The sequence below is a fragment of the Mesocricetus auratus genome, unplaced genomic scaffold, assembly GCF_017639785.1.
Source record: "Mesocricetus auratus isolate SY011 unplaced genomic scaffold, BCM_Maur_2.0 Super-Scaffold_100282, whole genome shotgun sequence".
NCBI lineage: Eukaryota > Metazoa > Chordata > Mammalia > Rodentia > Cricetidae > Mesocricetus > Mesocricetus auratus.
In genome coordinates, this window is record NW_024429260.1 from 1 (window position 1) to 134817 (window position 134817).

Consider the following 134817-nt stretch of genomic DNA (forward strand, 5'->3'; position numbering starts at 1 on the left):
CCCTGGTCTCCTTGGTGGAAGTGAAGACCTTTGGTAGCATCGGGATGAGAAGCCCCTCATAATGCTTTTATTCTATTTTATTCTTTTCTGTGTTGATGACTGGTTCCCATCTTAAAGTATTTCTCTCTTTTTCTTAGTCTCTCTCTGTCACACACACCCACAGATATACATACATATATATATATATAAATACACAACATACCAGGTGTATCATTGTGCATCTGTGTTATCTCATGTCATACAGTAATTTAGAATCACACTTATATTTTCAAAAAGTTCATTTTTCATCTTAATAAATAAACTCATTGTGTATATGCACCATATTTTCTTGTTCAATTATTTATTTCCTCCAACTGTATATATGTAAGTGATTAACATGAATACAAGATATTCTGTGAATAGGATATAGTGACCTTTGGCTATAGCACCTGGACCTATATAGGACATTTGCTTCTATATCACAAGACCATTTTCATTTGTGCTTGTGTAAAACCTGCATATAAATTTCAATAGTGAGTGTTCTTGCTTAACTTCCTATCATTAGTGAGTAATGGCTCCTCTTTCTTTTTATATTTGTTAACATTTGTTCTCATTGAAATATGTTTTCAAACTCATATATATTTTGGTAAGCACTGAGTATTAAATAAAAAAAGTTAAATTTTTGGTGAAAATATAAACATAACATTTTAAAAACTAGAAAAAATGAGAATAAATTTATGTTATATTTTAAAGAAATGGCCACTAAATACTTGATTTCCATTTAGATGTGGAAATGTATGTCTACATTAGACTTCTTACTGTTTCCTCCCACCAAATTTATACAAGAGAACACTTAGACTTGTGTGACTGTAAACATAATATATTAATGCCAAGATACGAAACCGAAACCAATGATTGTTTATGGGTCACCTATAAACTATGCATTGTCATAATAGCATATTTATTCATGGCATAAAGAAGTAGACAAATCATTAGTTATTAATTGGTGCAACTGGGAACTTTGAAAGCAATTATGAAAAAGACCACAAAAAACAACTTTTCAATTGGATGTGGACATTCTGTTTGTATACTAGAAAATAATTCTTTGCATTTGTTTATTAGGCTGTTTACAATAACATTTTTACCATTCATTTGTATAGCACAGTTCACCCTGAGTATAAGAAAATATTAATCTATTAAATGCAATTTATTTTGATGAACACCATGAGGATGTTTCCTTACTAAAATAAATTGAATTAAAATAGTCATACAGGCACTCAAAAGTCTATCACTCCACTTTTTCTTTTCTTGGTCTTATTTAGTGACACTAACTCTCACACAAAGATTCATGAACTCACTAGTAAGAATTTTTTACGATAGAAGTTGAGAAACAAGAATAGATACCATATAAAGATCGAGAAATATGAACATCAGAGTAATGACTAAGAGCTGAAATATGTTATTGAATAATCTTCATATAAATGCTAAGAAGTGACAATAAATGAAGTAAAATACTCTCTAGTCTTTATACATAAAATTATAAGGAATAAAATAAATTGAATCATGATTGGATTACATTTATATTGTAACCAAACAAAATCTCTTCTAGTTACTTAATGCAATCAGAAATGTACCTAAAATCACGTCTTTTTGTGGAAAATAAATGATGTGCCTGTGTGGAAATCATGGATGAGTCATAGTGTTCTTTGCTGAATTGGCCAGAGCAATTGATTGAGACATTCACGTATTGGTTCTCCTGTTTCTGTCTCCCTAAGGGTTTAATAAACAGAGGTCCTCATTAGAGTAACTAATACATTACCATTCTGATCTCTGGAGTGTCTAGTCTTAAAGACAGAAAATGTAGGAGTAATTTCATTATTATTAATATTATGATTCCACTGTGGAATCATTGAATGATTTCTAGTCCCCTGCAATTTTTAATATTTTTGTTCCACATTACTCCTTCCTCTGATCTCTCACAAACCTCCAATTGTCTATCTCAAATTCATAACTTTGCTTGCTAATTGATATCAAAAACATCATGTATGTGTAAATACGGCTTTCTAAATACAAAACAATGTATTCTAAATAATTCTATATTGTATATATGATTTCAAGAATGACCATTAGTTATTTGATAACCAAATGTTATGCACTCCCCAGAATATGAATTCTACTCTTTGCAGAATTCCTTAGTTTCCAGTAGTTGTTTGTGTAGAAGTGAGGTTCAAAGAATTTCAGAAATTCAATTTACCCCAACACTTGTTATTCATATTCAACTGTGTACAGGTCAAACTTTATCAGTTTGGTTTCAGACATTACCTGAAAACACCTGTATTATACTTATCTTACTCATGTATCATATATTGTTTCTCTGGAAAGTTACATTGTTCTTTACACTTATAACTAAGATAAGTATCTATTTAATGATAGTTAAGTCTTATTTGATCTTACTAGAATATATTCCTTATATATGGTTATAAATATTAATATTATAAATGTCAAATATATTCCAAAATTACAAACTCATTCTCTGACAAATTGTCATTAAATGACTCTAATTCCATTTTTCTTCATATTATTTATTTAGTCTTATGGTTTGAGGAGGAACTTGGTCATTCTCTTCTGCTACCAAGTGGGTCCTTGTGATAAAACTGATACCATAATTAGGGACAAAATATGCAATTATCTCACAAGGCATCTTTTTGATCCAAATATTGTGATTAAAATGTATCTTTATACCTAGAGATATAATCTTTATACTTAAACTAGACTATGTTTAAATCCTGGTCCATTAAATAAAATATCTTCCTGGAAACTCTAGTACATACCCTTAATCCCATCACTTGAGAGGCAAAGGCAAGTGGATATTTGTGAATGTGAGGAACTCTCATCTAAATAGCAATTGTCAGGACAACAAAAGTTTTAAGACCCTGTCTCAAACAAATCAAAACAACAAACTCCATTTGCTTCACATAAATTTTTATTGCTTTTCATAATATCATACATACACATAATGTGTTTTGATCATGTCCTATCCTCCAATGATCTCCCATAATTGTTTGCAAAAAATTTCCCCTCTCATTTTCAAGTGTTGCCATAATTTTATCAAAAAGAAACAATAACTTTGGTGCTCCTTGTATATATCTGGGTGAAGGATGAACTTTGGAAATAGAGGAAATTCTTAAGGACATATGTTATGTGTACTTCCTAGAATTTCTACCCACTTTGGGATAATTTCTGAGATTCAGCATGAGGGATATAATATAATGTCTCACTTAGAGTTAAGCATGCTATATATTTTTATTCTTTGCACATTTCCCAGTTGTGGCTCTCAATATTAATTGTCAACTCTAGGAAAATATAAGAATAAAACATCTCCAGTGAGAACTGAGAGATGTACTAGACTTACTTCAACACTGGACACAGAGAAATTAATAAATGTTACTTGCAAATTCACCTCAATAATTTAAGAGTAAATTTCTCCTCATATTAGGAGACTAAAATTTGAAGCTCTAATTCTCCCTCTTGTAATGAGATCATAATATATTTCACTGCATGGCTAGGTTCTCATTTAAACACAAAAGACTTACCTCAACAATAGCCTACTTCCTTTTGAGAAGTTTTAAATGCATTAGTCTTGTTAGAAAGCAATTTCTTCAATACATTATATTCACAATTCTTCAGTAACATTACTGTACTTTCGCTATAATCACTAAGTAGTTAACCCCTTCCATGGCACTTAATGCATCTCCTTTTCATTACCTATATAATTTGTAATATATTCTATTAAATAAAATATTTAAATACTATATCAACTGTTTAGTTAAATGCCATATTGGAAGAGCTAGAATTCATTAGAGAGTATGTAAATATACAAAAGGAATGGATAAATGAGCAACATAAAACAAAATTTCCTGAAACATAAAATGATAAAAAAATTAAAAGATGCTCTAACTATATTGCAGAGTAAGAATAACATCCCTCTATTATTTTTCTTAATTGTTTGAGACTTCAATAACTTTAAGGCCACATCTGACCACAAAAGTCCTTTATAGCTTTCATCTTAGGAGAGAGCACCTGGAATCCAGATGTTTGCTTTAGAATGTTAGGATTATCGGTGTACAAACATATCTGTGTGCAGCTTTGAGACACAAATGCTATGCATTTGAAGTCATGTTCTCTGGCCTACACAGAAAACAGAATATGACTGTTATTCATTTGATAATTTTTTTCTATTTGAACAGCATGTCTGTCTATCCATATAGACCAGGATGGCCTGGAACTCACAGATATCCTCCTACCTCTGGTTTTCAAGTGCTAGGATAAATAGCATGCGCCAGGACAACCCATCTTTCATTTGCTGTAATTTTTATACCCGTTAAAAACATTTTGCAATTATAGATGTATGGTTTTCAATGGAATTAAAATTTAATTTCAATTATACCACACAAGATATAATACTCTTCTGAAAAGCTATGGAATGCCTAAGAAGAATACCAGTTTCAGTTGTAGAATATATTTCCTTCATATTATTTTTGGTCAGAGGTTTCCCAGAATAACTCAAATAAGTAATCCACTGCCGTAGTTTTGGTTGCCATACACCTGTAACACCATCTAATTTGGTATTTTATACCATGAAGTTATACAGCTATTAGACCTCATCTGAGATTCTTGTGAAGTAAATGGCAGTAATCAGAGAAACTCAGCATTGTCAAAAATACAGAAGAAAAATATCTCTGAAGTACCTACCACAATCATCATTATCTAAATGGCACTCCAATTCCAAAAATCTACAGCAAAATTGCCACAAAAATAAGCAGAAAAACATTTAAGAGGTAGAGATCAGGAAGAAGGAGAAGAAGACTGTGTTTTCTAGACATGACATCATCAATGAATTCATATGAACTTTGTTTACTTTAACAATACCTGAATAAGCCAGTAAATGTTTCAGTATGGAATCAGAATTCTATATGAGCCCTCAGAAAACTACCTTTAGGTCTATTGATATTTTATGACTCCTGGTAGAAGGGAAGTTACTTGTCTTCAAGGATGTGCTCCCTGTTATATCAACAATGTTCCTGTGGATGGCTCCACACCCATTAGTAAACAGACAGTATCAACTGTAATAAGTATGTTATATAATAAATGAGAACATGAGATTTCTTTTGTAGAGGGCCAACCATGTATCAATGTCGAGTAGTGGTGAGAGTAGGAAGTAAGTATAGTTAAAACATATTGTATATTCTCAAATAATGCATCAAAATCATTGCACTAAGAGAAGTAGATAAAATTCAATCAGTGGCCCTTTTGGTGAAAGAAAAATATACACTTGGACCAACATAATGATATTTTAAATGATAGACCTGATGTATTTGACACCATTAACAAAAGTATCTATATCAATCACACTCAGATTTAAAAATATGTTACAGATTAGAATTCTATAAATTCAATGTAAAAAAGAAAGTAAGGTCAAAGGAAGATTCACTGGTATTCTAGGAGGAGTTTTTTTCTTGGTAGTTAGCTTTTTCTAATAGCCTATGCGATAAATATATTTTATTACCATATATAAATATGCCTAAATGACATTAATGGTTAATTAATGCCATTTTTACTAAAGCAGAGAAGACTAGAATATGTGTAGAACATGTAAAATTACAGTAAGAAGGAATTGATGCTGACAAGTGGAAATGTGACACACCTTAACAGAGTAATAGACTCAACATCATAAAATTTATTGAAAAAAGATTCCTCTCTCATTCAATATATCATTCTCACGGGTTTCGACTGCTTCCATTCCTTCCAGCTCCCTTATATCCCCTCTCCTTCAGATCTACCACCCCTTCCATTTGACTTCACAAAATAGCAGGCCTCTAAAACACAAAAAACAATTATGACAAAAAGTCGAAAGTTCTTATATCAAGACTGATCAAGGCAATCCAATATTAGGAAAAGAGTTCCAAGAGCAGGCAGAAGAGTCAGTCTCACTGGCTGTCACCATAAGTAATCTCACAAACACACCAAGATAAAAATCCTTAGGTATAAGCAGGGGACCTGGGGCAGACCATGCAGGCCACATGTTTGCTGCTTCAGTATCTGTCAGGCTATTTGAGCCCTGTTTATTTGAGTGTCCTCCATTACCTCTGACTGTCACAGTCTTTCTTCCTCATCACCTATGGGTTTCCCTAGCTCTGAGGGGAGGGAATAGATGATCAACAGTGTAGAATCTATCTGTCCCATAATATCTGGTTATGGGTCTCTGCACCTGATCCTATGCTTCTGGATGAAGCTTCTGTGGTGTTGCCTTGACTTGGAATCCAAATGGGAAAATACCAGAATATCATTAGGAATCATTTAATTAATTATTGGTCCAGGCAAATTTGGTGCTATCTTAGGTCGCTGGTACATAAAATGAGCAGTTCTTTGCCATCCAGATAGGTATCCTCTTTTCTGTCTCACATTACACTAGACATTGCTGGACCACTCACACAAGTGTCAGGGCCAACCCCAGCAGTGGACAGGTTCCAGAGAGGATATAAGGTTCAGGTATGGGGAGGTTAGCGTCAGACACACAGGAGTAAGACTTAGAAAATCTGACTGACTAGTAATCAGAAAATTTCAATATACAGATGAAAAAGATATTCATGACTATCTCAAGAGAGAGAGAGATAACATCATTTTGTCTCAGACATAGTTTCCCACCATTCCCTGAGTTACAGTTTAAGTACACAGAATAAAATTTATTATCAACCCCATATTCCTACTTCTAGAATTCTATACTTCATTTCAGCATAAACAAGCAAAATGCAGCAGCCTTTTCTCAGGCTGACAACAGTTTTCAGTTTCAAGACGTTTTAGATAATATCTGACTCAGTCCAGGTGAATCACTATGCTTTGAGCAGGGTATTATTAACTTTTGATGGTCAGTCATATTACTTGCAAATTAAAGTATGGCTGAGAACTTTCTCAGGCTTAGGAAACATTGTAGCTACTATCCAATTCCTTACAATACTTTTATTTATAATCTTATGAGATTTTGTTTAATAAATGAGTTCTTTTGTTTATAAATTAGGTAAAATGATAGCAGTGTGATGGAAATCAATCTTTTGGAATAACAAATCTTAATACCTTACTCTTCTTACAGTCTTGTATGTCATTCTTACAACATCTATATATGCTGCTTTGTTATCCTAGTCAATTCTAGCTCTTATTGCTGAATTATTTTTAAAGAGGATGTGTGTGTGTGATTGTGTGTGCATGTGTGTTTGTGTGCATTTGTGTATATATATATGTGTGTGTGTGTGTGTGTGTGTGTTTGTGTGTGTGTGTGTTCCCCTATATTGTAGGTTATGTTCTAAGAAATTCTAAGGCTACTGTAAAAGGAATTCTGTGCTCTGATCTGCTGCCAGTTGTAACTTGCTGAACCTTTTCAGTCTCTTCTAAATTTTTACATTCATAACTTTTTCTTACTTGAGTTTACATGTGGGCAGATTCATTGTTCAAAGAAAATGTTAAATGCCACAATATCTTAACACAGAACTTCCAGGATATTTGGGACACCATGTAAAGACAAAACCTAAGAATATAGGAAGAAGTCCAACTCAAATGATCAGAAAATATATTCAACAAAATAATAGGAGAAAACTATCCCTAACTAAGGAAGGATATATCAAGGAGGCTTAAAAAACGCCAAATTGACTGGACCAAAAAAAGTCCCATTGCCACATCATAATGAAAACACTAAACATAAATAATTAAGAAAGAATACTAAGAGCTTCAGAATAAAAAGCATAAGTAACATAAAAAGACACACCTATCATAGTTACTCCTGATTTAGATATTGAGGTTAGATGTAATTCTTAATATCTCACTCATTTATTTTTAAATGGAGCAATGTTCTATTTCTGTCTTTTTTACGCATAGCCCCAAATTCTTTATTTATTTCTGATGCATGTATGGGATCTTATGTTTCTGGTAGGGAAAACATTAACAAAACCCTGCACAAAATGTCAGAGAAAGAATATTATACACTGAGAATTGAGATACTTAATTTTATTTCATTCATAAACATACAATGGTTTAAAAATTAAATGCAGAGTAATATAAGTAAAGCTATGAACCAGGCTCTTTCAAACAGTGTCTGTTTATCTCTTATCGATAAGGAAATCTTAGATTTCATAAATGCGTCTTTGGTAAATGAGGTGAACACATAAAAAATAACTTTCATGACACTATCATGTCTGATAAGTTATCCATTTTAGAAGAAAGAATAACTCTGTACTGTTTTTGATAGTATAAAATATTGGGTGTTTGTAATGCAAAAGATATTTTATGAGGCTTAATGCTAATGCTTAGAACAATTCACCAAACCAAGTTAGTTTATGAATAATTAAGAAATAATGTGAAAAGAAATGCTAGGGCATGATACAGGAAGATACTAGCAGAAGAAAATATTAGAAAATTAATCAGTCTTTAAAATTCTTGTGAAAAGGTTTTTCTATAAATACAGGTTTCTTCAAAATTGGGCAGATAACAAAAACACCTGGCAGATATTTTAAATCATAGACTTAAAACCCTAATATTATTAATTTATAATGAGTGTATTTGGAGAAAGAACTTCTGTCTCTAATGTGCCCATATATGTTATTGCTTTTTATTTCTCTCCATATTTCAAGCAGATTTACCCACAAAATGAAAGCTAACCCAACTGGTGTTCTTGGATTCTTTCTTATGGGAATAACAGATGATCTCACACTCCAACTCCCCATCTTCAGGCTGTTTACCTCAATGTACCTTATTACCGTCGTTGGAAATGTGCTCATCATTCTTAATGTCAGCATTGATTCCCATCTCCTAACACCCATGTACAATTTTCTCACCAATCTATCCTTTAATGACATCTGTTTAAGCACAATTATCATTCCAAAGATGCTGGTGAACATTCATACACAGGATCAGAGCATCACATATACAGGCTGTCTCACTCAAATCTGTTTTATCTTGTTTTTTGGTACTTTGGAAAGTTGTCTTCTTTCAGTAATGTCATATGACCGCTCTATTGCCATATGTCATCCCTTGAACTACACAACAATCATGAATCCTCAAACCTGTGGTCTTCTAATTCTACTTTCTCTGACCATTAGCCTTGTGAACACTGGATTGCTTGTTCTGATGGTGTTGTGCCTGTCCTTCTGCACAGACCTAAATATTCCTCTATTTTTGTGAACTAGCCCAAGTCATCAAGTTAGCCTGTTCTGACACTATAATCAATTATGTTCTGATATATCTTGCAACAATAATACTTAATGGCATTCCAGGCTCTGGAATAATTTTCTCTTAGACTCAAATTATTTCTTCTGTTATGAGCATATCTCCCATGAAAGGAAGGTATAAAGCCTTTTCTACCTATGGTATGGTATTGTGCAGTCACAAATAATGCATTGGGTTATGTTATGTGCACATTGTTCCCTCAAATGTTGAATCCCTTTATATATTGCTTGAAGAACAAATACATGAAGGTAGCCTTGAAGAAACACATCAGTAAGGCAATGTGTCTTCTCTGATATTTCAATTGCTATGGACTTCTGGAAGAAGCCAAGTTGGAAGGATTAACATGAACAAATTTTGTGATTCTAATTATTACAATCTTATAAAATGAACAGAAGAAATACTACCTAAATTTATATTCTCCATTTTCTTTTAACGTTCTTTGTAAGAGTTCTAAATATCTCTTGTTTAAATAATTACTTTGTCCATCTAAAAATGATTTTCTTGTTTAAAACATAAAATAAAATAATTATTTAGGGATCATAGTTATAGTAATATGTGCCATATGTAAATATGGAAATATAAATGCATTTATAGAAATGCAACAGAGTAAAAGCGATAGATTGATATCTCAAAATTCTGCAAAAACCTACGATAATCAGTGATAAATCTGAAAATTCAATATTTAGCACTTATTAATTGCTTTTGCTCTAAAATATCAAGCATTTATTTTGAAAATTACAATTAATTGTTGCCAGCTGCCATGATCCTACTATTTTTATAGGAAAATAGACATTAAATTACTCATCAATTTCACGCAAAGTTTTTGTCAGTTTTTCTCCATGTGACATATACCCATAGAGTATTTGCCCTGAGATTATCTATATTTTGATAAACACAATTTTGAAATATATTATGTTGCTTTTCTTCTGAAATAGTCAAGGCCATTTTCAATATTTTCTTATTGTGTTTCTTATTGGATTCTGAGTAAGGAGGTGTGGTTTTTTGTTTGTTTCTTTGTTTTATAAATGTTGTACTTGGTCATTCTCCTTTAGAAAACTGACTTAAGGCAAACCAAATTCTGTTATGCCCCACAGATGGGAAAAAGAGTTTCACCATGTCACCTACTTACACAATCCCTCTGTGTAGTGTTTAGTAGTAGGCATTATTACCAAAAGATGTTCTTAGATATATTTCTGGTTGATGCTGCAAGGAAGCTAAATACAGGACACCCACCTTTTCAATATTTTCCAACACCAAGAGGGCAAGCTAGTTTTGAACATTATCCATTGACAGTGATTTCTATAATGGGTTTGTTTGAGTCTGTCACCATAATAAAGAAGAATTAGGTAAAGTATAGAAGGCTAGACAGATGTCCCCACTTTCAGACTGAATATGCAGTAGGATATTGTCTGAACATGTTCTTTGTTGATTCAGTATATTTCAAATACGGATTCTGTGTTTGGGTGTGTGTCTGTGTGTGTGTGTCTGTGTGTGTGTGTCTGTGTGCGTGTGTCTGTGTGTGTGTAGAAAGTTGGCTAAAATGACTTTAGGGGAGGATATACAAAAGTGATAGTGATTAGGAAGGAAAAGAGTGAAGAGAAATCATATTTATACTCCATAGATAATACACAGTTATATGTACATAAAATTTACACATTTTATTTTATTGTAAATTCTTTATAAATTACATTGATAATTAAATAAATGTATAAAATAAATGTATATATGACCCTGTAAATCAAAGAATACATAGGGATCTAAAATTTATTAATGTTATGATAAAACTTGAATGCCCACTTCATCTGAGGATTTTCATTAACATAAGATTCAGACCCCTCATTATACCTCTAAAATTGTTTCCATAGAGGCTTCCCTGACTAATATACCCATTTTAAATGTAAATGATAGGTAATTTTTAACTTTTCCTTGGAAGAGACAAAAAAGTCTATTCAGCTCAAGTACCTTAATAAAGGCCAAATAACAATTAAATCAACTTCCAATTTAGTTAATCAATTAGTTTATTGCAGTCACTTAAAAAGTATGGACAAGGGGTTTCTTAAAAAAGATGGAAGTCCCATAACTGCTGATAAAGAGGACTTCTTCCCATCAGTTCTGAAAATACTGTTAAGTCTGAGAGCATCAAACAATCCCTCCCATTAACTTCTTCAGAGGATGAATTTTATGTCATAAATGCTGCTATTTTGCTTCCTATAACCTGATTTCATCCCTTTAGTACAATTAACCCTTCCTCCATAACTGCTGCAATTACCAACATCAAGAGTGCCTAGGCAGTCACAAAACCACCTGATCCCATCACTCCATTGTCTTCCAATGTCATCCACCCTGATGCAGTGCTTACCAACCTTGACTGACTGAGCAGAACTGCCAGAGTTCAGTGACTGCATTTCAGTTACAGTATTTTTCAAATGTGTCCAGAGTCAAAGGTCAGGCCCTTACCACATTGAATATATAAGTTACATTGTCTGGCTACTTACTTGACTGAAAAGAGGGAAAAGTCCATCTATGATTGTGGTGAAAAGGTAAAAGAGTTTATTTTCCTCACAACTTCACTTAAAGGACAAGCTACTCACCAAACCCAGGTTAGAGTCAAAGTCTAACAGGATAAATAGTTAATTAATAAAAAATACAAAAAAGAACAATACACCAAGAAAATGGACTTCTTACCTTTGGGGCCAAAGATATTAAAGACAGAAAGTAATTTTCATCTCCTAGAAGATTTCTGTGTCTCCAGCTATGGTATGGTGAATGGCCAGGATCACAAAAACAGCCAACGTTGAGTGAATACAAAAACAAACAAACCAAGAAAACTACTGGCAGATGAACCAAACAAATGCCGCTGTGTGAAGACATAGTACCATAATCCCCAGCCATTACCCTCAAGTATTTGTGTTTTACACTTCTAGTATTTCCAGAGCCCCCTCAGAAGAAAGAAAAAGAACAGCAAATGAAAGGACTAATGAAAATCAGGAAGGCTGGCTGTTTCACACGGATAAGAAAATAACAGTTCCAGAGATGACATCTCTCAGCCTAGGCCAACAAGTTCATGAAACAATTCATCTGGGAAAATCTGCCCTACAATAACTGACAAAAAAGCTGCCAAACCTGTTTGCTGTGTACTTGGAGCATTTAAATCAGGAACACAAAACATGGATCCTCCAGTCTAGAAGTGGATTTTCCAAACAGGAGGTTTACTGTTATATGATGGTTATGGTGTGCAAAATTCATACTGGATATTACTTTTCCTATCACCCATGGAATTAATTGGGAACTTTATACATTGTACCTCCCCAATCTTCAGGCCAGGTTGAGAAAAATAAAATGACATTAAAAGTGGCACTAGTCAAACACCTGTCAGAAACATAACTACCTTGTCCAGAATTCAGCTCTTGTCCTATTTAGAGTGTGTTTCATACCCTGTATTTATGGTTATATTTCTTTTGAGAGCATGTTTAGACACCCATCTTCATTTCATTCAAATGACTCAGGGAATATCCTAGACATTAGAATCTAGAAAAGACATATCATACTGTATTGGTTTTTGAAAGAGCTTCCTGACACTACACAAGAAAATTGACCAATCTTCACCAATTTATTAGTGTTCAAAGTTGCATGGGTGAAAACATGGTTACTCCAAATTCAGCAATGGCTGTGGACCCAATCCAGGAGTGGACCTTGAAATCCATTACAGACCTTTCATTGGAAAATGACCATCTCAAATTGAACTAAGAAAGAGAAAGACAGCTCCGCTCCTATTGGGACTCCTGATGTCTTCCCAATTTGACTGATGAATATCCAAGCCAATACTTAATTAGCATCTCCAGTCCTACTAAATGAATTTATATAGTGGGAATTTTTTCAAAGAAAACACTAATTCCTGGTCACCAATCAGAATAACTAATTATCTCCCCCCAGTAGCTTTATCTCATCTCCTTCTGCTATTGCTTTTTGGGGAAAAGATAGACACGGATTATCCCTCAAACTTCTCATCCTGTGCTTGCACTAACCACAGCAGCACAACACAATGTTGATTTTGGAAATGGCCCACCTAGTGACAGCCTGTGAACAAGTGACTAGAGTAGAAAATAATTACTGTGGAAGAACCTATAACTTATGTATTATATACTGCTTTTGAATATGTGGACTTTACCACAAAGCAATCCTAAAAGAACCTCTCATCAAGGGATTATGAATCGAAGCTGCAATAGGATTTAAAATGGAAAACCAGTGAGGAACTATATAGGTAATTTTTTTCTGATATTCCCCTTCTCAAAATGCTACTATTAGTAAATACCTGCCATAAGCAATTTAACATTTATCTCCATGTTAGGACTGCTGAATATGCCTGTGTGCATGCCATATGGAATAGACTGGAGTAGGAAAGACTAGCTAAACCTTATTAGCAACACCAAAGTGATATGGTACCTTGGCCACTTGTTTAGGTCATGAGAGGAGAGCAATGTGTGAGAAAAGGAATGAGCTCTATCATAATAGTTAAATAAGCATTACCTCCAAATGATATACACTGTCTCTGCCCCAAGGACATTTACATCTGCTACCCAGGAGACAATTGCAAACTAATATAAGACACTGTCTATACTTCCATCAGACTTGTTAAGAATGTTTTACAGGGTCCATGACCACTGATGCCACTGCAATAAACACCCAACAAGTTCAACATAAAACACTCTCTACTCACATCTAGGAAAACTTAGCTATATTCAGAAAAATATAGTCACTCTTAAAGATAGTTTTTAATATATTATGAAGGTGGATAGGAGAGAATAGATAAGACTTTGTGGAAAAGACTATTAGACACAGATTTACTTTTTTATTTGATGATTCTTTTAAGGAACTATATTTATTGCCCATTTCTAAGCATGGATTCACTTGCTTCCTATGAGAGATAACCTTTTGAAATAGCTCAAAGAGTAGATAGTTTCTCTTAACAACTGGACCACTGGAGGCAGGGTTTAAATGAGTCTACCCAATCCAAGATAAATGATAAGTAGGTATTAAATAGGGAAACACTTAGAAAGCTAAGTCTAAATAACTGCGAGAGTATTCCTGCTTAAGAAGATGCAATATCTACCATTGCAATGCTCTGTGAAACCCAAGAGAGCACAAGCCAGACCCTCCTCTACCTGAAACCTTGCCCAATGTGAGGCCACCAAACAAAATTTCACTGACGAGTCAAGATGCCACTAATATTCCCCTTTTGTCTATATAAGAGTGTTTTAATCATGATACAAAAACTATATACAATGATAAAAATATTAATTACAGTCTAGCAGAAGAAAAGGTCATAGCATACACAAATTTAGACCTACAAGCAGAAGGAGCAACATTAAGCAATAAACACATACTAAATATCCTGTTCTGAGGCAATGGCATACAATAGAGTTTACTCTGATTGCTGTCTTATTCTGGAAAATCTAAGTCTCCTAATACTATGTTCTTTCTAATAAAAAAGAGGTTATTAGATGTGACTATCTAGTCTTTAACCTCGTCAAAGACCTGAGAAGGAAAATAACATTACAAAGGTAAGCAGGAAGTACAAGCACGTGACTTCCTAAGAGTGCAAGCAACAACAGAAACAACAGGCTACCGAACAGTCACTCAAGGTTTCACAGTAATGCTGGGGCAACCATCTTTGGTTATGGCATAGCATATCTGACAGACCATCTCAGAAGCAGGAAAACTGAAAGACTGTCCCTGACTTAGCAAGATTCAGCAGTCTCTTTAAGTTTATTCCCTGTTAGCCCAGTAAGGACAGTATATAGAAAGTCAGTGCTATGATAACCTTCCTATATACAATTTATAAATGACTAAGAAAGGAATCAGGGAAACAAAATATTTCACTACTGCCTCAAAAAATATCTTCTAGTGACTCTAACCAGGCAAGTGAATGACTTATATAATAAAGATTTTAAAATATTGACTAAAGTTAAGATAATATAATATGGAAAGATCTCCCATGTTCATGGATAGGTAGACTTACTATAGTACAAATGGGAATTATACCCAAAGCAAATGGATTCTACATAATTTATAATGAAATTCCAGCATAGATCTTCACAAATCTTGAAAGAACTATTTTCAGTTTCATATGGAAACACAAAACCACAAGCCGAACTAAAAAATCCACAACTAAAAGTAAAACAAAAATAAACGGATAAAAACTGTGGGAATTATCACCGTCCAAAATTTTAAATTTACCTACAAATTCATACTAATAAATACAGCATGGCATTGGCACAAAACAGATACATGCCAACGGGATTGAATTAAAGCCTCAAATGTCAGTTCACACATCTGGGGGCACTTTTTTGTATAAAGATGCAAAATAAGAGAGAGAAACACACACTAAAATAGCATCTTAAACAAATGGTGTTGTTAAATGGGATGGCTGCATGTACAAAAATTCAGATAGATCCAACATTAATATCTTGCAGAAAACTCAACTCCAAATAGATCAAAGGCTTAAAAATAAGGTCATACCCAGTGAATTGTATAAAATACAAAGTGGAAAAGAATTTCTGAATGGAACATAAATAGGAAAACTACTAAGAATATACCTGTAGAAAGAAGCAGACTACATAAAGGGAGAGAGTTTTGGGTAACAATACCTCCAATAGAGGGTTATTAGTTAAAATATATGTGAAAGTTAAAAAGAAGACATCAAATGACCCACATATAACTGATTTAATGTTGGTATATAGATACTAAGCATAGATTATTGAAAGAGAAAACACAATGGTTGAGAAGCTCTTAAATATTCAACATCCTTAGTCATCAGAGAAATTACATTGATATTTAATTTTAACATCAATGAATCATATGGTGGCACATGCTGACAAGGATATGGAGTTAGAAGAAACCCCCATCTATTTTGTACAGCCACTATGGAAATCAGTGCAGTATTTGCCTGGGGAGATGGGAATAAATCTACCTTAAAATCTATCTATATCATTATTGGGCCTAGCCCAAAAGGATGTTGAATTCTCTCAGGGACATTTACTAAACAATGTCCATTGGTTACTCTATGGTAACCAGAAATTGGAAACAACTTAGACATCTAGCAATGAATGAATGAATAAAGACAGTGTGGTTTAATTATACAACAGAGCATTATAGAGATATTAAAATCATGAAGTTGACAGAAAAATGGAGTTAGAACAATCTGAATGAGGTAAAATACACAAAAAGACAAATATACTTATGTTGTGATTTCAATAGGAATAGCTGACATAGGCTCCTATATTTGGAAGGCTGGTGATCAAGGTGTGCTACTATCAGCAGGTATGAACAAGATGTGGCCTTGTTGTAGGAAGTATGTCATTGGGGGTTGGGCTTTGACTTTTCAGAAGCTGAATTCAGATAGAGTGTCACTCTTTTCCATCTGTCTGCTGACTCAGATGTAGAACACTCAGCTCCTCCAGCATCATGATTGCCTGTGTGCAACAATGCTTCCTCGCATGACAATAATGTACTAAACTTAAGAATTCAAGTAACCCTCAAATAAATGTTGTCTTTCATAGGAGTTGCCATGGTCAAGACATTTCTACACTTATATAAAACCCTAACAAAGACATGGTATGTTTGCCTATATATGCATGTTGGTTTTTAAATAAGTAGGTTACATTCCATATAACCACAAAGGTTAGTATGGAATAATTGTTCATTGGGATGATATAATATCTTCCCTTGTCAGTGCGGAGGCCTATGCAATATATGGGGCCTTGGGTAGTATTTATCCCTAAATATAGACTTTGAGTGCCCGATCATACAATGAGGGATGGTCTCTCAGGCTGGACTCATGTGGGAGGGCCTAGGCCCTGCCCTGGATGAAATGACAGACTCTGGACATCCACCATTTAGGGCCTCACCCTCACTGGGGATCGTAGTGGAGATTGGGTGGGAGACTGGAGGACCCGGTGTGGAGGGTGTGGGAGAAGGGGAGGGAGGAAGCTGGGGTTGACATGTGAAACAAGGTTGTTTCTAACCTAAATAAAAAATGAATACACAAAAAATAATATGAAAAAATGATATTTATTGAAAGATAACAGGGGCACAGGAAACATAGAATCAAAAGGTTATTCTCCAGCACTCCAAGATGTGTCACTTGGATTACTTTAAAAAAAGTTAAACAACAATGACTAGGCAGGATTTGGGGGATCAAGACAATGCTGGGAAGCAGAAGGAAGAGATGCCAGAGAATGCATTAAAGCAACACGGGCATTACAAATTAAAGGTAACCTAGACACAAAAAGGAACATAGATTAAAGGATACAGGTTAACTTAACTTATAAGAGCTAACAATAAACAGTCCTAAACTATTGTCCCAAATTTCACAACTAATGAGTCATTGTGTCTGGTGAGACAGTGAAATGCATACAACAGGTAGGAGAAGAGGGAGGTAAAAGACAGATATGGGGAAGGACAGTTAAAACTAAGGGCCATTTGAAGCATCATATGTAGACTCAATGCTGTAAACTTCATATATATCTCTAAATGAAATCCCCATATCTAGGAATGGGTTATATTTAATTGCATTGTTGGCCAAAAGGGCTCCATCAGAACCCACAAACTATCCAGACTGCTGAAAGGGCTACATATTGTTTTCCAAAATCTCATGATGGCAAGGTGCTATTGTTGATGACAACAACTATATAACTTGATGAAAACCAAGAAGTTAAGCTAGTGTTTACCTACAGCCTTTATCCCTACTGACTAGTGTTCATGATACTGGAAAGTACATTGCACAATCTCCCAAGGAAGAAAAGAAATAACTAACCCAGCTACAAGCCCTTTGATCTACAATGATGACCTACTGGTAATATGTGGATTTGCAATCATAATCACTAGTGGATTTGTGAACACCTCCCTTCTTCATGCGGGGATATTTTCTGTATTAAGCATGGGGCTTATGAATACTTTCATAACCACTGTGAATTTGTACATGTAGCTCTTTTGATTGTATTCATTCACTGCCTCTTTCCTGTGAGCCTCTGTGTTAATCACCATCTACTGCTAATAAACTTTCTCTGATAAGGGTTGAAGATGATTTGGTCTCTATGTATAAGCCACTAGGAAGACAATTTAATATCAATTTCAAATAATTTTATAACTGTATAGTAGAAGACAAAACTTCATCCCTAATAACTAGTTTTTACAGGCTTGAATTTGCAATTTGCACTACTAGGTAGAAAAAGTCGAAAACCCTGTGAAATATAATGCCCTGCCAAAAATTGCCCACTTGTCCAATAATGTTAAAAAAATTGTAGAGCTAACAAACTACTTCCTGACTGCAGTAAATAAGCACTGTTTCACGAGATGAAGCTCATCTGTGGCATAACTGTATCTCTAAGAAATTATGACTAGACAGGGCTAAATCATCTGATTGAGTACTAGCCTAATATCTACATATTCTATGACTCTCTGCTTCATGATTACTTATATTTATCCATGATTTTCATCTGTATGCTACCCTCCCACCTCCTAATGTCATTTGACCCTACCTGTATCACTTCCCTTTGAACGTTCCTGTCATTGTTTTAATAGCCTTTTCCCACAATACCCCCACTCTCTTACTAATTCTTTGACCTCTGTGGGTATTTGAAATGAAACTTCTGTACCTGAAGTTAAAAGCTAACATTCAGAAAGGAGAGAAAACATCTGACATATTTTTTCTGCGTCTGAGCTATCTCAATTGGAATAGTTGTTTCAAGCTCATTCCTTTACCTAAGAATTAATTTTTACTTATTTTATAAATAGTGGGATAATATTTTATTGTGTAAATACACCACACTTTTTATCGATTCATATGTCTTGATGTATAGGAGGCTTGCATTCTTATTGTGAATAGAGTATCAAAGACTATGATCAAAAAGTTACCTATGTAATAACAGAGTATTTTTGGTTTATGCCAAAGAATATCTTAACAGAGTAATATGATAGAACTTTAGATTTGTATTTTTATTTACTTTTTTGTGAAAAGGTTTTTCTTTATAGCACTGGCTGTCCTAGAACTGTCTATGTATATCAGGTTGGCCTCAAACCCAAAGAGTTCTGCCAGCCTCTGACCTCTTGATGGTGGGATTAAATGTGTGCACCCTCTATGCTTTTGATCATGTAGTAGATATTTACTTAGAGTTTTAGGGAAGTACCAAAATGAGTTCCATAGTGGTGCCATCTGATTGTATTTACATCACGAGTGAGTAATTGCTCTGCATATTTTATATCAATCACTGGCATTGTCAGTATTTGCTTTCAGTTTTATGTTATTTTTCTTGATCTTATGCACTATGACTTTAGTAGTATAAAATCTCAATGCAATGTTACTTTTCACTTCCTTGATGGTTAAAGATGATGAACACTAAATATATTTCATCTTTAGAGACCACCATATTTTGTTTCATAGCCTAATTTGGTAATTGGTGTCAGTTTCTCTCTCTCTCTCTCTCTCTCTCTCTCTCTCTCTCTCTCTCTCTCTCTCTGTCTCTCTCTCTGTCTGTCTCTCCTTCTCTCTGTTTTCAAGACTATAGCTCTATAATAGAGCTTGAAGTCAGGTACAGTGATGCCTCTGGATGTTCCTTTATTGTGCAGGGTTGTTTTTTGCTATCCTGGGTTTTCTGTTTCTCCATATATGGTTGATTATTGTTCTTTAAAGGTCTGTGAACAATTGTGTTGGCATTTTGATGAGAATTGCATTGACTCTGTAGATTGCTTTTCACAAGATTGTCATTTTTACAATGTTGACCATACCAATCCATGAGCATGGGAGAACTTTCCATTTTCTCATACCTTTTTTAATTTCTTTCTTTAAAGACTCAAAATTCTTGCTATACAGGTCTTTCACTTGTTTGGTTAATGTTACCCCAAGGTATTTTTTTGTGTTTGTGGCTATTTTAAAGGGTGATGTTTCTCTGATTTCTTTCTCAGTCAATTTGCCATCTGTATATAGTAGGGTTACTGATGTTTTTGATTTAATATGTATCCTGTCACTTTGCTGAATGTGCTAATCATTTGTAGGACTTCCATGGTAGAGTTTTTCAAGTCACTTACGTAAACTCTCATATCATCTGCAAATAGTGAGTGTTTGACTTCTTCCTTTACAATCCCCTTGATCACCTTTTGTAGTCTTATTTCTCTGGCTAGAACTGCAAGTACAATATTGAAGGCATATGGAGAGAGGAAAGTTGTCTTGTTCCTGATTATAGAGGAATCATCTTGGTTTACTCTGCATTGCTTTTATTATGTTCAGGTATGTTCCTGTTTTCCATGATCTCTTCAGGACCTTTACCATGAAGGGGTGTTGGATTTTGTCAAAGACTTTTTTAGCATATTGTGAGATGATAATGTGGTTTTTCTTTTGCAGTTTGTTTACATGGTGGATTACATTGATAGATTTCCATGTGATTTTTTTCTATTTCTAACGGAGCTCTGTAAAAAGAATTGTTCTCTAATGTTAATCTGTTTATTGTGTCATTTCTTTGGTTATTTTATGTTTGCTTGTTTTATCATATTCCAATGTTTTTTATTTACCTTATTTTATTATTACTTCCTAGAATAGAGCTTGTTTTGTAATGAGACACAGAATTGTGGTGGAACTGGATGGGGGTAGGATGAAGAAGACAAAGTATTGTCAGGATACATTATACAAAATACATAAATTCAATAATAGGAAACAAATAATAAATAGTTTTGTCAGGTTTGATTCAGCTGACTAACTGGAAAAGAAATTTTAAAAGTACATCGAATATTAATAATATTTTTCAGAATAAATGCATAAATGTGAAAGCATTATGAATTAGTGATGAGTTTTGAGGGTTTCAGAAACAAACTGTTAATGTTTACGAATTTTATGTATTAAAATGAAAACAAGAAATGATATTAATTGTTTGTATTTTAGATATATGACATTTAAAGTTCATATAAGAAATGATTAAGGAAAGAATGAAAAGTTTGGCAGAATCCATTTTCCAAAACAAGAAATTATTTACATAATAAAATATGACAAAATAAGTGCAGAGAGCAAACAGAAGCTAAATCAATAACTAAAAATTTAATAATCAACATAAAAGAGGACAGAAAAGATCAGCCTTTGGCAGATGACATGACTCAGGTTTTTAAACTCTGAACCAGAAGGGCAGATGCAGGAAAAACTCTTTATTCAAGGCTAGTCCTGTTTCTACAGTGATGTTTAGGGTAGTCTACATAGTGAACCTCTTTCAGAAGAAAACTTACAACACTGATATTATACTTAGAATTTTGAAGCCTACACTAGAAAGAGGTCTAATATAATTAGATAAAGGAAAACCAGCTTATGGAATCCAATATCATATTCTAACTTTGTAGCTAGTAATTACATTGCCTTGGGGCTGGCTTCAATCATAGCATTTAACTTTGAAACACATAGCCAAATAAAATTTTTCATTAAGATTAATTAAAGTTATTTCTTCTGCTGGGCATTGATGGCACATGCGTTTAATCCCAGCACTTGGGAGGCAGAGGCAGGCGAATCTTTGTGAGTTCGAGGCCAGCTTGGCCTACAAGAGCTAGTTCCAGGACAGCCTCCAAAGCCACAGAGAAACCCTGTCTCGAAAAACCAAAAAAAAGTTATTTCTTCTATAGTGTGTATTGTCTCTGATGCCATAAAACACATTCTTATCTGGCTTTTACAAAATGATATCACATTTGGGGGCAAATATAAAGCCTAGAAGTCCTGCACTGGAAACTAAAATAGAGAACACTTCCACAGCCACCATAAACTTCCCCTTGGTACTGCTGTAGACAGGAAGGAAAGTGACCCACACACTGAAGAACACAAGCATGCTGAATGTCAAGAACTTGGCTTCATTGAGTTTTTCAGGAATTTTTCTGGACAAGAAGGCCATGGTGTAGCTCTCTAGGAACAAGGAACAGAGGTACCCCAGGATACAATAGAAAGCAATGGCTGAACCCTTGTTGCCCAAAATTATGATGTGTCCATGTTTAGCATGAGTATCTTGATCAACAAAGGGAGGAGAGGTTCCCAGCCAGATTCCACAAAGAATGATTTGGAGTAGAGTGAAGATGGGAATGATGTAGTTAGTGGCTCTTGATATTATTAACCACCTCAGTAAGAGATTTGCCAACACAGTAGAGAAAGCCACGGTGAATAAAATTGCAAATGTAATCTGCTCTAGGATGCAGGTGACTGTTTGTGTTGCCCAATAAAGAACAAGGAAGAGAGGAAACAAATGATGAATGTGATGAGCAGAATGTAACTGAGGACCCGATTATTGGCCTTTACAATGGGAGTGTGTCTATGTTTCACAAAGATGCCCAGAACAGTAACTGTAATTGGAGAGAAGCACAAGGCTGTGCTACTGAGTGTCGTGCCTAAGGGATCTTCAAAATGTAAAAATGGAGGCAGTGGTTCTTCTCTGGGTTTGCATAATGGCTTCCTGGGCACTTCACAAAATGACCCATATCTGAGAAGATATTATGGTGATCATGACAATGTGTTCAAATGTTTCTTTTTATCCTAAGGTACTTCAGCACCAACTTATTTGACTGTTACCTAACTGATTTTATTTGGTCTTTCAAACATCAATAAATAATCACTCTTTACTCAGTAATTCCAAATCCATATACCCTATGTTTTTCATGGGGCCTCAAATTAACTAAGCCTAATGCCATTTATCTATATTTACTTTCATGCTTACCTTGAATTTAAAAAAATTTTTAATTTGTTTAAAGTAACTTCATTACTAAATTCTGTTACTTAAACCTAACTTAATTCTTATGTCAATTCCTTATAATACAACATTCCCAACTTGAATTGGACATGTTTTCACATGTATAACAAAATAATTTTTCTTTAAAATTAGTTATTATGATGCTGATTACTTTAGCCATTTTCACAAAGTTTATTGATTTCTTCAAGTTTTGTCATTATCTGATTGATCTTGAGTATTGCATATTAATATATTTTGATGTGTTATATTCTTTAATATTAAATGATTTTTGTAAAAAGTGGTTACTGTCTTACTGTCTATATCCTGATCACAAGACTATTACTAAAGGCAATATGTAGTTATGGCATAGAATTTGGAGAAATCTGGCAGTTAATTAACTGGAAGATTCACAACTTCTAGTTAGCATTAATAGTCCTAGAAAGTTCTATATACACAAGCAGAGAATAAAATAATCATCTATCTCACTTCATATTCTCTGAACTGTAACAACAGCCTACTGAAAGATGTGTGCACTGATACAACAGTGTCAGGACTGTTAAGAGAGTGACAGTTGCATTTTTATTGTATTTAACACCTGTTCCATTAGATAGAACCTATAGCTGATACTATTAATGCTTCCAGGAAATTGGATAGATTGATTATTAGCCCATTGAACAAAACACAAATTATCAATCTGCTGAATGATCATAGCAATAAAACGACACCTACTATTGAGTCCCCATAGTCATAGATAAGTTTATCAGTCCATACTCAAAAATTTCTCTTGCAGTAGATAGTGATTAATAAGATCCACAACTGAACATACAGAGAATAAAAGACATTGTACTGTTCATTCCTGAATGAAATGCCACTATCACACCTTGACACCAAGGCTTAGAGATTTGTATGGAAAAGGAGATGGAAAGTTTGTAAAAATAAAGTGTCTCAGGGTTTTAATTATGGTGAAAAGACACCATGATCATGACAACTCTTACAAAGGAAAACATTTAATTTGGAGTGACTATCTTTACAAATCCAGTGATTCAAACCATTGTTATTATGGTTGTATGCATGATAGCATGCAGGCAGACATGGTGCTTAGTACTTCATAATCATAAAGCAACATGAATTGGACTGTGACACTAAGTGCCATTTTAAGCATTAGAAACCTCAATGCACACCCAACCATACAGTGAACAACTTATTTCAAAAAGGCAATACCAGCTCCAACAAAGTCACACCTTCTAATAGTGCCATTCCCTATGAACTGATGGAGGCCAATTACATTCAAATTTCTAAGCCAGGTGTAATATATTCTTTTAAGGAAACACTATTTTTCAACACAACAGGACAGATGCATTTATGAAGTCACAGAGACTATAAGAATATGCACAAAATTTCAAAAGCACATGCCAGACAATCTCACAGCATGGAGGGAGGGGAAGTAATTGTAAAGTACCACTCTAATTCCAGAATATTTTCCAAAATGATAGCTAATAGAAGAGGACAAAATTAGTTTTTATTTCAATAGGGTGAAACTGGGTATATCAATTAATCTCCAGGGCAGGTCCCATAGTCAGAAATAAATGTTCAACATAAGTCAGACTCCCTATTTTCTTGTTTTTTTTTTACTTAAGATAGAAAAGTAACATGAAAGCTAGTGGGTTGAAATGAGGAGATTCTTGGAGGAGTTGGAGGATGGAAAGGAAAATGATAAAATATAATGAATGAAATCCTCAATGATTGAAGTTAAAACAGTTTTGAAAGGTACAAAATAGCCACTTTACTAATGGGTACAATCATCTTTATATGTTTTCAATACTCACAAAGAAATTTTGTAATATCTGATGCTTAAGACCAGCGATACAATCTGGCTACCTCCTGGTACTAGTCCCGCTGCCAACACCTGGAGAGGGAGTGTCTCAGACCTACCTGCCTTCACCGTAAGAACCATGAGGATATTGAAACTATTGTATCCAACAGAAGAGAACCTTGGACCCGTATCCACCAGAAGAAGAAGAGACTCTACCTGCACCCACTGGAAGAAGGATGGGAAGATAACAATATAAGAATTTATTCAGCAACAGAAAAAGTAATATGATGCCACCAGAGTATAGGGACTCTAGACAAGGAAGACATGAACATCCCAACACAGATGAAACAGAAGGGAATGAGCATAAAAATGTTTATGAAGTTGATAGAGAACATCAAAGAGGAAATGATAGGATGAAAAAAAAATCACTTCAAAAATGGAGGAAAAAAGAAACCAAAAAGGGAAGAAATAAACCAATCTCTTAAAGAAAGCAAGGGAATCAAAGAAAAACAATCAAGCAAATAAAGGAAACAATTCAAACAGTTCAAGGCTTGAAAGCTGTCATAATGACGATAAAAAATACACAGTCCGAGAGAATTCTTTAATTAGAAAAGCTGGGTAAAGTATCAGGAACTGCAGATATAAGGATAACCAACATAGTACAAGAGATGGAAGAGAGAGTCTCAGGCACTGAAGATACTTTAGGAGAAATAGATTCATTGACCAAAGAATATCTTAAATCCAAAAAATCCCTAACCAAAAATGTACATGAATTATGAACACCATGAAAAGGCCAAAGCTAACAATAATAGGTATAGAAGAAGGTCAAAAGCCAATTCAAAGGTGCAGAAATCATATTCAACAAAATCATAGAAGAAAGCTTTCCCATATATGCCAAAGAAAATACAAGAAACTGACAGAAAAACTAATAGAGTGCACCACAAAAAAGTCCCCTCACCACATAAAAATCAAAACACCAAACATAGGGAATAAACAAAAAAATATTAAACACAAAGGAAAAACACCACGTAACATATAAAGGCAGACATATCCAAATTACATCTGATTTTCCATAAAAATTTTGAAAGCCAGGAGTTCCTTGATAGATATTTTCCAAACAATAAGATACCATGGATACCAGACCAGACTACTATACCCATCAAAGTTTTTTCAAACACTATAGCTGGAGAAAACAAGACATTCTATGACAAAACTGGATTTAAACAATATATATATATATACATATATATATATATATATCCACTAATCAAGCCCTACAGAAAGTACTAGAAGGAAACCTCTGACCGAAGGAAGTTAACTGCACTCACAAAAACATAGGCAAGAGATAATCCCACTTTACAAAAAGCTGAAAGAAAAGCAGGATAAACCCACACATAATACCACCAACAACAACAAATTCAAAACAAACAAGAATTAACACTCAATGGTCCTTAATTTCCCTCAATATTAATGGTCTTAACGCAACTATAAAAAGACACAGGCTAACAGAATGGATATGAAGACAGAATCCAAACTTCTGACACATACAAGAAGCACACTTTAACTTCAAAGACAGATGGAACCACATAGTAAAGGATTGGGATAGGATTTTCCAATCAAATGGACTCAAGAAATAAGCTGATGTAGTTATCCTAACCTCTATCAAATTGGGCTTCAAACTAAAATCAATAAAAGGGATGAAGAAGGTAATGTTCATATTCATTACTGGAAAAGCCCATCACGAAGAAGTCTCAGTTCTGAACATCTATGCCCCGAGGACACCATGTTCCTTAATAAAAAACATTGCTAAAACTCAAATTACACATAAAACCTCACACAATTATAGTGGGAGACTTCAATACCTCATTGTCACCACTAGACAGGACCACCAGACAGATACTTAACAAAGAAACGAAAGAACTAATAGAAGTTATGAGCCAATTGGGTTTAACAGTTATCTATAGAACATTCCATCTGAACACAAAAGAATATACATTCTTCTCAGTACCACATGTAACCTTGTCAAAAATTGACCACATATTCAGAAACATAGCAAACCTCAACAGATACAAAAATGGAATGAGCCCCTGTATCTTATTAGATCGCCATGATTTAAAGTTAGAATTCAACAACAACAAAAATGGCAAATATCCTATGAACTATTGAAAATTGAACAATGCAAAATTGCAGCATTCATGGCATAGGGAAATAATTTAAAAAATTAAAGACTTCCTAGAATTCAATGAGAATGAAGACACAACGTACTCAAACTTATAGGATGCTTTGAAAGAAGTGCGAAAAGGAAAGTTCATAGCACTAAGTGCCCACATAAATAACTAGGGTATTATCACACTAGAGCATTAACAACACACCCGGAAGTTCTAAAACAAAAGGAAGCAAACAAACCCAGGAGGAATAAATGCCAGGACATAGTGAAATTGAGGGCTGAGATCAATAATGTTGAATCAAAGAAAACATGAGTTGGTTCTTAGAGAAAATCAACAACATGCACAAACCTTTATTCAAACTAACAAAAGGACAGAGAGAATATGCAAATTAACAAAATCAGAAATGAAAAGGGCAGCAGAAAAATGGACACTGAGGAAATCCTGAGAATCATCAAGTCATAGTGATTGAAGTAACATTGAAAAACTGCAATCCAAAAATTTGAAAATTTAAAGGAAACTGACAATTTTCTGAATAGATATTACTCACCTAAATTAAACCAAAAACAGATGCAATATAAATAGGCCTATAGCATCTGAGGAAATAGAAGCAGTCATCAAATTTTCCCAACAAAAACCAAAACCTAAAACAAAGCAAATCAAAACAAAAAGCACAGCACCAGTTGTTTACAATGCAGTATTCTACACGAAATTCAATGAACAGGTAATACCAATGCTACTCAAATTGTTCCACACATAGAAGCAGGAAAGTCATTGCCAAACTTTCTCTACAAGGCTACAATTACCTTGGTACCCAAGCCACAAAAAGACACAACTAAGAAAGAGAACTACAGACCAATATCCCTCCTGAACACTGATGTAAAAAATTATTGAATGAAATAGCACTGGCAAATTGAATCCAAGAACACATCAGAAAAATCATTCAACATGTTCAAGTAACCTTAATCCTATGGATGCATGTAATACTCCATATAAACTAACTGAAAAATAAAAACCACATGATCATCTCACAAGATGTTAAAAAAAGTTTGACATAACCCAACTCCCTTTCATGATAAGGGTCTTAGAGATATCATGAATAACAGGAACATACTTGAATATAATAAAAGCAATATACAGTAAACCAACAGCCAACATCAAACTAAATGGAGAGTAACTCATACTCAATGGAGAGGTTATATCAGGAAAAATATAAGACTGTCCTCTGTTGCCATATCTCTTTGATGTTGTGCTTGAAGTTCTAGCTAGAACAATAAGACAAAAAAGTGATAACGGGGATATGAGTTGGAAAGGAAGAAGTCACACTTTCACTATTGGCAGACAATATGCCAGTTTACAAAAGTGACTTGAAAAACTCTACCAGGGAGCTCCTACAGTTGATTTGCCTTTCAGCAAAGTGACAGGATACAAGACTAACTCAAAACAATCAGTAGGCCTACAATATATAGAAGATAAATTGGCTGAAAATTAAATCAGAAAGCATCACCCTTTACAATAGCCAAAGCAACAAAATATCTTGGGGAAACGGTCACCAAAAACGTGAATGAACTGTGTAACAAGAATTTTGAATCTTTAATGGGAGAAATTAAAGAAGATACTAGAAAATGTAAAGATCTCCCATGCTCTTGAATAGATAGGGTCAACATATTAAAGTGGCAATCTTTCCAAAAGGAATATACACATTCAATACAATTCACATCAAAATGCCAACAAAATTCTTGACAGACCTTGAAAAAACAATACTCAACTTTATGTGAAAAAAACAAGATTAGCCAAAACAGCCTTGTAAAATAAAAGGATTTCCATAGTCATCAACATTCCTGACTTCAATCTCTATTATAGAGCTATAGTCCTGAGAAGATCTTGGTATTGGCACAATTATAGGCAGGTAGACCAATGGAATCTAATTGAAAACACTAATATTAACCCACACACCTATGCACCCATGATTGATGACTGCTGGTGTGAGTGCTAACTCATAGCCTCAGTTTAGAAATCAGTATGGCAGTCCACCAAGGATAACGAGAATCACTCTATCCTCAAGATCTAGCACTTCTTCTCTTAAGCATATACGCAAAAGATGTACATTCATGCAACAAAGATATCTGTTCAATTATATTCATAGCAGCATTATTTGTAATAGCCTGAACCTGGAAACATCATAGATGTCCCTCAACTGAAGAATGGATAAAGAAAATGTGGTATATTTGCATAATGGATTATTAGTCAGCCCCCCATAATACTGGAATCTAGAAATTCACAGGTAAATGGATGGAACTAGAAGAAACTATCCTGAATGAGGTAACCCAGTCACAAAAAGAGAAACATGGTATGTACTCACTCATATATGGATATTAGACATAGAGCAAAGGATTACCAACCTACAATCCACAACACCAGAGAAGCTAGGAGACAAGGAGTACCCTAAGAGCTACATACATGGTCCACCAGGAAAGGGCAAAGATCTCCTGAGTGAATTGGCATCATAGGACAAGGGGAGTTGGAGTTCAGAGAAAGGATAGGGAAAAGGTGAGGGGAGAGGAGAACATGAGGGATCAGGAAGATTGAGTCTGTGGAAGAATATAGTAGAGCAAGAAATGAGATTTCATAATAGAGGGAGTCATTACAGGTTAAAGAGAAATCTGGCACTGGGGAAATGTCCAGAGATCTGCAAGGATAACCTGACATAAGAATCTAAGCAATAGTGGAGAGGTTTCCTTAAATACCCTTCCCATATAATGAGATTGTTGACTTCCTTATATAACATCCTAGAGGCTTCATCCAGTAGCTGGTGAAAGGCCTTCATCCAGTAGTTGGTGAAAGGAGATGCAGACACCCACAGCTAAACCCTTAGCTGAACTCCTGGAATAGTTTCAGAAAGGGAGGATTGATGAGCAAAGTGATCAAGAACAGACTGATGAAACCCAGAGAAACAGTTGACCTGAACAAGGTGGATCTCATGGAACCCAGACTGGCAGCTGGGAATTCATCATAGGACCAAATCAGCACCCCTTAACATGGCTGTTATTTAGTAGGCCTGGGAAGTCTATGGTGCCTCTGGTAGTGCATCCTACCACTATTTGTCACTAGTATACCAATGGACTTCAGCAGCTCATTCCTCATAAAACGATATCCTCTCAGCCTAGGCCCTGCTCCAAATGATGGAATAGATTTTGAAGTTCCCACATAGAAAGCATTACATTCCCTGGGGTGCAGATAGGGGGTAGGGATAGGGAGTTGGTGGGGGATAGGGAAAGAGAGGAGTGAGAGGGTCCTGGGATTGACAAGTAAAATAAGATTTTTTTCTAACATAAGTAAAAAAGAGAGAAAAAAGTGTTTCTAGTCATATATTTTATAATAATATAACAGTATATTATATACTATATTTGAAAGAGAATTTGATATCCTGTTCATGTTTAGATATAAATATACTAATTGTTTATTTGTATGTATCATTGCTATTTTGAGAATATGGGTAGAAAGGATTTAACCTTTAAATGCTGCTTTATGTAATGATGTGAATTCACTGGGAACTGATTTTTATCATGTAACTGACCATCTCTACTCAGTCTTCTGATTATCAAGTACATTGTATCACTACTTGTATTTCTATCATTTAACTTTTCCTTAACTAAATAATAGCCTTTTCAATGGAAAAGGGTAGCTAGATTCGATTAAGGTATCCCTTCTCTCTCATTTTTGTGAAAAGAAGACAGTTTATTGTGTCCTAGTTTTTGAGTTAGGCAGTCTACAGGTCACTAAATTTAATGCTGTTTGCAGACCACTTAATGAAACTCATTGCTATTATGTCATGGAGGTGACTGGCAGTTGAATCAAAACAGATTCTCTGGGGTTTTACTACTGTTAGAGGATACCAGTGTGTCCAGTAGTAAAACCCCAGAGAATCTTACATATCATGCATAAGGCTCAGCAGAGACTATATGCTTGGTCATCTTCTAAAGTATACAACAATGTTTTTGAGAGTGGATGGTGATATCTTATGTTTTTTAAAGACTATATAAAAACACTGTGAAATCATCTAGTATTCTAATGAGTACATATACATATATATGTATGTATGTACAATGAAAATGTATACTTGTGTACATACTCTGTCTTGTATTAGCCTGCGCATATTATTGAACTCTTTATCAATTACTACTATGAACTAAAGTGACTTCAAAATTCAAAAGAAAGCACTAATTTCATATGTAGAGATGTTTATTCTAATTACCTAAATAATAGAGTAATCCATGTGACATCTACATCATGTTGTGTATAATAAATCAAGTAGAGTAGATTTCAATTCATTTGGGAGAATAAGGAAAGTACAATATACAGAAATACTATATCTCTGTATGTGAGATATTTGAATACTTACTCAATGTTTTATTTTTTGAAATCTATCCTACAACAAAAATTTCTTGTGGCTACAGAGGAAATCTATATGAATGTGTGTGTGTGAGTGTGTGTGTGTGTGTGTGTGTGTGTGCTTGTATGTAAAGATAAGAATTATAGAGCTTACATATAGAATCTTTGTAAGGAAATATATTAATTTACTAAATATTTTAGTATTTCTAGAAATGAATATTTACTAGATTACTTTTATTATGAAATCATTATAATAAAACAAAAAAGATATGTGAAATTCATATTGAGTTCAAAACAAATGGACATTTCTTTATTTATGCCATATTTTATTAACAAATTTGTGTATTTCTGTATATTAACTTGGCATCAGACTTCACAAGTTCACTTTTGTTGATTAAACTTAATGATAGTTTTAAAATTTTGAATTTTACTAGAATAGATTAAATATGTGTGTACCACATGGAATATCTAACCGTACCCTAAGAGAATTGATAAACTAAATATGCTCCAATGATAAGATACAGACCTTCCATTTGAATTGGTGGTCAAAGGTTTGCAAGAGAGTCTTAAAAAGTATATAAGCATGAGACTTGATAGAGAAAGAAGAGGGCTGGATGTAAAAGAGTGATCAAAGTTACAAATGTTCTAGCAGGTGAATATAATGATCTATGTTGTAGAATGGATTTCATTCAGTGTTAGGCCAACACATGTGTGGGAAGTTCAAGACATCCCATAAGCATCAGTGGAAGTGTGTGTAGGCAATGGGTTATGATGAGATTTGATGCTAAGTTATGTAAATATAAGTATGGAGAGTTTAATAACTCACAGTGAAATCTGCTGAATGAGGGATCTGGTCCAACCTAACAAAGAACATTCTCAGAGGAAGACTTCAGATAGAATCTTCCACCCCATGTAATAGTACCAACAAAGGAAAGGTGGCTAGCATTTTAAAAATATGTATCATTATGTGAATTCAATACATTTTGAACTTACTCTATATTTTGGGTATTATAAGACTTAGGAGATACTTCTGTTGCTTAGTTAAATTGTCAAAACACCTTGCAAATGTTTTTATTTATACATATAGACAAATAACACTCCTAGCCTGAATTAGAGACACTTTGTCACACAGTTAAGTATAATGATGGCTGAGACATTTCATTGTTCAAAAGTACCACAACATATCTAAATGTCAGAATTAACACACAATGATAAATAATAACTCCTAGTATTAATGATTTCACATTCTTAATAATGAGATATACACTAACAAATTGCAACAAAAACAGAATCTATATTTTTCTTAAGCAGCCTGGAAGAATTATATCTTATCATCAAATATAGATACCTCTTTAGGGGGAAAGATATTTAAAATGCACTACTAGCAAATGGAATCCATAAATAATCACAGATACTTATACTAATAGTGACAAAATAAATTTTGTGCCAAAACCAAAACAAAGATAACTAGAATCAGATATTTTTCATTAAAGGGAAAATACACCAAGATGATAGTGTAATTATAAACATATATGTACTAAATTAAGCTGCAACCAATTTCAGAAAATAAATGCTATAAGATGTACAAAAATAGAATAGCCAGACCATAGTGTTAGTGCTTAAATTCAGTATTTCATTTTTAACAATAGAGACAAACAGTAAAAAACAACAAAAAAAGAAATTTGGAGTTATATAATATCATAAATCAAATGGATACAAAATACATCTACAGAATACTTTATCCACGTAGGGAAATAAGTCTTATTGCCCCCTAGGCAGCCCATGGAGTTTTGTCTGTTATTGAACATATATTTTGACACAAATCAAAACTCACCAAATACAGGAAAAACAAAATAACATATAAAGCTGAATATTGAGATCACTAGAAACTACAGATAGTTCACAATTGTAGTAATTAAAAGTCATGCCACTGTCTTGTCTCCTTAGATCATCTCTCTTCCCTCTGAACAACTGGATTCCAGGAGTATAGCTCATTGTTCAGCTGTGGGTGCTTACTTTTGTTTCAGTCAGCTACTGGATGAAGGCTCTAGAATGGCAACCAAGGTAGTAATCAATCTCATTATAGGGGAAAGGCACCAAAGACAGCCTCTCCATTAGTGCCTAGATTCTTAGTTGGTGTCAAAGTCTGTGAAGAATTCTGCCAGTATTTTGATGGGGATTGTATTGAATCTGAAAGAACAATAATCATCTTTATATGGAAAAGCAAAAGAACCATGAAAGCTTAAACAATCCTGTGAAATAAATAAACTTCTGTAAGCATCAAAATCCCTGACTTCAAGCTCTATTATAGAGGTATAGTCCTGAAAACAACTTGGTATTGTCACAAATATAGACAGGTAGACCAATGGAATGGAATTGAACCACTGATATTAAACCACACACCTATGAACACTTGATTTTTGACAAAGAAGCTAAAATTAAACAGTGGAAAAAATAAAGCATCTTCAACAAATGATGCTGGCATAACTGAATGGTGGCATGTAGAAGACTGTAGATAGATCTTACTATACACAAAACTTATCTCCAAATGGATCAAAGACCTCAACATAAATCCAGCCACACTAAACCTCTTAGAAGAGAAAGTGGGAGGTATGCTTGAATGCACTGTTATAGGAGACTAGTTCCTGAACATAACACCAGTACCACCAACACTGAGATCAACAGTTAATAAATGGGACTTCCTGAAACTGAGAAGCTTCTATAACGCAAATGACACAGACAACAAGACAAAAAGGCAGCCCAGAGAATGGGAAAAGGTATTCACTAACCCCACATCTGTCAGTGGACTGATCTCCAAAATTTACAAACAACTCAAGAAGCAAGTCTCCAGAACACCAAAGGATCCAATGAAAAAGTGGAGTGCAGAACTAAATAAAGAGTATCAATAGAGGAGTCTAAAATGGCTCATTAACATTTAAGAAAATACTTAACATCCTTAGCCATCAGGGAAATGCAAATCAAAACAACTCTGGGATATCAATTTACTCCTGCCAGAACATCTGAAATCAAAAACATCAACGATAGTTTATGCTGGAAAGGATTTGGAGAACAGGGAATAATCCTCAACTCCTGATGGGAGTGCCAACTATTACAACCAATTTGGAAATCAGTATGAAGATTCTTCAGCATAAGAGGAATCAGTCTACCACAAGATCCAGCAATTCCACTATTAGGCATAACAATGCACATTCATTAAAGGAGGACATCTGTTCAATCCTATTCTTTTTTTCTTTTATCATTTTTAATTTTAATTTTAAATAGCGTGTTTTACATGTCAATCCCAGTTCCCTCTCCTTTCCCTCCTCCGGCACTCCCCTTCCAACCGCAGCCTCCCACCCTATTGCCAAATCCTTCAACATAGGGGATATCTAGAGTCTGTCATTTTACTCTGGGTAGGGTCCAGGCACTCCCCTAAGAGGCCAGTCTGAGAGAGCATCCCTCTTTGTGCTATTGGCACACGATGACTGTTTGTATTCCAGGGATAGACACTGATCCACAGCTCAGGGCCCCATACTTTGCCCAGGCCTTCTCGCTGACACTCACATTTGGGGGGTCCAGATCAGTCCCATGCTGGCCTCCCCGCTGTCAGTCTGGGGTCCAAGAGCTCTTCCCTGTTCAGATCAGATGTGTCTGCTGGTTTTACCAGCCCATTCTTTGCCAATTTGCTCATCACTCCTTTCTCTGCCACTGGGTACCTTGGATTCAGTTCAGAGATTGTGTGTTTGCCTCTGCTTCCATTAATCACTGGATGAAGGCTCCCAGATGGTTATAGACATCAAGTTCATTATCAGGAATGGGCATCCGAGGTGGTCTCTCCACTATTGCTTAGCTTGCCAATTGGTGTTATCCATTTAGATCATTCGAGGTCACTCTGGTGCCTAGCTGTCTTCTAACCTATGATTCCCTCTTCCCCCTATTCTACCCCCACCCACTCAACTTCCTGTTCCACCATGACCTACTCTCTCTTCCTCTTCTCCCCCCTCTTCTTCCCAGCTCCCACTCCCCCCAACCCCCCCGCCGTGTTCCCCATCCATTCAGAGGATCTTGGGCACTATGCATATATGCATATCTTTTAGGTTCTTTCCTGTTTCCAGGACTCTCTATCAGTGCAAGTGCAGACTGGCACTATCCTGATCCATGTCTAAAATCCATATATGAGTGAGTACATACCATGTTTGTCTTTTTGAGACTGGGTTACCTCACTCAGGATGGGTTCTTCCAGTGCTATCAATTTACCTGCAAATTTCAAGATTCCATTGTTTTTTTTTCTTGCTGAGTAATAATCCATTGTGTAAATGTACCACATTTTCTCTATCCACTCTTCAGTTGAGGGGCATCTACGTTGCTTCCAGGTTCTGGCCATTACAAATACTGCTGCTATGAACATAGTGGAGCAGATGCCCTTGTTGTATGAATTTGCCTCATTTGGATATATGCCTAAAGTGGAATTGCTGGGTCTTATGGTAGATTAATTCCCATTTTCCTGAGGAATCTCCATACTGATTTCCAAAGAGGCTGTACAAGTTGGCACTCCCACCAGCAATGGAGGAGTGTTCCCCTCTCCACATCCTCTCCAGCATAAATTGTCTTCAGTGTTTTTGATTTTAGCCATTCTGACAGAGTAAGATGGTATCTCAGAGTTGTTTTGATTTGCATTTCCCTGATGGCTAAGGATGTTGAGCACATTCTTAAGTGTCTCTTGGCCATTTTAGCCTCCTCTATTGAGAATTCTCTATTTAGTTCTGTACCCCAACTTTTAATTGGATCCTTTGGTGTTTTGGAGACTTGTTTCTTGAGTTCTTGGAGATTAGCCCTCTGTCAGATGTAGGGTTAGTGAATATATTTTCCCATTGTGTGGACTGCCTTTTTGTCTTGTTGACTGTGTCCTTTGCCTTACAGAAGCTTTTTAGTTTCAGAAGGTCCCATTTGTTAATTGTCGATCTCAGTGTCTGTGCCATTGGTGTTATGTTTAGTAAGTGGTCTCCTGTACCAACTCGTTGAAGAGTATCTCCCAGGTTCTCTTCTAAAAGTTTCAGTGTGGCTGGATTTATGTTGAGATCTTTGATCCATTTGGACTTAAGTTTTGTACAAGGCAATAAACATGGATTTATCTAAAGTCTTCTGCATACCAGTACCCAGTTATGCCAGCTCCATTTCTTGAAGATGCTTTCTTTTTTCCATTGAACAGTTTTAGCTTCTTTGTCAAAAATCAAGTGCTCATAGGTGTGTGGGTTAAAATTAGGGCTTTCAATTTGGTTTCATTGGTCTACCTGCCTATTTTTGTGCCAATACCAAGCTGTTTTCAGGAATATAGCTCTATAATAGAGCTTGAAGTCAGGTACGGTGATGCCTCCTGAAGTTCCTTTATTGTATAGGATTGTTTTGGCTATCCTGGGCCTTTTGTTTTTCCATATAAAGTTGATTAATGTTCTTTTTGGGTCCTTGAAGAATTGTGATGGAATTTTGATAGGGATTGCATTGAATATGTGGACTGCTTTTGGCAAGATTGCAATTTTTATTATGTTGATCCTACCAATCCAAGAGCATGGGAGATCTTTCCATTTTCTGGTATCTTCTTTGATTTCTTTCTTTAAAGACAAAAAGTTCTTGATATACAGGTCTTTCACTTCCTTTGTTAACATTATCCCCAGATATTTAATGCTGTTTTTGGCTATTGTAAAGGGTGATGTTTCTCTGATTTCTTTCTCAGTCACTTCATCATCTGTATATAATAGGGCCACTGATTTTTTTGAGTTTACCTTGCATCCTGCCACATTGCTGAAGGTGTTTATCAGCTCTAGGAGTAACCTTGTGGAGTTTTTTGGATCACTTATGTAAACCATCATATCATCTGCAAATAGTGAAAGTTTGACTTCTTCTTTTCCTATTTGTATCCCCTTTATCTCCTTTTGTTGTTTTATTTCTGTAGCTAGAACTACAAGTACAATATTGAAGTGATATGGAGAGAGTGGACAGCCTTGTCTTGTTCCTGATTTTAGAGGAATTGCTTTGAGTTTCTGTCCATATAGTTTGATGTTAGCTGCTGGTTTACTGTATATTGATTTTATTATATTCAGGTATGTTTCTGTTATCCCTGATCTCTCTAGGACCTTTATCATGAAGGGGTGCTTGATTTTGTCAAAGGCTTTTTCAGCATCTAGTGAGATGATCATGTGGCTTTTCTTTCGCAGTTTGTTTATATGGTGGATTACAGTGGTAGATTTTCTAATTTTGAATCATCCCTGCATTCCTGGGATGAAGCCTACTTGATCATGGTGGATGATTTTTCTGATGTGTTCTTGCATCGATGATCATGAGGGAAATTGGTCTATAGTTCTCTTTCTTTTTTTTAAATATTATTTTCCAGTTTAAATTTGGATAAGAAACAAGGTTGCTTCACAAGTCAGTTCCAGGTCCCTCTCCCATTCCCTCCCTTCCTCCCGAGCCCTCCCCCCCCCGTTATCCCCTCATTTCACCAGGGAGGGTGAGGCCCTCCAAAGGGGTGTGCATAGTCAGTCATTTCATATAGGGCAGGGCTTAGACCCTTCCCCAAGAGTTCGGGTGAGAGTGTACCTCACATTGTTCTATGGGAGTCCAAAGTCCGTGTGTATATTTGGGATGTGTACTGATCTGCTGCCCAAGGCTCAATAGATTCCCTAGGCCTCCTCACTGACACCCAGATTCAGGGGGTCTTGATCAGTCCCATGCTGGCTTCCCAGGCTGATGCCTGGGATTCAAGAGTTAAACTTTGTCTGTTCAGCTGTTTCTGGGGGTTAAACCAGCCCAGTCTTAATCCCTTTGATCATCAGTCCTCCCTCTCTGTTACTGGCTTTCTTGAGTTCAGCTCAGTACTTAACCAAGGGAGTCTGCCTCTTCTTCGATCAGCCACTAAATAAAGTTTCTGTTTCCCAGACTCTCTGGCCATAGGATTGAAGGCTGGCACTCCCCAGATCTATGTCTAAAATCCATATATGAGAGAGTTCATGCCATGTTTCTCTTTTTGTGACTGGGTTACCTCACTCAGGATGGTTTCTTCTAGTGTCGTCCATTTGCCTGCGAATCTCATAATTCCATTATTTTTTTCTGCTGAATAGTACTCCATTGTGTAGATGTACCACATTTTCTCTATCCACTCTTCAGGTGAAGGACATCTAGGTTGCTTCCAAGCTCTGGCAGTTACAAATAAAGCTGCTATGAACATAGTGGAACAGACATCTTTGTTGTATGAATGGGCATCTTTTGGATATATGCCTAAGAGTGGAGTTGCTGGGTCTTGTGGTAGGTTTATTCCCATTTTTCTGAGGAATCTCCATACTGATTTCCAAAGTGGCTGAACCAGTTGGCACTCCCACCAGCAATGGAGGAGTGTCCCCCTTTCACCACATCCTCTCCAGCATAAATTGTCATTGGTGTTTTTGATTTTAGCCATTCTGACAGGGGTGAGATGGTATCTGAGAGTTGTTTTGATTTGCATTTCCCGGATGGCTAAGGATGTTGAGCACTTTCTCAAGTGCCTCTCAGCCATTTTAGACTCCTCTATTGAAAACTCTCTATTTAGTTCTGCAGCCCACTTTTTAATAGGGTCCTTTGGTGTTTTGGAGACTTGCTTCTTGAGTTCTTTGTAAATTTTGGAGATCAACCCTCTGTCAGATGTGGGATTAGTGAATATTTTTTCCCATTCTGTGGGCTGCCTTTTTGTCTTGCTGACTGTGTCCTTTGCTTTACAGAAGCTTCTCAGTTTCAGTAGGTCCCCTTTATTAATTGTTGATCTCACTGTATGTGCTACTGGTGTTATGTTCAGGAAGCTGTCTGCTGTACCAATTCGTTCAAGGGTACCACCCAGTTTCTCTTCTAAGAGGTTCAGTGTGGCTGGATTTATGTTGAGGTCTTTGATCCATTTGGACTTAAGTTTTGTGCATGGCGATAAACATGGATCGGTCCACATTCTTCTACATGCCAGTCTCCAATTATGCCAACACGATTTGCTGAAGATGCTTTCTTTATTCCATTGTATATTTTTAGCTTCTTTGTCAAAGATCAGATGTTCCTACGTGTGTGGGTTAATATCCGGATTTTCAATTCGATTCCTTTTGTCTACCTGTCTATTTTTGTGCCAATACCAAGCTGTTTTCAAGACTATAGCTCTATAATAGAGCTTGAGGTCAGGGATGGTGATGCCTCCGGACGTTGCCTTGTTGAACAGGGTTGTTTTGGCTATCCTGGGTCTTTTGTTTTTCCATACAAAATTGATTATTGTTCTTTCAAGGTCTGTGAAGAATTGTGCTGGGATTTTAATGGGGATTGCATTGAATCTGTAGATTGCTTTTGGCAGGATTGCCATTTTTACTACATTGATCCTACCTATCCAAGAGCATGGGAGATCTTTCCATTTTCTGAGGCCTTCTTTAATTTCTTTCTTTAAAGATTCAAAGTTCTTACGATACAGGTCTTTCACTTGTTTGGTTAGCGTTACCCCAAGGTATTTTATGTTGTTCGTGGCAATTGTAAAGGGTGATGTTTCTTTGATTTCTCTTTCAGCCCTTTTATCATCTGTATATAGTAGGGCTACTGATTTTCTTGAGTTGATCTTGTAGCCTGCCACTTTGCTGAAGGTGTTAATCATCTGTCAGAGTTCCCTGATAGAGTTCTTTGGGTCATTGATGTAAACTATCATATCGTCTGCAAACAGTGAAAGTTTGACGTCTTCCTTGTCAATTTGTATCCCCTTGATCCCCATTTGTTGTCGTATGGCAATAGCTAGAACTTCAAGTACCATGTTGAAAAGGTATGGAGAGAGTGGACAGCCTTGTTTTATTCCTGATTTTAGAGGAATTGCGTTGAGTTTCGGTCCATTTAGTTTGATGTTGGCTGTTGGTTTACTGTATATAGCTTTTATTATGTTTAGGTATGTCCCTGTTATCCCTGATCTCTCCAAGACCTTTATCATGAAGGGGTGTTGGATTTTGTCAAAGGCTTTTTCGGCATCTAGTGAGATGATCATGTGATTTTTGTTTTTCAGCTTGTTTATATGGTGGATTACGTTAATGGACTTTCGTATGTTGAACCATCCCTGCATCCCTGGGATGAAACCTACTTGATCGTGGTGAATGATTGTTTTGATGTGTTCTTGGATCCGATTTGCTAGTATTTTATTGAGTATTTTTGCATCAATGTTCATGAGGGATATTGGTCTGAAGTTCTCTTTCTTAGTTGTGTCTTTGTGTGGCTTGGGTATCAAGGTAATTGTAGCCTCGTAAAAAGAGTTTGGCAGTGAGCCTCCTGCTTCTATTGTGTGGAATTCTTTGAGGAGTATTGGAATTAGCTCCTTTTAGAATTTCTGGTAGAATTCTGCACTGAAGCCATCTGTGCCTGGGCGTTTTTTGTTTGGGAGACTTTTGATGACTTTTTCTATTCCATTAGGGGTTATAAGTCTGTTTAGATTGTTTATCTGCTCTTGATTTAGTTTTGCAAGTGACATCTACCCAGGAAATAGTCCATTTCCTTTAAATTTGCAAATTTTGTGGAGTACAGATTTTCAAATTATGCCCCCATGATTCTCTGGATTTCCTCTGAGTCTGTTGTTATGTACCCTTTTTCATTTCTGATTTTGTTATTTAGCATGCTTTCTCTCTGTCTTTTGGTTAGGTTGGACAGAGGTTTGTCTATTTTGTTGATTTTCTCAAAGAACCAACTCTTTGTTTCATTGATTCTTAGTGTTTTCCTGGTTTCTACTTGGTTGATTTCAGCCCTCAATTTGATTATTTCCTGGTGTCTGCTCCTCCTGGGGGAGTTTGCTTCTTTTTGTTCTAGAACATTCAGCTGTGCTATTTATTCTCCAGTATGACTGTTCTCCAGTTTTTTTATGTGGGCACTTAGTGCTATAAACTTTCCTCTCAGCACTGCTTTCAAAGTGTCCCATAAGTTTGTGTATGTTGTGTCTTCATTCTCATTGAAATCGAGGAAGTCTTTAATTTCTTTTTTTGTTTGTTCCTTTACCCAGGCATGGTGCAATTGTGCATTGTTCAATTTCCATGAGTTTGTAGGGTTTCTGCGATTTGTGTTATTGTTGAATTCTAATGTTAATGCATGGTGGTCTGATAAGATGCAGGGGGTTATTCCAATTTTTTGTATCTGTGGAGATTTGCTATGTTTCCTATTATGTGGTCAATTTTAGAGAAGGTTCCATGTGGTGCCGAGAAGAAGGTATATCCCTTTGTATTTGGGTGGAATGTTCTATAGATGTCTGTTAAACCCAGTTGGGTCATAACTTCTATTAATTCTTTTGTTTCTTTGTTAAGTTTCTGTCTGGAGGTCCTGTCTAGCGGTGAGAGCGGAGTGTTGAAGTATCCCACTATTAGTGTGTGAGATTTTATGTGCATTTTGAGCTTTAGTAATGTTTCTTTCACGAATGTAGGTGCCTTTTTATTTGGGGCGTAGATGTTTAAAATTGAGATATATTTTTCCTTTGATAAATATGAAGTGCCCTTCTTCATCTCTTTTGATTGATTTTAATTTGAAGCCTAATTTGTTAGATATTAGGATTGCTATGCCCGCTTGTTTCTTGTGGCCGTTTGATTGGAAGATCTTTTCCCAGACCTTTACTCTGAGATAACGTCTGTCTTTGATGTTGAGATGTGTTTCTAGTATGCAGCAGAAGGAAGAGTTCTGTCATCGTATCCATTCTGCTAGTCTGTGTCTTTTTATAGGCAAGTTGAGGCCGTTGACATTGAGGGATATTAATGACCATTGATTGATGATTCTTGTTTGTGCTTGATTTATTGTTAGTGAAGTTATTTTGTGTACCTTCTCCTCCCTTTTTCTTTTGGTGTTTTGTAAAGTGGGATTATATATTGTCTGTGTCTTTGTGAATGTAGTTATCTTCCTTGGATCTAGGTTTTCCTTATAGCATTTTCTGTAGAGCTGGATTCATGGATACGTATTGTTTAAATCTGGCTTTGTCATGGAATATTTTGTTTTCTGAATCTATGGTAATTGAGAGCTTTGCTGGGTATAGTAGTCTGGGCTTCCATCCTTGTTCCCTTAGCGTTTGTAGGACATCTGTCCAGGATCTTCTGGCTTTCATCTTTTCCATTGAGAAGTCAGGTGTAATTAGGATAGGTCTGTCTTTGTATGTTACTTGGCCTTTTTCTTTAGCTACTCTTAATATTTTCTCTTTAATCTGTAGGCTTGATGTTTTGATCATTTTATGGCGAGATGAGTTCTTTTTCTGGTCCAGCCTATTTGGTGTTCTGTAAGATTCTTTTATTTTCATAGGCATATCTTTCTTTAGGTTAGGGAAGTTTTCTTCTATGATTTTATTGAATATGTTTTCTGTACCTTTGAGTTGTTTTTCTTCACCTTCTTCTATACCTATTATTCTCAGGTTTGGCTTCTTCACGGTGTCCCATATTTCCTGGATATTTTGTGTTAAGGATTTGTTGGTTTTGAGATTTTCTTTGGTTGACGACTCTATATCCTCTAATGAGTCTTCAACACCTGAGATTCTGACTTCTATCTCTTGTATTCTATTGGAGATACTTGCATCTGTAGTTCGTGATCGTTTTCCCAGCTTTTCTATTTCCAGCATCCCTTCATTCTGTGTTTTCTTTATCGTTTCCATTTCAGCTTTCAATCCTTCAACTGTTTGAGTTGTTTCCTTCATTTTTTGGTTGTTTCTTCTTGGTGTTCTTTATATTCTTTAAGAGATTTGTTTATTTCTTGAATTTTTCCTCCATTTCATGGATTTTTTGTTTGTTTTTTCTTCTATTTCTTTAAGGGATTTCCTCGTTTCTTCTTTGAGAGTCTCCATCATCTTAATGAAATAATTTTGAAGGTCTGTCTCTTCTTCTTCGTCTAGGTAGTGCTTTTTAGGTCTTGCTGGTGTTGGATCCCTAGATTCTGGTGGGGTCATGTTGGTCTTTCTATTGCTGAGTGAGCTTTTATTCTGTCTTCTTCCCATCTCTTCTTCCAGTGGGTGCTGGTGGAGTCTTTCTGTCTCCACTGGTCTCCTTCCTTCCTGAAGATGAAGCTGGGGTGCTGACACGGAGATTGGGGCCTGGAAGGGCTGATGTCTTTCCTGAAGCTGGACTCGCTGGGGTTGGGGTCTTGGAATGGCTGATGTCTTTCCTGTGTGGCCGGGTCTTCTGGATGCCAGGAGCGGCCCCGGAAGATCAAGGGGATGGGTGTTTGGTGGGGGGTCCCGCAGGAGACCCAATCTCACCTGAAGCTGTACTTGCTGGTGTTTGGAGCTTGACAGGACTCTCAATCCTATTCTTAGCTGCATCATTTTAAATAGCCAGAACCTGGAAGCAACCTTGATGACCCTCTACTGAATAACGAATGGTAAAAATGTGGTAAATTTACACAGTGGAGTACTACTCAGTGGAAAAAACAATGGAATCTTGAAATTTGCATGAAAATTGATGGTACTAGAAGAAACCATCCTGAGAGATGTAACACAGTCATAAAAGACAAACATTGTCTGTACTTACTGATTTATGGTTTTAGAAATGGAGCAGGGGTGTACCAGTCTGGGAAACAGGGAGTACCCTAAGAGAGATATTCATGTTACCCTGCAGAAGGGGAATGGGGCAGGATTTCCTGAGTGGATTGTATGTTGTCAAGGGGGAGGGAGCTGGTAGAAAGACAAGGGAAGAAGAGGAGTGGAGAGGAGTACATGGGGAGCAGGAAGGTTGAGTTGGGGAAAGAATAGAGGAGAGAAAACTGAGAGATACCATAATAGAGGGAGTCACTACAGGTTTGAGGAGAGATCTGGCACTAGTGAGATTTCCAGAGATCTATAAGAATGACACCGACTGGCAATCTAAGAAATAGTGAAAATGCTACCTTTAAAGCCCTCCCCTAATAATGAGATTGCCAAATACCTGATAAACAATCCTAGAGACTTCATCCAGTGGTTGATGAAAGCAGAGGCAGACACCTACAGGTATACACAGAACTGAACTCCTGGAACCCAGTTGCAGAGAGGGAGTATTGATGAGCAAACGGGTCATTATGGGCCTGGTTAAACCCACAGAAACATCTGACCTGAACAAGCGAGAGATCATGGACACCAGAATGATAACTGACATGCCAGCATGAGACTGATTCAGACCCCCTATATTTAGGTGTTAATGAGGAGACCTCAGAAATCTACTGGGCCTCAGATAGTTGATCAGTATATTTCCTTGCATATGAATGAACTTTGGGAACCAATTCCACATGGAGGTATGCTCTCTCAGCCTGGACACATGGGGGGGTCCTAGACCCTGCCCGGGATGATATGACAGACTTGGGATTTCCCCCATGGTAGACCTTACCCTACCTGGCACACAGAGTGGTGATTGGTTGAAGGGTTGTAAGGTTGGTTGGGGGTGGAAGAGGAGAGGAGTGATTGGGGCCTGGGATTGACATGTGAATCAAGTTTGTTTCTAATTTAAATAAAAGAAAGTTAATCAAAATCTCTCTGATGACAAAGATGGTAGTTTCCAGGCTGACTATAGGAGAAGGCCAGTTTAGGTAATTTGTCTACTATTGCTACAAGTCTGGTTTGGGATAATTCTTGTGGATTCCTTGGAGTTTCTCCAATATACTGTTTCTCCCTATTCCTCTATCACGATATTTATTTCATTAGTCTCCTGCTTCTTCTCCATCCTACATTTGACCAATCAGATCCTTCATGCTTCTGTGTCATATCCCATCCCCTCCATACTCCTGACCACCTGTTTACACAGGAGATCTCATCTATTTCCCCTTCTCAGGAAGTCTATTGGATCCTATTGGAATCCTACTTGTTATCTAGCTTATCTGGGGCTGTGGATTCTAGTGTGGTTATCCTTTGTTGAGCATTTAATATCCACTTATGAGTGAGTACATACCATATTTATCTTTCTTAGTCTGGAATTCCTCACTCAGGATGATTTTTCTAGTTCCATACATTTGCCTACAATTTTCATAATGCTATTATTAGTTATCACTGAGTAATACTCTAGTGTGTATGTGTACCAAATTTTCTTTATCTAGTATTCTGTTGGACTTTATTCAATATGCTTAAATGCTCATTCTCATTTTTTGGTTATAGTGACACTGACCCCTCTTTATATTCCGTGAACTAACTTTGAAACATTTTGGTCTACTTTGAACAGACTGTCTGGGAACTAATGACTAATTGTCATCACTACAGGTACATACATACAGCTATGCCTGGATATTCACTTTAACAACATTGATTGAAGTTGTTGAATGCTATGATTTTATGTTATAACTACTAGCCACAAGTTGTTATTTCACAATGTATATAAAACATAAACATTACACTGTCTATAAGTTGTAAGTATTTTTGGGTATTGCTACATCAATGAGCACTATGTTATTTATAGTTTGAAAACTTTCATCAATAAACCTGACTTTAACAATACCTTTGAAAAGCCACACATATATAGATGGAGCAAAACTACTTGATGTGGAAATACCAACTTCTAAATTTTTCTTCACCATAGAAGTAATATTGAATATGTTTAAGACCTACTCTGCCAATGGAAATTCTATAGACAATTGAATTTCTTATGTTTTTTAATGTCATGTCCCTACAGACAGAAATCATTCTTTTTGAGTTTCCTTTTTAAATATTGTTTCTTATTTCAGTGTAACAAAACAATAAAAAATAAATATTACTATTTATCAAGTATTTAAGGCACTAAAATGTTCTGTACTAGAAAATTCAAAATTTTCCAGTCATCTATTGTGTGTAAAAAATATGGTAGAAGCCAGGCGGTGGTGGTGTACGCCTTTAATCCCCAAACTTGGGAGGCAAAGACAGGAGGATCACTGTGAATTTGAGACCAATCTGGTCTACAAGAGCTAGTTCCAGAACAGCTTTCAAGGCTACACAGAGAAACCCTGTCTCGAAAACCTCCAACCAAAAACTTCTGGTGGAAAATATCCTTAAAAAATACACACTAAACCAATCCTTAAGTGAGTCTTAGATGTGATTAAAATGTAATTTGTAAAAAAGATAAAAATAATGAAAAAAATTGGATGTGGAAGGTATTTTATTTTCTGTCAAGAAAATCAATAATGGAGGAATATGTAAATCAAGTATGAATTTTAATTTCATTGTTGTGTTATTCAAGAATAACTAGCTGTACCATTAAAACTCCAAAAAACAAAAAGAAAACGTTTTGTGACTGCAGTTCTCCTTTAGATCTTTATTTCATTTGCTTTGATGTTTTAGGATTTGATGGAAATTTTGAATGTTTCTTAGACTTTCATTTACCTGTCTCATTGGAAAATCTCATTGTACAGGAAGTACAATCATAGCAACACAGATCTTGACCCTCTTTGACAGTTCTTCTGAATCCAGGTTCACAGAGATTAATGCATACAGACTTAGGGATCTGAAGAAAATGGAAGACATTTTGGAAAATATTCAGTGTTCTAGGGATAAGTACAGAGTTATTAAATATTAAATTATTAACTCAGATTTCATACTTATAAGGGATGATAATAGTTATGGTACTACCAGTTTTGGAAGGTTGTGCTCAACCTAAGACCATAGTGATAAAATTTGATTCAAAGACCATGATTTTGTTGGAATTTTGAAAACTGTAACATGTAATCGGAAGGTTTTGTTCTACCATGTTCTCCAGCTTCCTTGATCCAAGTAAAACCACACATACTCTATATTTGTTATAAAATTGTTGACAGATGACAACGGCTTCTTTTTGAATAGCTCTGTCTTAATTGTTAACTCATAACTAGTAATCTATTTGTTTCTACATGGTTTTATCTTATCAGACAGCACCTGTTGTGTCTTATACTCCCAATCTCCATATGGTGTCCCTTTTGTCTTTCTCTTTTCTACCTGTCCCAGAATTTTCCCTGTCTCCTAGTCCCACCTAGCTTCCTGTCTCTACTGGCTATTTGCCAAACAGTATTTTTTTCATTAACCAATAAAAGAAACATATACACAGAAGGATATCACCCATCAATAAGGGACATTGTTAATTAGGAAGAACTTAGGTGATAGTGGCCTGTCTATGTATGATACTAAATTGAACTTTTCTCTGCATGTATTGACTACAAAGATAATCAGCTTTTATTTCCAAAAGAATTGCTAATCTTGTCAGCTGAGAAATATGTATAACCAATACGGGATAAATATTTACACTGTCATCTGAGGTATTGCCAGATGGATTAGACAGAGAAACTCTTAAAATGTTTTACAGTATTTCATTGGATACTTCATTCTGAATTATGAGCAGAAAGGAAGTCAGTAGTTTCATTTATCACTTGTGATTTCTTAATGTACATATAATATGATCAGTGACTTCCTGTTCCTATAATTATTCTTTATACAACTTACTGAACCTATTCTCTGAATTTGAAAGCCAAAAAATTATATCAAATATTTTTTGTCAACAAATTTGTTTTCAGGCCAATATAAGTAATGAAGATGCACACATATATAATTTATACTTTATAGCTGTGATAGGGAATTAAATTCCAGGAAACATTGTCATGCTCTTTTACAAGTAGGCATCAAATTAGCCTCATATGTAGTGTTTCAATGCAATGACATGAATTTTACTTTAGCATATATTTATGGCAGGAAATGAGTGAAAATTAAGAAAAATTGAAAACTGAACAATTCCATTGATCTGAGTCTGGATGTTATGTTATTATGGAATTCTGAATTCATAGATGTATACTGATTGGATCTGAGTGAGAAGCTAAGATTTTTTACATCCACAAACATGTTTTGTTTGATTTAGTAATTTCAAGCCATTGAAACAAGAACAACCTACCTCTGTAAATCTTGTGCACCATTGTAACAAATGATTAGTCAAAGACAATTGTTGATCATGTGGGGCATTTGGAGACAATGATCCTACTTTCACCTTTAGTCCAATCCCTTTTGGGAAATTCAAAATGTTGATAATGCCATACTTAGAATATAATTTAGATTTCATATCCATTATCATATGGCTTCCCACATGATTACTGATATATTTATTCTGTAGCAATGGGTGGAGCTAAAAGAGATACATGAACCTACTATTAAAGTAGGTCTCTGACAGTTGCAATAGAACCAAAATAATGGAAAGTCTCTCTGTGCTTCTTGTCCCTGAAGAAAAATGAAATTTTAGTATAGGTAATTTTACTTGTAAATGAGTAATAAATGGAATCCTAGCTGATAAGAAATACTATTGTAATCATAAAATGTATATCTGATTCACACATAAGTCAAAGGTGAGGCAAATCTCAACCCTGGACATCCCTATTTATTTTGAATTTATATCTAAGCTTTCAAAGTATAACATGAAGGTAAAATGTAAAAATGGTAATTAAATGATTATTTACATACATAACCATTGTTGCAGTGTTTAGTGACAATGTTATATTTATGCATCTACTTTTTTATTTCTACTGTGAAAAATGTGGAAAGTCGACCTTTTTCTTATTGAAACTATTAACAAGGTGACTCTGAGACAATTTGTAAAACAAATTTTGTACTGCTTAAACACATTTTATTTTGTATCTGGCACCTAATTTTTCAGGGAAAAAGAAACTTTGCTAAGTATTGAGCTCCAGAGAAATAAACACAAGCATTCCTATGCTATTTGAATACATATACCACAACCTACAGTGTTCAGGTTTGGTAACTTTGAAAATAATCTCAGTGTAACAATGTAGATTTTAAAACATAATGAAGAGATGTTACCTGCCAGGGGAGGAATACCATTTCTGCTCCATTTTTATGTTGCTGAATTTTAATTTGCTTAAGAATCATCTTATGGAGACTGTGGCCACAGTATATACTGCATTATATATATATTAAATCTATTCATTCATGGCTGTGTCAAAATTTGGCTTAGTCAATAAATCCAAGGAAGCATTGGGTTGACAGTTCTTCAATTTGCAATCACTTTGAGAAAATGGGAATTTGCAAAACAAATGCCATAATTTAGGAAGATATGTATCTTCCGGGTATTTGGAAGGTTGAACCGTTTGTATAAAATTTGCATAATCCACAATCTCCTCATAGTAGTGTGAAAGCATGAGACTACCATGGAAACAATTGAGCATAAAATAATCAATGTGGTTGTTTGTTGGGGACTGCTAGAACCTTGAACAAAATGGAGTCTGTCAGCCATTTCTTGGCCTTCTGCCTATGTGACTGCGAGCACACATGCCCTTGAGACAAAGGAAAAGGTTAACCATAAATGTTAAATTTACACAGGGCAGCCCACCCGCCTAGCCAGGGGGAAGTAATCCTTATAGAGCAATTGTCCTTGTTAACAAAAGGTTAAAGTGTTCCTTTGAATACTTCCTACCCCTCCCTAATTCCTGCACCTGACTTACACTGACAAGCATTTGTAGAATGCGACTGATGTCTGATGGAAAATTATAGCTTTGCCTTTACCTTATTTGGTGTGTATTTGAGTTGAGACTTGATTGGCATGCTTGTACTGCCCCCTGAGATTCTTTTTCTATAAGTACCATCACACCCCAAAAATAAACGCTCTTAATCAGCAAAAGTTGTCTTGAGCCTGTTTCCTTTAACCTCTTGAAGTTTACTTTTAAGATCGGATCTGCTCGTGAAGACCCACCAAATTAGTAGCGGCCCTCATCATCTCATCCCCGCGGGTTGGGGATCCCCACCGGGGGTCGCAGTTGTTAACATCCCATTGTTAATTCATAACCCAGACTTTGCATATTGTTAACTTCTGCCCTATGTTTTTCATTACAACTTGTAGAGAATCAGTGTCTCCAAAATGATAATCACATGTGCAGATGAGTCTTGGATCTTTCCCAGACTTTTCCAGAATTTGTGTGAAAATGAGTCCCAGGTTCCTGAAATCATGTCCACAAAAGCCACACAGACTTTATTTTTCTCCATCTCTGCATTCCTATGTGGTCATCTGTAAAGATCAGTCCCACCCAGCTCCATTTGAAATGAAGCATCAAAGAGACAATGCCATGTGGCAGAGATATATCATTGGGAGCCATCTGATAGAGATATGTGCCCAATCACTCAGAATATTGTCAAAAGGCCCAAAGGTAAGCTAAGAGGAAAGCAGAGTTTTGATAAAAATATGAGAACATTGGCATCCAATGCAGTTTTACTTTCCAAGCAACAGTTGGGACTTGTTAAGATGCTAATCTATACATTCTAAGTTTTAAGACATACCCCCCTGTGATATTTCAAAAATTTATGTCAAGACTAATAAGATTAACAGAACCATTTGTCTTCTCTACCCTGTTATTCCATTCTATCAAAGTAGAAGTATAGAAAAATCATTAAATGTCTAGATATTTATTCTTTGTCAGATTGAAAATTCAAATGACATTGTTTTACCTGTATAGAATCTGAAATATCACCAAAGGAATTCTGCTTTCGTGTTCCATCACACCACTCTCCCTTACCTGTGGCATTTTGTAAAGTTGAATTAGTGTCCCCATATGGGCTGATACTACAAATGATGTTCCTGTAAGTGCATCTGCTAACACCTGCTCCTCTTTACAATTGTAATTAGCTTTGGCACCATTTATCCCCGTGAGCCAAAAAAAGCATTCATAAGAGTATTTTTTTCACTGAAAGGGATATTATAAAGATCAAATCCAAGAGATGTATTAGGTAAAAGATGATGGCTCCTTTTCATCTCCTCAATGGCAAATACCAGAGCCAGGACAAACTGGTAGTTCTTAAATTTAAACCTGAAATAGGATATAAAATATATATAGGAGGAAGGGCTTAGACAACACACATCTGCTCTTTTAGTTAACAAGTTCTTTTTTTCTACAAAAATAATATTTTAAAAATTCAATTGAATGTCTGGAATTAGAAGGGGTGTTTTATAGTTAGAATTCATTGTGATCCTACAGTTATAACCACAATTAGTCAAAGCTAAAAGTGAGCATGTTTTATTCATCTTTCTTATGAGAATAAACTAAAACTTCTGCCCTAAAAACAGGAAATAAACCCTCAAATATAGAAATGTTCTGATATCTGGATCATAGTTTCTTAGCCTCTACAAATATATAAAACCAACATTTTGGAATTTACCAAATAAGTTTTCTAAGGTAACACTCTTTTGTTTATTTTGAAACTACAACTTATTTACAACCTCTCTCCTTTACCTTTCATAAAACTAACTTATCCTATTTATACTCCAACATTCTCCTTCAAATTCATAGCCTCATTTTTTCATCAGTTGTTATTCCATGTACACACAGACACATACACACACACACACACACACACACATATATATATATATATATGTAGCATTTCAATCTATGTAATATACCTGTATATGTGTTTCAGTTCTGACTATTTAAGGAAATCAAGAAGATACAAATAGGAAGGGTATAATTCAAAGTACCATTTTTTGCTGATGATATGATCATATATATATGAGTGACTCAAAAATGCTACCAGGAATTCCTTACAGTTGATAAAGAACTTCCTCATATTATCAGGATACAAAATTAAAGCAAAAAATACTAGCCTGCAGATGTGGAAGTGACAAACTAAATGGGAAATAAACTTTGATAATATCGTCTGCTATACACTCATCATTGTAAAATATCTTAGGGTATCACTAAACCAGAAATTAAAAGACCCATATAATCAAATGTTTAGGAAATTGAAGAAAAAAGTTATAAAAAGATGTCAAAAGAAGGAAATATCTACTATGTTCATGGATTAATACAATAAATAGAGTAAAAAATACAAAAAACAAAAAATCATACCAATAGCACTGCACAGATTTACTGTAATTCCTATTAAAACCTTCTGCAGAGCTCTGCACAAAATTGAAAGGAAATTTTTTGCCTTCATATGGAAACATACACACAAAAACTCACACAGAAACACAGTCACACACACACTATACAAAAGTAACAGCAATAAAAGTTTAAAATCTTTCTGAATGATATAAGAACTTCTAGAAGTATCAATGTTCCTGATATCAAGAAGTATTACAGAATGATTCTTGTACTTGTACTTCAGACTTTGAGTAAAGACAAATTGGTATTTCCGTAAAAATAGAACCATTCATCTATGGAATCAATTTTAAGGCCCAGACATATATGCTTACTTCTGTGAATTCCTTATATTTGACAATGATGTACCTTAAGCAAATGCTTCTGGTCGAATTGGATGACTTCCTGTAGATGGATGAATATATATACATGTTTATATGTCTGCACAAAAATGAATTCCAAATGGAAAATGGCTTCAATATAAATCGAGATATATTATAGAAATTCAGAATATGATAGAATAGAAAGTTGTGAATACAATTGAAATCTTTTGGACATTGCCTTAACACTGATAACACAGGCACTCAAATCAACAATTAATGATGGGGCCTCATGGAATGCAGAAAGTTCCTTATGGCAAAGAAAAACATTCAGACAAATTGGCAGAGTAGAGAAAGGCAAAATAATTTTACTAATATGTTGTTGATACAGGACTTACATTCAAAACAAAGAACTCAAAAACATCAAGAAAACAAAAAAACTGGGTGCAAATCTAAATAGATGATTTTCAACAGGAAACTCAAATAGGTGAGAAGCACCTAAAGAAAGATTCAGTGTATATTAAAAATCAAACCTAATTTGTTTTCAACTTCTATCGATCACATTATCCAAGCAAGGTAAATGAAGCAAATAACATCTCATTTTGGCAAGGATGTAGTGTAGTAGAAACACTAATCCACTCTTTTTGCTACTGCATAGTTGTACAGCCAGTATAAATATGTGTGGGATTCTTCAAGAAGTGGAGAATGGACATACCTCAAATTCCAGTATATTACTACTCTTGGACATACACCCAAAACTTGTTTCATACTGCTAAACAGACATTTGGTCAACAATATTTATTGCTACTATGCAACATGAATAATAAAATCCCAGATAATCTGGTTCAAGCTGAAAACAAAGCAGTCAACCACTAAAGAGGGCTTACTACTACAAAATTTTCAGACTGAAAAAAGAGCAACTTTCTGTCACAGACCCCATTATATTCCTCTCTAGTACTGAGATTAAAGTTGTGTACCACCATCTACCCAGCTTATATGACTAATGAATGACTGCTTGGATTAAAGTTGTGTGCCACCATTGCCTGGTCTGTAAAGCTGACTAGTGTGGCTAGCTTTGTATTCTGATATTCAAGCAAGCTTTATTAGATCATAAATGAAATATACCCATATTTCCCCTTTTGTGACTAAAATAAAAAGGATATAGCACTAATATAAGAAAAACAATGTACAGTAAGTACAAACCTATGTACAATATAAATAGGCATTACGTATATAAACCATGTCGTGTCCATTTTTAATTTGACAAATACAGAGAAAATACTCCATTATCTAACATATCTTGATAAGTTCAAAAGTTTGCAACTAATTCTCTTTCCATTCTGATTTTCATTATCAAATTACCTTTTAATGTCTCTCAAACTTTTCCACTTTAAATATCTTTATTGAAAATCTTTTCTGAGTCTGGTAAACCAGGAAAACAATAAGTATGATTATCTAATCTTCAACTCCCTCAGGCATGAGAGAAGGAAGTAATAACTGAGTAAACAGGAAGTATGAGCAAGCAAATACAAAAAATATGAGAAATGTCACAATCAAATGGCTTTCTGGACAGTCACCCAAGTTCTACTGCAATGTTGGAGCATTCATCTTTGGCCTATAGACCTTGAATATCTGACAGACCCTTTTGTGAAACAGGATTTTTGAAGGACTGTCCTGCCTTATCTTGGCATTATTTTGTAGTCACTCTTTTTATGTGCTGCTCACTGAATTTGGACAGCATACTGTCAGCTGTAGAGGTAAGAGTACTTTCATGCTAACTGGCTTACTTTTGCAACAAAGGAAGCAACTCCACGTGGAAGTTCTTTGATTTTCATCATCTTCTCCAATGTAGAACTGTGCTCCAGGAGTAGACATGCCTCATTGGAAAAAAAACAACCTATGTGGTAATCTCAGCACTTGGGAGGCTGAAACAGGAATATTGATAGCTTGAGACCAGCCTGGGCTATATAGTAAGATCCTATTTCCAAAACAATAGTACATACAAAAAAGAAAATCTAAGAAAGAATGCACATGTCATAGAAGCATACACACACAATGGGTAAGATCCAAATACAGTCAGTGGACATCTGTGATGGAAATATCCTAATCTGATATGCTACTATTGTTATGAAAGATAGTACTTTTGTGGAGGCTACGTTAATATACTAGAGTCCTCTATTACTTTTACAATTTCCTATAAAATCCACAATTATTTCAAAATTAAAATTTCAGATATGGTTATCTTAGCAGCATGCCTAAAAATAGGTTATATGGACTAATTCAATTTCTAGAAACTCTCATGTGGCAAAAGAAATCTTTAGTGTTCTCAGATATACCATTAGGTGGTAAAGGATATTGAGGAAGTGATTCAGAGAGATAGGCATGTAGAAATGATTTATGTATGAATGAAAGGGTACATGCCTGCCTTCTGGATCTGGTAATGCATGCTAACAACAATTCATTTTTAAGCTCTCTCTCTCTCTCTCTCTCTCTCTATATATATATATATATATATATATATGTATATATATACATATATGAAATTTCACAACAATAAGGTCAGCTAAAGTCATTTATTTATGTGATTCCTTCCTTAAGAATCATTTAATCAGTGTGCATTATCATATTGAACTATGTGAGGTGTGGGTGCAAGTGGAGCTCAGGACTCTAGCAATTGTGCCCTCTAGGAAACAGGAACTGTTTTCAACCAAATACCATGACCTAACCTAGCTCCGAATGTGTACTGCACACTTTGTTCCTACAGTTACTAACTGCTTGAAGACATTGGCTTATCAAAACAGTCGGGCTGGAGGAGGTCAGGGTACTAGTGAAATTTCTAGTGAGGACTTGAAACCCAAGGGGATAGCTTAGGTTTTGCATTGCAATAGTAAGATAAGGGGCAATTTTTTTGGCTTCCCAAAGGACTTATGTTATTGAAAAACATCTTAAATGCTATATTCTCTAGATCCATAAAATATATCTGCTTTTCCTTGAAAGTATACCTAATGTGACTGCAAGTTTAATTGTATTGGGTGACTAATTACTAACCTGAATCTGCTTTTTATCTGTATAGTTGGTACTAGAAATTTGAATTACATTGTTAAATGAACTGTATTAGTACAGTGCCTTGAACAAGATTAGAAACAAATATACCATATATTTTAATAAATTAATCTCAAATTTTTATCAAAATGCCATTTGTATACAATGTACAAATTTCAATCCAATATAGTATATTTAAAACTAGTAGTTGCCTTTTAAAAGTAGATTCAACAATACACCTTTTTTATTATATAATATATATATGTATACTCCCTTTTTCCTTTTCAGACTGGATTAAATATAGAATAAAATACCCTTTTATTCTATAATATCTGTGTGCCAAAAGAACTCTGAATCTAATAACCTTATTAAAATTTCTTCCTGACTGTAACCTATAACAACCTGGAAACATCCACCTAAGCAATACAATATATCCAAACCCAATGAAAAAGCTTCAACCACACATCCCACTTCTTTGGAATGTGAGCATCAGGTTCTTAAAGGTACTTCTTGTTGACTGTGGGCAACAGCATTTTCAGAGGATTCTGAAAAGAAAAATTTGGACTAATTATGAAGTATTGGGAGACCTTGCTGTATATCATTTTTGTATAATGGGAAAGTGCAGATCTTTGTCTCAAGTCGTGGGTAGAGTCATCTGTATGGCTGGATCATGTCAGCTAGCTACCTCAAAATTTTTCTAAGGTGTGTGTGAGGCTGGATAATCTCAGTTAGCCACAGGGAAATTGTTCTAGGTGGTTTGTAATGAAAAGAAGATATTTAGATGGTGTTTCTCAGCTTCATGGTGTTGTCATATTCCTGGTGGAAATATCATTATCGGGCCCCATCTTCATTTTGGAGACTTCAAAGGTGACTGTTAGATAGGTTCATGGTTCGTTGGAGAAAACTCATGGAGATTCAAACCAGTAATCACGTATAAGAAAGTAGATAAAACTTTTTCTAGAATTAGCTAGTACTCTATATGAACATTAACATCATGACAAAAACTTTAATAAATATATATATTTATATGCATGACATATAAACCTCATATAATCTTAAATAACATATATCAAGAAAATTTTAATCAGTCAAAATAACACCAAAGGATTATGAGTTTACTGACAAAATAATAGTCCGCTAAATTTTGTTGGTTCTTCTGACATGAGAAAGTGATTTTGTATTTTCATTTAATAATCATGCTTTGGTTTAAAGGAGAGAGCCACATTCTAAATCTAAAGCCAGCTTCAATACTTATTGAACTGGGATTACAAAAAGATCGTTTGCATTATATGTCTGTAGAGAATGTTAGAAACAAACATTTGGGAAGATTTCTGAAAATTTTCTTTTGGGAATGTGATATTCTTTTTCTTGGGACAATTTTTTCTGGATGATTTGTCTTTCTTTTCTTCAGATGCATCATTTCTCCAGTGGTCTTCAGATTCCTTAGCTGGATGACCTTTTTCTCCTGGAAAGACAAAATAGAAACCCTTCTCCAACCCTAATTTCAGCTAGGTTCTCTTTTGGCAAGTTGTATCTCATAAAAAGAAAAGCACTTGTTAGTTTTAAGGTTAATTTAGATTAAGTGGCCAAATTGCTTGATGAAGTATCATCTGTTCTACTTAAGAGATCTCTCTTTTTTAAATCAATATTTATCAATTTTGATGGTATCCACAGATTTTCTTCTCCCAAGCAATGAAACAAAATTTCTTCCCCAATGTAACACATGTCTTTCTTTCTATTCTGTGGTCAACACATATATAAAGTATATCTGATTATTTAATTCCATTGTTTGTTTCTATTATTCAATATCTTCCCTTTGCTGATGTTCCTTTCTTAGTAGAAAATTCAAAATAAAGAACGCATTATACAATGAATTTTGGGGGATCTTTTTCATCATTTTTTGTTTATTTATCATATGCTTTAGAGTTCGATTTGTATTTTCCATAACTGCCTGCCATTTAGGATAGTGTCATTTATCTGGCTTATCATATACTGTGCAAAATGCTGTTTCATTTTCTTAACACATATGCTGGATAATGGTTTGTCTTTATTTGTACAGGTATAACCATGATGGCCATAAATACCAGCCAATCTGTGATTGCAAAATCAGCCTTTTTTGAACTAAAAGAAGTTGCCCATTGAAAACAATTTTTACAAAATTGAGCAAATCCATGTTTCATTCCTTTGAGCATCATTTGGGTTACTTCCCACATGTTGTAGAGTTTGGTTATACAAAGAACAAATAGTACTTTTCCTTACAATTTCCTTCTCTTTTAGCAATGTGATAGACAATACATTTTTCAAACCTTTGCTATTGACAATGTTTTTTCCTGAAATTCTTAGGCCTTCAGAACATTTCCAATCAATAGGTGAAAATTTTCATTATTACCTTGTGCTAGAGGGCCTGGCAGAACCATGTGGGATTTGATGTGTGTTATTTATATGGGATGATTCTTATTCCTGTATCTAAATAATAATGACAATTCTATATCATTTGTTATAAATTCAGTGGTTATAATATTCAACACAACACTTCGCTCATATTGTAAATCAGTAACTACATTGAAAGGTTCTATATGATCAACTAACACCATGAAAATAGTACGTAATTCTTACTTTTGGATGGAAATCTAAAGATATAGATCCATTTTACTCAAATTTTCTGACTTGTAACCTACCTTGTCTGATCCATTTGCATGAGTATAGATTGGAGGGGCTCTAGATATTGGTGTTTCCTCTACAATTCCACAAATGATCCTGTTAGCTCTTTTTATAAGTTGGATTTTCTAGCTTCTTTGTTCATGATAACTCCCAAATGTTTTCACATGGTTCTTACCTTGGTTCACTTTCTGTGCATAATTTGTCAGCTTCATCATTAGTAAAAGGTAGTAAAAGTTCTACTTTGTCTATTACTGCTATTTAGCAATGTCTCAATTTTCCTTTTAACATCAACTAAGAAAAAATTTCCATGTAAGTTTTTGAGTTTTACTTGCTTTATGTGGTAAAAAATATCCATTCTATGACAATATCTTCCTGCTGCACTAAAATTCTTATAGGGGAATACTTAGAGGGTAATGTGACCAGAATGCAATTAAAGATTGGACCATATGACACATATTTGCAATCTGTAATTGTTTACACAAGTGGCCCGAAAAACTCCACAAGGGAATGCCTATAGCTGATAAACACCTTTAGCAATGAGGCAGGATACAAGGTTAACTCAAAAAAATCAGTGGCCCTATTTTATATAGATGATGAAGTGGCTGAGAAAGAAATCAGAGAAACATCACCCTTCACAATAGCCATAAATGGCATCAAATATCTGGGGATAATGTTAACCAAGTAAGTGAAAGACCTGTATATCAAGAACTTTGAGTTTCTAATGAAAGAAATCAAAGAGGATATCAGAAAATGGAAAGATCTCCCATTCTCTTGGATTGGTAGGATCAACATAATAAAAATGGCAGTCTTGCCAAAAGCAGTATACAGATTCAATGCAATCCCTTTCAAAATTCCGGCAGAATTCTTCACGTACCTTGAAAGAAAATAATCAACTTTATATGGAAAAACAAAAGTCCCAGGATAGCTAAAACAACCCTATATGGGGGGTGGGAATAAAACAAAAAAAACCCAACACTATACAATAAACAAAATTCAGGAGGCGTCACCATACATGACTTAAATCTCTATTATAGAGCTATAGTTCTGCAAACAGCTTGGTATTGAATGCACAAAAATAGACAGGTAGAAAAATGGAACCGAATTGAAAACCTTGATTTTAAACCACACACCTATGGACACTTGATTTTTGACAAAGAAGCTAAAACTATACAATGGAAAAGGCAAAGCATCTTCAACAAATGGTGCTGGCATAACTGGGTATTGGTATGCAGAAGACTGCAGATAGATCTATGTCTATCGCCTAGTACACAACTTAAGTCCAAATAGATTAAAGATCTGAACATAAATCCAACCAAACAGAAACTTTTTGTTTTGGTTTTACGAGACAGGGTTTCTCTGTATTGTTTTGGAGGCTGTCGTTCCACCCCAGCATGGAACTCACAGAGGTCTGCCTGCCTCTGCCTCCGGAGTGCTGGAATTAAAGCCATGTGCCACCTGTGCCTGGCCCACACTGAAACACTTAGAAGAGAGTGTGGGAGATACTCTTCAACGAATTGGGAAACAGAAAGGAACCTAAGAGAGATATGCATGGTACCTCAGAGCAGGGGAATGAGGCAAAATCTCTTGAGCATATTGGGATCAGGGGTGAAGGGACCAGCAATTGTGAAAAAGGGAGGAGGATAAGAGAAGAAGAGAGGAGTTTAGTGGGTACCAAGAAAGTTAACTTGGGAAATTAGGGAGTAAAGTTGAGAAATACCATAATAGAGGCAGTCACTATAGACTTGAGGAAAGCTCTGGCACTACTGGGACCTCCAGTAATCTACAAGGATGACACCAATTGGCAAAATAAGCAATAGTATAGGGACTATTTTAAATGCACATTCCTGATAATGAGTTTGACTACTACCATTATGCCATCCTGGAAGCTTCATGTAGCGATTGATTGCAGCAAAGTCAAACACCCACAGGCATTTATATGACTATACTCAAGGTACTGGACAATCTCTATCTATCTATCTATCTATCTATCTATCTATCTATCTATCTATGTATCTATCATCTATCTATCCAAACACCTTTTTTTAAACATTTTTTATTTTAATTTTAAATAGCTTGTTTTACATGTCAATCCCAGTTCCCTCTCCCTCCCCTCCTCCCGCACTCCCCTTCACCCCCTCCCACCCTATTGCCAAATCCTTCCACATAGGGGATATCTAGAGTCTGTCATTTTACTCTTGGTAGTGTCCAGGCACTCCCCTAAGAGTCCAGGCTGAGAGAGCATCTCTCTTTGTGCTATAGGCACACGAAGACAGTTTGTATACCAGGGATAGACACTGATCCAGAGCTCAGGGCCCCATATGTTGCCCAGGCCTTCTCACTGATACTCACATTTGGGGGGTCCAGATCAGTCCCATGCTGGCCTCCCCACTGTCGGTCTGGGGTCGAAGAGCTCTCCCTGTTCAGATCAGTTGTCTCTGCTGGTTTTGCCAGCCCATTCTTTGCCAATTTGCTCATCACTCCTCTCTCTGCCACTGGGTACCTTGGATTCAGTTCAGTGATTGTGTGTTTGCCTCTGCTTGCATCAGTCACAGGATGAAGGCTCCCGGATGGTTATAGACATCAAGTTCATTATAAGGGATGGGCATTCGAGGTGGTCCCTCCACTATTGCTTAGCTTGCCAATTGGTGTTATCCCTTTAGATCACTCGAGGTCACTCTGGTGCCTGATCTGTCTTCAATCCTATGATTCCCTCTTCCCCCTATTCTACCCCCACCCCCTCAACTTCCTTTTCCCCCGTGACCAACTCCCTTCCTCTTCACCCCCTCTCTTCTTCCCAGGTCCCACTCCCCCCCATCCCTCGCTGTGTTCCCCATCCATTCAGAGGATCTTGTCTCCATCCTCTTCTCTTGGGTACTATGCATATATGCATATCTTTTAGGTTCTTTCCTGTTTCCCAGACTCTCTATCTGTGGAAGAGCAGACTGGCACTATCCTGATCCATATCTAAAATCCATATATGAGTGATTACATACCATGTTTGTCTTTTTGCGACTGGGTTACCTCACTCAGGATGGTTTGTTCCAGTGCTATCCATTTCCCTGCGAATTTCAAGATTTCATTTTTAAGAGATTTGTTGATTTATTCAATCATTTGGATTGTTATTTCATCTATTTCTTTAAGAGTTTTTCTCAGTGCTATCCATTTACCTGCAAATTTCAAGATTCCACTGGTTTTTTTCTGCTGAGTAATACTCCATTGTGTAAATGTACCACATTTTCTCTATCCACTCTTCAGTTGAGGGGCATCTGGGTTGCTTCCAGGTTCTGGCTATTACAAACAATGCTGCTATGAACATAGTGGAGCAGATGCCCTTGTTGTATGAACCTGCCTCATTTGGATAAATGCCTAAGAGTGGAATTGCTGGGTCTAGTGGTAGATTAATTCCCATTTTCCTGAGGAATCTCCATACTGATTTCCAAAGAGGCTGTATGAGTTGGCACTCCCACCAGCAGTGGAGGAGTGTTCCTCTCTCTCCAAGTCCTCTCCAGCATAAATTGTCTTCAGTGTTTTTGTCTCTAGCCATTCTGACAGGAGTAAGATGGTATCTCAGACTTGTTTTGATTTGCATTTCCCTGATGGCTAAGGATGTTGAGCACTTTCTTAAGTGTCTCTTGGCCATTTTAGCCTCCTCTACTGAGAATTCTCTATTTAGCTCTGTACCCCACCTTTCAAGTGGATCCTTTGGTTTTTTTTTGAGACTTGTTTCTTGAGTTCTTTGTAAATTTTGGAGATTAGCCCTCCGTCTGATGTAGGGTTAGTGAATATCTTTTACCATTCAGTAGCCTGCCTTTTTGTATTTTTGACTGTGTCCTTTGCCTTACAGAAGCTTTTTAGTTTCAGAAGGTCCCATTTGTTAATTGTCGATCTCAGTGCCTGTGCCACTGTTGTTATGTTTAGGAAGTGGTCTCCTGTACCAACTCGTTGAAGAGTATCTCCCAGGTTCTCTTCTAAAAGTTTCAGTGTGGCTGGATTTATGTTGAGATCTTTGATCCATTTGGACTTAAGTTTTGTACAAGGCGATAAACCTGGATCTCTCTGCAGTCTTCTGCATACCAGTACTCAGTTATGCCAGAACCATTTGTTGAAGATGCTTTCTTTTTTCCATTGTACAGTTTTAGCTTCTTTGTCAAAAATCAAGTGCTCATAGGTGTGTGGGTTAAAATTAGGGCTTTCGATCCGGTTCCTTTGTTCTACCTGCCTATTTTTGTGCCAATACCAAGCTGTTTTCAGGACTATAGCTCTGTAATAGAGTTTGAAGTCAGGTATGGTGATGCCTCCTGAAGTTCCTTTATTGTATAGGGATGTTTTGGCTATCCTGGGCCTTTTCCATATAAAGTTGATTAATGTTCTTTCCAGGTCCTTAAAGAATTGTGATGGAATTTTGATAAGGATTGCATTGAATCTATAGACTGCTTTTGGCAAGATTGCCATTTTTATTCTGTTGATCCTACCAATCCAAGAGCATGGGAGATCTTTCCATTTTCTGGTATCTTCTTTGATTTCTTTCTTTAAAGACACAAAGTTCTTGATATACAGGTCTTTCACTTCCTTGGTTAACATTATCCCCAGATATTTGATGCTGTTTTTGCCTATTTTAAAAGCTGATGTTTCTCTGAATTCATTCTCAGTCACTTCATCATCTGTATATAATAAGGCCACTGATTTTTTTGAGTTTACCTTGTGTCCTGCCACATTGCTGAAGGTGTTTATCAGCTCTAGGAGTAACCTTGTGGAGTTTTTTGGGTCACTTATGTAAACTATCATATCATCTGCAAATAGTGAAAGTTTGACTTCTTCTTTTCCTATTTGTATCCCCTTTATCTCCTTTTGTTGTCTTATTGCTGTAGCTAGAACTTCAAGTACAATATTGAAGAGATATGGAGAGAGTGGACAGCCTTGTCTTGTTCCTGATTTTAGAGGAATTGCTTTGAGTTTCTCTCCATTTAGTTTGATGTTAGCTCTTGGTTTACTGTATATTGCTTTTATTATATTCAGGTACGTTCCTGTTATCCCTGATCTCTCTAGGACCTTTATCACGAAGGGGTGCTGGATTTTGTCAAAGGCGCTTTCAGCATCTAGTGAGATGATCATGTGGTTTTTCTTTCGCAGATTGTTAATATGGTATATTACATTGATAGATTTTCTAATGTTGAACCATCCCTGCATTCCTGGAATGAAGCCTACTTGATCATGTTGGATGATTTTTCTGATGTGTTCTTGAATCCGGTTTGCGAGTATTTTATTGAGTATTTTTGCATCAATGTTCATGAGGGAAATTGGTCTATAGTTTTCTTTCTTAGTTGTGTCTTTGTGTGGCTTGGGTATCAAGGTAATTGTAGCCTCATAAAAAGAGTTTTGCAGTGAGGCTCCTGCTTCTATTGTGTGGAATACTTTGAGGAGTATTGGAATTAGCTCTTCTTTGAATTTCTGGTAGAATTCTGCACTGAAGCCATCTGGGCCTGGGCTTCTTTTGTTTGGGAGACTTTTGATGACTGCTTCTATTTCATTAGGGGTTATAGGTCAGTTTAGATTGTTTATCTATTCTTGATTTAGTTTTGGCAAGTGATATCTATCCAGGAAATTGTCCATTTCCTTTAAATTTTCAAATTTTGTGGAGTACAGATTTTCAAAGTATGCCCTGATGATTCTCTAGATTTCCTCAGAGTCCGTTGTTATGTTCCCTTTTTCATCCCTGATTTTGTTAATTAGCATGCTCTCTCTCTGTCTTTTGGTTAGTTTGGACAGAGGTTTGTCTATTTTGTTGATTTTCTCAAAGAACCAACTCTTTGTTTCATTGATTCTTCTCAGTGTTTTCCTGGTTTCTACTTGGTTGATTTCAGCCCTCAATTTGATTATTTCCTGGCGTCTTCTCCTCCTGGGGGAGTTTGCTTCTTTTTGTTCTAGAACATTCAGCTGTGCTATCAATTCTCTTGTATGACTGTTCTCCAGGTTTTTCATGTGGGCACTTAGTGCTATAGACTTTCCTCTCAGCACTGCTTTCAAAGTGTCTCATAAGTTTGGGTATTTTGTGTCTTCATTCTCATTCAAATCGAGGAAGTCTTTAATTTCTTTTTTTATTTCTTCCTTTACCCAGCGATGGTGCAATTGTGCATTGTTCAATTTCCATGAGTTTGTAGGGTTTCTGCGATTTGTGTTATTGTTGAATTCTAATGTTAAGGCATGGTGGTCTGATAAGATGCAGGGGGTTATTCCATTTTTTTTTATCTGTGGCGATTTGCTATGTTTCCTATTATGTGGTCAATTTTAGAGAAGGTTCCATGTGGTGCCGAGAAGAAGGTATATCCCTTTGTATTTGGGTGGAATGTTCTATAGATGTCTGTTAAACCCAGTTGGGTAATAACTTCTATTAATTCTTTTGTTTCTTTGTTAAGTTTCTGTCTGGAGGTCCTGTCTAGCGATGAGAGCGGAATGTTGAAGTCTCCTACTATTAGTGTGTGAGATTTTATGTGCATTTTGATCTTTAGTAATGTTTCTTTCACGAATGTAGGTGCCTTTGTATTTGGGGCATAGATGTTTAAAATTGAGACTTCGTATTGATGTATTTTTCCTTTGATGAATATGAAGTGTCCTTCTTCATCTCTTTTGATTGATTTTAATTTGAAGTGTAATTTGTTAGATATTAGGATTGCTATGCCCACTTGTTTCTTGGGGCCGTCTGATTGGAAGATCTTTTCCCAGACCTTTACTCTGAGATAACGTCTGTCTTTGATGTTGAGATGTGTTTCTTATATGCAACAGAAGGAAGGGTTCGGTCTTCGTATCCATTCTGTTAATATGTGTCTTTTTATAGGCAAGTTGAGGCCGTTGACATTGAGGGATATTAATGACCATTGATTGGTGATCCTATTTTGCACTTGATTTATTGTTAGTAAAGTTATTTTGTGTAGTTTCTCCTCCCTTTTTCTTTTGGTGTTTTGTAAAGTATGATTATATATTGCCTGTGTCTTTGTGAATGTAGTTATCTTCCTTGAATCTAGGTTTTCCTTATAGCATTTTCTGTAGAGCTGGATTCATGGATACGTATTGGTTAAATCTGGCTTTGTCATGGAATATTTTGTTTTCTCCATCTATGGTAATTGAGAGCTTTGCTGGATATAGTAGTCTTGGCTGGCATCCTTGTTCCCTTAGCGTTTGTAGGACATCTGACCAGGATCTTCTGTCTTTCATCGTTTCCATTGAGAAGTCAGGTGTAATTCGGATAGGTCTGCCTTTTTATGTTACTTGGCCTTTTTCTTTAGCTGCTCTTAATATTTTCTCTTTACTCTGTAGGTTGGATGTTTGGATTATTATATGGCGAGGTGACTTCTTTTTCTGGTCAAGCCTATTTGGTGTTCTGTAAGATTCTTGTGCTTTCATAGGCATAACATTGTTTAGGTTAGGGAAGTTTTCTTCTATGATTTTGTTGAATATGTTTTCTGTACCTTTAAGTTGAATTTCTTCACCTTCTTCTATACCTATTATTCTCAGGTTTGGCTTCTTCACGGTGTCCCATATTTCCTGGATATTTTGTGTTAAAGATTTGTTGGTTTTGAGATTTTCTTTGGTTGACGACTCTTTATCCTCTAATGAGTCTTCAACACCTGAGATTCTCTCTTCTATCTATTGTATTCTATTGGTGATACTTGCATCTGTAGTTCCAGATCATTTACCGAGCTTTTCTATTTCCAGCATCCCTTCATTCTATGTTTTCTTTATCGTTTCTATTTCAGCTTTCAATCCTTCAACTGTTTGAGCTGTTTCCTTAATTTTTTGGTTATTTTTACTTGGTGCTCTTTAGATTCTTTGAGAGATTTGTTTATTTTTTACTTTTCCCCCCATTTCATGGATTTTTTTTGTTTGTTTTTTCTTCTATTTCTTTAAGGGATTTCCTCGTTTCTTCTTTGAGTGTCTCCATCATCTTCATGAAATAATTTTTAAGGTCTGTCTCCTCTTCTTTGTCTATGTAGTGCTTTTCGGGTCTTGCTGGTGTTGGATCCCTGGATTCTGGTGGGGTCATGTTGGTGTTTCTATTGTTGGGTGATCTCTTATTTTGTCTTCTTCCCATCTCTTCTTCCAATGGGTGCTGGTGGGGTCTTTCTGTCTCCACGGGTCTCCTTCCTTTCTGCAGCTGAAGCTGGGGATGCTGAAGCTGGACTCGCTTGGGTAGGGGTCTCGGAGGGGCTGATGTCTTTCCTGAAGCTGGACTCGCTGGGGTTGGAGTCTTGGAGGGGCTGATATCTTTCCTGAAGCTGGACTAGCTGTGGTTGGGGTCTTGGAGGGGCTGATGTCATTCCTGAAGCAGGACTCGCTGGGGTTGGAGTCTTGGAGGGGCTGATATCTTACCTGAAGCTGGACTAGCTGTGGTTGTGGTCTTGGAGGGGCTGATGTGTTTCCTGAAGCTGGACTCACTGGGGTTGGGGTCTTGGAGGGGCTGATGTCTTTCCTGAAGCTGGACTCACTGGTGTTGGGGTCTTGGAGGGGCTGATCTATTTCCTGAAGCTGGACTCGCTGGGATTGGGGTCTTGGAGGGGCTGATCTCTTTCCTGAAGCTGGACTCGCTGGGGTTGGGGTCTTGGAGGGGCTGATGTCTTTCCTGTGTGGGCGGGTCGTCTGGATGCCGGGAGCAGCCCCCAAAGATCGAGGGGGATGGGTGATGGGCGAGCGGTTCCCACCGGAGACCCAATCTCACCTGAAGTTGGACACACTGGGTTTGGGGTCTTGGAGGGGCTGATGTCTTTCCAGTGTGGGCGGGTCGTCTGGATGCCGGGAGCGGCCCCCGAAATCGAGGGGGATGGGTGATGGGCGGGTGGTCCCTGCCGGAGACCCAATGTCACCTGAAGCTGGAATAGCTGCGAATATCTAAAATCTTTTCTTCTCCACTCTGATCTAGTATTTATCACCTCACTAAATCTTGAGCATAATCCTAGTAATGATATCCTGATGACAATATAATTTCACTAATGTTTTTTCCTCTTATTTTTTTTCCATCAGTTGAATTCCTATATTACCATGAGTATGTAATTCCATTTTCTCATGTTGTATTCAATGTGATGTGCAAGTTATGCTCTTTCTTAATGGATCCTTATTGAATGTATTCCTAATTCCCTGGCAACATCTGTGTGAGATAAAACACATCTTATTTTCTTTAGAGGGTAACTCATGGAGTTATTTTTCTTATATTAGACTAGGTATATACAATGGACATGTCAGAAACCATCCTTTAAATTTGAAGTGTTTAAATCAGTTAAGAAACAGTACTAAGTGCCTGGCAGCACAATCAATGTGTCTTCATGTACACATTTTTAACTATGAAAGGCATATTGGAAATATACAGAGAAAATCAATGATCATGAAAAGTGTTACTGAGCATCAAGAAAATTAGCAGACAAACACACACATCTGATATTTATATATCAGAGAAACCATTCAAAATTCTAATTCTGACACTCCTGCAAAGAATTAGCAAAATCTAATATAAGCAAGAGTTGTGATCCTCACATCATATATGAAATTCCGTAATTGCTGCTTTCAGTTCATCATTTCTCATTGTAAAAGCACAGCTCAATTTCTATAATGCCATGAAGTATGATACCAATCCTTGATTAGTAATCATCCTGAAGATTTAACACTTAAAATATTCATACTGTAGTGTGCTATGGACATGATATAAAAATAGCAAGAAAATTTAATTTTTAATAGTGGATATTAAAATGAAGAAAGACATAAGTCTTACTTACCCCTTCTCAGAAGCATAGGAATCAAGAAGAATGGGTATTTTATAAAGAACTAAGAAATGGACAAGAGTGATTGACATAGTAGAAATCAGAGAGAAGATTATTTGAATCCATATAGCCCCAAAGGACTAAGTATGGAAACTAAAAGGCACTTACTCAAAGTACAAATCCTCAGAATGGTTTGGCAGAAATTTTTTAAATTTATATATTTTTCAGTTTAAATTTAGATTAGAAACAAAGTTGCTTCACAAGTCAGATCCAGGTCCCTCTCCCTTTCCCTACCCTCCTACCGTGCCCTCACCGCAATCCGCCCCCATGGTCCCCTCCTTTCCCAAGGAAGGGTAAGGTCCTCCATGGGGGTGTGCATAGTCTGTCATTTCATCCAGGGCAGGGCCTAGACCCTCCCCCAAGAGTTCAGGGTGAGAGTGCATCTCACATTGTTGCATGGGAGTCCAAAATCCATGTGTATACTCAGGATGAGTACTGCTCTACTGCCCAAGGCTCAATATATTACCTAGGCCTCCTCATTGATACCCACATTCAGGGGATCTTCATCAGTCCCATGCTGGATTCCCAGGCTGATGCCTGGGATTCAAGAGTTAAACTTTGTCAGGTCAGCTGTTTCTGGGGGTTAAACCAGCCCAGTCTTAATCCCTTTGGTCATCAGTCCTCCCTCTGTTTCTGGCTTTCTTGAGTTCAGCTCAGTACTTAACTGTGGGAGTCTGCCTCTTCTTCCATCAGCCACTGAATGAAGTTTCTGTTTCCCAGACTCTCTGGCCATGGGATTGTAGGCTGGCACTCCCCAGATCTATGTCTAAAATCCATATATGAGAAAGTACATGCCATGTTTCTCTTTTTGTGAATGAGTTACCTCACTCAGGATGGTTTCTTCTAGTGTCATCCATTTGCCTGCGAATCTCAGGATTCCATTGTTTTTTTCTGATGAATAGTACTCCATTGTGTAAATATACCACATTTTCTCTTATAAGTCTTCAGTTGAGGGACATCTAGGGTGCTTCCAAGTTCTGGCTATTACAAATAATGCTGCTATGAACATAGTGGAACAGACATCCTTGTTGTATGATTGGGCATCTTTTGGATATATGCCTAAGAGTGGAGTTGCTGCGTCTTGTGGTAGGTTTATTCCCATTTTGTTGAGGAATCTTAATAATGATTTCCAAACTGGCTGAACCAGTTGGCACTCCCACCAGCAATGGAGGAGTGTCCCCCTTTCACTACATCCTCTCCAGCATAAATTGTCGTTGGTGTTTTTGATTTTAGCCATTCTGACAGGAGTGAGATGGTATCTCAGAGTTGTTTTGATTTGCATTTCCCAGATGCCTAAGGATGTTCAGCACTTTCTCAAGTGCCTCTTGGCCATTTTAAACTCCTCTACTGTAAATTCTCTATTTAGTTCTGCAGCCCACTTTTTAATTGGGTCCTTTGATGTTTTGGAGACTTGCTTCTTGAGTTCTTTGTAAATTTTGAAGATCAACCCTCTGTCAGATGTGGGATTAGTGAATATTTTTTCCCATTATGTGGGGTGCCTTTTTGTCTTGCTGACTGTGTCCTTTGCCTTACAGAAGCTTCTCAGTTTCAGGAGGTCCCGTTTATTAATTGTTTATCTCACTGTCTGTGCTAGTGTTGTTATGTTTAGGAAGTTGTCTCCTGTACCAATTCGTTCAAGGGTACCACCCACTTTCTCTTCTAAGAGGTTCAGTGTGGCTGGATTTATGTTGAGGTCTTTGATTCATTTGGACTTAAGTTTTGTGCACGGCGATAAACATGGATCGATCCGCATTCTTCTACATGCCAGTCTCCAGTTATGCCAGCACCATTTGTTGAAGATGTTTTCTTTATTCCATTGTATATTTTTACCTTCTTTGTCATAGATCAGATCTTCATACATGTGTGGGTTAATATCAGGGTTTTCAATTCGATTCCATTGGTCCACCTGTCTATTTTTGTGCCAATACCAAGCTGTTTTCAGGACTATAGCTCTATAATAGAGCTTGAGGTCAGGGATGGTGATGCCTCCGGACGTTGCCTTGTTGAACAGGGTTGTTTTGGCTATCCTGGGTCTTTTGTTTTTCCATACAAAATTGATTATTGTTCTTTCAAGGTCTGTGAAGAATTGTGCTGGGATTTTAATGGGGATTGCATTGAATCTGTAGATTGCTTTTGGCAGGATCGCCATTTTTACTAAATTGATCCTACCTATCCAAGAGCATGGGAGATCTTTCCATTTTCTGAGGCCTTCTTTAATTTCTTTCTTTAAAGGTTCAAAGTTCAGCCGGGTGGTGGTGGCGCATGCCTTTAATCCCAGCACTTGGGAGGCTGAGGCAGGCGGATCTCTGTGAGTTCGAGACCAAGTCTGGTCTACCAAGTGAGTTCCAGGACAGGCTCCAAAGCCACAGAAAAACCCTGACTAAAAAAAACCAAAAAAAAAGATTCAAAGTTCTTGGGATACAGGACTTTCACTTGTTTGGTTAACGTTACCACAAGGTATTTTATGTTGATTGTGGCAATTGTAAAGGGTGATGTTTCTCTGATTTCTTTTTCAGTCCTTTTATCATCTGTATTTAGTAGAGCTACTGATTTTCTTGAGTTGATCTTGTAGCCTGCCACTTTCCTCAAGGTGTTAATCACCTGTAAGAGTTCCCTGGTAGAGTTCTTTGGGTCATTGATGTAAACTACCATATCATCTGCAAACAGTGAAAGTTTGACCTCTTCCTTGTCAATTTGTATCCCCTTGATCCCCCTTTGTTGTCATATGGCAATGGCTAGAACTTCAAGTAACATGTTGAAAAGGAATGGAAAGAGTGGACAGCCTTGTTTTGTTCCTGATTTTAGAGCAATTGTGTTGAGTTTCTGTCCATTTAATTTGATGTTGGCTGTTGGTTTACTCTATATAGCTTTTATTATGTTTAAGTGTGTCCCTGTAATCCAAGATCTCTCCAAGACCTTTATCATGAAGGGGTGTTGGATTTTGTCAAAGGATTTTTCGGCATCTAGTGAGATGATCATGTGATTTTTGTTTTTCAGCTTGTTTATATGGTGGATTACGTTGATTGATTTTCATATGTTGAATCATCCCTTCATCCCTGTGATGAAACCTACTTGATCGTGGTGAATGATTGTTTTGATGTGTCCTTGAATCCGGTTTGCGAGTATTTTATTGAGTATTTTTGCATCAATGTTCATGAGGGATATTGGTCTGAAGTTCTCTTTCTTAGTTGTGTCTTTGTCTGGTTTGTGGATCAAGGTTATTGAAGCCTCATAGAAAGAATTTGGCAAAGACCTTTCTGCTTCTATTGTGTGGAATACTTTGAGAAGAATTGGTATAAGCTGTTCTTTGAATTTCTAGTAGAATTCTGCACTGAGGCCATCAGGACCTGGACTTTTTTTGGTTGGGAGACTTTTGATGAATGCTTCTATTTCCATAGGGGTTATAGGTCTATTTAAATTGCTTATCTGCTCCTGATTTAGTTTTGGCAAGTGATAGCTATCCAGGAAGTCATCCATTTCCTTTAAATTTTTGAATTTTGTGGAGTACAGGTTTTCAAAATATGACCTGATGATTCTCTGTATTTCCTCAGAGTCCTTTGATATATCCCCCTTTTCATTTCTGATTTTGTAAATTTGCATGTTCACTTTCTGCTGTTTGTTAAGCTTCGACAAAGGTTTGTCTATCTTGTTGATTTTCTCAAAGAACCAACTCTTCATCACATTGATTCTTTGTATTGTTTTCCTAGTTTTTACTTTATTGATTTTCCCCCTCAATTTGATTATTTCCTGGTTTGTACTCCTCCTTTGGGAGTTTGCTTCTTTGTGTTCTAGAGCGTTCATCTGTGCTGTTAATTGTTTTGTATAACTGCTCTCCAGTTTCTTCATGTGGGCACTTAGTGCTATGAATTTCCCCCATAGCACTGCTGTCAAAGTGTCCCATAGATTTGTGTATGTTGTGCCTTCAATCTCATTGATTCAAGGAAGTCTTTAATTTCTTTTTTATTTCGTCTTTGACCCAGGGATGGTGCAGTTGAGCATTATTCAATTTCCATGAGTTTGTAGCTTTTCTGCAATTTATGTTGTTGTTGAATTCTAATTTTAAAGCATGGTTGTCTGATAAGATGCATGGAGTTCTTCCAATTTTTTGTAGCTGCTGAGGTTTGATATGTTGCCAAGTATGTAGTCAATTTTTGAGATGGTTCCATGTGGTGGAGAGAAGTTATAGTTTTTTTCATGTGGATGAAATGTTCTATAGATGTCTGTTAATCTCAGTTGGGTCATTACTTCTATTAGACCCTTTGCATCTTTGTTGAGTTTCTGTCTGGTATTCCTGTCTAGTGGTGAGAGTGCTGTGTTGAAATCTCCTACTATAACTCTATGGGGCTTTAGATGTGATTTAAGTTCTAATAATTTTTCTTTCACCAATGTGGATGCCTTTGTATTTGGGGCATAGATGTTCAGAATAGACACTACATCTTGGTGGATTTCACCTGTGATGAGTATGTAATGACCTTCTTCATCTCTTTTGATTGATTTTATTTTAAAGTTTAGATTGTTAGATATTTTATGATTGCTATCCCTGCTTGTTTCTTGGGTCCTTTTGATTGAAATATTGTTTCCCAACCTTTAACTCTCAGGTAATGTATGTCTTTGAGGGTGAGGTGTATTTCTTGTATGCAGCAGAAGGAAGGGTTCTGTCTTTGAATCCATTCTGCTAGTCTGTGTCTTTTATGGGTGAGTTAAGGCCATTAATATTGAGGGATATTAATGACCATTGACTGCTCATCATTCTTTGATTTGCAATTGTTTTTGTTGGTGGAATTATGTGTGGAACTTCACCCCTTTATTCTTTTGGCTGTTGGTAGAGAGGAATTCTCTAATGCCTTTGTTTTTCTGGTTTTTGTTAGCTTCCTTCAGTTGGAGTTTTCCTTCCAAAATTTTCTGTAGGGCTGGGTTAGTGGATACGTTTTGCTTGAATCTAGTTTTGTCATGGAATATCTTGTTTTCTCCTTTTACAGTGATTGAGAGCTTTGCCAGGTATAGTAGTCTGGGCTGGCATCCATGGTTTCTTATTGTTGGTAGAATATCTATCCAGGACATTCTGACTTACAGAGTTTCCATGGAAAATTCAGGTGTAATTCTGATAGGTCTGTCTATATATGTTAGTTGACCTTTTTCTTAGCTGCTCTTAATATTCTTACTTTATTCTGTATATTTGGGGTCTTGATTATTATGTTGCAAGCGGATTTTTTGTGGTCCACTCTATTTTTGGTGTAAGCTTCTTGTACCTTTATTGGCATGTCTTTCTTAACGTTGGGAAAGTTTTCTTTTATGATTTTTTTGAATATGTCTTCTGCCTCTTTGAGGTGGTTTTCTTCTCCTTCTTCTATACCTAGTATTCTTAGGTTTGGTCTTCTCATAATGTCCCATATTTCCTGGTTGTTTTGTGTTAAGGATTTGTTGGACTTAAGGTTTTCTTTGGTTGATGAATCCATTTCTCCTAGAGTATCATCAACACTTGATATTCTCTTTTCCATCTCTTCTATTCTGTTGGTAATGCTTGTATCGGTAGTACCTGACTGTTTGCCCAGCTTTTCTATTTCCTGCCTTTCTTCAGATTGTGTTTTTTATTGTCTCTATTTCAGTTTTCAACCCTTACAGTGTTTGCATTGCTTCTTGCAATTTTCGGTCTATCTTTTCGCCTATTTTTTGCCTTTTATGAATTTTTTGGTTTGTTCGTTCTTCCATATCTTGTATTTTTTGGTTTGCTTCTTCTTCTCTTTCTTGCATTTTTTGCTTTGTTTCTTCTTCCATTTCCTGCCTTTTTTGGCTTGTTTCTTCTTCCATTTCTTTCTTTTTTTCCTTCCATTTCTTGCATTTTTTGGTTTGTTTTTTCTTCCATTTCTTTGAGGGATTTTCCTATATCCTCTTTTAGGGCCTCTATCATTTTCATGAAAGTGGTTTTCAGGTCATTCTCTTCTGCTTCATTTGCATTGGAATGTTGGAGTCTTGCTGGTGTGGAGTCTCTAGAATCTGGTGGTATCATATTTTTTTTTCTGTTGCTGAGTATGTTTTTGTATTGTCTCTTTCCCATCTCTTTTTCTAGTGGGTGCAGAAAGATCCCCTTACTGGTCTGGTGGTTAGGGGACCAGAGTTCCCTTTTGGTGGGTGCTAGCAAGTCCAGTAATCTGGTGATTCTTCTATTCCTTTTCCTTGTTCTGGTCCCGTGGGTGGAGAAGAAGAACAGGAATCTGGGGCGCTTAGCCTCCCATCAGGTCCCATGGACCCTTTGCCTGATTCTGTTGTACCTGATCCCACTGGAACAGCTGCTCTCCTCTTCTCCCTGGCTCCTCTGGTTTCCTGGTCTCATTGGTGTGAGAGAAGTCCTGGAGTCTGGGGTGTTTGGCTCCCACCAGGATTCGATGCTCTGTGGAGTTCCCAGGCGATCTCCAGGTACTGGAAAACAGGCCCAGAAGTAGGGCCTCTTGTACCTGATGCCGCTGCTGGAACAGCTGCTTTCCCGGTTTGACAGAATTTTATGAGGAATTTTATTGCCTGTGTAATAATAATAAAGATGGGAAAATGCACCAATCATTACATTTCCATCACGACAAATGTCTTTGACTCTGAAATAGCACTCAGAGTCCCCAAAGGCACACACCAGATGGGGAATCTGCAGAATCCAAGGGACAGAACTCCCTGAGATCATAGTGTTAATACAAGTGACTTCCATTTCATAAAATGACTAGTTATATAAGAAGTAGTGTCCTGCAGCTATATACTCAGTTTACCTGTTTTTGTGCAAATGAACTCATAACTTTGTTGGTCAGTGTATTTGTTAGCCTAATCACACCAAATTCTTTTGCAGAAGCTTCCTATGGGGCCCTAAAAAATTCTTCCCTTAGGCTCTGCATCTGATGCCCTGAATTTAAATGAAAAGCAATGTGAAAAAAATGATTATTTATCTTCATCTTCAGCTGCATGCATATGATGTAAGAAAAGACAAGAGACAGCAAGACCTCATGTATAGACATCTAGGGTTGATTTGACTACCAGTGTAAACCAAGAAGTTTTTAATGTTGAAGGCACTGAGAATAATGTAAATATATTAGAAATGAGTATGGGGCCCAAAGAAAATGTACATGTAACACAAATTATTTTGACAAAATTAAGTTCTATTCAGATAAAAGTAGTTCACTTCATTTACAATTCTCATATTTTCCTCCCTAATTACAATCAATTTTTATTCTTTCCTCCAAACTCTTTTACTATTGCCCTGCTTTCCTATTCTGAGGAAAGTCACTGAGATACTTTGATAAGATACAGGAATTTTGTTAGTTAGATTTCCTTGATTTAATTGTAGAACTTTCTATCAGATACATGAAGTTGCACTGTACCCAATTAAAACTTTGACTCCTGGAGGTATAACTAGGGAGGTCAGGAATAAGTTTATTTCCTATTTCCACTATCTAAGTCAATTTTCCAGTAAATTGGAAAAGTGGTCATTTATTCCTCAGTTTTCTAATTCTAACTGTGAAAACCTACCAGTATTAAAGAGCTCATGTGATGCTGCCATCAGAAGTCGTTATGAATGAAAACATAGTGTTTTCCAATTGCCATCATGAGGACCCTACTCTGTTTTCATAATATCATGCCCCGAGATATAACATTTTTCCATGCCATTTAAAAGCTTATGTCCAATTGATTTGGTGTAGCCTAAAAAGATCCATTGTTTGATTCATAATTTTTGCTGCTTCTCATTTATATAATTGACCAAGCCTACAGTGTTATTTGTGGAGGTCCAACAAAATAGCTCAGACACAAAACTTTATTACATTAATCACAGATTCAATTTGACTCTCATTTAAATCTATGGAAACATAATGATAAAGTGAAACTCATGGAACCACAAGCTTCCTTTTTCTATGAGACAACTGATGTTGACCTTGGGTAGGATGAAGATGTATAATCGAAAATGGATTATCAAGATGTACTAAGTCATAGGTTCCACTTCAGTTGACCAATTATATTTTGAGTTATTGCCAACCTTAATGGTTTTAAATCTCTTCAAAAACACAAAGGCCTTCATATTCACACAAATTTCTCAAATCCTTCCCTTTCTTAAAGAGGTAGAGTTAGCTTTGAGAAAAAAAGTGTCTAATTGCTTTTTGAAGGTCGTTCCTCAGTCACTTTCTTGCTTGAAAGTGAAAGAACAAGAATTTGCTTCTCAAATCCAGGTTTCCTGTTGGGGTAATCTGGACCGTGGCCCCCAGACACACCCCATACTCAAATCTCCCAGAGAGTTTGGAGGCAGACCAAAGCATCCAGCATCTGGAGCCATCTCAAACTTGGACCTGCACCCACCCAAAGAGGAGAGTCTTGAACCCCCATACACCAGAAGAGGAAGAGAACATTTGACCCATACCCAACAGGACAGGGAGAAACCACACCTGCACCAACTAAAAGAAGGGATGTGAATATGACAGTATAAGAACAGTCAACAACAGAAAGACTAAGAAAACCCCACCAGAGTCTAGGGAATCCACACCAACAAATCTTAATATCCCAGTGCAGATGAAAAGAAGAGAACCAACTTAAAATCAATTTTGTGAAGATGATAGAGGCTCTCAAAGAGGAAATGAGAAAATTCATCATATTAATGGAAAAAACACAAATAAAAAATGGAAGAAAAGACAAACCAAAAAACCTAAGAAATCACCAAATCTCTTAGAGAAAGCAAGGAAACCCAATAAAAACCAATCAAACAGATGAAGGAAGCAACTCAAGACCTGAAATCTGGAATAGAAACAATAAAACACAAACATAGAGAATGCTGGAAATAGAAAAACTGGGTAAATGATCAGAAACTACATAAGCAAGCATGCCCAACAGAATAACAGGTACAGAAAAAACAATCTAAGATGTTGAATATACACTAGAGGAAATAGATTCATCAACCAAAGATCTTAAGTTTAACAAGTCATTAACGCAAAATATCTAGGAAATATGGGTCACTGCAAACATGAAACCTAAGAATAGTAGGTATAGATGAAAGCAAAGAAGCCCAGCTCAAATGTGCAGAAAAATATTCAACAAAATCATAGAAAAAAACATTTCCCAACATAAAGAAAAGCATGCCTATGGAAATACAAGAACATTATAGAATGCCAAATAGACTTGACCAAAAAAAATCCTCATCACATAATAATCAAAACACAAAACATACAGAATAAAGAAAGGATATTGAGAGCAGCAAAGGATAAAGGCCGAGTAAGATATAAAGGCAGACCTGTTAGAATTACACCTGACTTCACCTTGGAAATTCTGAAAACCAGAAGATCATGAAAAGGTATTCTACAAACACTAACAGACCACAATTGCCAGCGCAGAATGCTATGCCAGCAAAACACTCAATCACTATAGAGGGAGAAAAGAAGATATTACATGACAAAATGAGATTTACACAATACATATCCATAAATCATCCCCTCAAGATAGTTCTAGACAGAAAACTCTAACTCAAGGATATTAACTACACTCACAAAAACAAAGCCAATACATAATCCCACATTACCAAGAGCCAAAGGGAAAAAAGGAAACCAACACACAATAAAACCACCAAAAACAAATTGAAAAGAAATAAGAATCAACTATCAAAGGTGATTAATATCCTTCAATATCAATGGTTTTAACTCACCTATAAAAATACACAGGATAACAAAATGTATACAAAAATAGAGTCACCATTTCTGTTGCATGCAAGAAACTTCCCTCAACTTTCAAGACAGATGCTACATCAGAGTAAAGGGTTAGGAAATATTTTCTGATCAAATGGACCTAAGAAACAAGCTAGTGTAACTGTTCTAATATTTAATAAATTAGAATTCAAGCTAAAATTAATCAAAGATTTGAAAAAGGTCATTTCATATTCATCACAGCAAAAATCCATCAAGAAGAAGTCTCAATTCTGATTATGGACACCCCAAATAGAAAGGCACCCACATTCATAAAAGAAATATTAGTGAAACTCAAATAGCACATAAAACCCTACATACTTATAGTGTGAGACTTCAACATCCCACTGTCACACTTGTACAGGACTAACAGACAAAAACTTAACAAAAAATAAAAGAACTAAAAGAAATTTTGACCCAATTGGATTTAACTGACATCTATAGAAGATTCCATTCAAACACAAAGGAGTATACCTTCTTATCAATGCCATATTGTAATTCTCTGAAATCTAACACATAGTCAGCAAAAGCAAACTTAACAGATTAAAAAAAAGAATAACTGACTGTATCTTACTAGATAACCATGGTTTAAATTTAGAATTTAGCCACACAATATGCAGAAAGCCTTCAAACTCATACAAACTGAACAATGCTCCATTGCATCAATCCTGGATGAAGGAAGAAATAAAGAAATTAATGTCTTCCTAGAATTCAATGAAAATGAAGGTACAACATACCAAGACTTATGGGACACTTTGAAAAGAATGTTAAGAGGAATGTTCATAGCACCAAGTACCCACGTAAAGAAACTGGATGAACAGTCACACTAGATAATTGACAACATAACTGAAAGCTCTAGAACACAAAGAATACTCACCACAGAGGAGTAGATGTCAGGAATTAATCAAATTGAGGACTGAAATCAATAAAGAAGAAACGAGGAAAACAATAATGAATCAATGAAATGAAGATTTGTATTTTTGAGAAAATCAACAGGATATACAAACCTTTATCCAAACTTAGGCAATGACAGATTGTGAACACAAAAATTAACAAAATCAGAAATGAAAAGTGGGACATAACAGTGCACACTGAGGAAATTCAAAGACTCATCAGGTAATACTTTGCCAACATGTATTCTGCAAAATTAAATATTTAAAGGAAATTGTTTATATTGTGAATTACACTGGCAGATTTTTTACATTAGACCATACCTGCATTAACTGGATGAAGTTTACTTCATTGTAGTAGATGATTACTCTGCTGTGTTCTAGGATTTAGTTTGTCAGTATTTTATTAGGTGTCTTTACATCAATGTTCATGAGAGAGATTAGTCTGTAATCCACTTTCTTCCAGGTATCTTTTTGAGGGTTGGTTCAGGGTAAATATAGATTCATAAAAAGTGTTTGGCAATGTTACTTCTTTTTATATTGTGTGGAACAATATGAGGAATATTGGTTTTAGCTCTTCTTTGAAATTTATTGAAATTGAGCAATGCTCAATGGAGTCAACACTGGGTCAAGGAAGAAATAAATAAATGAATAAAATAAAGGCTTCCTAGAATTCAATAAAAATGAAGGAACAATGTACCTACACTTATTGGACTACAGGAAAGCAGAGCTAAGAGGAAAGTTCATAGCACTAATTGCTTAGATAAAGAACATGGAACAATTTCACATTAGCAACATAATAGCATACCTGAAAGTTCTGAAATAAAAAGAATCAAACTCATCCAGCAAGAGTGGATACCATGAAATATTCAAATTGAGGGCTGAAATCAATAAAATGTAAACAAAGAAAACAATACCAGTCATCAATGAAAGAAAGAGTGGATTCTTTAGGAATATAAACAAGGTAGACAAATGCTTACACAAACTAACCAAAAGGCAGAGAGAGAATATTCAAGTTAACAAAAAGTCAGAAATGGAGAGGGGAAAATAAAAACAGACACTGAGAAAATCCCGAGAATGATCAGATCAAACATCAAAACTTGCACTCCATAACACAGGAACTTTTAAATGAAATGTAAAATTTCTGTATATGTAACACATTTTAAAGTTTTAATCAAGTGATTTAGAGTTCCTTGTCTGTCACCATGTGTAGTGAGAATATCTCATTTTGGCAATGGAAATAAAATATATAGTCAGAGTAAGTACAGAGAAATAATGATATAATGGTAAACTGGTCAAAATGATCATATACTGGATGAGTGCCAAATATTTCTTTTTTGGACAAAACTGTTATATAAATTGCTTGCTGATATGATATTCCACATTCAAGGGAACTCAATATTTTAAGATTTTCATTGTATCAGAAGTTTTGTTAATCTTACTAAATTGGAAAGTTTGCAAAAGTAGAAACATAAATTAAAGAAGCATATAATTCTCTTGGTGATTCCCTTTCTGTAAACACCAGATGTAATCTGAATTCTATAAATTGTTCTTGTTCATCCTCTGTATAATCACAATTATTTTAGAAACAAGATGGATAAAGTGTGTGTATGACTCTGTGTGTGTGTGTGTGTGTGTGTGTGTGTGTGTGTGTGTAGGGGGAACTGATTAAAATGGATTAAAGGCTGTGGTTCTGTGTAATCCATTAATGATTACCCCACACTAGGAAAGTTAGTTTTTCAGTCCGTAAGACTGGATGTGTCAGCAGGCACATTCTGGAACTGGCACTCAGGAGAAAAGATAAAGAGCTGATAATCTGCAGTCTATGTTGGAATCCAGAAGAAGGGGTTCTCAGAACAGCAAAGGATTAGCCTAGCAATTTGATGAATGTACATGCCAGGGAGAGTGAAGGCAGTCAGTCAAATACAAAATTTTATTCTCCAATGTTCTTTCATGTGGGAAGCCAAAAGATTTAAAATGTATATTTCTGACTGCCACAGAGCTTCTCATCCCTGCGGGTGCCACATACTCCAGATCCCATGTCTTCTATTGGACCAAAGAGACCAGGAAACCAGCGAATCCAGGTAAACAAGGCCCAAATCCCGGTGTGACTTCCACTAATTGGGGACTCCTACAGAGCCTCCCCATCCATGCAGAGCCAAGCACCCCAGATTCCAGTTTTTCTCTTCCACCAACCAGAGCAGGTGACCAGCTGGTCCAGAGGAACCAGTTAAAATAGTCCCAGAATCCAGGCCTGCATTTCAGTGCCTGGGGACTGTCACAGAACTTCATATCCCAGCAGGAGCCACCTACTCCAGATGACAGGTCATCTCTTCCACCAATGAGACCAGGGGACCAGTGTGTCTGGTGGGACCAGGTAAAATAGGCCCTGCATCCAGGCCTGAATTCCAGTGCCAGGAGATTGCCTGGGATTGTCACATAGCTTCCCATTCTGTGAGAGCCAAGAACTGCAGATCTCAATGCATCCCTTCCACCAAAGGGACCAGAGGACCAGGTGGGAGACTGTGCACTCCAGATTCCTGGTCTTCTTCTTGACACATGGGACCAGAACTAGGACAAGGAATATAAGAACTACCAGTGTATTGGACTTGCTAGCACCCACTGAAAGGGAACTATGGTCCCCTAACCACCAGACCAATAAATGGATCTTTCTGTTCCCTCTAAAAGAAATGGGAAACAATACAAAACGAAACTCAGCAACAGAAAAAAAATAAGAAACAGCCAGATTCTAGACACTTAACAGCAGCAAGAATCCAACATTCCAATGCAAATGAAGTAAAGGGAATGACCTAAAAACAACTTCATGAAAATAATAGAGGCCCTAAAAGAGGATATAGGAAAATCCCTCAAAGGAATGTAAGGAAAAACAAACCAAAAATGCAAGAAATGGAAGAAAAACAAATAAAACATGCAATAAATGGAAAAAACAAAGCAAAAAAGGCAGGAAATGGAAGAAAGAACAAACCAAAAAATTCATAAAATGCAACAAATGAACGAAAAGATAAACAAAATTACAAGAAACAAATGAAATAGTGCAAGGGTTGAAAACTGAAATAGAGACAATAAAAAAACACAATCTGAAGAAAGGCTGGAAACAGAAAAGCTGAGCAAATGGTCAGCTTCTACCGATACAAGCATTACCAACAGAATACAAGAGATGGAAGAGAGAATCTCAGGTGTTGAAGATACACTAGGATAAATGGACTCATCAACCAAAGAAAATCTTAAATCCAACAAATGCCTAACACAAAACATCCAGGAAATATGGGACATTATGAAAAGACCAAACTTAAGAATAGGTATAGAAGAAGGTGAAGAAAACCATCTCAAAGGGGCAGAAAACATATTCAAAAATCATAGAAGAAAACTATCCCAACCTAAAGAAAGACATGTCAATGAAGATACAAGAAGCTTAAAGAACATCAAATAGAGTGGATCACAAAAACAAGTCCCACCTTACCACATAATAATCAAGAACCCAAATAAACAGAAAAAAGAAAAAAATATTAAGAGCAGTTAAAGAAAAAGGCCAAGTAACAGATAAAGGCAAACCTATCAGAATTACATCTGAATTCTCCATGGAAACTATAAAATCCATAAGGTCCTGTGTTGATATTCTACCAACACTAGGAGACCATGGATGCCAGCCCAGACTACTAAACCCAGCGAATCTCTCAATCACTATGGATGTTATAAACAAGGTATTCCATGACAAACTATATTAAAGCAATCCTTATCCACTAACCCAGCCCTACAGAAAGTTCTGGAAGGAAATCTCCAATCCAAGAATGTTAATTACAACCAGAGTAACATGGACATTAGATAATCCCACATTACCAACAGCCAAAATAAAAACCAGGTGGAATTCCACACTTAATTTCAACAACAACAACCATTCCAAATCAAAGAAGAATGACCAATCAAGGGTTTTTAATATCCCTCACTATTAATGGCATTAACTCACTCATAAAAAGACTCTGGCTAACAGAATGGATTCGAAGGCAGAACCCAACCTTCTACTGCATAAAAGAAACACACCTCACCCTCAAAGACAGACTGTTCCTGAGAGTCAAAGGTTGGGAAAAGATTTTCCAAATCAAATGAACCCAAGAAACAAGCGGTGGTAGCAATCTTAATATCTATCAAATTAGACTTTAAAATAAAATCAATCAAAAGAGATGAAGGAGATCATAACATACTCATCACAGGCGAAATACAGCAAGATGAAGTTTCTATACTGAACAACTATGCCGCAAATACAAAGGTATCCACGTTTGTAAAAGAAACATTACAAAAACTTAAATCATATATAAAACCACACACACTTATAGTGGGAGATTTCAACACCCCACTTTCACCAATAGACAGGAATACCAGATAGAAACTCAACAAAGAAACAAAGGTTCTAATAGAAATTATGACTCAATTGGGATTAACATACATCTATAGAACATTCTATCCACATAAAAAGAATATACCTTCTTCTCACCACTACATGTAACCTTCTCAAAAATCGACCACATATTTGGTAACATGTCAAACCTCAGCAGATACAAAAAAAATTGGAATAACTCCATGCATCTCATCAGACCACCATGCATTAAAATTAAAATTCAACAACAACACAAACTTAGGAAACCCTACAAACTCATGGAAATTAAATAATGCACAACAGCCCTATTCCTTGGTCAAAGAAGAAATAAAAATGAGATTTAAGAATTCCTAGAATTCAACAAGAATCAAGACAATACATACCCAAAACTATGAGGCACTTTGAAAGCAGTGCTACTGTGGAAGTTCATAGCACTAAGTGCCCACATGAAGAAATTGGAGAATAGTTATACTACAGAATTAACACACAGCCCCAGGAGCAATGCCCCAGGAGGAGTAGAAGTGAGAAAGTAATCAAAGTGAGGGCTGAAATCAATAAAGTAGAAAACAATACAAAGAATCAATGCAATGAAGAGTTGGTTCTTTGAGAATATCAACAAGATAGATAAACATTTGTCCAACCTTACCAAACAGAAGATTGTGAATATGCAAATTAACAAAATCTGAAATGAAAAGGGGAGCATAACATTGGACTCTGAGGAAATTCAAAGAATCACCAGGTCATATTTTGAAAACCTGTACTCCACAAAATTCGAAAATTTAAAGGAAACAGACTACTTCGTGGATAGCTATCACTTGCCAAAATTAAATCAGAACAGATAAACAATTTAAAAAGACCTATAACCCCTATGGAAATAGAAGCAGTCATCAAAAGTCTCCCAACCAAAAACAGCCCAGGTCCAGATGGCCTCTGTGCAGAATTCTACCAGAAATTCAAAGAACAGCTTATACCAATTCTTCTCAAAATATTCTATGCAATAGAAGCAGAAGGCTCTTTGCCAAACTCTTTCTATGAGGCTTTAATAACCTTGGCCCCAAGCCACAAAAAGACACAACTAAGAAAGAGAATTTCAAACCAATATCCCTTAAGAACATTGATGCAAAATTACTCAATAAAATAATGGCAAGAACATATCAAAACAATCATTCACCATGATCAAATAGGTTTCATCCCATGATGCTGGGTGGTTCAACATAAGAAAATGCATCAATGTAATCCACCATATAAACAAGCTGAATAACAAAAATCACATGATCATTTCACTAGATGCAAAAAAAGTCTTTGACAAACTCCAACACCCCTTCATGGTAAATGTCTCTGAGAGATCTGGAATAACAGGAACATACCTAAACATAATAAAAGCTATATACCGCAAACCAACAGGCAACATAAAACTAAATGGACAGAAACTGAATGCAATACCTCTAAAATCATGAAAAAGACAAGGCTGTCCACTCTCCCCATACCTTTTCAATATTGTACATGAAGTCCTAGTCAGAGCCATATGTCAGCAAAAGGAGATCCAGGGTATACAATTTGGAAAGGAAGAGGTCAAACCTTTGCTATTTGCAGATGGTATGATAGTTTATATAAATGACCCAAAGAACTCAACCATGGAACTCTTTCAGATGATTAATACATTCAGCAAAGTGGCAGGCTACAAGATCAACTCATGAAAATCAGTAGCCCTACTATGTACAGAGGAAAAAAGGGCTGAGAAAGAAATCAGAGAAACATCACCCTTTACAATTGCCACAAACCACATAATATACCTTGGGGTAACACTAACCAAACAAGTGAAAGACCTGTGTTGCAAGAACTTTGAGTCTTTAAAGGAAGCAATTAAAGAAGCCCTTAGAAAATGGAAAGATATCCCAGGCACTTGGATAGCTAGTATGAATGAAGTAAAAATGGCAATCCTGCCAAAAGCAATCTGCAGATTCAATGCAATCCCCATTAAAATACCAGAACAATTCTTCACAGATATTGGAAGAACATTAATCAATTTTGTATGGAAAAACAAAATAACAGGATAGACAAAAACAACCCTGTTCAAGGAGGCAATATCCGGAGGCATCACCATCCCTGACATAAAAGTCTATTACAGAGCAATAGTCCTAAAAACAGCTTGGGATTGGCACAAAAATAGACAGATCGACCAATGGAATCAAATTGAAAACCCTTATATTAACCCACACATGTATGAACATCTGATCTTTGACAAAGAAGCTAAAAATATACAATGGAAAAAAGAAAGCGTCTTCAACAAACGGTGCTGTCATAACTGGATGCTGGCATCTAGAAGAATGAGTATCGAACCATGTCTATTTCCATATACAAAACTTAAGTCCAAATAGATCAAAGACCTCAACATAAATCCAGCCACACTGAATCTCTTTGAAGAGAACGTGGGTGTTGCCCTTGAACGAATTGGTACAGGAGACATCTTCCTGCTCATAACATCAGTTGCACAGACAGTGAGGTCAACAATTCATAAATGGGACCTCCTGAAATTGAGCAGTTTCTGCAAGGTAAAGGACACAGTCAGCAAGACAAAAAGGCAGCCCAGAAAATGGGAAAAGAAATTCTTTAACCCCACATCTGACAGAGGGCTGATCTCCAAAATTTACAAAGAATTCAAGAAGCAATTCTCCAAAACACCAAAGGATCCAATTAAAAAGTGGGTAGTAGAACTAAATAAAAATTTCAATAGAAGAGTCTAAAATGGTTGAGAGCCCCTTGAGAAAGTGCTGAAAATCCTTAGTCATCTGGGAAATGCAAATCAAAACAACTCTGAGATACCATCTTACTCCTGTCTGAATGGCTAAATTCAAAAACACAAATGACAATTTATGCTGGAGTGTGGAATGCTCCTCCACTGCTGATGGGAGTGCCAACTCGTACAACCACTTTGGAAATCGGTATGGAGATACCTCAGATAAATGGGAATAAACCTACCATAAGACCCAGTAACTCCACACTTAGGCATATATCCAAAAGATTCACATACATACAACAAGGGCGTCTGTTCCACTATGTTCTTAGCAGCATTATTTTTAATAGACAGAACTTAGAATCAACCTAGATGTCCCTCAACCAAAGAATGGATAGAGAATATGTGGCACATTTTTACAATGGAGTACTCTTCAGCAGAAAAAAAATCAATGGAATCCTGAAATTTGCAGGCAAATGGAAGGCACTAGAAGAAATCATCCTGAGTGAGGTAACACAGTCACAAAATAGAAACATGGCACATACTCTATCATATATGGATTTTAGACATAGATTTTGATAGTGCCAGCCTTCAATCCCATGGCCAGAGAGACTGGGAAACAGAACCTTCATTCAATGGCTGATGGGAGAAGAGACAGAATCTCACAGCTAAACACTGGGCTGAATGCAAGAAATCCAGTGACAGAAAGGAAGGACTGATAGGACTTAACTGGTTTAACCCTTAGAATCAGTTGACCTGACATGGGTTACCCCTTGAATCCTAGACTGATACCTGGGAATCCAGCATGAGACTGATCAAGACCCCCTGAATGTGGGTGTCATTGAAGAGGCTTAGATAATTTATTGAGCCTTGGGTCGTAGATCAGTATTTATACAGCATATATAAATGGATTTTGGGCTCCTATCAAACAATGAGAGATGCACTCTCACCCTAGAACCTTGGGGGCGGGTCTAGGCCCTGCCCTGGATGAAATATAGACTATGGACACCCTAATGGAGAGCCTCACCCTCCCTTGGTAAATGAGGGGATATTGGGGGTGCTGGTGGGAGGGCACTGGAGGAGGGGAGGGAAAGGGAGAAAGACCTGGAATTGATATGTGAAGCAACATTGTTTCTAATTCAAATTTAAATTTAAAAATAAAAAATGTGTGTATCTATGTCAAATGATCATACCAAGAAAATCCATCACAAATATGTTCATTTGTGTATTTTGGGATGAATCCAGATCTTGACAATTTGATAATCAATATTGGATGTTACAGGTAGGGTTCTCTACAGGAATCAAACATATAGCAGATTTATTAAATTATTTTACATAGTAGTGGTGAACAGTTAAACAATTGTCCCCTGACATTGCATAGTTAAAAAATCTAGTATATGGGATATGGAATGAATTAATGTTGCCAATATAACACAGAATGACTTTAGTTACTGGTATTGGACAAATAATGTAGTCTGAACAACCTGAATTTTGTTGTCAGTGGAGGTTGCCAGTGGCAATAGATGCATCAAGGAAGAGACACAGAGGATGGGATATACAAGTATTTTTTCTCACTGGTCCTCCATTTAGAATGATAGAACTTTCTTATCTGATAATTTCTCTTGTTGAATCTCTCATAACAAGCATTCTGACAACAGTGATAGCAGAAGAGTGGAGTTGTCCCAGATAGATCCAAGCCTGCATCCTGAAAGGAAATAATTTAAGTTCCAGTTGCTTTCTCATTTTATATTCTAAAACAACAAGGGCAAGTAAAATTCTACAGAAATATACCTGTCAATGAGCAGTTTCTTTTACTTTATTATATATGCCATATGTAAGATTTTGTGATCTGTAGTGGCATCTTCTTGTGAACTGTTTTAGCAACTATAAGCTATAGACAATTCATCTTGTTATGGATTATTGTATGCTAACGTTTATGTAAAATTAATTTAGTATTTGTGTCTTGGGTAATTTGTATGATATTTCAAACTTGAAATTACATTTGTCCTACTGTGTGGACTGTTCTTTGTGTTTATGATTTTTTTCACACAAATATACAATTATATTTATCATATTATGTGCATTTGCATTTCTACATATGCTTAAGACATTTTGTATGTTGATATAATTTGGGGTATTTGCACTATACAGTTATACTTCTGGTCAAGATACTGCAGTTCTACCTCTGATTTAGAGATTTACATACATATGTATATAGTTAATAATTTGAGGTCATTGTTATTATGCTTCAAATTGGTTTAAATATAGTTTAAATTGTATTTTGGAAGCTCCAGTCACTGAGATGTTATGTATCTGAAAATAGCATTATAGTTACCCATGCTACTTCTAACTAATCATGTTAGTCAAGTTCTATATGTGCTCAGAGATATACCCAAAATAGATATTTGGTCTTCAAACAATTCAAAGACATACACAACATGACATTTATTATTTTAAAAGTTTAGAACTCAGTTGACATGAGACATAATTGCTCCTGACAGCACCAAAATATTCCTGGGAATATGATGGACACTGCTGATACTCCACATAGAGTTTGTTTTCTTCTTGGATATACTGGCCTTTTGCACAAAGAAATGCTCCTACCTCTAGCACTGACTTTCGATATTCTGTCCTTACTGGGCTAACAGGAAATAAACATAATGAGACTGCTGAATCTTGCTAAGTCAGGGTGGGAAAGTCTTTCAGTTTTCCTGCTTCTGAGATTGTCTGTCAGATATGCTATGCCACAGCCAAAGATGGTTGCCCCAACATTACTGTGAATTTGAGTGACTGTTCGGTACCCTGTTGTTTCTGTTGTTGCTGGCACTCTTAGGAAGTCATATGCTTGAACATCCTGCTTACCCTTGTAATGTTATTTTCCTTCTCAGGTCTTAGATGAGGTTACAGACTAGATAGTCACAGCTAATAACCTCTTTTTTCTTAGATATAACATATTAGATACAAGACTTAGAATTTCCAGAATAAGACAGCAATCAGAGTAAACTCTATTGTATGCCATTGCCCAGAACTGGATATTTAGTATGTGTTTATTGCTTAATGTTGCTCCTTCTGCTTGTAGGTCTAAATTTGTGTATGCTATGACCTTTTCTTCTGCTAGACTGTAATTAATATTTGTTATCATTGTATATAGTTTTTGTATCAGGCTTAAAATTCTTATTTAGACAAAAGGGGAATTTTAGTGGTATCTTGAGTTGTCAGTGAAATTGTGTTGGTGGCCACACAAATTAGACATGGTTTCAGGTAGAGGAGGGTCTGGCTTGTGCTCTCTTGGGTTTCACAGAGCATTGGAATGACAGACATTGCATCTTCTTGAGCAGGAATACTGCAGCAGTAATTTAGACTTAGCTTTCTAAGTGCTTCCCTATTTAATACCTAATTATCATTTATCTTGGATTGGGTAGACTCATTTAAACACTGCCTACAGTGGTCTAGTTGTTAAGAGAAACTACCTACTCTTTGAGCTATTTCAAAAGGTCATCTCTTATAGGAAGCATGTGATACCATGCTTAGAATTGGGCAGTACAAGTAGTGCTTTAAAGAATCACCAAATAAAACAGTAAAACTGTGTCTAATTATTAGTATTTTCCACAAAGTCTAATCTATTCTCTCCTCTTCATCTGCATAATATATTAAAAACTATCTTTAAGAGTGACTATATTTTTCTGAATAATAGCTAAGTTTTCCTTGATCTGAGTAGAGAGTGTTTTATGTTGAACTTGTTGGATGTTTATTGCAGTGGAACCAGTGGTCATGGACACTGTAAAGCATTCTTAACAAGTCTGATGGAAATATAGAAGGTCTATTATATTAGTTTGCAATTGTCTCCTGAGTAGCAGGTGTAAATATTCTTGGGGCAGTGACAGTGTGTATCATTTGGAGGTAATGCTTATTTAACTATTCTGATACAGCTCATTTCTTTTCTCACACATTGCTCTCCTCTCATAACCTAAACAAGTGGCCAAGGTACCATATCACTTTGGTGTTGCTAATAAGGTTTAGTTAGTCATTCACACTCCAGTCTATTCAATTTGGCCTGCACATAGGCATATCCAGCAGTCCTAATATGGAGACAAATGTTAAATTGCCTATGGCAGGCATTTACTATTAGTAGCATTTTGAGACAGGGAATATCAGAAAAAATTTACGCATATAATTCCTCACAGGTTTTCCATTTGATATCCTATTGCAGCTTCAATTCATAATCCCTTGATGGGAGGTTATTTTCAGCATTGCTTTCTGGTAAAGTCCACATATTCAATAGCCGTATATAATACAAAAGTTTTGGGTTCTTCCACAGTAATTCTTTTGTTCTCTGGTCACTTGTTCACAGGCTGTCACTAGCTGGGCCATTTCCAAAATCAACATTATGTTGTGCTTCTGTGGTTAGTGCAAGCACAGGATGACAATTTTGAGGGATAATCCATGTCTGGCTCGTCCCCTAGAAACCCCACCTGAAGGAGATGTGATAAAGCTACTGGGGGCAATTAGCTATTTTGTTTGGTGACCAGAAATTAATGTTTTCTTTGAAAAAATAATTCCCACTATACAAATTCATTTAGTAGGACTGGAGATGCTAAATAGTATTCGCTTGGATATTCATCAGTCAAATTTGGAAGACATCAGGATTCCCAATAGGAGCAGAGTTGTCTTTCTCTTTCTTAGTTCATTTTGAGACAGTCATTTTCCAATGCGAGATCTGTACTAGATCTCAAGGTCCACTCCTGTGTTGGGTTACAGCAGCCATTGGTGAATGTGGAGTATTCATGTTTTCACCCCTGCAAATTGGATTACTAAGAAATTGGTGAAGATTGGTCAATTTTTTTGTGTAGTGTCAGGAAGCTCTTTCAAAAACCAATAGAGTGTGATATGTCTCTATTCTAAATCATAATATCTAGGATATTACCTGAGTCATGTAAATGAAATAAAGATGGGTGTCTAAACATGCTCTCAAAAGAAATATAACCATAAATACAGGGTATGAAACACACTCTAAATTGTACAAGCAGTTGAATTCTGGACAAGGTAGTTCTGTTTCTCAGTGGTGTTTGACCACTTTTAATGTCATTTTATTTTTCTTAACCTGGCCTGAAGATTGGGGTGGCAAAATGGATGAAAGTTCCCAATTAATTTCATGGGTGATAGGAAAAGCTTCTATCCAATATGAATGTTGCACACCACAACCATCATATATCAATAACCCTCATGTCTGCAAAATCCACTTCTAGACTGGAGGATCCAAGTTTTGTGTTCCTGATTTAATTGTTCCAAGTACACAGCAAACAGGCTTTGGAAGCTTTTTGTGTCAGTTCTAGTAGGGCAGATTTTCCCAGAGGAATTGTTTCATGAACTTGTAGGCATAGGCTGAGAGATGTCATCTCTGGAACTGTTATTTTCTTATCCGTGTAAAACAGTCAGCCTTCCTGGTTTTCATTAGGCCTTTCATTTGCTGTTCTTTTCCTTTCTTCTGAGGGGGCTCTGGAAATACTAGGAGTGTAAAACACAAGTACTTGATGGTAATGGCTGAGGATTATTGGACTATGTCTTCACACAGCGGCATCTGGTGGGTTTTGTTTTTTTGTTTGTTTTTGCAATCACTCAACGTTGGCTCTTTTTGTTACTGGCCATTCACCATAACATAACTGGAGACACAGAATCTTCTAGGAGATGAAAATGAGTTTCGGTCTATAATTTCTTTGGCCCCAGAGGTAAGAATTCCATTTTCTTGGTATATTGTTCTTTTTTGTATTTTTTATTAATGAACTATTTATCCTGTTAGACTTTGAATCTAAATTGGGATTGTTGAGTAGGTTTTCTTTTAAGTGAAGTGGTGAGGAAAATAAACTCTTTTACCTTTTCTCCACAATCATAGATGGACCTTTCCCTCTTTTCAGTCAAGTAAGTACCCAGATAATGTAACTTATATATTCAATGTGGTTAGGGGCTGACCTTTGATCTGGACACATTTGAACAATACTGTAACTGAAATGCAGTCACTGAAGTCTGGCAGTTCTGCTCTGTCAGTCAATCTTGGTAAGCATTGCATCAGATTCGATGACATTGGAAGCCAGTGGAGTGATGCGATCAGGTGGTCTTGTGATAGCCTAGGCACTTTTGATGTTGGTAATTGCAGTAGTTATGGAGGAAGGGTGAATTGTACTAGAGGGATGAAATCAGGTTATAGGCAGCAAAGGAGCAGCATTTGTGACATAAGAATCATCCTTTGAAGAAGTTAATGGGAATGATTGCTTGACACCCTTAGACTTAACAGTATTTGCAGAACTGATGGGGAGAAGTCCTATTTATCAGCAGTTATGGGTCTTTGAGTCTTCCATCTTGCTTTACGGAACCCCTTGTCCATACTTTTGTAAGAAACTGCAAAAAACTCATTGTTTCACTAAGTTGGAAGTTGATGTAATTGGTATTTGGCCTTTATTCATGTGCTTGAGCTGAAGAGACTTTTTTGTCTCTTCCAAGGAAAAGTTAACAAATATCTATCATTTACACTTAAAATGGGTATCTTCCTCAGGGAAGCCACTCTGGAAACAATCTTACAGGTATAATGAGAGGTGTGAATCTTATGTAAATGAAAATCATCTGATGAAGGGGGCACTCAAGTTTTATCATAACATTAATACATTTTACATCCCTATGTATACTTTTGTTTACAGGGTCATATATACACTTATTTAATTATCAATGTAATTTATAAATATTTTATAATACAATGTGTAAATTTTATGTATATATAACTGTGTATTATCTATGGAGTATGAATATGATTTCTCTTCACTCTTTTCCTTCCTATTCACTCTCACTTTTTGTATCTCCTCCCCTAAAATCATCCTAGCTATCTTTCTACACACACACAGACACACACACACACACAGACAGATAGCACACACACAGACACATACACACAGAATCCATATTTGAAATATACTTAATCGACAAAGAACATGTTAAGACAATATCCTACTGCATATTCAGTCTGAAAGAGGGGACATCTGTCTAGCCTTATATACCTTACCTAATTTTTCTTTATTATGGTGACAGACTCAAATAAACCCATTATAGAAATCACTGTCAATGTATAATATACAAACCAAGCTTGCCCTGTTGGTGTTGGAAAAGATTGAAAATGTGGGTGTCCTGTATTTAGCTTCCTTGAAGTATCAACCAGGGATATATCTAAGAACATCGTTTGGCAATTACGCTTACTACTGAATACTACACAGAGGGATGGCATAAGTAGGTGACATTGTGAAACTCTTTTTTCCCATCTGTGGGGCATAACAGAATTTGGCTTGCCTTGATGTCTATTTTGTAAAGGAGAATGACCAAGTACAACATTTATAAAACAAACAAGCAAACAAAAAAACCACACCTCCTTACTCATAATCCAATACTAATTGCAATAAGAAAATATTGAAAATGGACTTGACCATTTCAGAAGGAAAGCAACATAATATATTTAAAATTGTGTTTAGTGTGCAGTTGATGGGTGATTTAATGTCTATTGTCCTATAAAAATAGTAGGATCATGACAGCTGGCAACAATTAATTGTAATTTCAAAATGTTTCTTTTCTACATATGTATTTATATTTCCATATTTATATATGATACATATTATTAAAACTATAATCCCTAAATAATTTTTTTATTTTATGTTTAACAAGCAAATAGTTTTCAGATGGTCAAAGTAATTATTTAAACAAGAGATATTTAAAACTCTAAAAAAATCAAAAGAAAACGGAGAATATAAGTTTAGATAATATTTCTTCTGGTCATTTTAGAAGGTTGTAATAATTAGAAAAACAAAATTTGTCCTTGTTAATCCTTCCAACTTGTCTTATCCAAGAAAACCTAGTCCATAGCAATTGAAATATCAGAGAAGACACATTACCTTACTGATGAGTTTCCTCAAGGCTACTTTCATGTCTTTGTTCCTCAAGCTATATATAAAGGGATTCAACATTTGAGGGACCAATGTGCACATAACATAAGCCAATGCAGTGTTTGTGACTGAATTAGTCAATGAAGAGCTGATGTAAACACCCAATGCTGTACCATAAAATAAAGATACCACTGACAGGTGAGCTGTGCACGTTGAAAAGGCTTTACACCTTCCTTTCATGGAAGATATTCTCAAAACAGAAGAAACAATTTGAGCATAAGAGAAAATTATTCCAGAGACTGGAATGCCATTAAGTATGATTGTTGCAAGATATATCAGAACATAATTGATTAGCGTGTCAGAACAGGCTAACTTGATAACTTGGGCTAGTTCACAGAAAAATAGAGGAATATCTAGGTCTGTGCAGAAGGAGAGCCGCAACACCATCAGACCAAGCAATCCAGTGTTCACAAGGCTAATGATCAGAGAAAGTAGAATTAGAAGACCACAGGTTTGAGGATTCATGATTGTTGTGTAGTTCAAGGGATGACATATGGCTACATAGCGGTCATATGACATTGCTGAAAGAAGACAACTTTCCAAACTACCAAAAAGCAAGGTAAAACAGATTTGAGTGAGACAGCCTGTATATGTGATGCTCTGATCCTGTGTATGAATGTTCACCAGCATCTTTGGAATGATAGTTGTGCTTAAGCAGATGTCATTAAAGGATAGATTGGAGAGAAAACTGTACATGGGTGTTTGGAGATGGGAATCAATGCTGACAGTAAGAATGATGAGCACATTTCCTACGACGGTAATCAGGTACATTAAGGTAAACAGGCTGAAGATGGGGAGCTGCAGTGTGAGATCATCTGTTATTCCCATAAGAAAGAATCCCAAAACACCAGTTTGGTTAGCTTCTGTTTTGTGGGTAAATCTGCTTCAAATATGGAGAGAAATAAAAAAGCAATAGCATATATGAACACATTAGAGACAGACGTTCTTTCTCCAAATACACTCATTATAAATTATTAATATTAGGGTTTTAAGCCTACTATTTAATACACCTGACAGTTGTTTTTGGCATCTGCGAAATTTTGAGGAAATTTACATTTATAGAAAAACTTTCTCACGAGAATTTTAAAGACTGATTAATTTTCTTTTATTTTCTTCTGCTAATCTCTTCCTGTATTGTGCCCTAGCATTTCTACTCACATTATTTCTTAATTCTTCATAAACTAGATAAATGCTAATTGTATTAACATAATACCTTTTATTTATAAGCTAGTCACTAATGCAGATGCCAATATACAGAGGGAGACAAAGAGATAATAATGTGTACCAGATGATATAATATCTGACTCATGTAGTCCCAGTGTGATACAGAGTACACAACCTGTTTTATGAATCTGGAAATCATTGATAGGAGAAACCTACTTATACAGTATGAATATTGTTATATATATTATTGAATTTTATTGTGGTATTCATTTTTCACTTTGTGCATGCAATTAATGCATATTTTATTTAAATTAATCTTAAGTGAAAATGGTGAGGCTATTTCATGACAAGTAATGAATAAAATAAAATTACCTATCTCAATTCTCAGTGTAGAATATTCTTTTTCTGACATTTTGTGCAGGGTTTTGTTATTGTTTTCCCTACCAGAAGCATAAGATCCCATACATTCATCAGAAATAAGTAAAGAATTTGGGGTTATGAGTAGAAAAAGACAGAAATATAACATTGCTCTATTTAAAAATAAATAAATGAGATATTATGAATAAAATCTAACCTCAATATATAAATATTAACTAATACATTTGGATAATTTTTAATGTCAAAGTGCAACTAAATATTCTTACTTACATATATCTCAAAGTTGGAAGATATGTCATCATAAAGTGCAGAGAGATTAGTCCTTTTCCCTTTGTCTGATAGAATCCTTTCTAGTAGTATCTCCTGGTTTCTGTTTCTTGCTGGGTCAGATGTGCTAAGGAGGCTACCACAGGCTGAATTCTATAATATCAGCATCTCCTGGGATCAAGTTTTCTAATGTCCTCAGTGGACACAATTATTTCACTATAGTTGTCATCCCAGAAGCACATAACCATAAATACCATGAATAAAATAATTTCAAGAATAAGATTCAGCTCCATAAGGTTTCATTCCTCCCACAAGTGAATGTTGTGTCTCTTTTGATTAATGTTAGTGTAAAGTCTATTTAATTAGATATTAGGATACCTACACCCTCTTGATTCTTAGGCCCTTTCCGTTGGAAAAATCTTTTCCTGACACTTTTACTCTGAGGTAATGTCTGCATTTGAGGTTGAGGTACATTTCTTGTATGCGTCAGAAGGATGAATCTTTTATTCTGATAGATTGGTTCTTTTTATAGGCAAACAGAGACAATTTATATTAGGAGGTATTAATAACCAGTGAGTGTTAATTCTTGTTATATTTGTTTTTGTTGCTGCTGGTGGTAGTCTTTGTGTGTTTCCATTTGTTGGATACTGCTGGTGTAAGATTATCTGTTGCCTGCATTTTTGTGGGTGCAGCTAACTTCCTTGGTTTGGAGTTTTCCTTCTAGTTCTTTCTGTACGGCTTGATTTATTTGTAGGTAGTGTTTAAGTCTGAATTTTTTCATATACTATTTTGTTTTTTCAGTCTGTTGTTGAGAGTTTTGCTGGGTATATTTCTCTGGGCTGGCATCTTTGGTCTTTAAATGTGTGCAGAATATATGTGCAGGTCCTTTTGGCTTTCAGAGTTTCCATTGAGAATTCAGGAGTAACTCTGATAGGTGTGTCCTTTTTATGTGACTTAGGCTTTTCCTGTGCAGCTCTTAGTATTATTTCTTAATTATTTATGTGTAGTATTTTTATTATGATGTGACAAGGGGACATTTTTGGTCGTCTATTTGGTGTTTTTTAAGCCTCATTGACATATCCTTCCTTAGTTAGGGAAAGATTTCTTCTATGATTTTGTTAAATATATTTTCTGAGCCTTTGAGTTGGACTTCTTCCTATATTCTTATGTTTGGTCTTTACATGATGTCCCAGATATCCTGGAAGTTCTGTGTTAAGAAATTGTGGGATTTAACATTTTCTTTGAACAATGAATCTGCCCAGATGTGAACTCAAGTAAGAAAAAGTTATGAATGTAAAAATTTAGAAGAGGCTTTAAAGGTTCAGCAAGATACAACTGGCAGCAGATCAGAGCACAGAATTCCTTTTACAGTAGTCTTAGAATTTCTTTGAACATAACCTACAATATAGAGGAACACATACACACACACACACTCATGCACACACACACACATCCTCTTTAAAAATAATTCAGTAAAAAGAGCTAGAATTGATTAGGATAACATAGCAGCATATATAGATGTTGTAAGAATGATATCCAAGACTGTAAGAAGAGTAAGGTATTAAGATTTGTTATTCCTAAAGATTAATTTTCATCACATTGCTGACATTTTACCTAATTTATAAACAAAAGAACTCATTTATTAAACAAAATCTCATAAGATTATAAATAAAAGTATTGTAAGGAATTGGATAGTAGCTACAATGTTTCCTAAGCCTGAGAAATTTCTCGGCCTCACTATAATTTGGAAGTAATATGATTGACCATCAAAAGTTAATAATATCCTGCTCAAAGCATAGTGATTCACCTGGACTGAGTCAGATATTATCTAAAACATCTTGAAATTAAAAACTGCTGCCAGCCTGAGAACAGGCTGCTGCATTATGCTTGCTTAAACTGAAATGAAGTATAGAATTCTAGAAGTTTCCCAGCGTTGGTGTTGCACGCCTTTAATCCCAGCACTTGGAAGGCAGAGGCACGCGGATCTCTGTGAGTTCGAAGCCAGGTTAGACCGACAGCCTCCAAAACAATACAGAGAGACCCTGTCTCGTAAAACCAAAAAAAAAAAAGAATTCTAGAAGTAGGAATAAGGGGTTGATAATAATTTTATTCTGTGTACTTAAGCTGTAACTCAGGGAATGTTAGGAAAGTATGTCTGAGACAAAATGATGTAATCTCTCTCTCTTGAGATAGTCATGAATATCTTTTTAATCAGTATAATGAAATTTTCTGATTACTAGTCAGTCATATTTTCAAAGTCTTTCTTCTGTGTGTCTGACTCCAACCTCCTCATATCTGAACATTACATCCTCTCTGGAACCTGTCCACTGCTGGAATTAGCCCTGACACTTGTGTGAGTGGTCAAGCAATATCTAGTATATTGTGAGACAGAAAAGAGGAAACCTATCTGGATGGCAAGGAACTGTTCAATGGATGTACTAGAGACCTAAGAGAGCACCAAATTTGACTGGAGCAATAATTAATTAAATGATTCCTAATGATATTCTGGTATTTTCAAAATTGTGTGCCAAGTCCAAGCAACACCAGAGAAGCTTCATCCAGCAGCATAGGATCAGGTGCAGAGACCCACAACCAGATATGGGACAGAGAGAGTCTACACTGTTGATCTTCATCTATTCCCTCCCCTCAGAGCTAGGGAACCCCATTGGTGATGAGGAGGAAAGACTGTGGCAGTTGGAGGTGATGGAGGACACTCAAATAAGCAGAGCTCATATAGGCTGACAGATACTGAAGCAGCAAACATGTGGCCTGCATGATCTGCACAAGTTCCCCTTCTAATACCTTAGGATTTTTATATTGTTATGTTTGTGCGATTACTTGTGGTGACAGTCAGTGTGTCTGACTCTTCTGCCTGCTCTTGGAACTCTTTTCCTCCTATTGGATTGCCTTGACCAGTCTCGATATAAGAACCTTCAACTTTTTGTCCTAATAGGTTTTTGTCTTTTAGAGTGAGAAGTCAAATGGGATATATTTATATATGGTAATAAAATATATTTATAACATAGGCTAATAGAAAATGCTAATTGCCAAGAAAAATCTCCTAGAATACCAGTGAATCTTCCTTTGACCTTACTTTCTTTTTTACATTGAATTTATAGAATTCTAACATGCAACATATTATTAAATCTGAGTGTGATTGATATAGATACTTTTCTAATAATGCCAAATACTTCAGGTCTGTCATTTAAAATATCATTATGCTGGTCCAAAGGTATATTTTTCTTTCACCACAAAGGCCATTGATTGAATTTTGACTACTTCTCTTAGTACAACAATTTTGATGCATTATTTGAGAATGTACAATGTATTTTGACAATATTTGAGTCCTAGTCTCACCAACACTCCACACAGATACACGGTTGGCAATCTACAAATGAAATTTCATGTACTCTTTTATTATATAACATACTTAATACAGTTGATGCTGTCGGTATACTTGTGGGTGTGGAGCCAACCACCGGAACTTGGTTGATATAATAGGGACCACATCCTTGAAGACAACTGAATTTTCTTCTGCCAGGAGTAATAAACTCTCAATAGACCTAAGGGTAGTTTTCTGAAGGCTCATATAGAATTATCATTTCATACTGAAACATTTAGTGGCTTATTCAGGTACTGTTAAAGTCAACAAAGTTCCTATGAATTCAATGATAAAGTCATGTCAAGAAGACACTGCCTTGTTCTCCTTCTTCTTGAACTCTACCTATTAAAAGTATTTCTGCTTCTTTTTGTGGCAATTTTGCTGGAGATTTTTGGAATAAGACTGTCATTTAGATAATGATATTTGTGATAGCTACATCAGAGACACTTTTCTTCTTTGACAGTTCTGAGTTTCTGTGATCACTGCCATTCATTTCACATGAATCTCAGATGAGATCTAATAGCTGTAGAACTTCATGGTATAATATATAAAATTAGATGGTATTACAGGTAGGTGTGTGGCAACAAAATCTACAGCAGTGAAATACTTATTTGAATTATTCTGGGAAACTGCTGACCAAAAACAATATGAAGGAAATATATTCTACAACTGGAACTGGTATTATTCATAGGCATTCTATAGATTTTAGAAGAGTATTATATCTTGTGTGGTATAATTGAAATTCCATTGAAAACCATACACCTATAATAGCAAAATGTTTTTAAGGGTTATAAAACTTATGTCAAATGAAAGCTGAGTGACCCTGGTGCATGATTTTTATCCTAACACTTGAGAACCAGAGGTATGTGGACATCTGTGAGTTCCAGGCAATCCTGGTTTACAAGGCTATACAGACACACTGTTCAAAAAAGAAAAGAAAAGTATATCAAATGAATAGCAGTCATATTCTGTTTGCTCACTTTTCCAGTAGAGAGAGTAAGATGTCAATAATCGACAGATGTAGAAAATACATCACATTAAAAGTTAGTTCAAGGGCCCGGGCAGTGGTGGCGCACGCCTTTAATCCCAGTTCTTGGGAGGCAGAGGTAGGCGGATCTCTGTGAGTTCGAGGCCAGGCCGGACCGACAGCCTCGAAAACAATATAGAGAAACCCTGTCTCGTAAAAACCAAAAAAAAAGTTAGTTCAATATTTTCTTATTTTATTGTGTCTTTCTTTCCTATTTTGTGAAAGTTCCAACCTAACATCCTTCAAATCAAGGCAAATGTACAGATCACATGTATGGTCCTGAAAGTGTTAGAAAGTGATGAGATGACCCAATATAAAAGAACGTTTTCTGTGTAGGCCAGAGAACATGATTTCAAATGCCTAGCATTTGTGTCTAAAAGCTGCTCACGGATATGTCTGGACACCTGTAATTCTAATGCAAACATCTGGATTCCAGGTTCTCTCTCCTAAGCTTAAAACTGGAAAGGAGTTTTGTGGTCAGACCTCGCTTTAAAGTCATTGAAGTCTCAAGCAATTAGGAAAAATAATAGAGGGATGTTCTTCTAACTCTGCAGTATAGTTAGAGTGGCTTTCTATTTTTTTTATCATTTTATGTTTCAGGAATTTTTGTTATATGTTGCTCACGCACCCATTCCTTTTGTGTATTTACTTACTCTCTGATGAATTCTTGCTTTTCCAATATGTGCATTTAACTAACCAGTTGATGAAGTATTTGAATATTTTATTTAATAGAATATATTATAAATATGATATAGGTAATGAAAATAGGTGCATTAAGTGCCAGTGAAGGGATTAGCTACTTAGAGATTACAGCAAAAGTACAGTTATATTACTGAAGAATTGTGAATATGACGTAATGAAGGATTTGTTTTCTAACAAGACTAATGCCTTGAAAACTCCCCAAAAGGAGGTAGGCTATTATTAAGGTAAGTATTTTGTGTTTAAATGAGAACATAGCCATGCAGTGAAATAGATTAAGATCTCATTACAAGAGGGAAAATTACAGCTTCAAATTTTAGTCTTCTAATATAAGGAGAAATTTACACTTAAATTATTGTGATGAATTTGCAAGTAACATTTATTAATTTCTCTGTGACCAGTGTTGAAAGAGATCTAGTACATCTCTCAATTATCACTGAAGAAGTTTTTTTCTTTTATTTTCCTAGTGTTGACAATTAATACAGAGAACAACAACTGGGAAATGAACAACGAATAAAAGTTTACAGCATGCTTAACGCTAAGACATCTATATTATACCCCTTTTGCTAAATCTCAGAAATTATACCAACAGGGATAGAAATTCTAGGAAGTACACATAACATATGTCCTTAAGAATTTCCTGTATTTAAATAGTTCATCCTTCACCAAGATATATACAAGGAGCACCAAAGTGATTGTTTCTTTTTGATAAAAGTATGACAAAACTTGACAATGAGAGGGGAAATTTTTGGAAACAATTATGGGAGGAGTTTGGAGGATAGGATTTGATAAAAATCACTTTATGTGTATGTATGATATTATGAAAAGCAATAAAAATTTATGTGGAGCAAATGGAGTTTGTTGTTTTGACTTGTTTGAGACAGGCTCTCAAAAGCTTTTGTTGTCCTGACAATTGCTATTTAGATGAGAGTAGACTTAAAGTAACAAAGATCCACCTGCCTCTGCCTCCCAAGTGAGTGGATTAAGCGTATGTGCTAGAGTTTCCAGGAAGATTTTTTATTTAAAGGACCAGGATTTAAACATATTCTAGCTTAAGTATAAATATTATATAATCAAGTATAAAGATACATTTAAATACAATATTTGGATCAAAAAGATGCCTTGTCAGATAATTGCATATTCTGTCCCTAATTCTGGTATCAGTTTTATCACAAAGACCCACTTGGTAATAGGAGATAATGACCAAGTTCCTCCTCAAACCATAAGACTAAATAAATAATATGAATGAAAATGGAATTAGAATAACTTAATGACAATTTGTCAGAGAATGAATTTGTAATTTTGGAATATATTTGACATTTCTAATATTAGTATTTATAACCATAACTAAGGAATATATTATAGTAAGATCAAATAAGAATTTAGTATCATTAAACAGATACTTATGTTAGTCATAAGTGTAAAGTACAATGTAAATGTCCAGAGAAACAATATAGGATACATGTGTAAGAACAGTATAATACAGGTGTTTTCAGGTAATGTCTGAAACCAAAATGATGAAGTTTCACCTAAACACAAGTTGAGTAAGAATAACAAGAGATGGGGTAAATTGAATTACTGAAATTGTTTGAGACTCAATTCTACACAAAGAACTACTGGCAACTAAGGATTTCTAAAAAGAGTATAAATAGTATTCTAGGAAGTACATAACATTTGGTTATCAAATAAGTAATGGTCACTCTTGAAACATATATTCACTACAGCATTATATAGACTACATGGTTTTGTATTTAGAAAGCAGATTTTACACATGCATGGTGTCTTTGACATCAATTAGCAAGCCAAGTTATGAATTTGGAATAGAGAATTGAAGGTATGAGAGAGATTAGAGGAAGGAGTAATGTGGAACAAAAATATTAAAAATTGCAGGTTAGTTGAAAGCATTCAATGATTCCACAGTAGAATCATAACATTGATAATAATGAAATTACTTCTACATTTTTTGTCTTTAAGGCTAGACACTCCAGAGAGTATCAGTTACTCTAATGAGGACCTTTGGATATTAAACCCTTAGGGAGATAGAAACAGAAGAACTAATATGTGAATATCTCAATCAATAGGTCTGGCCAATTCAACAAAGAACACTTGTGACTCCTCAATGATTTCCACACAGCCACATTATTTATTTTCCATATAAAGGCATGATTTTTGTGCATTTCTGATTACATTAAGTAACTAAGAGATGTTTTGTTTGGTTACAATATGAATATAATTCAATCATGATTCAATTTATTTTATTCCTTACAATTCTATATACAAATACTGATATTTTCACTTCTTAGTGTTTATATGAAGAATATTCCATAGCATATTTCAGCACTTAGTCATTACTCTGATGTTCATAATTCTCAATCTTTATATGGTATCTATTCTAGTTTCTCAACTTCTATCATAAAAAAATCTTACTAGTGAGTTCATGAATCTTTGTGTGAGATTTAGTGTCATTAAATGAGACCAAGAGAGAAAAAGTGGAGTGATAGACTTAATTTTGGGTGCTGATATGACTACTTTAATTCAATTTACTTTAGTAAGGATATATCCTCATGGTGTTCATCAGAATAAATTGCATCTAGTAGATTAATATTTTCCTATATTCAGTGTGAACTGTGCTATACAAATAAATGGTAAAAATACTATTGTACACAGCCTATTTAACAAATTCAAAGAATTATTTTATAGTATACAAACAGAATATCTGCATCCAATTGAACAGTTGTGTGTTGTGGTCTGTTCCATAATTGCTTTCAACGTTCGCAGTTGCACCAATTAGTAACTAATGATTTATCTACTTCTTTGTGCCATGAATAAATATGCTACTAAGACAATGAATATCTTATAGGTGACCCATAAAACAATCATTGGTTTCTGCTTTGTATCTTGGGCATTAATATATTATGTTTACAGTCGCACATGTCCAAATGTTCTCTTGTATAAATTTGGTAGTAGGAAACAGTAAGAAGTCTAAAGTAGACACACCTTTCCACATCTAAATGGAAATCAAGTGTTTAGTGGCCATTTCTTTAAAATATCACTTACTTTTACTCTCAATTTTTCTTGTTTTTAAAATGTTATTTATATATTTTTACCAAAAAGTCAACTTCTTTTTCATTTAATACTCAGTGCTTAACAAAGTATATGTATGAGTTTAAGTTTGACAGTGTATTTCAAAGAGGACAAATGAAAACAAACATAAAAAGAAACAGGAGCCATTACTCACTACTGATAGGAAGTTAAGCAAGAACACTCACTATTGAAATTGATATGCAGGTTTTCCAAAAGCACAAATGAAAATGGTCCTGTGATATAAAAGCAAATGATTTATATAGGCCCAGGTCATATATCCAGGGGTCACTATATCCTATTCACAGAATATCTTGCATTCATATTGATCACTTACATATGTACTGTGGGAAAGAATAAATAAATGGACAAGAAAATATGGTGCATATACACAATGACTTTATTCACTGAGATAAAGATGAACTTTTTGTAAAGATAAATATGTTTCTAAATTACTATATGACATGAGATAACATAGATGCATGGCGATACACCTGGTATGTTGTATATTTATATATGTGTGTCTATGAATCTATAGTACATATTTCATTTATATCTACATATGTGTGTGTGTGTGAGAGAGAGAGAAAGAGAGATGGAGAAAGAAAGAAATACATTAAGATGGGAACCAGTCATCAACACAGAATAGAATAAAATAAATCATTATGAGGAAGAAGTGGAAGACAATAGGACAGGTAAGACATGGAAGCAGAAAGAGAGCTATAAGTGGTAAAAGTAATATGGTGGAGTAAGAAGGCACAAAATAAGGGAAAATGGTCAATGATGATAGGCTATTTATTAACATACAATCAAGAATGCTATAACTATTGATGTTCAGCTAGAGGGTAAGTAACACATTTACAACTAATGTTTTCATGTTGCTCCTATTTCCTTTATTAGTTAGAGATTATTTTGTGAGAGATAAATATTGATCTTAATTTAGTTATACACAACTGATAAATAATGAGAATTGGAAGTGTGGTTTGTTAATTATTATACAAATGTTCCCAAAATTGGGATTGCAACAGGATATTCATTGATTGAAAAATTATGTAATTTCAATGATGTAACTGTCATGTTATTGCTGCCCTTAATGGGATGAAGTGCTTTTATATTTTGGAATATATAAATTCCATATTACAGAAAATATGCAGTCCTTTTCTAAATTAAAATATAAATAGACTTTAAAATTTTTCTAACAATGGGAAGTGAAAGAAAAATGAATTGATGGAGAAAATATTTGCTCTTTGGGAGGTTACTGTGTAAGTGAGAAGGATCTTCATTAAGCAAATATTTTCTAAATTATCAAAATACATTGGCTCTGCAAAGTAACTTTCTAGGTACAGTTTCTTGCTATCAAATGTGACAAGTAGAGATCAAACTTCAGGTGAACTCATGTTGTAAAAGGAGATATTTTACTCTTATATGTTCTGTTTTCTGTAATCCACATACATGAAATGGTACAAAAATTCCTCTATCAAATATAAAAAATTGATAATGCAGAACATAGTATTATCACAATCAACTCAATCAAATTTTAGGTATTGCATACTGCTCCATTTCTTAAATAAGGAATGCATCTGAATTAGGAGTAAAACTTGTATCTATAACATGTCCCTAAGTTATGATGATGCATGGGTTCCCTATATTTTATTTCACTCTGTGTTTCTATTAGGTTATAAGCAACATGGAACCTAGAAAAACCCACACATTTCCTATTTTCTCTAATGGGAATAACCCATGATGACACAATGGAGACCCTCCTCTTTGGCCTCTTCCTCCTGTCATATGTGGTCACAATTTGGGGAAATTTGATCACCACAATTGCTTTCAAATATGAATCCCATCTACAAACACCCATGTACCTGTTTCTCTCCAAACTTTCATTTGCTGACATCTACCTAAGTACAACCACCATCCAAATATGCTGAAGAATATCCACACACAGTATCAGACTAGAACAGCAATATCAGCAGACTCTCAGTAGCTTGGTCCACTGGGGGCAAGTTGACATGCCTGCAGTCCCCAGACAAGAAGATCACAGAGTGTGCAAGCAGAAGTTGGGCCTGAAACTTCATCTTTCTAATATGATTTTCTTTCTTTTTTCTGAGACTGAGTTTCTCTGTATTATTTTTGGAGGCTGTCCTGGAATCGCTCTGTATAGCAGGCTGGCCTCGAACTCACAGAGATCTGCCTGCCTCTGCCTCTCGAGTACTGGAATTAAAGGCATGCACCACCAATGCCCGGCCTAATGTGATTTTCAAAGTGAGAGTCTACTGTGTTGTGCTATAGTTTTCTATACATCGAAATTTTCTTCCATGTTATATGGGGAGATTTTTGAGGCTGTGGAAAGAAATAAACTTCCTATATCTGGGAATCATGATATTTTAAATATTCAGAATAATCTTTGCAGGTTTTGAAGCAGAAAACAGCTTCAGTGACAATATATCATGACCAGCCTATTCTCAGGACTGTGGAGATTCCTGCAAATTATGCAATAAGATTAGGGTTGTGGCTTTCAAGAATCTTCACCTGTATTGGAGTTGATTTCTTAGTATATATTTAACTGCAAATATAACCCATTTATGCATATAAGTAACTCATAGCCCATTCTCTAGCAAGTGACCACAGTAGAAACTCATTAGATAAGCAAGTTGGTTTAGTAATAATTTTGGCCTGGCTCTGTGATTGATGGGGAGATGTGTGATTGCAAGTGTGTGTGTGTGTGTGTGTGTGTGTGTGTGTGTGTGTATGTGTGTGTTACATCTATCTAGGAAAAGCCACTCACAAAGTATATTATGTATACATAATATGCATTTTCATCATTTATTAACAGTTTTCTTCCATATCTTATGAATTGTCAATATCCATTTCTTTTTTTGCAGGTATTATTATTTTATGCTAATTTACATTTTCTGCTAACATTATTACTGTTACCAAAATTAAATTAATATGCAGTTTTCATAATTTTGAGTATGCAATTTGGTTTGGTAGTTAGTATACACTATGCTATCACATACCTAATAATTAAGGTAAAACTCTACAAATACTTTAGATCTAAGGAAATAGGATGTGACAAATGTATCTACAACGTTTGAATGATTAGCACTAACAGTGGTAAACTAAAATATGCTTAAAAGGAACACATTTGTGCATCTTCAGCTTACAATAGTATACTTGAAATAAGTTCTACAGAAAATAATTCTGATGCATTTGATTAATAGAAAAAACTTGATGAAATTTGATTATTGAAATATATTTAGTTCTAATATATAGTTAAATTCTTGAATTGTGTACATATACAAAATTCTAATATATTACATACATATAATATGAGGCTCATTATACAAAATATCAATATGTTTTTTCAACAAATGAGAAAATTTTATGTGCTTAACAAAGAAAAATATCTCTTTATGTAATAACAGATGTACATTAATTAAATCTCTTTAAAAGTATTCAATATCAAATTAAACTAATGTTTATTTGATGATATGAATATAGGAATAAAGTTTATATAACTATTCACATCAGGAAATATATAGGCTGAAAATTAGTATACCTTAAATAAACTCCATATATTTCTTGGACATATGAAAGAGAAATTACACTCAGCAGTCTTTAACCAGCAAAAAAGACACTACAGAAATTTTAATCAACATCAGGATGCTTATGTACTTTTTAAATTGCATACATTCATATATACATATATGTATATATGTATACACATATAGGCATGCAACATGCAAACACAATGTATGTATATGTGTATGTATATATTTGTGTATGTGTATATGTATATGTATATATATGTGTGTGTGTGTGTGTGTGTGAGTATGTATATAACCCTGCTGAACCTAATGCAACAATTGTATCTTAATCAAGAATTTGAAACTATCATTGATTGTGCTAAACAATTATGTTTGAAATTTATTTTTTTACATGTCATTTTTTTATTTAAGCAATTTGTTTTTCATTTTACATACCAACTTCAGTAACTCTTCCCTACTCTTCTCCTGCCACACACCTACCCTCCTTCCTGAGATTCATCCACTCCTGAGAGCGGGTAATACCTTCCTCGAGGCATCAACAAGTCTGCCATAACAATTTGAAACAGAACCAAGCCCCCCTCCAATATGAAGGCATAGGAAGGTATTCCACCTTAGGAAATGAGTTTCCAAAAGCCAGTTGGTGTACTTCCTCTAGGTCTTGATCTCAAAGACGGAACCCCCAAAAAGATAAAATCACATTACTCTACCCACATTTGGGGAACCTGGTTTTGTCCCATGCAGTTTTCCTAGATGTCTCCCCACAGTCCATGAGTTCCCACTATCTCAGGTCAGCTGTCTCTGTGGTTTTCCCTACCATGTTCTTGACCCTACTTGTTCATATGATCCCATCTCTCTCTCTTCAACTGAACTCCAGGAGCTCAGCCCAGTGCTTAGCTGTGGGTCACTGCATCTGCTTCCATCAGTTACTAGATGCAGGTTCTTTGATGACAATTGAGGTAATTGTTCATCTTATTAAATAGGAAGGAATAATTTGACACCATCTCTCCTATTGTGAGGTGTCTTAGTTGGGGTCATCCTTGTGGATTCCTCAGAATTTCTTTAACACCAGGTTTCTCCCTAACATCATAATGGCTCCCTGTACCAAGACATCACCTTCATTGCTTTCCCCATTCATCCCTTCCCTAACTTGTTATTCTTGAACCCTCTTTGTTCCATCTCACATACCCTCCCTTCTACCCCATCCCAATTTACTCAGGAGAACCAAACTATTTTCCCTCCTTCGGCCATCCATGTGTGTCCCTCTGAGGGCCTCCTTTTTACCTAGATTCTCTGGGGTTGTTCATGGTGTTTTCTGAGAAAATTGGGACCCAATCTACCTTAAGACACAGCAACACCACTTTGGGTATATACTCAAAGGATGCAAAATCATTACACAAAAACATTTGCTTGACTATGTTCATTGTACATTTTTGTAATGGCTAGAACATAGATGCCCCTCAACTAAAGATTTGATTTAAAAAATATGGTACATTTAAAATATGTAAATAGTAAAGAACAAAGACAGCTTGACATTTTCTGGCAAATGGATGGAACTAGGAAAAACATTCTGAGTGAGGTAACCCAGACCCAGAAAGACAAACACAGTATGTATTCACTCATAAGTGGATATTATGTGTAAAGCAAAGGATAACAAGTCTATGATCAATGACCCCAGTGAAATTTAAGTTGTAATGAGGAAGAGAGTTCACAAAAAATTGTACGGGCTATAAAATAAAACGCATTCTATCATTATGACTGATACATGGAGCAAAATCATAGACTCAAAAATAAACTAATAATTGCAATATTGAAATTGCAGTATCTATAACTGAATTAGATCATTCTTTCTTCTGTTTTTATTTCTAACTCTTTTGGTTTGAAACTTTAATAGAATATAAATTTACCAAGATAATCTAGTATATGCTATTCCTGTGAAGATATACTTGTTAAATAGCTAAAATATAACAGATTTTCAAATAGACCAGGTCAGATGAATAACGATGTAGATGTATTGACAATCAGTTTTTGTCATTTTGTAGACACGGAGAAAAATTGTTCATTGAGTGAAAGAAATATTTTCAGTTTCTGTTGCAAAATCATGTTTGAATCTCATACCTGAATAATATCCAGCTATCCCTTGACCCTAAAAATGACCATGTCACAAAGCAGAAGCCATCATTGTGGTGAGTTTTCTCCAGGCTTCCTTAATGTCCCTGTTTCTCAGGCTGTAGATAAAGGGGTTTAGCATCTGAGTGACTGTTGAGTACATTACTGAAGCCACTGCTGTCTTCCTGGGAGATTCAGTAACTGCAGAGCTAAAGTAAACTCCCAACCCTGTCCCATAAAACAGAGAAACAACTGAGAGGTGAGAACCACAGGTGGAAAAGGCTTTATACCGTCCTTGTCCAGATGGGATTTTGAAAACAGAGGCAACAATTTTAGTGTAAGACAGAAAAATTCCAAAGAAAGGAATACCACCAAATAGGAGAGTTGCAATATAAATAAAAATCTCATCGATAAATGTGTCAGAGCAGGCAAGCTTTATGATCTGAGAAAGTTCACAAAAAAAGTGAGGGATTTCCACGTTTGTGCAGAAAGTCAGCTGTAAGACCATCAGACTGAGCAGTAGTGCAATCACAACACTAATGATCAGGGAAAGTAGAACTAGTAGAGTACAGAAGTGTGAATTCATGATAACTGTATATCTCAGAGGGTGGCAAATAGCCACATAGCGATCATAGGCCATTGCTGAAAGCAAACAATTTTCTAATCCAGCAAAATTCAAAACAAAGAAAGCCTGAGTGAGGCAGCCTGTGTACGATATCCTCTGATCCCGTGTTTGGATATTCAATAGCATCTTTGGAACAGTGCTTGAGCTTATACAGATGTCAGCCAAGGATAGGTTGGAGAGCAAGAAGTACATGGGTGTGTGGAGGCGGGAATCTGAACTGATGGTCAGGATAATGAGTAGGTTCCCAAGGAATGTGACCAGGTACAAAAACAGGAATAGTCCAAAAAGTATGGCTTGTACTTCTGGATCATCTGAAAGGCCCAAGAGTAGGAATTCTGTTGTATCTGTTCGATTATTGAATTCCATGTTGTTTAAAAGACTTATGGGGTAAAAGAGACATAAAGACATAATTTATGTTCCCAAGGATACTTCATTACCGAAAAATTTCTGCATGAGAAGTAACTCTCCATCTTTCCATCCCTTTCATTTTCCTGTAATATCATCTATTTTTTTGTTCTGTTCTTTGGCTACATTAAAGTTTTTGGATTCTTTCCCTTATTCCTCATTGATGCACTAGATGTTAACAATGTAGAACATTATCTCTGACCAAAAATTCTCCAAATTCTGAGTCCAGATAACAAAATCAAATAAAATGATTTGACATATGTTTGTGTGTGTGTGTGTGTGTGTGTGTGTGTGTGAGAGAGAGAGGGAGAGAGAGAGATCAACTGATATTTCAAAATAAGGCATACCTTATTTTATTTTTTTCCATTATTTCTTAATGTAACAAAATATAAAATTACTATATATTTGTATCCTAAAATATATCACTGTGATTTATTATTAATCTTTAATTATTACAGGGATTTTCAAAAACACAGCTTTATTTATGAAGCACAAATATTACAATTTTGAGATGTATTAATGACATGAGAATGGTCTACTGCCTTTCAGTGTTCATAATAGGAAAAAATACTGTTTGGAAAAATGAAATAAAGATAACGAAGCCTTGATTTTATAATCTCAAATTCAAAGGAAGATTCATGGACTAAAATTCTACCTTAGAACTTTATGTGTATAAAAGACCAAAAGCTGAACATTTCAATGCAGATAAAAATATTATCATTTCTCACATATATAATGAAATATTTCATAATTAAATTAATAGATTACCACATTAAAAACACATTAACCATACAAATTAACCATTATTGGATATTAACATTTTTTACGTGTAGTCTTATAAAAAATTACATACATATGTGTGTCTCTGTATGTGGGTCTGTGTGTTTGTTTTGATTCAATGACTATAATAATGTGTTTTTAATGTGGTAATCTATGTTGTGTATTATAAAAAATGATAAAATAATATAAAATGTAAATAAGATTACTATCTCAGTATCAGCCATGAACTCATCATTGTCCAAATAAACACAACAGCAAAAATAATCTTTTCTGCAAATACATGCTATATCATAGCAAGCCAAAATTATGAAAGCTTCATATACACTTTTATAACTTTTCATTTGTTCAATACACTATAAAAATTATTAAGCTTCATAGAATACTCCTTGAAACTACAAAGACTAGACTACTATTCAGAATGGTTTTAAAACCAGTATATGACATTAGCAGAATAAAAATTTCTCAAACAAAGGGTTCCAGCAGATCATAAACAGTAAATTGTTCAGGTTACCTGGGTACTATCACTAAGGAATTACATACAGTTCTTCTTGGACTTACAAAAACAATAAGAGAAATTGTTCTTTCTGTGAACACCAAACTTCAGTATGGCAATTTTCATTCTTTGCAGAAAAAAATATTCCTGCAAATAATGTTGGTACAGTGGATACTTAAATAGGAAAGATAAATAAATGATGATCACAGGTTGATTATGTGTGGTGCTGGTGTCCCTCAGGACTTTGCTGTGTGAGAGTCCTAATTAAATCAAGCCCATTTGGCTCTCAGGTAGCTAAAGGAGAGCATAGATCCTTATAGCTGCGAGGAGAACACTTTTTTCTGATTAGCACACAAAAGTGGAATAAATGGAAGTATCATTTTTCCATCCTGTGATACATTTTATTACCATAGTTCTGAAAACTATCTTATTGTACCTCAGCAAATCATGGCCCTATCATTAAATGACAACTTTATAACTCTGTCCCAGACAGCATCAACAAAAGTTGTGATATCGTTTTTAAGATTGTAAGTCTGAATGGAGGAAGGGGAAGATGAGTAATTATAATCTGAAAATATGAATTGAATAATTAAAATATATCATTAGATGTATGTCTTATGAAAATAAGGAAAGAGAAAACATTGGATGCAAAAATTAGAAGGTATAATATAGTTAAGCATACACATAAATTATGGCCAATTATTTTGGTCCGTCTATGTTACATTCAAAAACTGTTTTGTTTAACCAATGAATTTTATTGGGGTTACAGGAGAATAAAAGAGGGGTTTCTCGGAAGAACAGAAATGACTCAAAGACGTCTGTGTAACTAAAGGCTACCTCAGCATGTGTACTAGTTCAAGATAGCTGAACTCCTTTGCCACATTGCCTAACCTTCGGCAACTCAACAAGGTACAGATTGTACTTTTCAGGTAGCTCAGCTTGTCTGAATTTCTTCCAGGAAGTCTGGTTGGTTTTACTTCATTTGAGCTGAAGTAAGATTCTTCTAGGCAGCTTATGTTGTCTTGAGAGTTTTCACAGAGGGCTTCACTGTATAGTGGTCTAAAAAATGCACTAATTTCAGGAATTTCCTCAATATTTAGTAATCCTACTTCATGAACTTAATGAGATTCCCTGTAGGTGGAACACTTCACCTACTATTATATCTTGTGTTTAATGATCCTTCCTGTCTTGGAGGAAGCTTCTACACATCATTTTTTGCTGACACTAGCAAAGAAATATGGACCTCAGCCTTCTAACATTCATGATCTGAGTCCTGGGAGCATGTTGAATGTCCCTGGAAGTGGGTTCTTCATAGGGTCTTCCGGACAGAAGCACACAATGGCTGAAATCTTCACTTTGGCCTTAAGAGACAAGAAAAGGATCATTTTTGGGTTACTAGACCTTTCAAACAACAGAAATTCAGGACAATATACCTGTGTTGCTTTTTAAATTTAAGTATTATTTAAATTAAAAAGCAAATTTATTTATATACCTATCCCACTTGTATCTCCCTCCCATTACACCTCCAACCCCCAATCCCACCCACCATCCACTCTTCACAGAGGGTGAGGCCAACCTTGGGGTCCATCAAAGTCTGTCACATCATTTTGGGCAGGACTTAGGCCTTCCCCTGTGTATCCAGGCTGACAGAGAATCCCTCCATAGGGAGTACATAGTCCCAAAGCCCATTCATGCACCAGAGATAAATACTGCTTCTACTGCCAGAGGCCACATAGACTGTCCAGGCCACCTAACTGCCACCCACATTCAGGGAGCCTTGTTCAATTCTATGCTCATTACCCAGCTGTCAGACTGTGGTCTGTGAGCTCAGTTTTTTAGGTCAGCTCTTTCTGTGGGTTTCCTCAGCATGGGGAAATATTCCAAAAAATTATAATATTTAAAGGTAATGGACAATTTTCTGGACAGGTACCACATACCAAAATTAAATCAAGAACAGATACAGAATTTAAATAGACTAATAGCTCTCAAAGAAGTAGAAGCAGTCATCAAAAGACTCCCAACCAAATAAAAAGGCCAGTTTCAGTTCATTACAGAACAGAATTCTATGAGAATTTCAAGGAAGGGATTGTACCAACACTCATCAAATATTTCCACATAATAAGAACAGAAGCAACAATGACAAACTCTTCTCATGGGGCTATAGTTACATGATACCCAAACCATACATAGAAAAATCCAAGGAGAATTACAGACCAAACTCTAGTGAAGATTGATGCAAAAATATTCAATAAAACAATAATTATATCCAAGAACACATCAAGAAAATCATCCACCATGACCAAGTAGGTTACACCCCAGAGATACAAGGATGGTACATATAAGTGACTCTAAAAATTCTCTCAGAGAAATTCTATATCTAAGAAACCCCTTCAGAAATCTGTCAGTAGACCTCTCATACACACTTATTAAATGGATTGAGAAAGAAATTAGAGAAATGTCACCCATTGTAATAACCACAAATAACATAAAATATCTTTGGATAACTCTAACCAAACTAGTTACACCTTGTATGACCAGAACGTTAAGTCTTTGAAGAAAAATCTGAAGAAGATATCAGAAAATGGAAATATTCCTCATGCTCGTGAATAGGTAGGATCAACATAGTAAAAACGGCAATCTTACCAAAAGCAGTCTAGAGATTCATTGCAATTCCCATCAAAATTCAACCACAATTCTTGACAGACCTTGAAGAACAATGCTCAATTACACATAGAAAAAAATTCAAGATAGTCAAAACTATCTTGTACAATAATGCAAATTCTGGAAGCATTATCATCCCTGAATTTTCAAATTCTTCTATGTAGCTATATAACTGAAATCAGTTTGGTATTGACACAACAATCAGACAGGAGGACCAATAGAGTATAGTTGAAGACCCTGATTTTAATCCATATACCTTTGAACACCTGATTTTTGACAGAAATAATCTGAAATTATACAATGGCAAAATGTTTCTTCAACAACAGTCTTGGCACAGCGGGATGTTGACAAGTTGAAGAACATAAATAGCTTAATATCTATCCCTATGAAAAAACTTAAATACAAAGGGATTAAATACCTCAACATAAATAAAGTCACATTTAACTTCATAGAAGAGAAAACAGTAAGTAGCCTTGAATGAATTGATACAGGAAACCACTTCCTGAGTATAACACCAGTGTCACAGATATCGAGAGCAATAATTAGTTAATGTTACCTGCTGACTGAGAAGCTTTTGTAATGCAGGACATGGTCAAAAAGACAAAATGACAACCTATAGAATGGGAAAAGATCTTCACCAGCCCCACATTTGACAAAGGATTGATCTTCAAAGTATATGAAGAACTCAAGAAACTAGTCATCAAAATACAAAATAAAATGGGGGTGAGATCTAATCAGAAAATTTTCAATATAAAAAACTCAAATAGTCCGATAGCCTCCAAAACAATACAGAGAAACCCTGTCTCGTAAAACCAAAAAAAAACACCTCAAATGGTAAACAAACAATTAAGGAATAGCTCAACATCCTTAGGCATCAGGAAAATACAAATACCAATGATTCTGAGATACCATCTTACACCTGTCAGATGGCTTTGATCAAAAATACTTGTGCCAACCTATGCTCGAGAGGATATGGAGTAAGGGGAACATTCCTCCATTGCTGATGGGGGTGCAAACTAATACAACCCATTTTCAAATCACTATGTTAGTTTCTAAGAAAATTGGGATTCAATCTACTTCAAGACCCAGCAACACCACTCTTGGGCATATACCCAGAGGATGCCCACTCATATCACCAAGACCTTTGATCAACTGTGTTCATGACAATGTTATACATAATAGCCAGAACCTGGAAGCAACCTGCTTGCACCTCAATTTTGTGGAGTACAAGGTTTCAAAGTAAGACATGATGATTCTCTGAACTTTCTTAATGTTTATTGTTATGTCTCCCTTTTCATTTCTGATTTTGTTAGTCTGGATATTTTATTTCTGGTTTGGTTAGTTTGTCTATCTTGTTGAACTTCTTGAAGAACCAACTCTTTGTTTTGTTGGTTTTTGTATTGTTTTCTTTGTTTCTATTTTATTGATTTTAGCCCTCAGTTTGATTGCTTTCTGACATCTACTACTCCTGGTTGAGTTTGTTTCTTTTCTTGTTTTTTTTTGTTTTTTTCAAGACAGGGATTTGGAGGCTGTCCTGGAACTCACTTTGTAGACCAGGCTGGCCTCGAACTCTGCCTGCCTCTGCCTCCCGAGTTCTGGGATTAAAGGCATTGCACCACCAACGCCCGACCGAGTTTGTTTCTTTTTGTTCTAGAGCTTTCAGTTGTGCTGTTAAGTCACTAGTGTGATATTTATTAAGGCTAGTTTTGTAGGTGCTTAGTACTATAAACTTTCCTCTTAGCACTGCTTATATAGTGTCCCCTAAATTTGGGTAAATTATGCCTTCATTCTCATTGAATTCTGGGAATTCTTTAATTTATTTACTTCTTCCTTGATTCATTGTAGATTCATTTGAGCATTGTTCAATCTCCATGAATTTTGGGAAATTATGCAACTAGTGTTGTTCTTAAATTAAGTCATGGTGATGCAATAAGATACAGGGAGTTACTCCATGTTTTTTTGTATCTGTTGAGTTTTGGTTTGTTAATGTGTGCATGGATGATTTTAGAGACGTTTCTATGAGATGATGAGTAAAGGGATATTCTTTTGTGATTGGGTAGAATGTCATATACATACATCTGTTAAAACCAATTGAGCTATAACCACTGTGAGTTCCTTTATTTCTCTGTTAAGATTTTCTTTGGAAGTCCTCAAAATTGGTAAGAGAGGGATGTACAAATCTTGCCCTATTAATGGGTTTAGTGTGATATGTGATTTAAGCTTTAATAAAGTATGTTTTACAAATGTGGGGTGCCCTTTTATTTGGGACATAGATGCCTCTTATTAAGTCTGTATCTTGGTGGATGTTTCCTGTGACAAATATGAAATGTATTTCTTCATCCCTTTTGATTAATTTTAGTTAGAAGTCTACTTGTTAGATACTAGGATAGCTGTACTGTCCAACCCGCAGGACGTCAACTGGGAGTAAGAGACCTGAGGACCACGATGGGGACAAGAGACACGAAAGAAGTGCCACAAGACAAGTATCTGAGCAAGTGGCAATTTTTATTTTTTTCAGAGCAGTTAATATACTTGGTAGAGCAGGTTTGAGGAGCTGAGTGTATTGCTTTGCATACCAGGTGGGCACATAGCAGGGTATTGTTTAAGCATATAGAGCAGGATACTGGCAAGGTTAAAAGTTCTGGAGGGAGAGGAATGGGTGGGCTAACGGCCATTGCTTATTTGATGGTTAGGGTTTGCTGAGTTTGGACAAGCTTTCTGGGTCATGGTGTTCCTGTGGTTTCTCTTCTGTTTACCTTCAGAAGGCCAATTACATAAATCTTATACTTCAGAAAGTACATGTTTGGCTCCAAAAGATCAAAGTACCTGAGGTGATCTCAACACTGCACCAGCTTTTTTCTTAGTTCCATTGATTTAAAATTCTTTTCTGTACCATTTACACTGAGGTAATGTCTGTCTTTGAAGTTGAGGTGTGTTTCTTTTTTTAAATAATTTTTGAAGATTTATTTATTATACAGATTTATGCCTGCATGTAATTCTGCACACCAGAAGAGGGCACCAGATCTCATTACAGATGATTTTGAGCCACCATGTTGGTGCTGGAATTGAACTCAGGACTTCTGTAAGAGTAGCCAGTACTCAGTCTCTGAGCCAGCTCTCTAGCCCGAGGTGTATTGGTTGTATGAAGCAGAAGGATGGATTCTGCCTTCATATCCATTCTGTTAACCTGTGTATTTTATATGGAAATTGAGATCATTGATTTTTTTATAAATTTTATTTAAATTAGAAAAAATCTTATTTTAAATATCAATCCCAGTACCCATTCCCTCCTATTCTCCCATGCAACACAGTGACACCCCATCCCATCCCCCATCCACTACTCAGGGTGGGTGAGGCCTTCCATGAGGGATCATCGAAATCTGTCAAGTCATTTGGGGAGGGCCTAGGACATCCCCCTATGTAGCTAGGCCAAGAGAGTATCAGTTCATGGGAAATGCGTGCCCGACGTCCATTTGTGCAATAGGGATATATCCTGAGACCACTGCCAGAGGCCACATAGCCTTCCAGTGCTCCTAGCTGACACCCACATTCAGGGAGCCTCATTTGGTTCTATGTTGGTTCCACAGCTATAAGACAGGGTCTATGAGTTCCCACTTGCTCAGGTCAGCTATCTCTGAGCATTTTCCCAGTGTGGTCTTGACTACTTTGTTCATCACTCCTCCCTGGATTACAGGAGTTTGGCTCAGTGCATAGGTGTCGATCTCTGGTTCTGCTTCCACTAGCTACTGGATGAAGGCTCTAAGATGGCATTAAAGGTTGTCATTTTTTGAATTATAGGGGAAGGGTATTTAAGGTAGTCTCTCCACTATTGCTTATGTTCCTAGTTGTGAAATTTTGTTCAATTCCCTAGTTCCAGATTTCTCTTTAAACCTATAGTGGCTCCCTTTATTGTTGTGTCTCTTTTCTTGCTCTCCTCTATTCTTTTCCCCACTCAATCTTGCTGATCCTTCATGTTCTCCTCTACCCTCCTCTTCTGTCATCCTCTTTAGCTACCTCCCTTCCCATATCCCCATGCTCCCTATTTGTTCAGGGGCTCTTATCATTTCCACTTCACTGTGGAACTCTATATGTCTCTCTTATGCTCCCCTTTGTTTCCTAGCTTCTCTAGAGGTGTGGATTGTAGGATAATAATCCTTTGCTGTATGTCTAAAATCCATATATAAGTGAGTTCATATCATGTTTGTCTTTCTGCGACTGGGTTACCTCACATAGGATGGTTTCTTATAGTTCCAACAAGTTCCCTGCACATTTCAGTATTACCTTGGTTTTTTTTTCCACTGAGCAGTATTTCGTTGTGAAAATGTACCACATTTTCTGCATCCATTCTTCAGTTAAGGGGCATTTAGCTTCTTCCAGATTCTGGCTTATTACAAATAATGCTGCTATGAACATAGTTGAACAGATGCATGAATATGCATCATTTTCATATATGCCTAAGAGTGGAATTTCTGGATCTTGAGGTAGACTGGATCACATTTTCCAGAGAATCTGCCACACAGATTTCAAAAGTGACTAAATAAGATTTCACTCCCAAAAGCAATGGAGAAACATTCTGCTTTCTCCACATTCGCTTCAGCATAGACTATCCTCGGTATTTTTTTTATTTAAGTCATTCTAATGGGTGTAAGATGATATCTCAGCATTGTTTTGATTTGCATTTCTCTGATGACTAAGGATGTTAAGCAATTTCATTTTTTCCTTCTCATAGTTTATTTACATTTTGAAATACTGCATTTTGTTAATTGCTTTTATTTTGGAAGAAATTTTTTTAGAGTTCATGTTCTTTTTTCTCAATATTTTTTATTTAAATTAGAAACACGAATTCTTCACATGTCAATCCCAGCTCTCTCTCCCACACCTCCTCCCTTATCCCTCCACCAGTCCCCCTCCACATCCCCACCCAATCCCCTTATCATTCCTCAGGGAGCGTGAGGCCCTCTTTGGGGGGATCTCCAGAGTCTGTCATTTCATGCAGTGCAGGACCTAGGACCTTCCACATGTGTTCAGGCTGAGAGTGCATCCTTCTATATGGAATGGGTTCCCAAAGTTCATTTGTATGCCATGGTAAACAGTGATTTACTACCCAAGGCCCCAGAGATTTCTGAGGCCTCCTCACTGACATTGCATTCCTGGAGTCTTGTTCAGACCCCTGTTGGCCTCTCAGCCATCAGTCTGGGGTTCCAGGGCTCCCACTTGTCTGGTCAGGTGTCTTTCTCAGTTTCACCAAGACGTTCTTGACCCCTTTCCTCAACAAACCTCCATCTCTGACAGTGGGTTCCAGGAGTTCCGTTAAGTGGTTACCTGTGGGTATCTCTCTCAGCTTCCATAAGTCATGGGATGAAGATTCTAGGATGGCATTTAAGTTAGTCACCAAAATTAACATCAAAGAGGGACTAGCAATGTAGTCTCTCCATTATTTCTTAGTTTGCCAGTTGGTGTTATCTTGTATACCTCTACAAATCTCACTAGTGTCAGCTCTCTCCTCATACCTATAATGACTCCATGTATTATGGTACCTCTCATTCTGCTCTCCTCAATTCTTACCTCAACTCAACCTTCTTGTTCCCCCATGGCTTTTTCTCCCCTCCTCTTATACCCCTCTCTTTTTCCTGGTTTCCCCTCCCCTCCCGCTATGTTCCCCATCTAATCAGGAGATCTTGTCTCATTCCACTTCTCTGTGTATCTCTTGGGAACCTCCCTGTTTCCAAGATTCACTGCCACTGGGTTTGTAGGCTGAGACTCCCCTGATTCATATATAAAATCCATATATGTGTGAGTACATACCATGTTTGTCTTTTTGTGACTGGGTTACCTCACTCAGAATAGTTTTCTCTAGGGCCATACGTTTGCCTGCAAATTTCAAGATTCCATTGTTTTCTCTGCTGAGTAGCACTCCATTGTGTAAATGTACCACATTTTCTCTATCTGCTCTTCACTTATGGACCATCTAGATTGCCTCCAGGATCTGGATATTAAATATAATGCTGCTATGAACAAAGTGGAACAGACATCCTTGTTGTGTGAATGGGCATCTTTTGGGTATATGCCGAAGAGTAGAATTGCTGGATCTTGTGGTAGACTGAGTCCCATTTTCCGGAGGAAACTCCATAATTATTTCCAAAATGGGTTTACAAGTTTTCACTTCCACCAGCAATGGAGAAGTGTTCCCCTTTCTCCACATCCTCTCCAGAGCAAACTGTTATTGGTGTTTTTGATTTTAGCCATACTGACAGGAATAAGATGATATCTGAGAGTTGTTTTGATTTGCAATTCCCTAATGGCTAAGGATGTTGAGCACTTCCTTAAGTGTCTCTCAGCCATTTTATATTCCTCTATTGAGCTTTTCCTCTTTAGTTCAGTCTCCCACTTTTTAATTGGATCCTTTTGTGTTTTGGATACTTGCTTCTTGAATTCTTTGTAAATTTTGGAGATCAGCCTCTGTCAGATGTGGGGTTAGTGAATATCTTTTCACAATATGTGGGTCACCTTTTTGTCTTGCTGACTGTGTCCTTTGCCTTACAGAAGCTTTTCAGTTTCAGGAGGTCCCATTTATTATTTGTTGATCTCAGTGTTTGTGCTGCTGGTGTTATGTTCAGAAAATGGTCTTCTGTACCAATTTGTTCATGGGTTCCTCCCACAATTTATTCTAATAGGTTCAGTGTGTCTAGATATATGTTGAGGGCTTTGATCTATTTAGACTTAAGTTTTGTGCATGGCAGTAGACAAGGATCCATCTGCAGTCTTCTACATGCTAATATCCAGTTATGCCAGCACTATTTGTTGAAGATGCTATCTTTATTCCATTGTAAAATTTTAGCTTCTTTGTTGAAAAATAGTTGTTCATAGATTTGTGGATTAATCTCAGTGCTTTCAATTAGATTCTATTGTTCTACCTGTAGATATTTTTGCCAATACCAAGCTGTTTCAGGACTATAGCTCCAAAATACAGTTTGAAGTCAGGGATGGTGATGCCTCCAGATGTTGCTTTGTTGAGCAATTTCTTAAGTATCTTTCAGCCATTTTAGTTTCCTCTATTGAGTAATATTTGCTTAGTTCTCTGCCCCCCCTTTTTTGTTTTTTTTTGAGACAGGGTTTCCTCTGTATTGTTTCAGAGGCTATCGGTCCATCCCGGCCTCGAACTCACAGAGATCCGCCTGCCTCTGCCTCCTGAGTGCTGGGATTAAAGCCATGTGCCACCACCGCCCGGCTCTCTGCCCACTTTTTAATGGGATTATTTGGTGCTTTGGTGACAAGCTTCTTTAGTTATTTGGATATTTGAAAGATTTCTGTCTGATGTGAGGTTAATGACGATCTTTAGCCATGCTGGGGCTACCATTTTGTCTTCTTAACTATGTTCTTTTCCTTACAGAATATTCTCAGTTTCAGGAGGTGCCATCAATTAATTGCCAATATCAGTGTCTTTGCTAGTGTTATTATGTTCTGGAAGTGTTCTCCTCTGCCAGTTCATTCAAGGATACCTCCCACTTTCTGTTCTAAGAGGTTCAGTGTGGCTGGTGAATTCTTTGATGAATTCGGTCTTAAATGTTGTTTAATCTTACCGATCTTATAAAAAATGATAATTGACATGCATGGTGATAGACATGGATCTGTCTGCCGTCTTCTACATGTGATCCTCCAGGTATGCCAGCACCATTTGTTGAAGATGTTTTCTTTTTTTCATTGTATAGTTTCAGGTGTTTGTCAAAAATCAGTCATATATAGGTGTGTGGGTTAAAATCAGGGTCTTTGATTCAATTCCATTTGCCTAACAGTCTGTTTTAATTACTATAGATCTATAGTAGAGCTTTATGTATCCTGAAGTTCCTATATAGTACAGGAACATTTGGCTATCCTATGTCTTTTGTTTTTCCATATAAAGTTAAGTATTGTTCTTTCCAGGTCTGGGAAATATTTTACTGGTATTTTGCTATGGATTGCACTGAATCTGTACGTTTCTTTTGGTAAGATTGGTAAGATTGCCTTTTTTAATATTTTTAACCTACCTATCCAATAGCATGGGAGATCTTTACATTTTCCAGTATCTTCTTTAATTTCTTTTTTAATGGTTCAAAGTTCCTGGCATACAGGTCTTTGGTTAGAGTTACCCCAATTTTTTTAATGTTGTTTGTGGCTATCATAAATAGTGATAATTCTCTGATTTCTTTCTCAGCCCCTTTATTGTCTTTATACAGAAGAGTTGCTGGTTCTTTGAGTTAATCTTGTATCCTGTCACTTTTCTTAAGGTATTTATCAGCTTTAGGATTTCCCTGGTAGAATTCTTCCCGTCACTTATATAAACTATCATATCATGTACAAATAGTGAAAGTTTAAATTCTTCCTTTCCAATTTGTATCCCCTTGATCTCCATTTGTTGTGTTATTGTTCTAGCATGAACTTCAAGTACAATACTGAAGAGGCATGGAGAGAGTTATAGGCTTGTCTTGTTCCTGCATTTAGAGTAATGATAAATTCTATTACAATATCTTCCCTCTACATTAATATTCCTGTAGAGGAGTGCTTAGAGGGTAATATGGCTAGAATGCAGTTAAACTTTGTAATTATACAATCCATATGTACTGTCTGCAATTTGTCTTCTACTAATGCCAGTTATCTAACAGATTCAGCTGTTACTTCCCTAGGACTATTTAAGACTTATCAACATCTAATGTTTTGTTTACTCAATTGATCAGGCTTTAATACAATATTGTGCCATAGATATGAAATATCTCCTAGCAATAGTTGAAAATCATTAATACTTTTCAAGCAATTGCTCCTAATTTGTACCTTTAGGAGACTTTTTAAATATTTTATAACCTAAATAATTAATAGAATCTCATTTTTGTGTTTTCACAGCAGCAATTTGTAATCCCCCACAAGAAAAATTTTTCTTTACCTCTTTAAACATTCTTTCTGAATTGTCTAAATTTGAATCAGACAATAAAATATCATCCATGTAATGGTAAAACTGTTTATTATTTCCAATGACAACCAAGAAAATATTGTCATAGGTGTGTCTATTTAACCTTCTTTATGAGTAAATTTTTCTGTCTTTTGCTTATGATGGTATACCAAAAAAACTGGGTGTTCTCTGTGCCTAGAATGTACCCGCCCCACTGGAAAGGATCACCCAGAGTCTAGCCACACCTCAGCCTTCAGTCGCCTCTGGCCCCTGCCTTGTGCTTGCGTCTTCAGCCCCCCTGGTCTCTGCCTTTGCTTGAGAGTTCTCAGACACAACTGTACCCATTGTGAGACCCATCAGATTACTAAACATGCTTGAACACACTAGAAGAGATCCCTGGTCTCAAACACACCAGGAGAGGAAGAGACCCCACAAGCTCCCACCAAAAGAAGTGATGGGAAGACAGCAGTCAAGAAACACATCCAACAACAGAAGAACCAGTATGACAACACCAGTGTCTAGAAACTCTACACCAGCAAGACCTGAACATCCCAACACAGATGAAACAGAAAAGAATGACCTGCAAAACAACCTCATGAAAATGTTAGAGGTCCTCAAAGAGGATATGTGAAAATCCCTTAAATACACAGAAGGAAAAACTAACCAAAAATGCAACAAATCATCAAATCTCTAAAAGAAAGCAAAGAAAAAGCAATCAAACCAATGAAGGAAACAATTCAAAGAGTTCAAAATTTAAAAACTGAAATGGAGACAATAAAAGTACAACCTGAGGTAATGCTGGAAATGGAAAAGTTGTATAAACAATCAGAAACTACAGATGTAGGTGTAACTAACAGGGTACAAGAGATGGAAGACAGAATCTCATGCAGTGAATATAAACTAGAGGAAATAGATTCATCAACAAAAGAAAGTCTTAAATACACCAAATACTTAGCACAAAATATCCAGGAAATATGGGACACCATGAAAAGACCAAACCTAAGAATAATATGTATAGAAGAAAGTGAAGAAGACCAGCTCAATGGTACAGAAAACATATTCAACTAAATCATAGAAGAAAAGTTTTCCAATCTGAATAAGGAGAAGCTTACTGAACACCAAATAGACTGAAGCAAAAAAAGTACTCTTGCCACATAATAATCAAAATACCAAGCATACAGAATAAAGAATGAATATTAAGAGCAGAAAAGGAATAAAACCAAGTAACATATAAAGGCAAACCTATTAAAATTACACCAAGTTCTTTATGGAAAATATGACAGCTAGAAGCTCCTGCATAGACATCCTACAAACACTAAGAGACCACAGATTTCAGCCAAGACTACTATTCCCAGCAAATCTCTCAATCAATATAGATAGAGAAAACAAGATACTCGATGACAAAACCAGATTTATATAATAAGTATCCACATATCCCCCTGTATAGAAAGTCTTAGAAGGAAAACTCCAACTCAAGGAAGATAACTACATTCAAAATAACATGGACAATAGATAATCTTTACCAGACGTCAGGAATGGAGGAAAAACTAAAACGCAAAAGTACCACCAAAAATGGGTCCAAAGCAAACAAGAACCAACAATCCATGGTCATTAATATCCCTGAATATCAATGGTCTTAACTCACCTATAAAAAGACACAGGCTAACAGAATGGGTACAACGACAGAATCCATCCTTCTGCTGCATACAAGAAACAGACCTTAATTTCAAAGAGAGCAGTTACATCAAGGATAACGGCTGGGAAAGATTTTCCAATCAAATGTTCATAAGAAGCAAGCAGGTGTAGCTATCCTAAAAGCTAACAAAGTAAACTTCAAATTAAAATTAATCAAAAGAGATTAAGCAGATCATTTCATATTCATCATAGAAAAAATTCATCAGGATGAAGTCTCAATTCTGAACATATATGCCCTAAATATGAAGGCACCCATATTCATAAAAGAAACAGTACTAGAACTCAAATCACCTATTGAACCCCACTCTCCCCACCGGAGAGGTCCACCAGACAGGAATTTAACAAAGAAATGATGGAACAAACAGAATTTATGACCCAATTGGCTTTAACAGACATCTATAGAACATTCCTTTCAAACAAAAAAGAATATACCTTCTTCTTAGCACCACATGGAACCTTCTCTAAAATCTACAACATACATGGCAATAAAACAAACCTCAACAGATTAAAAAAATGGAATAATCCATGTATCTTGTAGGACCACATTGGCTTAAAATAAGACTTCAATGTCAACACAAATTGCACAAACCTCACAAACACATGGAAATTGAACAATTCACAATTGCATTACCTATAGGTAAAGGAAGAAATAAAGAAAGAAATCAAAGACTTCCTAGAATAAAATGAAAATGAAGGCCCAGCATACCCAAAGCAATGGAAAACTCTGAATACAATTTTAAGAGGAAAGTTCATAACACTAAGTGCCCACATTTAAAAAAACTGGAGAATTGTCACACTAGAGAATTAACAGAACACCTGAAATCGCTATAACAAAAAGAAGCAAACTCAACCAGGAGATGTAAGACACTGGAAAATAATCAAATTGAGAGCTGAAACCAATAAAATACAAACAAAGAGAAAAATACAAAGAATCAATGAAACAAAGAGTTGGTTCTTTAAGAAAATCAACAAGATAGACAAACCATTATCCAACTTAATGAAAACACACAGAGAGACTATGCTAATTAAAAAAATGAGAAATGAAAAGGTGAACATAACAACAGACACTGAGGAAATGCAAAGAATTATCAGGTCATTCTTTGAAAATCTGTACTCCACTAAATTTGAAATTTTAAAGGAAATGAATGATTTTCTGGATAGAAATCTCTTACCAAAATATAATTAAGAACTGATGAATAATTGAAAGAGATCTATAACCCCTAAAGAAATAGAAGCATTCTTAAAAAGCCTTCTGACAAAAATTGTCCAGTGCCAGATGGCTTCAGTGCAGAATTCTAACAAAAATTCAAGGAAAAGCTAACGCCAATACTCTTAAAATTGTTCCAAACAATAGATGCAGAAGGACAACTGCCAAACTCTTTTTAACAGGCTACAATTACATTAGTACACAAATCACACAAAGACACAACCAAGATAGGGAACTGGAGACCAATATCCCTCATGAACATTGATGCAAAATTACTCAAGAAAATACTGGCAAATCGAATCCAAGCACACATCAGAAAAATCATACACCATAATCAAGTAGACTTCATCCCAGGGATGCAGGAATGTTTCAACATATGAAAATCCATCAATGTAATCCACCATATAAACAATTTGAGAAAGAATAACCACATGATCATCTTGCTAGATGCTGAAAAAGCATTTGACAAATTCGAACACCCCACATGATAAAGGTCTTTGAGAGATCAGGGATAAAAGGAACATACTTAAACATAATAAAAGCAATATACAGGAAACTGACAGCCAACCTCAAAGTAAATGGACAGAAACACAATGCAATTCATCTAAAATCAGGAACAAGACAAGGATATCCACTCTTTGGATATCTCTTCAATATTGTACTTGAAGTTCTAGCTAGAGCAATAAGACAACAAAAGGAGATCAAGCGGATACAAATTGGAAAGGAAGAATTCAAACTTTCACTGTTTGTAGATGATATGACCCAATGAATTCCACCAGGGAATTCCTACAGCTAACAAACACTTTCAGCAATGTGACAGGATACAAAATTAACTCAAAAAATCAGTAGAAATATTATGTGTAGACAATAAAGGTGATGAGAAAGAAATCAGGGAAACATTACCCTTTACAATAGCCACAAACAACATAAACTATCTTGGGGCTAAGTCTAACAAAACAGGTAAAACACCTGTATAACAAGATCTTTGAGTCTTTAAAGAAAAAAAATAAGATACCAGAAAATAGAAAGATCTCCCATGCTGTTGGATAGGTAAGGTCAACCTAGTAAAAATGGCAATCTTACCAAAAGAAATCTACAGATTCAATCCAATCCCAAACAAAACACGAGTACAGACCATGAAAGGTCAATCCTCAACTTTATATGGAAAAATAAAAGACCGAAGACAGCCAAAACTACACTGTACAATAAAGGAACTTATGGAGGCATCACCATCCCTGACTTCAAGCCCTACTATAGAGCTATAGTCCTGACAACAGCTTGGTATTGGCACAAAACCAGTCAGGTAGACCAATGGAATTAAATCAAAGACCGTGATATTAACCCACACACTTTTGAACACCTGATCTTTTACAAAGAAGCTAAAACTATACAATGGATAAAAGAAAGCATCTTCAACAAATGGTGCTAGAGTAACTGGATGCTGGCATGTAAAAGACAGCAGATGGATCCAAATCTATCATCATGCCCAAAACTTATGTCTAAATGGATCAAAGACCTCAACATCAACCCAGCCACACTGAACCCCTAAGAACAGAAAATGAGAAGTACCCTTGAACTAATAAGTACAGAAGACCACTTCCTGAACATAACAACAATGACACATACACTGAGATCAAGAATTAATAAATGGGACCTCCTGAAACTGAGAAGCTTTTTCAAGGCAAATGACAGTCAACAAGACAAAATGACAGCCCACAGAATGTGAAAAGATATTCACCAATCCCATATCTGACATAGGACTGATCTCCAAAATTTATAAAAACTCAAGAAGTAAGTCTTCAAAATAGCAAAGGATCCAATTAAAAAGTGATGTACAGACCTAAATAGAGATTTCTCAATAGAGGAGCCTAAATTGGATGAGAGACAATTGAGAAAGTGCTCAACATCCTTAGCCATCGAGGATATGCAAATCAAAACAACTCTGAGATACTATATCACTCCTGTCAGAATGGCTAAAATAAAAAAACACTAAGAACAGTTTATGCTGGAGAGGATGTGAAAGGGGAAAACTCCTCCACTGCTGGTGGGAATGCCAACTAGTGCAGCCACATTGGAGATAAGTATGGAGATTCTTAAGAAAAATGGAAGTCAGCCTACCACAAGATCCAGCAAACCTACTCTTAGGCATAAGCCCAAAAGATGTACTCTTATACAATAAGGGCATCTGTTCAACTATGTTCATAGCAGCATTATTTGTAATAACCAGAAACTGGGGTAAACCTAGATGCCTCTTGACTACAGAGTGGATAGAGAAAAATGTGGTACATCTACACAATGGAGTATTACTCAGCAGAAAAAAATAAATGGAACCCTGAAATTTGCAGGCAAATTGATGCACTAGAGTAAACCATACTGAGTGAGGAAACCCAGTCACAAAAAAATAAACATGGTATGTACTCACTCACATATATATTTTAGACATGGGCCAGGGGATTATCAGGCTACAATCCCACTGCCAGAGAGTCTGCGAAGCACAGATGACCCTAAAAGAGATATGCATGATAACCCAGAGAACAGTTATGGGAGGAGATCTCCTAATTGGATTGGCAGCAGGGTGGAGGGGAGAGGAGATGGAGATAGGAGAAAGAGAGGGGGAGAAGAGGAGGCAAGTTGAAGACATGGGGAGGCAGAAGGGTTGAGCCAGAGCAAGAATAGAGGAGAGAAGGATGAGAGATACCATAATAGAAGGAGCCATTATAAGTTGGAGGATAGATCTGACACTAGGGAGATCTTCACAGATCTACAAAAATGACACTAAATGGCATTAAGGTTACCTTAAATGCCATCCCCTGATAATGAGATTGATGACTACTTTATATGCCATCCTAGAACCCTCATCCTGTGGCTGACAGAAGCAGAGGCAGACTCCCACCGCTAAAGAAAGGAACTGAACCCCTGGAACCCAGTTGCAAATCGGAATGATGAGCAAAGGAATCAAGACCAGGTAGGCAAAACCCACAGAAGTAGCTGACCTAAACAAAGGGGAATGCATTGACCACAGACTGATAACTGAGAGACCATCATGGGACTGATCAAGAAACACACGCCCAGAACGTCCGTGTCAGAAAAGGGGCCTCGGTAATTTATGGGACCTTGGCAAGTAGACCAGTATTTATTCCTGGCCTACAAATGGACTCTGTGAGGCCATTCCATATGGAGGGATGCTGTCTCAGCCTGAACACATGGGGGAGGACCTAGGCCCTCCCAAGGGTAATATGACAGACTCTGAAAATCCCTCATAGAAGGCTTTATACTCCCTGGGGAGTGGAGGGTAGATGGAGTGGGATGGGAGTTTGGGAGTTATGGGGGACGGGGAGGAGGAGAGGGAGAGGGAACTTGGAGTAACAAGAGTAAAATGTTAAATCAAAAATTATCTTAAAAATAAACAATCTTTTAAATCAATAATTATGAGAGGCCAACCTTTAGGCAATAGAGAAGGTAAAGGAATTCCAGACTGAAAAGTGCCCATTGCCTATATCACCTTATTAAAAACCTCTTAAATCTGTTAACAGTCTCCATTTTCCTGGTTTATTTTAATAAAATAGAGGAGAATTCTAAGGACTGGTTGATTCCTGATGGGGAAGTCCTGTGTATATGTCAATAAAGCACTGTTGGCCAATAGGGAAGCAAGATAGGTGGGACTAGGAGTCCAGGAGGACTCTGGGAAGGAGAAACACAGAGAGCCATCATGTAGCTGCCATAAGGGTAAGAGGTCCAGACCTTTTTCTATGGTAAGAGAAATATTTAGATTAATAATTATGGAGTAAATACTTAAGACAGAGCTATCCAGTAAGAAACAAGCAAAGTCAACAGCTTCATAATTAATACAGCATCTTGTGTGTTATTTGGGGACTAGAACGTGGCAGATCCCAGGCGACTGGTGGGGAAAAACCAAAACAGCTTGCAAGAAAAAGGCTTCCCTCAACAGATTCCTCTATATGTTGAGCATTTAGTTGTTCCTTCACCAGGTCTTCTAAAGCCTGCCCTTTCTCTGTGTTAAAGGTGATAGTACAATCCACATAAGTTCATCTGACAGGCTTTTTAAAGGTAGAGCTGTTGTTGTCTTTTGGAGATTAACAGGCATTTTATCCTTTTCAGGTACAACCCAAATGGTGAAAGATTGTTATTTATAAATTTTTCAGAACCATATGTTAATCTACATTTAGTTCCTAATTTGGGGCAAATGTTTATGTGTGTGTTCCCTTGCAGTAATAAATCATGTCTCCTCAAAATCTTTGCAATGCCAGCATTGTAATGATTTAATATACCTCTATGTCCTTTTGGCCAATACATGTCAGACATAGCATGATCTTCTTTCCTGAGATAAAGTTCCTGTTCCTAAGAGTTGAACATTTACCTCCTGAAGAGTATAATGTGGAGCCCAAGATTCTAGTGACATAGTTGTTGCATGCACACCTGAGTCTTTCCCACATGTAATGATAACATCATTCATTCATACTTTTAATTTTGGTCTCTGCAATTTTATACAAGTTAGCCAACACACCCGCTCTTTTATTTTTCTGACTTTTTTGTTCACTTTTTTATAGAAATTCTATGATCCAGAACATTTTTTGAAATAATTATTAGGCTACTTAATTGCTCTGGGTAGTGCTTTCCAAGGTGACAGGAAAGGACTGGAGTGAATTTGGTATAGGGTTTTGCATAGTGGCCTGCAAAGGCTTATTTGGTAATCTCTGGTGAACCTACATTCCTTTATCCAATGCCTGCTTTTGCCACACCTTTGGCAAAATCCAGAAAGGGGGGCTTTCTGTTTGGATTATATTTCTTAAACAAATTGTTAATAGAAACACCTTGTTTACAAGCCATTTTCAGCTGACCTTGTCTGCCACAATTAAAACATTTGCCATTTCATTTTTCTTTAAAACTTTTGAAATAACCTATCCTATCCATGTATCATAATTATGATCCTATCCTCTGATTCAATCTTCCAAAGATATTGATTTTGATTTTAAAGGAGTAATTATCCTTTTGCATTTGGCATTAGCATTTTATAATTTATAATTGTTATTTTTTTAACATCTGAGTCTGATATCATTCAATTTGCCATTAATGACAGTCTTATAAGAAGTGTATAAATGCTTCCTTTGGGCCCTGTGTAACTTTTGCAAATGAATCAATTTTCTTTCCTGAATCTCCAATTCTGACCCCAAGAATTCAAAGCTGCTTCATGGATTAAACCCAGGATATCATCTGATTGACATTGCCTTTCTAAAGTAGAATGATCTCTTTCTCCAAGAATTTGCCCTTGAGAAATATCTATACATCTAGCTTTAGCCTTTTGTTCAATAATATTAGCCTCTTCTCTGAACCAAGAAGTCCATTGTATTTGTAGTCCAGGCTCTTGGACAGTTTTAATCAAATCTGTCCAATCTATAGGAATCGCTCTATTATAAACAGACCACATATTTATCATCTGCTTTGAAAATAGTGAATGGACACCATATGAATTTCCCTAAATTTAACATTGTCACAGATATTCAAGTAGCTCCTCTAGAATCCCCCTTGTTTAACACTTACTATAAGGTTACTAGATATATTAAAGGTGATTCTCTTAAGACCTTAGAGTGTTGCTTTTTAACCTGAAAGTGCAATGCTAAATTTGTTTCTCTATTTAATTTCCCAGTCTAGGTTTGACTATCTCTAAAATCAGTTTTTATTAAGTTTTGCTAAGGTCTGCATCTTAGCACTTATATCAACCATATTTAGAGATAAACCAAGAATTATCAAAAGGACAACAAAACTTTCAAAATAACAACAGTGTATCAAATCCAGTTAAGTTGATTAGCCCTTCATGTTCCATTGTAAGTTATGTATTATGTGATGATATGAAGATCTAATTTTCTTCATTTTTATAGTATTTTTCCATTTTTTAGTGTGAGGAAAACTCTGGTTAGCTAATCCCTTCTTTTAAGAATTTCTAATAAACTTACCTAAGTTGCCAACAGTGTCAGTGAGTTGTGAGTCATAGCACAACTGAATCAGAGAACTAGATTATAACCATGAGCTGAAAGCCTTAAAGGCAAAGCCTTAAAGCCTCCTGACTTTATGTGGCAGATGAAGACTCTTTGGAAAAAACACAATAAAAATTCCTCATTTACTCACATATTTGAGTAGAAAACCTAACTGGTCAGTCAGAGACTCAAGCTGGAGTCATGTCTGCTGCTCAGGCTTGGCAAGGGTCTGGGTCCTATATCTCAGAAGGTTTTTCATGAATTCTTACTTTAACATTGGTTACCAATTTGTAACACATGCTAATAAATGACCCAGAGAACGATATTGGGGTTCAAGCTTCAAGCTGAATATCAGAAAAGCAAAGCTGCTGTTAACTAGTTTCTTACCTCCACCTCAGTGTGAGTGAGCTGGTCCTATCTCCATGAGTTCACACCAAGCCTCAGACTGTAACCATTCATCAGCTTGGCTGGAGAATGAATGCCTCTCTGAGACCTTTATTCTGTGTTAAATTCTCTAATGTTAAGATTAAAGGCAGGGACTATAATTCTGTTTGGAGTGATTCATTCTTGTTTAAATCTGGGAGGCCTTGAACTCACAGAGATCCATCTATCTCTTTAACTTGAGTCCTAGGTTTAAAGGTATGTACCACCACCTCCTAGCTTCTGACTAGGGATATTATAGATGTGTGTCTGGTTCCGATAGCTATTGGCTCACTTTGCTGTTTTGAAACTTCAGGCAAGTTTTAGTGAATCATAAATACAATAACACTACTTAAATATATTCATGAAAACACATTGTATGTAAATAAACACATATACATACTGAAGTTCATTAATATAAAAAAAAGTCAAAGTGAAATCCAGTATGGAATATCATTTCTACCAGTGAAAATAGAGTTGTAACAAAATTTCATGGCTTAATCACATGTTTCATTCCACTGTTTCTATTTTTATTAAAGCATGTAGTTCTTCTGTTAGAAATGATGATCTGCAATATCAAAATAATATTGTATTTTAGAATAAAGCAATTAAAATTTTGAGACAGCTCTGAAAATTAGATAACGGACTTTTAAAAATTAGATAGTAATGATATTTTCCATGTTCTGAAAAACAACAAGTGTGTAGATAGACCTTTCTAAAATTTAAAAACCAAAAATCAGTATTAAGTATACTATAATACTAAATATCTTACCAAATACTAATAATGCAAATATGCTGATGTGCTTAATAGAGCTGAATATAGTATTTTTACCTTTGGGATCTAATAATCAGGGATGCTATAATCTCATTTCTGAGCATTATTCAATGTATACTTGCACTCTTGAGGTTAGAATAATAGTAGAAAACTAGTCTCATGGGAACCTATTGGTATTGACCTCATGAGATACATACATTATGAGAGTGAGCCTGTGACCACATCATTAATGGACTTTGGTTATTAAAAATCAGCATTGGAGCTTAATATAAAATGTGTCTGTTTCTAAGGAATCTGTGAAGTCAATTGATATGTCTACTAATGCCTAGAAGAAACCTTGAGTCGGCTGCAATTATTATTCTGAATTTTAGAGTTTATAAGATAGCCAGGGCCCTTACTGTTCCTCAGTCAATGGTTTGGAATGATAGTTGGTGTTGTCCTAAAATTAATTTTGGAAACACTGAAGAAAAACATACATAAGTTTACAAGTTAAGCTCTCTTTATTCCCTGATCAACTGTCAGTCTCTTTAAACATTCTCAAGTAATTTTGTGCTGACACTCACCTAGATTTCATTATTATAGGCCTAAAACAAAGTAAGCTAAGGCAGAACATTTCTCCTCTGATCAAAACTCTGCCTTTCTTCTACAGTTACAAGTTTTTAAATTTTTTCTTATATTTTCTTAAATATTTATGGTGGAAATAACTGTATTTTGATTGTGCATTAGTTTGCTGGGTTTTTCAGAATAGTATTTCTACATCAAACATGGCTGAAGAACTGATCATCTCTTCTCTTACTCTTCTGGATGCAAAAGTTTCAAGAATAAATGTCAACATAGTTTATTTCTTCTATTATTTAAAGGTATGATTTGATTCTCTGTGTGTATCCTACATTTTTCTAATTATAAAGATACCACTCTATTATCACTTACTTTCTTTCCCCAGGAATTCTTTCAAAGCATAATCAGATTTTGAGGATTAGAAGGCTAGTTTTTCTTCATATAAATGCTAAAAAGGACATCAACCCATTACCATAATGTATTTCTCTTATCCTTTATGTTTCTTGAATACAACTTCTGACAGAATGTTTATACTATTATGTAGACATACTTTGAATATTCAGAGGGAAAATATAGATGCTAGTAAATCCTCACTGTTCAACTTCAGTCTTCCTATTTCACTTTCACAAGTACAAAACACTTTGAATGGGAACATGACAGAAAGTGTACCATATAATAACAATGGTAATATGTTAGGTGTCTCCTCAGACTTAAACTTGTAGTGACTAGAACGGAGTGGTGCATAACACTTAACCACATAGAAAACAATAGTCCATCACTTAAAGACTCATCTTTATAAATGGTTTCAGGGTTATATCTCTGACCCTGGGTAGAGACATGGATTTTATATTTTATGTGACTGTATGGACGCCATTTGCTGAAAAATAAACACAAACCCTGTCCTCATTTAAGTGTTATTACATATGAACTTATCAATTACCTGGGAAAAAGGAACTGAAAAG

At 35.9% G+C, this 134817-nt stretch overlaps 2 protein-coding genes and 2 pseudogenes across 2 annotated transcripts; 1 reads left to right on the forward strand and 3 right to left on the reverse strand.

Annotated features, from left to right (window-relative positions):
- The first annotated feature begins 8673 nt into the window (after positions 1-8673).
- LOC106022724 lies at positions 8674-9545 on the forward strand (annotated as a pseudogene).
- Positions 9546-14590: 5045 nt separating this feature from the next.
- On the reverse strand, positions 14591-74650 carry LOC121136475 (annotated as a pseudogene).
- Positions 74651-93599: 18949 nt separating this feature from the next.
- Positions 93600-107768, reverse strand: LOC121136477 (olfactory receptor 7G2-like). Its single transcript, XM_040736962.1, has 2 exons — positions 107698-107768; positions 93600-94548 (listed from the first exon to the last, which is right to left on the reverse strand). The coding sequence occupies exons 1-2, from the start codon at positions 107766-107768 to the stop codon at positions 93600-93602; spliced, it is 1020 nt and encodes a 339-aa protein (XP_040592896.1).
- Positions 107769-109375: 1607 nt separating this feature from the next.
- LOC121136476 (olfactory receptor 7G2-like) lies at positions 109376-110317 on the reverse strand. Its single transcript, XM_040736961.1, has one exon. The coding sequence runs from the start codon at positions 110312-110314 to the stop codon at positions 109376-109378; it is 939 nt and encodes a 312-aa protein (XP_040592895.1). The 5' UTR covers positions 110315-110317.
- Positions 110318-134817: the final 24500 nt, after the last annotated feature.

Bases quoted from the DNA above. Each gene is read 5' to 3' on its own strand.
- LOC121136476 (XM_040736961.1), bottom strand. From the start codon at position 110,314: ATGGAATTCAATAATCGAACAGATACAACAGAATTCCTACTCTTGGGC.
- LOC121136477 (XM_040736962.1), bottom strand. From the start codon at position 107,768: ATGGCAGACTTGTTGATGCCTCGAGGAAGGTATTACCCGCTCTCAGGA. The intron at 94,549-107,697 runs GTAGGTGTGTGG...TATTTGAAGCAG, and splicing joins GATGAATCTCAGGAAGGAGG to ATTTACCCACAAAACAGAAG.